The sequence below is a fragment of the Eumetopias jubatus genome, unplaced genomic scaffold (assembly GCF_037043125.1).
Source record: "Eumetopias jubatus isolate StellerSeaLion01/CBP00866 unplaced genomic scaffold, mEumJub1_p1.0 scaffold_1, whole genome shotgun sequence".
Taxonomy (NCBI): Eukaryota; Metazoa; Chordata; class Mammalia; order Carnivora; family Otariidae; genus Eumetopias; species Eumetopias jubatus.
The window spans coordinates 112369781-112513959 of NW_028274807.1; the positions used below are offsets into that span (position 1 = coordinate 112369781).

General features: G+C 39.1%; 2 protein-coding genes and 1 long non-coding RNA gene across 10 annotated transcripts; 2 read left to right on the plus strand and 1 right to left on the minus strand.

Moving 5' to 3' along the window:
* The first annotated feature begins 4918 nt into the window (after positions 1 to 4918).
* On the plus strand, positions 4919 to 54269 carry HLTF (helicase like transcription factor). 6 transcript variants are annotated; one of them, XM_028103050.2, is made up of 26 exons: positions 4919 to 5138; positions 6254 to 6461; positions 15238 to 15404; positions 17096 to 17229; positions 17731 to 17828; positions 18864 to 18938; positions 19302 to 19493; positions 21785 to 21880; positions 24931 to 25006; positions 26069 to 26159; positions 27681 to 27760; positions 27846 to 27887; positions 28714 to 28803; positions 30996 to 31093; positions 35544 to 35687; positions 36623 to 36761; positions 37856 to 37991; positions 39473 to 39652; positions 42097 to 42221; positions 42889 to 43079; positions 44818 to 44943; positions 45255 to 45367; positions 45699 to 45879; positions 49341 to 49421; positions 52009 to 52179; positions 53023 to 54269. In XM_028103050.2, the coding sequence occupies exons 1-25, from the start codon at positions 5119 to 5121 to the stop codon at positions 52159 to 52161; spliced, it is 3036 nt and encodes a 1011-aa protein (XP_027958851.1). In that variant the 5' UTR covers positions 4919 to 5118; the 3' UTR covers positions 52162 to 52179; positions 53023 to 54269. The 6 variants fall into 6 exon arrangements, with proteins under 6 accessions (XP_027958851.1, XP_027958852.1, XP_027958850.1 ...); XM_028103051.2 differs by having other exon boundaries at positions 52009 to 52174; XM_028103049.2 differs by having other exon boundaries at positions 52009 to 54269.
* A 1615-nt stretch (positions 54270 to 55884) lies between these two features.
* On the minus strand, positions 55885 to 93206 carry GYG1 (glycogenin 1). Of its 3 annotated transcripts, none has more exons than XM_088025851.1 (7): positions 92424 to 92541; positions 89942 to 90077; positions 87941 to 88115; positions 87485 to 87647; positions 76261 to 76387; positions 63064 to 63283; positions 55885 to 56198 (listed from the first exon to the last, which is right to left on the minus strand). In XM_088025851.1, exons 1-7 carry the CDS (start codon positions 92428 to 92430, stop codon positions 56187 to 56189), a joined length of 840 nt encoding a protein of 279 aa, XP_087881977.1. In that variant the 5' UTR covers positions 92431 to 92541; the 3' UTR covers positions 55885 to 56186. The 3 variants fall into 3 exon arrangements, with proteins under 3 accessions (XP_087881977.1, XP_087881975.1, XP_027958858.1); XM_088025849.1 differs by lacking the exons at positions 55885 to 56198; positions 92424 to 92541 and adding exons at positions 59925 to 60806; positions 93136 to 93206; XM_028103057.2 differs by lacking the exon at positions 55885 to 56198 and adding an exon at positions 59925 to 60806.
* A 40076-nt stretch (positions 93207 to 133282) lies between these two features.
* Positions 133283 to 136800, plus strand: LOC148165046 (uncharacterized). Its single transcript, XR_015767764.1, has 3 exons — positions 133283 to 133358; positions 135554 to 135673; positions 136659 to 136800. It is a non-coding gene; the product is annotated as an uncharacterized LOC148165046 (long non-coding RNA).
* Positions 136801 to 144179: the final 7379 nt, after the last annotated feature.

Sequence of the window (144179 nt, forward strand, 5' to 3'; positions counted from 1 at the left end):
CGAAGGCAGATGCTTAACTGACTGAGCCACCCCGGCGCCCCCCCCTACTCTCTTTTATTCTTAATAATCATGTACTGTTCATTTTTGCACGTGTATATACAAGTGTCTAGCACATAGACCTCTGTAATTCCCAGCTTTTGCCAGGAACCCCTGGCAAAGATAATAATATTTATCCACCTATTTTTGGTGTAAAAAAAAGAGTAAACATATCTCCTCAAATAAAAATGTATAGGTTTAAAAAAGCTTTTAAAAATTATTTTTACTCAAAATATATAATTTCAATTTTGTTAAAAGCTAGTTAACAACTCTTGATTAAAAACCTGAATAAAGTTCTAGGCGATCTTTCAATAACAAAGGGATTCTTGGGAAAAGACTGAGAACTATCCTATTTAATACTTAGTACAAAAATTTCATCTGTTTATGAACTTGAGTCTCTTGGAATTTCTAATTCTATTAGGTCAGGAGATTAAATTCCTCTAAAAATCTATTCAAATACTCTTTTTTTTTCAAATTTGAGAAATGTGTTTGACATTTTGCAGTTTTTTTTAACTTTCTAAAGGACTTGGAAATGGCAAGTTAAACCTTAATTCTGGGTTAGCAAACTATATCCTATGGTTGTAGGATGCAATGGTTTGGTGAATTGTGATGATGACTGATGATTTAAACCGATTTGCTAATACAATAAAGTTTCCCACATTTAAAAAGTGTTTTTGATAATGTCCAAAGTGTATTTAGAGTTGAAGTTTTGGTCTTTTAGTTTTTTAGCCATAAAGAAGGCAGAAAAACATTCACCAATCCTTGCAGTATTCATTAAAATAAGAACTTTCACCATGGCCATGACAAGAACCCTAAATAATTCCATGGCTCAGAGTTGTGCTTTCCTGAAGTTAGGAAAAGCATCCTGTGCAGGACACAAAGGAAGGGACAGATCCCAGGCAGGCCTGATTCTTCAGCAATTCTGGTCTTCTGCCGAGTAGGAGTACTTAGTGAGTCAAGGCCTGAAGGAGGAGGAAACTACTATCTCCTGGGAAAGTCCTCTGTAATCTGGAACACCACAGATTTCTCAGAATGGGAGTTGGGATCAGAGTGTCTCCTGATTCTTGATGAAACAATTCAGTACGATCAAGGACACACACCTACGAAAGTGGCTTCTGGAAACAGTGTTATTCTGGTATTTAGGAATAACCCAGCTGCTGAGCACCAGGAAATAAGCTTCAATCAACTACATTTCTTGTTAAGTGCTAGAGGACTCATTGGATAATAATTCTATTACAATAATCGTAATGACAATAAGCATTTATTATTCAAAGGCAGGCACTTGATATTCATTATATTATTAAGACTTTTACTTGGCATTCATTTTATATTACTTCCTCTGCCCTACCAGCTGTTATACCCAGAAATCTGCCCCAGAATCTGTTGGGGTCCTCATTAAGTCTGAGAAAATTCTGTTGTAAATAACTAAGTTACAAAAGATTTTATCTTCCATCATTTCCTCTGCCTTCTTATTTAAAAAAAAAAGTTCAGAAAGAGTATTGTGTCAGTGTTAATTTTTTGATTTTGATAATTATACTGTGATTATGTATGTTAAAATAAATGGGGTAAGAGATATGAGGGAACTTTTTGTAGTAATTTTTCAACTTTTCTGTAAGTCTAACATTAATTAAAAACAAAGTAGAAAAACTTCATAATTTCTTTACTATAATTTGGTTTATATCTTTTATTATTGTGGCAGAAAAGCAATACATGTTCAATACAGAGAACATTTTACATGCATGTAAGTAAAAGGAAGAAAATAAAAAATCCCTTAATTCAACCAGCTAGTGGTATCTGCTATAAATACGTAAGTGTAAATTCACTGAGAGGTATGTGTATATGGATGTGTAGTATGTATTAATTTCAATCACTGACTCCATTGGCAAAGATAAAACTTGGTATTTTTTTAATTGAACTTAATTTACCTTATACCTTCGGTTTGCCTAATGGGAGGTAACTTAATTTAGTGACTTCCAGGTAGCTCAGGCATTTTTAGATTTAAAGTCAATTAAATACAAGTTTCAGATTCAGTCCCCTTTCTCTTACTTACCCTGTAGGCTATGTTTGGGTTCACCTTCAGCAGGCACAACTACTGAGCTTTCACAGTGCTGGAGGCTCACTGGGAATTATGATAAGATTTTGAAAGGCTGCCCTGAGCTCCTTAACGGAGCCACCTTATTAGCTTTTACTCTTTTATTGCCCTGGCACATTTCTGATCTCTTAAGACTCTTAAGATCTGCAGAACCTTGAGGCTACACTCTGGAAAATGAAGCATAGCTTTCTTTTTTAATGGGATTCCCAGAAATTACTGGGCTATTATCCTTCCCTTTGTGGTGCTTGGCCTAGGGTGATGGCATTCAGGCCTTTTCCCTGAGATCCACTTAAGAGATTTACTCTGTGAACTCTAATATGTCATTCGTGAAAATTCTCCTCTTCCATTGAACTTTGTCTCTGTCTCCTTATGGGTGAATAAAGCAAGCAAACAAGCAAACACACAACATCATACATTCTTCCAGAACCTATTAGTTATGACATAAACTTAGAAGTTTATGTATTACAGTCAGACTTTTGGAAATTCAGATTCTTATTTTCTTTGCCAAGGGTTTCAAAATTCTCAATTGTTAACAAACTATAAAAAAACATTTTTTGTAGACAATTGTAAAAATCTGATTATGTTATTACAAGTTATTAGAAGACAGCAAAGATTGATTTATTATTAATTTTGTTGGGTGTGAGACTGGCCTTGTGGTTCTGTATGAAAATATTCCTAATTTTTAGAGAAGTTAGTGAAGGCAATTATAGGCAGGCTGGGTTGGGAAGTGATAGGAGTGGGAGGTAGGGGACAGATTATAAAGAGCCACACCTGCCATTCTTTGATTTCAAGTTCACAGCATCCAACAGGAGAGTGACATGATTAATGTGCATAAAGGGGGGATGATGAGAACGCGTGTTTGTGACTGGGAGGTGAGTGACTAGAGGAATTTTTTATTCCTTCCCCTCTCTCGGCATCCATACCCAAATCCATCAGCACACCCTGTTTGTTCTCTTAGCTTCATCATCTCCCCATTCCAAGCCACCATCATCTCTTAGCTGGACACAATTGTTTCCTAATTATCAACTAAAGTAGTCTACTTCTGTTTTTTCTCTAAAATCTCCATAGAGCTGCCAGAATGAATTTTTTAAAGCCTAACTCACTTTGTTATTCTCACCCTTAATGAGGGTCTACTGCATTTAAAATAAAATACAAACGCTGCCATAGACCATAAATTTCTGTGGAATCTGGCTCTTACCTTCTTCACCATCCTCTTTGTGCTATGACTAAGTGAAAGAGTGTTCAAGTTCAACTGCTAGATCTGAGATGTAAAATAGTGACAGAGTGGACAAAGAAGTTGACTTTAAATAGCAATTTTGTTTTACCTTAATCTGCATTCTTTAACAATGGGGCAATCATTACAGATCTTAAGGAGTCAGGTTTATCTGTATTTTCATATTTGCAATTTTATCTTTCAGTCTAATGATCATGGCTTCTTCATTGATTTTACACATACAACATTTTCAGTCTGAGCATTTTCTGGCGTATTTTCTAAGAACTTTAGACTCTGGCACACCAAAAATTGAACTATATTGCCATTTGTCTAATACTTCCAGAAGAAAGTAAATTAAAATAATTTGAAATACCACTGTTTTCATCTTCATCATCTTCTTTCTGTTTAGTGAAATGAAGTAATAAATTGCTGCAAATTCAATTTCTCTTTCCATTGCTGGTTCATGCTTACAGATGATAGCTTAAGAAAATGAACAAATGCCTCTTGAAAAACTGTCTTGACTACTCTTCATACTCTGCTGAAGGAAATGTAAAATGGACCACTCTATGAAGGGCAAGTGTCAATATTGACCACGTTCACAAATACATTTCCTCTTTGATCCTACAATTCTCCTTTCACAGTTACACGGAGACTTAGTGCGGTTCAAAACCACCACCAGCTTCTTACTCTGGTGCTGCTGTTGCACCAGTTAAAAGGTCAGCTGACTTAATTTCTTCTGGGCTCCCAAGGTGCAGAGCTCAGCCTTGCCAGCCCCTTGGTTGCAGCCAGCCTACTGTACCCAAAGTACAGTTCTCTGATTCTCCTCAGACTCAAAAGCCAACTGTGGAGCTCTGTTCCTCCTGTCGTCCCCGAGGAAAACAAGCTTCTTTCCACCTGTTCACATGGGCAGCCACATGCCTCAGGTAAAGCTGGTCCTGCTCACCACTCCCAGCAATCACCAACTGCTAGAAATGAAAATTTTCCTTAAAAAAGGAAAATGGAGGGGGGGGAACTCAGTAAACCTAAATTCCAATTAAACACTTCTGAATTCGTTGTGTCTCATAGATTCGCTAGTGACGCTTAAGATGAATAGTTTTAGGGTAACCACTCGAGATTCACCCCAGGAAATGAAAGAAAGTAACTTGTTGGTAGCTCCGGGGCTAGTAAAATCGCGGAGCACATTCAGTGGAAGATCCTGTTACAGGTCACATCAGATGAGGTAGGGATGAGGCAGGATGAGGTAAGGCCTGAAGAATGGGGCTGAGACTTAAGGCCTGGGGCAAACAGTGGAAAAGAGAGTTGTCTCCCTGTGTTTGAAGCTGGGAATCAAGCAGAAAACGCAGACACCACCGGCATATCACTCGTACTCCTAGGGCCGCGTGGCTTTCCCGCGCGCTCGCCTCGGGGGCGGGGAAGAACCCGGATGGAACCGCCCCTGCAGCCGGGACCCCCTACAGTCTTTGAATCCCTGCGTGGGGCGGAGTTGCCCTCCTTTCCATGCTCTGATTGGCTCGTTGCCGTAGGCTCCCTCCTCGCGATTGGACTTTGCCAGTGTCAGTCACAAAGCGTCACTGGTCTCTCAGATTGTTGCTAGAAGGCGACTGCGTCGACGTCTGATTAGACTCGCGGCGATTCACTTCCACGAGAGCGTTTTTCCTCCGGCGCTCAGGAACCTACCCTGTGCTTCTCGACTGTGGGGCCTGGAGGGAGGCGCATTGAGCCGACTCGAGAGCTATCTGGGGCGCCCAAGCGTTCCGTTCGTTACCCGCTCAGCGCCATGTCCTGGATGTTCAAGAGGTGAAGGGGGCGGAGGGGGTGGGGCGCGGGGTAACGGCCTGTCGGCGTCCCCAAATGAACCTGACCTTCCCCGCGTTCCCTTTGAGTTCTCCTCGCGTTCTCGGTGCAGCTTGTGGTGGCTCATCGGCGCGGGAGAAATAAATGCATAGCCTTGGCTGGCGAGCGGAGGCTCCTCAGGCCAGCCTCATGCCAGGGCCTTGGAGAAATCTCTTTCAGGGGCTGTGGGGGGCCTAGGGTTCAAAGCTCCACTCTTAAGCCGGGATCCTGATCTGAGCTTTATTCAGCGAACACACGTTAGATGCTCACTGTGCGCTAGATGGTGTGCTCGGAATAAAGGGCCAATTAAGAAAGCCCTTGTCCCCAAGTAGCTCACAGTTGATGTGCATGCACAGACATTGATATGTATTTGCAGTGGAGCCAAAGAGGTATGCGCGGCGTTCAAGGAAAACGCGGGGAAATAGCTTCCATCTGTTCTTAGGAGAGTGGAAACTTTCAGGAAGCCTCTCAACGAACTTCCCCTTATTTTTCATTTTCGAAATTGGTGTACATGCCTGTTCCTGGAACAGTTATCCATGGGATTGAGGGTACCCTTAAACCAACGGGAATGGGAGGCTTGAGGTCACCTTCCCATGATGGCATGATTTGGTGGTCTGAATAAGGGTTCTGTTTGGAGAGAATTAAAATAGTGAATGCTGGATGTATTATCTGTAACCGTATAAATGGCGTCACACATAATAATAGTTCCATATTTGCAAGTCGTTTCCAGTTCAATTTTTATTGAAATTTGGTGTGTAATTAGAGTTACATCATATACATCTCAATTTAAATAGATGATCATCACTAGGGAAAAGATTTGTGAGCCCTTGTTGGAGTTTTCATTTTGAGTACTCGGTAGGTAGAAGAGGCATTACTGAACAGGTAGGGTTCCTGGAAACCTTCTCCACTCACTCCAATTCCTGCTTTACCCATAGTAACACTCTGTCAATCTTTATACAGCAGTTCCCACTAAAGATTTAACATGTTGAAATAAAATGAGAAAACAATTGGCCTATAAATATAATATGGTCTTTAGTTAAATATTGTATCATTTTCCTGTGCTTTTTCTTTTTTAATAGAGATCCTGTTTGGAAGTACTTGCAGACTGTCCAATATGGAGCCCATGGAAATTTTCCACGCCTCTCATATCCAACTTTCTTTCCCCGTTTTGAATTCCAAGATATTATACCTCCAGACGACTTCCTAACTAGTGATGAAGAGCTAGATTCAGTTTTATTTGGAACTTTGAGAGGTCATGTAGTTGGACTACGCTATTACACAGGAGTAGTGAGTATAATAATATTAGATATTAAGTTGAAATATATTTATCTTGTTAACCCAGAAGATAAGAATTTGAAGGTGATATGTACAATTAATACTTATTTTACTTTAAGTAGAATGTATCTGGGTAAGAGATAACAAATATTTAATGGCCAATTTTCTTTTGTATTTATATCCTGATTGTAATATATAAAGCACTTTTACCTGTATGGTTTCATTTGATGGCTATAATGACTCGAAGGTAGATAGAACATCTATTATCCCCTTTTTATAACTGAAGAACTGAAGCTTAGGAAGGTTAGATACTAGGGGTGTATTTGTAGAATAACTTCCAAGTCAGTTCTTTGCTTTCTCCTCTTCTGTCCCTTAGCGCATTTCTGTACTTCCAATATTTTTAATTTAGGAAGATTAATTCCTATTAGATAAGGGAATTGTCTATTTTTAGGTCCTTTTTTTTTTCCTTTATGTAGTAAGACTATCTGTCTCCCAATTTTTCTCCCTACATCTATCTTTCTGTATCTCTATTTGTATTGTGTGTATGTGAGACAGAGATAATATATGACTTTATATCTGGTGAGAAGTTGTCTTTGTTATGGTTATGTAGTATGTTTCTGTGTTATTTGGATGATGTGTCACTAGTTTTCATCTTTATTATGAAATATTTTAAGCATGCATAAAAGTAGAATAGTATAACAAACTCCCATATACCTGTGATTCAGCGGTTAACAAATTTTTCTCACATTTCTTTCATCACTTTTTCTTTTGTCCTTTAGGACAAAAAAAATCTCTACTGTTTCAGTTTACATCCATATAATTCAGTATGTCTCTAAAAAAGTTCAGACTTTGTCATTTTCATACTTAACAAAATTAGTAATTCTTCATTATATCTAATAACTAATCCATAACCAGTTTTCTTAATTGTTTAAAAATGTCTTTTTATAGTTGTGTTTTTTTTGAAAAAGAGCATGCCAGAGCATGAGGGGGGAGGGGCAGAAGGAGAGGAAGAGAGAATCTTAAGCAGGTTCAAGTGTGGAGCCCCACAAGGGGCTGGATCTCATGACCCTGAGACACTTAACTGACTGAACCACCCCACGTAGGCACCCCTCCTATATTTTCTTTATATCGGAGCTTCTTAGATTATTTTGTAATTGTCTGAAATGTGTTGTTCAGGAGATTTCTTAGGAAAGAAGGATTTCCCGAGTTTCTGTATGTTTCTAATTGTGACATTTATATTGAAGGGCAGTTTGGCTAAATATAAAGTCTTTAGCCCGTATTTTCTCTCTATATTTTGATGTTGCATAAAATGTTGGTGAGAATTCTGATGACAATATGATTTCTCTCCCATATAAGTGAATTGGGAATTTTTGCCTCCATAACTAAAGAATATTTTTCCTTATTTTGAAAATCTAGTAGTTTTATTGGGGTATTCTTATGATTGCCCTGTAACTTCATTTTCTTCTATTTCAGAAAATTTTTCTTTAATTACAGTTTTAAATGCTTGCTTTGTTTTTCAGGGACTCCATTCTACCATCTATCTGTTAGATCTCCTCTGCATGTATCTATGCCTGTGTATATGCTTATTATTTTCTCTGAAATCCTTTCTGTCATACTTCTTCACTTTTTAATTTTTCATCATTTATTTCTCTTACCATGTTTTCCACAAGGTCTGTGCACTTTGTGTTCTTTCTGGTTTTTAATTCTGAAATAGTTTTTCATTTCTAATTTTTTCCTGAAATCTATTGGTTCTTATCTCCCATCCATCTCTCTTTAGTTCCCATATCTATCTCTGAGCTTGCCTATTTCTGATTTGTGCTATTTTTTCAAAACTTAGATTGTTTTCTAAATTATTTTAAGCCATTGTGAAATACTAGATTATGGTTTCTGATCTTAGAACATTTACTATTTGTTGAGCTTAGAATAATTTCTATGACACTAGTAAGCTAATAAAAATGTTGAGCCCATTAAAAATAATCATCACTTTTTTTGTTTTTAAAATATGTATTATTTATTTTATAAGTAATAGATACTCATTATTTTAAAATGGCTAAAAGAAAAACCATTAAATCTCCCTGTAGTTTATCATCCTGGACCATAAGTTATTCATTTTATTTTTTCACACTTTACTCTGTGGGCATATGCATGTAAATTGAAATCATATTATGTATTAAAAATTGAGATTGTTATTATGTCTATTATAGTGATCACCCTTTTTTCTCCTGGTAAAATATTAGGACTGTCTTTTCATGTCAGTACAAATCTATATCGTATTTTTAATTTCCTTATTGATGGACATTTTGAGGTTGATCACTATTATGAAAATATAGTAAAAATTGAGGTATTTATCTTTGCATACTTATTATTTTCAACTTTTTCCAGTTTAATTAAGATGTGATTTACATGAGAAAATACATTTTTTTTTTTTTTAAGATTTTATTTATTTATTTGACAGAGAGAGACACAGCGAGAGAGGGAACACAAGCAGGGGGCGTGAGAGAGGGAGAAGCAGGCTTCCCGTGGAGCAGGGAGCCCAATGTGGGGCTTGATCCCAGGATCCTGGGATCATGATCCAGCCAAGGGCAGACACTTAATGACTGAGCCACCCAGGCACCCCCCCTTTTTTTTTTTTAGAAAATATGCATTTCTAAGTATATGATTCCAAGAGTTTTGACAAAGATAAATACATGATAATCACCATTCTAGTCAAGATATAGATTATTTCTATCACCCCTGAAAGTTCTGTTGTGTTTCATTGCAGTCATTTCTGCTGTACCTGCCCTAACAACTACAATCTAATTTCTGTTGGTATCAGTTTAGCCTGTTCCAGAGCTTTATATGCATTAAGTCATACATTATGTACTCTTTAATACTAGCTTCATTCAAACTCAGCATAATTCAAATACTTACTTAGTCAGTTTTGGCAATTTATATTTTTAAAGAAGAGCATCTATTTAAAATTTCAAATTTATGCTACAGAGTTGTGCTTAGTAACATTTATACTTGAAAATATTTTAACTGTGTTCATTCTTTGTGTTATATATTTGTGTCTAGTTTTTGTCAGTTAGCCTTGGTAGAGATTTATGTTTCATCTTTTCAAACAACCTTTCTTGGATTTTTCTTATGGTTGTTATTTTTCTTCATTGTTTTCTGTTTTATATTCTGTTATCCTATTTTCCTTAAGTTTATTTTATTTTTAGATTTCTGATTTGAATGCTTAATTTTAATCTTAATAATAATAGCTTTTAATCTTAAACATTTTTCAAAGTACTGTATTAGCTATATCTCCTAAGTTTTGATATATAAAGTTGGCATTGCTAATTTTTTTTTTAAGTTTTTTTTTTTTTTTTTATTTGACAGAGAGAGACAGTGAGAGCAGGAACACAAGCAGGGGGAGTGGGAGAGGGAGAAGCAGGCTTCCCACTGAGCAGGGAGCCCGATGCGGGACTCGATCCCAGGACCCTGGGATCATGACCTGAGCCGAAGGCAGACGCTTAACGACTGAGCCACCCAGGTGCCCGGCATTGCTAATTTTTTAAGATTATTTAATTTATTTTTATTTTTAATTTTTTAAAGATTTTATTTATTTATTTGACAGACACAGTGAGAGAGGGAACACAAGCGGGGGAATAGGGAGAGGGAGAAGCAGGCTTCCCGTGGAGGAGGGAGCCCAATGTGGGGCTCAATCCCAGAACCCTGGAATCATGACCTGAGCCGAAGGCAGACGCTCAACTGACTATTTTATTTTTAAAGATTTTATTTATTTAGTTGAGAGAGAGAGAGAGATCACCAGTGGGTGGGGGAGAGAGGGGAAGGGCAGAGGGGGAAGGAAAAGCAGACTCCCCACTGAGCAGGGAGCCTGACGTGGGGCTCAATTCCAGGACCCCTGGATTATGACCTGAGCTGAGGGCAGATGCTTAACCAACTTAGCCACCCAGGTTCCCCTATTCATTTATTTGAGAGAGTGAACGCGCACGCAAGTGCTTGTACCTGAACAGGGGGAGGGGCAGAGGGAGAACCCAGGACAGAAGCAGACTCCCTGCTGAGCACCAAGCCCTGTGTGTGGTGCTGGAGCTCCCTGAGATCATGACCTGAGCCGAAGTCAAGAGTCAGAGGCTTAACTGACAGCCATCCAGGTGCCCCAGGCATTGCTAATTTTTAAATGTTTTTTTTTTTAATGTGTTTTTGTGAGCTTATGGTTAAGTTTTTTATTTCTTGACATGTCTAAGTATTTTATAATAAAATAGATTATTTCTTTCCTATTTGTTATGGGGTGCCTGGGTGGCTCAGTCGTTAAGCGTCTGCCTTTGGCTCAGGTCATGATCCCAGGTTCCTGAGATCGAGCCCCACATCAGGCTCCCTGCTCAGCAGGAAGCCTGCTTGTGTTCCCTCTCTCACCGTGTCTCTCTGTCAAATAGATAAATAAAATCTTTAAAAAATATATTGTTATAATTAGTTGTAATTCTCTTTGTTTTTAATCTTTTTTTTTAAGATTTTATTTATTTATTTGACAGAGAGATATAGCGAGAGCAGGAACACAAGCAGGGGGAGTGGGAGAGGGAGAAGCAGGCTTCCTGCTGAGCAGGGAGCTAGATGGGGGACTCGATCCCAGGACCCTGGGATCATGACCTGAGCTGAAGGCAGATGCTTAATGACTGAGCCACCCAGGCACCCTGTTTTTAATCTTTTTTAATACGTCCTTTTCTGTCTTGGTGTTCAGACCTCATTTTCTTTGTCTTTATAGTCTTTAGCATTTTGGCCTATATGTATTCTATTTTAAATTCTATCATTAATTATTATCTACTATCTATCTACTAGCAGTAATTGGCTATCATCTGTAGTAAATCACAGTTACCGACTTTTAATAAGTGATGATTTATTACAATAAAAGAAAATTATCTAATTTGAGATGAAATCTTAAAAAAGTAAGTTTTTTTACCTAACTTTTTGGGGTTATATATTTCTTGGAATATGCATAATTTGGTTTAAAAAAAGATCATGCTTACAGGCATTGGCAGAAAGGATGGGACTGGGAGAGAACAGAGCTATGCTTTATGAATATCTCCAAAGGGCTAGAGAGCAATATCTGTCTGATAATCTGACTGGTCAGGCTATAGTGAATCTTGAATCAGTAAACAGATGGTGGTGGTGGTTTGAAGCAGCATTCCTTTGTCTTTTTCAGGGTATTAAAGTGATAATTCACTACCATAAAATTCACCATTTTTATTTTTTAGAGATTTTATTTATTTGTCAGAGAGAGCGAGAGCTCGTGAGCGTGCACACACAAGCAGGGGGAAGGGCAGGCAGAGGGAGAAGCAGGCTCCCTGCTGAGCAAGGAGCCTGATGCAGGACTCTATCCCAGGACGCTGGGATCATTACCTGAGCTGACGGCAGACGCTTAACCAACTGAGCGACACAGGTGTCCCAAAATTCACCATTTTTAAAGTACAGTTGAGTGGTTTGTATTCACAAGGTTGTGCAACCATCCCCACTGTCTGATTCCATAATGTTTTGTCACTCCAGAAAGAACCCTATACGCTTTAGAAATCACTTGCTATTACTCTCTCTTCTCAGTCCCTGATATCTACTCATTTATTTTCTATTTCTATGGCTGTGCCTACTCTACACATCACACAGAATGAAACCATACAATATGTGGCTCTTGGGTCTAACCATTACTGCCATCTTTTGCGTTAATATTTTCTAGTGTGCCATTTTAATTTCCTCATTTCTTTCACTGTATATTTTGAGTTGTTTCCTTAGTTGTTGCTCTGGGGAATTACAATTAATATCTTAATTCATAAGAATCTAGTTTGGATTAGTGCCAACTTAATTTCAATAGCATATAAAAATTTTGCTTATAGAAAGCTCCATTTCCCTCTTTCCCCATTCCTTTGTGCTGTTAACATACAAATTACATCTTTATTTACAGTGTATGCACATCAACACAGATTTATAATTGTTTTATGCACTTTTATTCAGGTGGGAGAAAAAAGTTAAAAACAAAAAATGTATACTTTTTATATTTACCCATTTAATTACCTTTACCTGTAGTCCTTATTTCTTTGTGTAGATTCACGTTATTGTCTAGTCCTTTGATTTCAGCCTGTAGGTCTCTCTTATAATTTTTTTTTTAAAGATTTTAGTTATTTATTTGACAGAGACAACTAGAGAGGGAACACAAGCAGGGGGAGTGGGAGAGGGAGAAGCGGGCTTCCCGCGGAGCAGGGAGCCCGATGTGGGGTTCGATCCCAGGACCCTGAGATCATGACCTGAGCCGAAGGCAGCCGCTTAATGACTGAGCCACCCCAGGCGCCCCTCTCTTTAATATTTCTTACAGGACAGGTCTTGGTGGTGATTTCTCAGTTATTGTTTAACTGGAATGTCTTAATTTCTCCTATACTTTCGAAGGGTAATTTTATCAGATACAGAGTTCTTGGCTTTAGTTTTTTTTGAAGCACTTTGAAAAGTTATTCCACTATCTTTTGGCCTCTATGCTTTCTAATGAGAAATCGGATGTTAATCTTATTGAGGATCCTCCTATAAATAAGGAGTTGCTCCTCTTGTTGCTTTCAGCATTTTTTTCCACAGCTTGATTATGATGTGTCTGGATTTAGATCTCTTTAAGTTTAGTTTATTTGGAGTTTGTTGAGTTTCTAAGATATGTAGATTAATGTTTTTCATCAAATTTGGGGAGTTCTCAGCTATTATTTCTTCAAATTTCCTTTCTACCCTTTTTTCTCCTCCCCTTCTGAGACTGATGTGTATCTTAGATATGGTTGCTATCGTCCCACAGATCTCTGAGGCCTGTTCATGTTTCTTCATTTTTTCTATATATTCCTCAGACTCTGTAACTGTTCTTAGACTCCCATCGAATGTCTTCATCTTCATTGATAACTTCTGCCTCCACATAATCTGCTGTTGAGCCTCTCTACTGAATTTTTTTTTTACTTTACTGTACTTTTTGACAACAGACTTTGTATTTGGTGAGACATAGTTTTTATGTTTTCCTTTAGTTTTTTAGACATGGTTTGCTTTAGGTTTTTGAACATACTTAAAATTTAAATTTTTTTCCTAGTAGGTCAAACATCTGTGCTTCCTCAGGGACAGTTGATAGTTTTTTTCCTATGAGTGAACCATACTTTCTCATTTCTTTGCATGTCTCTTTTGTTGTTACTGTCGAAAAGTAGACATTTTAAATAATGTGGTAACTGTAAAAATTAGATTCTTCTCCCTCTCCAGGGTTGTTTGTTGTTGCTGATTTTGGAAATTGTTGCTTGTTTAGTGATTTTCTTGAATTAACCCTGTAAAATCTACTGATGTCTGTACTTGGTTAGCTTAATGGTCAGCTTATGATTAAACCAGAACCAGTAAATCTATCCGTCTTTACTATGGGGATCTGTATGCACTTGGGGCACTCCTTCAGTTGACAGTTCTTCCTTAACCTTCATGTCCTGCTTGTTCAGAGCCTTAAGTTTAGCCAGAGGTGTGAGCTTATGGTCTTCTTAGGTCTTTTCCTGATCATATGCACAGCCCCGGGCATGCATACAGCCCTCTGCTTGAATATGGCCTTATACATTCCCAGGAATATATTGGAGCTTTTCAGAGCCTTAGTGGACATCTTAGTCCCCAGCTTTCCTTTTAATCCTTTTGGTTATTGTATTGTTTGCTCCAGCTGTTACCTGCTGCCTGTAAAATTGTTTCTAACAAACACCCACCCAAGGAAGGTTTTTTTGTAGTGCTTTCCAATAGAAAGCACTTTGCAAATGAGGATATTCTGGAGAACCATCATACAGGTCAAATAATGACAGTTCTTTGGAAATTAATCTTTGAAAGATTCTGTTCCATTGCACTCCCTTTGGTGACTACTAGATTGCACCAAGAATTTTAGCAGATTATTTTTAAAAGGCTATCATGCAGCTGAGAGCTGGAGATGGGACTAGGACACTGATGTTTAGCTGTTTTGTTTAGTTTTGTTTTGTTTTGTTTTTTTGAATTAACACCCTCCAGGTTTCTGCAATCCTTTGGTTGGTTTCCAGATGTCTGGAAAAGTTGATTCTGACAATTTCTGCCATTTTTTTCATTGCCATTATGGAAGAGAGAATTTTCAGAAGTCCTTAACTCTTCTGTTTTCAATGACATCACCCTCAGGCAACTTTTAATCTAGTAGAATCAGAATGACATGAATTGAAGGTTGGACATATTTTCTTAATTTCATTCCATTTTGACTTATAATTAATATCTTTTTCCCCTTTTAGAGTCTGGAGAAATCAGACTTAGGAAACAGCCTGCCTGGATTTAAATTCTAGTTCTGCTACTTAATAGCTTTATGACCTTGGTCAAGTTACTTAACTTTTCTGTGCTTTAGTGTCTTTATCAGTAAAATGAGGGTAACGATAGTACCCACGGATAGAGTTGTGAAGATTTGAAAAGTCAAATCTATGTAATGTACTTAGAACATTGGCACATAATAAGCACTCAGTAAAGATCACGTGTTTTCGGAAGTTATGTTGAAAATTTTAGTGTGAAACTTTTATTTAGTTTTGATTGTATCTTTCAGATATCAAGGATTTGTTAACTTCCCAGTGAATGTAAGTTTAAAAAATACTGTAAAAAACATAAAATATATTTTTATATTACTATACAAATATGAGTCTAAGAAAATCTACATTTCTTATATGCTGTTATTAAGTAAGTATTAAAAAAATGGAAAGCCCAGATTAAGTTAAATGAAGAAAGCTATTGTATGTTTATTATTTATAATATTATCTGTTTGTTAATTTATTAGGTTAATAATAATGAAATGGTTGCGTTACAACGAGAGCCCAATAACCCCTATGATAAGAACGCAATTAAAGTAAACAATGTGAATGGAAATCAGGTTGGCCATTTAAAGAAAGATCTTGCAGCTGCTTTGGCCTATATCATGGACAACAAATTGGCACAGATTGAAGGGTAATGTACTTTCAAAGTTTAGTTTTAATAATTATAAATTGTGGTCTTTGAATTTAAGAGGCTATATAGTTGCCATGACAACTTTTATCACTATGCTTTTAGTATGTGTTCAATAAATGTGTTAATTCTTTTTGCATCTGCCTCTACTACCCCAGCCATGAAACAACTATTCCCTTACTTTCCTACTAAATTATTACCACGGAAAATAATAGACTTTGGCTCAAATATTAGGAAATCCATACCATGTGTCCAAACCTTTTAGTGCATAGATTTGGGAGTTTGGAAGTGTTTGTTTAAATCAGAGGTTGTAAACTAGTAGCCTGTGATCGTATGTAGGTGAGTTTCATTTTGCCTACATAGTGTTTTATAATTTTTCATTTATTTCCAATATTCAAATATCTGGATATTCATTTTATATAGGTTAATTTTTTCCCTAATTGAAAATTATTTGTGAAGATTTCTCTTGACAAATGGAAGATCTGACCTTCATTTGCACAGAACATCAGTTGACTGGAGCAGAGTAGCAGCTGCTGCTTTAGGCAAGGCCTGTATTCTCCCAGTTCTACCACCTCTTCCTTTTTTTTAAAACTCCCAGTCTCCTTGGTTACCATTTTTTCTCTTTCAGGCATTTAGTCTGTGATCTCAATTTAAGTATGGAATGTTTAGAATATGAAAAGGTGAGGTTGGATGACAAATATTCAGTAATGTCTTCTCACTTGTTTTCTCCATTCTCAGTTCATTAAATTTTTTGGATATTGAGAATAAATTTTTAGTGAATCATGGATCATAAATATATTTGACACTTCAACATGGGTTTGACCTATACAGGTCCACTTAAATGCAGATTTTTTTAAAATAAATGCAGTACACTACTGTGAATGTATTCTGTCTTTATGATTTTGTTAATTTTTTTTAGCTTACTCTAAGAACACAGTCTATCATGCATATAACCTACAAAATATGTGTTAATTGACTATGTTTTTGGTAAGGCTTCTGGTCAACAATAGGCTATTAGTAGTTAAGTTTTTAGGGTATCAAAAAGTTATATGTGGATTTTTAACTGCATGGGGGTCAGTGTCCTTAAACCCCATGTTGTTAAGGGTCAGATGTAGTTCTTGCAAATCATTCTCCATCGTCCTAGAATGGGTTGCTATTGTCAGTGGTTCTGTTAGTGAAAGCTCTTCCCTTTCAATTAAGCTTACTGTTGTACCTATCTTATAATCTCAGTTATAGGCTATCCTGCTTTATTCCATCTTTTCAGTTTCTTCTGGCTTTCTGTTCCAAAAGAGGAACAGAAACTGTTGTTGATCCTGTTCCCTGTACTTTTTCTGTTATTCTAATTTGCCCAGTAGTTCCTTATTTCACTTCCTTGCAAAATTTGAATGTGATGCTTACAATATTTTCTTATTTTATTTTATTTTTTTAAAAGATTTTATTTATTTATTTGACAGAGACACAGCAAGAGAAGGAACACAAGCAGGGGGAGTGGGAGAGGGGGAAGCATGGAGCAGGGAGCCCGATGTGGGGCTCGATCCCAGGACCCTGGGATCATGACCAGAGCCGAAGGCAGATGCTTAACGACTGAGCCACTCAGGCACCCCAGTGATGCTTACAATATTTAATAGTCATTCTTAATGGAAGTAAAAATAACAGTTCTAATTTTCTCTTTTTTTTCTCCTCAAATATAATAGGGTCGTTCCTTTTGGTGCAAACAATGCTTTTACCATGCCTCTCCATATGACTTTTTGGGGAAAAGAAGAAAACAGAAAAGCGGTTTTAGATCAGTTGAAGAAACATGGATTTAAATTGGGTCCTGCACCAAAAAGTAAGTTTAGAGTTTAAGCTCCTATTATTTTGCTCCTGTAAGATGCAGGAATTATAAAACATTTCTCCTCTTGAGAAATAATTTGTGTTGAAGGCTCTGAGTTGTAACTCTTCTTAGGAATCTTTTTAAGGAAATCCCGTTTTTTTTTTTCCTCTTTATTTTGAAATAATTACCGATTCATAGGAGGGGGCGTGTGTGTGTGTGTGAGAACATGCACATATACATACAAAGAGGTCCTGTATTCCCTCCCCTAATTTTCCCCAATGATAATATCTGGTTTAAAATCCCTGATTTTAAACTTCGTCTGATAAATTATAGACAAAAAGAATCTCCCAATAGGGAATAAAGAAGTATTATTTATTTGGCAAGAGTCTGTTAAAAAATGTGGCATTTTTTTAATGACTCTTAGTGTTAAAAAATCTTTTAAGTATGTTTAGAACACAACTAAAAGTTATTTACTGAAAGATCATTTGGTGATTTTATTCATTTTGTAAATTACAGCTTTAGGATTCAGTTTAGAAAGTAGTTGGGGCTCTGGAAGAGCTGGACCAAGCTATAGTATGCCAGTTCATGCTGCAGTACAGATGACAACTGAGCAGGTATGCTTTTTTATTTTGTAATCTAAAAGTGAATTTTAAATGTTGAAGATTGATGTTTAAAAGAATAAGATAAATATGTATCTTCTAGTACTTGTGATCTTCAGGTATGTTAAGTTATGAAACACACTATAGAATATATATAAAAAACTTTTTTTTAAAGATTTTGAGAGAGAGCAAGTGAGAGCAAGCAAGAGCAGGTGGGAGGGGCTGAAGGAGAGAGAGAAGCAGACTCCCTGCTGAGCAGGGAACCCGACATGGGGCTTGATCCCAGGACCCTGAGAATCTCTGTTAGCCTTTTTGTCTTCTAATTGTAGTTACCATATTTTACCTGCTTGTTATTAGTAGGGCTTGAGCTTGTGTCTGGTGGGTAAACCCCAGGTTACCTCTCTAACTTTTTTGATTTGGCCTGATTTCTTCTGGGCTACTGCTTTGTATTCATGTGCTGATTTATAAAAGTAATTATAACACATGTTGCTATAGAATTAGATTAGATCAGTTTAAAGAACCAACTAAATTAGCATAAGGTTAAAATCATCTATTAATGTTTTGTAGCACATAACAAGTTGTTTGCAGTAACAGTAAATGAAGTGTCATTCACATAAAAAAAGTCAAATAAATGGACCTGGTAGGATCTGACAAAATGTTTTGAATACAGCTAATAGAATCACAGAATTTCAATGGCAGAAGGAACCTTAGAGACACTCTTAAGTCTAAATTATCCCTTTCATTTTATAAGAATAAGATATAGGCCATAAAGGTTAAGTCTCTTGCCTAATGTTATATATAGATTTGTGACAGAGCTGTGACAAACCCTAGATTTAATTTCTTCCATATTTTGGATTGTAACACAACCTCTTACACCTAAAGCACCTATTCATTCTGCCTTCAGTGAGCAATGTAGCAGCTCAAAGAATATATTAGGTACCTTTTGGTATTCAAATCTTTTTGTTAATTAAATGATTTGAAAATTCTGAATTAAGTGAAACTATTTTAATTGGTTTGTTTCATGATGTTTCTTGTTGCTATTTGTTGTAGCTTAAAACAGAATTTGACAAATTGTTTGAAGATTTAAAAGAAGATGATAAAACTCATGAAATGGAACCAGCTGAGGTACTGAGTCAATATTTCCTATTTATTTATTTATTTATTTAACTTTTAAAAATATTTGATTTATTTAGAAAGGGAGAGAGCAAGATGGGGGAGGGGCAGAGGGAGAGAGAGAATCTCAAGCCGACTCTGAGTGCGGAGCCCTACGGGGGCTCAGTCCCACGACGTCAAGATCATGACCTGAGCCAAAATCAAGTCAGACACTTAATCAGGCACCCCCAATATTTTTTATTTAAAACTATTTGGAATTTTAAAATACACTGTTAATCTGTACAGTTTTTAGCACAAGATGAGCTGTTTTCCAGAATCTGCATGGAGAAAAGGGACTGGTTTAATTTCTATTTAACACATTCCTTTTATTTATAGGCTGTTGAAACACCATTGCTTCCACATCAAAAACAAGCTCTAGCTTGGATGGTTTCACGGGAAAACAGTAAAGACCTTCCACCATTTTGGGAACAGCGAAGTGACTTATACTATAACACAATAACAAATTTTTCTGAGAAGGAGCGACCAGAAAATGTCCATGGAGGAATTTTAGCTGATGATATGGGTTTGGTAATTATTTTTTTTCTTGAGTTAATAAAATTTTATTTTGTAATTATAATTTTATAGAAAGTAATTTTGAAGTAGAAGGAGATAGGAACATGTTGGTGCTGGTGTGGGACTAGATTTCACTTTTGGTATAGAACAGTTTTCTCTGTGTCTTGCACTTAAAATGAGGCTACGTTTTTTTTGTTTCAGTTTATTTTGTTAAGGTACAATTAAATTAATTAGCAATGTATAAACATATTTCTCAATTTTCTTTTGAAATTCAAGGTAGCTTATCTTTCATGGGTTTTCTTTAGGAAAAGACAACAATGTTACATGAAATTGTATTTTGTCACAGTATTGTGATATACAGAGTATTAAATAGACATTTGTGATTCCTTACACCAGCAGTTTTTATACTTTTTGGTCTCCATAACCCTTATACCCTTATAAATTTTTGACAATCCCAAAGAGCTTTTTGTATTTCTGGGTTATATCAATATTTATAGTATTAGATGTTAAAACAATTTTTAAGTTAGTAATTTAAAAATAAACTCATTACTTATTAACATACATAGCATATTTTTAAATGAAAAGGGACTATTCCAAAACAAAAGTAATTTTGATAAGACTGGCATTGTTTTACATTTTTGCAAATCTCTATAATGTTTGGCCTAAGAGATGAATTCTGAGTCCTCATAACTGCTTTTTCATTCAGTCTGTGTGATAAGGTGTTTTGGTATACCAGTACATAAGGATTAGTCCTCACACAGATAATGTAGTTGGGAAATGGGAGGAGTATTTTAAAAGTAGTCTTTTTAGATAACTGTGTATAATTCTTTGATACAACAACAAAATTGAGCAAGTATTAGTTTATTAAAGGTTAACAGTTATAATGTCGAACTTAAAAATTGTATCTGAGCTTTTGTACTCTGTTGTATTAAAATCCATTGGTGGGCTTGCACATTGGATGGATATTGCGCTCATGCATGATTTTATAACATCAGGCATTGCTTATTTGGAAAATATTGGTTCATTGAGTTACAAGATCTGCCAGATGTTGATGCATTTCATTATATAGTATCAAAAGTTTATATTCTTTGATATTACTGCTAATTTTATTAGGCATTTGCATTTTGGGAAGCTGCTGTGCTTATGGTGTCAGATACAAGTTTTCCAACATTCTAATTTTTGCTTGAAAGTTCAGATTTTATCATTTACAACAAATCTGTCAATTATTTTCCCTTGAAAATAGCTGTACTTTGTTCATTTTTCAAAAAAAGTCTGCCATTCAGTCATAAATAACTGGTTGTTGGTCATTCTTTCAAGTAAAAATAGTGATGCATGAAAAAATGATGCATGGTGATGCATGGTGCTGGTTGAGCTTGTAACCTCAGTCTCACAAGTAATTTTTCTCTAGATAACCGTCATATTTTGGTGTGCAACGAAAGTATTTTTATGTGTTCTTCCCTTCTTGTTATACTTACAACTTTTACGTATGTAGTTGAGGCAAGATTTAATAAAACTCATGTGTCCTGCTTCATCAAGAATATTCTTACAGAATATTCTTAAAACTAGCTTTTTTTTTTTTTAAAGTATTTGGCAGCTAAGAATACAATGACCACTAGTATGATGTGCCAGCTGCTTAGTCCTTAGCAGTATTATGAAAATAGGTTTGTACATATTCCTGAGAGGGTCCTGGGAAACTCTAGGAGCTGTGGGCTACACTTAGAAAACTGCTGCTTTAACTGTTTTAAAATTGCCAGTTATTTCTGTGTTGCTAATTATAAATTCACCTATGGAAAGTATTGAAAAATTACATGCTTCTATTTAAGAAAAATGCGCAAGAAATACGTCATTTATGCTTTGTTGATAAGTTATAGTTTTTAAGTTTTACAGTGATATTTAAATGAAAATAAAATGATTATCTCGTGCATACTGGAATTACTAATCACTTTAAATTAACTCTGAACTGCATGGCAAGCAAATAGTTGTAGTTTCATGATAAAGTTATTAGTTCAGGGTTAAACATAAAATCTTATAACAGCAGTCTTCCAGTAGAATCATATTTCTCAGGGATGCTTATAGTATTTTATGGAGTAAACCATTTAATAATTCTTAGAAATATAGTGTGGGAAAGCATTTCTTAATCAACAGAATTCTTTTTATTAATAGATTATTTAATATAATAGTATGCTTCTGTGGCCTTGAATGCTATATGATACTTGCCCATTTGATTTTATAATTGGTTTTGGAATGTTCTCTGGTCAATTGAGTTTCAGAGTCTGACCATTTGTCTTTTAAAAACATCTTTAAAGGGCAAAACTCTGACAGCCATTGCAGTAATTCTTACCAACTTCCATGATGGCAAACCTCTTCCTGTTGAAAGAATTAAAAAAAGTCAACTGAAGAAGGTAAAGTATTAGTGTGTTTTCTCTGAAGTCTCTGGTTCATTTTAATTTTGTCATTAAAAAATAATTTGCCAAAAAATTGATAATACACCCAGTGTTTCTAGAGAAATGCTGAATGGCCTCTCTTATGTGTTGCTGAAAAGAGTGAAAGTTGTGTACTACATTCTTGAGGGTAAATGGGTAATATATATCAAGAATCTTAAAAGTGTTTATGATCTGTGATTCAGTAATGCCATTTCAGAGAAACTAAAGAAGTTATCAGAGGGGCCCTTGGGTGGCTTAGTCGGTTAAGCATCCGACTCTTTGATTTTAGCTCGGGTCTTGATCTCAGGGTTGTATGAGCCCTGTGTTGGGCTCCACACTGGGTGTGTGGAGCCTACTTAAAAAAATAAATTTGTTTAAAAAAAATAATGGAAGGAAGGAAGTCATCAGAAATCCATTTTTTTCCAGAGATAAAAGTACAAACTTTTCCCCCTATGCATTATTTAAAGGCAGAAAAGAAACTCCTCTCAGTAAGGTAACGGTTATGTTATTATGTAGCCTTAAAATTTAATATTTTTTAACTATAAAATCCTGTTTTTGAAGAACACTTTTATGATGATTTTTTTAGTTAAAAAAAAGGCCAGGGACACATTTTGAATAGAATTGAGTCTCATTTTGGAAAGGCATATTTATGTATGTCTGAGTCTGAATGTAGTCATACATAGTGATAATTATGTCCTAGTGAGGATAACATGGATGACTTTCTTGATACTTAATTTATACATATTTTTACATATGGCATATAGACATATACTCCCATTTCTAAGAATTAAAAAAATAGTTTTATGGGAAAAATGTTATTAGAATGAAACAGTTATTTTCCATTTTCAGCTTGAAATTCAAAGAACTTAGGGAATAACTGAGCAAAAGGTATAATACTTCTATACCTCTTTTTTGGACTTTCTGTATTGCTGTTCTAATTTTTTTAGTTTTCAAAGAGGCTCCGTATCAGTTTCCTGCCACTGCTTATTAAGAGTCTGTTTTATTAATTTCTGCACCTTGGTTGCATTTCCTCCTTTGTACTTTTGTTGGGAGTTTAACTCTGTTGTCAAATATCTGAGATTCAGTTCCTTACCATGAGTAGTTTGATACTTTACATCCTGTGCTTCCTACATTTTGTTATTAAAACAGAACACCACCACCTAAGACTGCTTACAGCTTCAGTAGCAATTATCAGCTTAAAAAATTATCTGTTATCAGGAAGGCCTTTCCCCGCACCCTGCCCCCCGAAAATCAGCCATGCATTTAAGGTGTTAGGTAGCAGGAAGGTGTTAGTATATCTGGTTTGTCACATTCATTGAAATTGAGGCTGAAAATGATTTCTAGCTAAGAATTTATGGCAACAAAAATATTACACAGTTTTAAATAGATTTAGATATTCCAAGCTTACAGAGTGAAATGTCATTAATTTAAGTTCCATTAGATTGGAGTGTAATATGACTTGATAGGTTGGACTTTGTAGAAGGTTTTTAATTTTGAACTCTGAAGAAAAAACTTGCTGAGCAAAATCATTTCATATAAAAAAGTAATGTAATGGACATCCTTTATTTGTGGATAAAACTATTAGGTTCTTTTTTGCATGTTGTTTAATATAAATGGTTGTACTAATTATTGAAGAAGGCTAAGGTAGAACATTTGATGGAAAGCATTTTTAATATCAGTTTCTTCCGGGTATTCAATATAAGTGATGAATCACTTAAATTCTACACCTGAAACTACTTACTAAACTGTTAACTAACTAGAGTTTAAATGAAAACTTGGAGAAAAAAATAAAATCATTTGTCTGGCTTTTAAAAAAGAAAGGTGTAATACTGCTATAATAAAAATGTCAACTTTGGACTGCAATGTATTTAATAATTTTATAATGGCTGTGCAGTCTTAAATAATGTAAATATTTGACATTGATTAAAATAAAATATACTGAGCTCTGAAAATACAAATAAAAAATTACCTAAAATAACTCCTAGTTACATATTTCTAGATATGTTACATTTAAATTTTTCAGCTTAGTTAGACTCATACCTTTAGAAGGGGATGGATCTTTTCACCTACATTTTTAGTAAAACTTAACTGGTGGGATTTTGTAAGATGTTTCAAATTGTACGTTTTTAATACTAAAATCAAATTATCCTTTCTTATCCCAATCTCAGCAAAAATTACTTTGTACTCCTGCCCCCCGTCCTAATCTCTACTTGATATGACTAAATCACCTTTCTTTTTAAATGGGAAGAATTAAATTCAGCCCAATTGGCATTTGTTATTCGTACCTACAGAATGAAGTTAAGAATTAAAGATTAGAGGAACCCTGCCCTATTAGACTCATGTAAAAGTTTTTTACGAAGAAGTGTAATTTTTACTTTTACAGAAGTTTTGTTATTCATGTGTGTATTATTTGTGTGTGTGTGTGTGTGTGTGTGTGTAGAGAGAGAGAGAGAGAGAGATACATTTTGAAACAAAAGGATATATGTGAAGGGAAAAAGAAAAAGTCAGCCTTGGCAAGAAAATCCCTAATAGAGTATGATAGGAAGTACTCTGGACCCTGTACTATTGGAGCTGCCCATCCTGGGAATTCCGGAGAACAAGGATGGCAATGGCAGCCTCATTAAAGATAAGTTATTTACTGAGTAGGGACTCCTGGTTAGAAGCTTATAGTTTGAGAATTCCTTTTAATGCTAAAGTAAATTTCCATTTCATGTTCAGTGTTTCTTACACTAATTATATGCCATTTATAATTGAGTTTTGCCATTTGTATTCCTTTTGAACAGATAAAGACTGATTAGTTTTCTCTCTTTTTTTTTTTGATTAGTTTTCTCTTTTGAGATACCTGTGAAAAAAAATTTTTAATCTATTTATTTTTCCTCTTCACTTAATGCACCTCCCCCCATTGCTCCAGAATGGAGTACCAATCTAAGTAATCTTTATTATGTAAAGTAAAGCAATGTAAAGGATGCATTTTAAGTTTATTTAAAACTGACAGCAGTGCTATGTAAGAAATATGCCTTTTCATCCAGGAGTGTAATGTTAACGATCAATCTATGAAACTTGGAGGAAACAATACCAGTGAAAAGGCAGATGGACTAATCAAAGGTAAAGTTTACTTTTGAACATGACCCCATATTTAATTTAAATTTTTCCAGTTTGATGACGTAATTCGAGCTCTGGCTTTGTAACATGTAAAAATTTTAAGATCTCTTTTTCTAAGAATCTCATGAGAACTGGTAATCAGGAAAAATTTCATCAAGGAGGTCATGATGGAATTGGGTGTTTGTACACCAGTCAGAGAAGCTGGGGAAGAACATTTTTGGTTAAGAAAAAGTTGCATGAAAGGGCAGTAAAAACAAAACAATAGCAACATAAAGCATATTTTGTTCTGAGACCTCAGAGTAGTTTATGGTAATTACAATGTAATGTGCATGGACAATAGCAGATGAGGGTAGAAAGATAGGTTAGAGCCAGATTCTGAAGTTAGAGGAAAAATGAAGAGATCTCTGGATTTAGCAGTTACATAGTTGGTTTAGCAGTTAATGACCTTCACAAAATTAATTTTTGAAGACTGGTTAGAGCAGAGCAAAACTGAAAATATTTTAAGATAAGAATAGTAGGTGAAGAATTGGAAATAACAGTTGTGTGCTATTATGTATTTTGCTAAGTTTGAAATAGAAATAGAAAAATAGTTGGAGATGAAGGCAGGGGAGCATTAAGAAAGAAATCCATGGTTAGGAAGAGCTTTTGGGTACCATGGAGAGAATTTGTAGGCCTCTGTGGGGGCAGTGAGATCAAGAGAATAGATAAGTGAATTAGCATTAGAAGAAAAGGAAGTAAGGTTGATGGAAAATATAGATAATTGAGGGAATAAAAGGTAGGAAAATTAGGAGTTTATAGAAGATAGCATTCGATTTTCTTTGTGAAGTGAAGTAGATCATGTGGGAGTCAAAGGAGTTAAGAATCTAGGCAAAGGATCCAGTATGGTATAGACCTTTGTGGCGGGTGGGTAGAGAGACGAGCTGGCTGATAGAAAAAATAAGAATGAAGATATTATAAAAAAAAGTTGAACTATTGATGTGGAAAACCAAAGTTTTAAGAATGATACTGTTAGTCAAGGCAATTTACTAATACTCTGTATATTTGTCCTTTTCTTTGAAATGAAAGGATCTAGATGTAGTGGAGAACCCAGTATTTCAGATGTCAAGGGAAAGAATAAATATCCCAAGTCAGAATTGTCTAGCTCTCGCCCCAAAAGGTAAACTCTGTTATGGTTTGATTGTATGTGATGTTTGTTTAAACTCTTTCTCCATTTTCTTATATGTAGGAGAGAGATATGACCATTTATCTCAGTTATATAGTTCTTTCAAATTCATTCTGTTACTTGAAACTTCCAAAATCACTGACTTAGGCAGGTAGGTGTTCTCAATTTATAGGTGAAGAAAAGTAATACTAATCTATAAAAGTGAATTGGTAGTTCTTAATAATCACTTATCTTTTTTACCACTTTTTTTCTATTTCTTTCACATAGGAAATAAGATCTAGCTCCCAAGTTTTTTGTTTTTGTTGACTTTAGAAGTTTTCTTTATATTTTGAGGAGATGAAAAGTGACAACTATTAGATGATTTGATAGAAGCACTCTTTGCTCATCTCAGTTCTTTGTCATTTCACCTTTAGAAATAAGACATGATGAAGTTATTTTAGAGAGTATTATATTAACGTAGACTAGAGGGAGAATTTGAATAAAATACATAATGCTCCTCTAATTTAACTTGAATCTGTTAACTTCATAAATTTCATTTGCCCTCAAAAGTAGGTCAAAATACTTGACTTTTTGTTGTATTGTCTACCATAATATCTGCAGGTGTGATCACAAATCTGAGTCTCTATTAGCTAGTTCAGTAAAGATCTCAAAACTGGGGCTTTGTTAATTGTTGTCTATCATTAATACCTATCTAAACTGAGCACAAAACCAGGACTCCTGTTTCTCATCTAGATCTCAAATCTTACAACCCCCTAACTGACCATGAGCGTAAGAACAGCAGTGTTAGGTTGACCAGATAAGATTAAAGGACATGGAAATAGTAAGGAGGATGTGAGGGGAAAACTAATAACTAACACACATATGATAGTTAATATATGTATGTTTACTGTGCAACAGGCACTATTTTAGGGGCATTGCATGTAGTAACACATCTTAGGAAGTGAATTGTATTTTTATTCCTGTTTTCCAAATGAGGAAACTGAGGCATAGAAGAATATTAAATGACTTCCCTAAAGTCACATAGCAAATAATTAGGGGAATAGAAATTTGAATCTAGGTGGTCCAACTCCAAAGTCCATTATTTTTAGGTGCTTAACCACTGTAATGTACTGTTTCTACACAAAATTTTTCATTGTGAGAGAATTATATTTTTGCATCTTAGCTGCTCATTTCATTATATTAGAAGTATTTTTGATAAGAGTTATTTCTTTTTAGTTCTAGTTTTATATAGGTGTTTTGTTTGAATTGCCAGATACTAAGCTCAGATTTAAAATGATTATTTTAGGATGGCTGACCTTTTCAAATTTAATAATGGTGGTACCGTATTTTGTATAGTAAATGCATCTGCATAGGAAAGCAAAATGCTTTTAGCAAATTTTACTTTCACTTGTTAAATTTTCCTTGAAATTTTTTCAAAGACCAGGCAACACAGAAGCATTTGTAGTGCATGTATTAAACCTGTGTTTTCATATCCCATTTTGTTTTGGTTTGATTAAAAATTTGTGTATATTTTAGAAGGAAAACTGCAGTCCAGTACAATGAAAGCAGTGATTCAGAGGAAAATGAAGCAAGTGAATTGCCACAGAAAATGAAAGGTAATATGAAATGGACTTGATTTGATAATGTGTCTTATATTCTAATTTCCCAGTGTGACCATTTTTGTATTTGGTTTTGTTGTAGGCAAACTGAAAAATGCACAGTATGAGACTAAAAGAGTAAAAGGTGTGTATATAAATCTCAGTATGCATAATCTACACTTAAGGATTATTAAAGTAAAACTCCATAAGTTTATATCTCTTTAGCTTGGATTCTTTAGTAATAGGTCTAACACTTGACTGCCGTTTACATTTGGAGCTAATTAAGGGTGGTAAATGAATGAGACAAATTGAAAGATTAGTTTCAAATTAAAATCTAAGAAATATTTAAACTAACTTTAAACAAAGTAATTTTTACTACTTATAAAAGAACTCCAATAAAATCTTATATGTACAAATTACAATTACAAAAGTTGTGTGGGAGCACCTTCTTGGTAATATTACTGTTCGCATTGTCATAGAGATGTAAAAGTAACCAGTGAGTATCATTACTTTTTCCTTATCTTTAAAACATAACTATTTTCTTTTTTTGTAAACTGGATGGTACTGTATTCCTAATTAGCTGAGAAATTGTATTGCATTTGGAAGATTACTCATTACCACCAACTGATATGAAAATTTGGCAGCCTCATCATTACGAGTCAAACACCTGTCTCCTTGACATTACTCTCTGAATCACTTTGCCTGTGGCTGCTCCTACTTTCACATCTCTTCCTCAAGAGAAGTAACACTTTATGACAAGTGACTACATTCCTTCTTTGAGCTGGAATGATATGCTTAGTGTCAGGCAATTTTGGTCACCAGATATTTTGTTTTTATTGAATAATATACACTCTTAAGATTTGTAGTATGGAAGTGTTGTTTTTATTTCCTATTCTCAGGAGGTACCTGTACCTAAGCATAGGAGAGAATTAGTTTTCAGATATCTTAATGATTCTGTGGTTTTATTTTAGCAGGGTCTTCTAAGGTTAAAGAAGATGCAGAGTTTGCATGTGCACTTATTTCATCTACCCCTACAACAAAAAGGAGAATGTTGAAAAAGGGTCAGTAAATCTCATGGTTTTTTAGCTTTTGTTTCTCAGTGTAAAAAATTTTTAATGACAAAAGTTATGAAAACATGGTACAAGAAGTTTAGAAAGTAGAGAAAAGAAAAAGATAATCCCATTTTTCTTGGAAGTGCATGTTTATGTGTTCTCCTAGTACCTCTTCTTATTCTGTTTATTTTAGTTAGGTCAAAAATATGATGGAAAAGAGGTCCTCACTCATCTGAATAGCAGAAGTGTTTTCTTCTAGTGAAGGTCCAGAGCAATTGATGGCTCTTTAAAACCTAATTTAATTTGAATTTATTTAAATTATAATAAAGATTCAGTTCTTGGTATGAGTAGAATTTTTCACTTATGAACACTAGTGATCTTTATTATAATTTTATATTTTGTAGTTCAGAGGAAAACATTATTTGAGAATCTAAATATTTGAGAAGGAAAGAGTTTGAACTCTAAGGTTAAGGAGATCTGGGACAAGTTACTGTATCTCTGTAATTTAGTCTCCTGTATTTTATATGTTGGGGCTATACTAGGCAGAAGTCTAATTTTATGGAGCTTATATCTAATGATGGGAAAACATAAACAAGTGAACACGTAATTTTAAATAGTAGACATTGTGAATAAAGGAGGATAGTGAAATATTGATTGATGAAAAGGACCTATTTAAGGAGATATTTGACCCAACACAGAATGATGAAAAAAGAGCTGACTTTTGGTCTAAGAATCAGACAGTTAATTGAGTTGAAAATAATATGCATTTCAAATATTTCTTGACCGTAATTTTAGAAATTTTAAGAAATGTGGAATTTTCTTTTGAGATAGAATTCAGATAGAATTAAGTTCACACTCAAAAAGTTCCTTCTTGCAGGCACATAGCCATAATAGAAGAGAGAAATTTTAAAAAATCATAGCTGTGAAAAAAACAAAATAAGCACATTTCTGGAAGAAAAGCAGAACAGAAACAAAAATCAGTGAGTGGAGAAAAATGATAGTGCTTTCTTAAATTTGACACAAAAAGTCATAAGGAAAAATTGATGAAATTCTACTACATTTTAAATTACTGTGCATCAAAGTGCAATATAAACAAGGTGAAAAATGATAAGATTGAAGAAGATATTTCTTTTAAGTGTAACTTAGAAAGGATTAGTATTTAGAATGTGTAAAAAGAAACCTCTACAAATTAATTGGAAAAAGTCCAGTAGGAGAATAGCCACTAAGAATACAATAATATATTTTAAGGAAAGAAAACATAACCAATAAACAGGGAAAGCTGTGCAAGTTCGGTCACTGGAAAAATCAAATTAAAGGAACAGAGATACCATTTCACCTGTTATATTTACAAACATTTAAAAATCTCATGGTGCCATGTATAGGCAAGATTGTACAGCAACAGGAACTCTTACGCACTATGGATGGGAGTATAAATTACCATGGTGAGCAGCAACTAGGCCAAATATAATGAAGATAGATATATCATCTAGATATGTAACCATGAAAAAGTAGTTTTCACTGCTGTGTTATTTTAGAAAAATATTGGAAATAATGTAAATACTGTCCAGTAGGGGAATGGAAAATAACATTATAGCCTGTCCTTTCATAGGCTGCTTGAGTATTTTGCAACATGGCAACTGGCTTCCTCCAAAGGGAGTGATCAGAGAGAGGGAGAGAGCACCCAGGACAGAAACTGCATCTTTTATAACTTAATCTCAGAAGTGATACACCACCACTTTTGCCATATCCTATTTGTTACCCTAGTAGAGTGTGGGAGGAGACTATGACGTTGTGACTGTCAGAAAGTGGATATCTTGGAGTCTGGTTACCATATTAGCTATAGTACAGATTCCAAAAACTGCATAAAACAAATATTATCTTAATGAGTAACTATGAATAACTTAAATACATATCAGGAGATATTCCAGACTTTTTCTCTGTGTCCCCTCTCAGTCACAATTCTCTCCCTCCTCTCATAAGTAATCACTGTGTGGATTTAAAAGTGACAAGGTAAAAAATAACAAAGTGACAAGGTAAACTCTAGTTTCTGTTACTTCATCATGGCTGGAAATAACAGTCTATCTACTTCATTTAAATTCTTCCTATTTTCTCTTTTCATAAAGGCACATATTGTCATCTCTTTATTAACTTCATATATATGAGAAGAAAACTAAAGACTTTCAACTGATTCACTCTTTCAGGAGCATCTGCAGTGGAGGGTTCAAAGAAAACTGATGTTGAAGAGAGACCAAGAACAACACTGATCATCTGCCCACTTTCGGTGTTAAGCAACTGGATTGTAAGTCTTAACAGCCTTTTAAAAATGTGACATGGTTTGTATTTTAGTCTTGTATGATAAAAAGTATTTAGAGTCATCATTGGGAAAGATAATGCTTGGTCAGCACTTTATGTTTAAGTTAAAATAATTGTTAGGTGAATTGGGGTTTTATTTACTCAATTGAAGTAATTCTTTGAAGATTTATAGTAGAGAAAGAAACATCAATAATTGTTATCATAAGATTAGGTTTGTACTTCTTTCTCTGCCATTTCTGTCCCACAAGGTAGGAAAGATACCTAATTTAAGACTGCTATATTTACGAATTAATTGAAAACTCTTTTCTAAGAACTACACTAACTTCTGTGTATATAACAACTTGTAGCATTTAGTGAGCTCCTATGTGCTCAGTTTTTCCTTAGGCTCTTTCCATAGATTTTTCTCATTTAGTCCTCACAACCATTATTCTCACTTTCCTGGTGATCAAATTGAAACACACAGAAATTAAGTAACTTGCTTAACATCATCCAGCTAATAAATGATGCAGATAGGATATAGTCTCCAACATTCTGATTCTAGTGCCTCTGCTTTTAAGGTTACCCACCAGAAAATTTTGTCTTTTTTTTTTCCCCCTCCCAGATTGCTTTTCTATTCTAAAACATTACATTGGAATGGAACCCCTTGATGTATTATTTGTAAGGAGCAGCTTGGTTATGTTTCCTTTCCAGTTTGAGCTTCAAGATGCATGTTACAATGAAATAACTACTCTATTAGAAGCATTGAGAACATAAAGACCACTGGATGTGAACTTCTGTTCTTGCCACATCCAAGGTTATTGCATCTCTCCTGACCTTTCCTCCTCTAATCTCAGAGGTGGAAGTGGTCCTAGTCTTTGTAAGACCATTACCTCAGTCTGTACATAGGATTCCATCTCTTCCACCTTTGCATTTTACCTGTTATTTTTCTCTTTGCCTGGTTAGTCTTTTCCTACTGGCTTTTTCATGAAACATACTCGGATCTTTTTCATTTTTAAATACTTCCTTTTGATTATGTCTCACCTTTAAGTCCTTTGCTGTCATACCATTTGGGGTTTAATTTCCACTTTGTGATTTTACTTACTAACTCCTTAACTTGTAATCTGGCTTCTACCACTTGTTCTCTAAATTGCTTTGGAAAAGATTAGTAGTTATTCTCTAATTGTCAAATTCTATGCTGCTTTACTTTCTTCTTGACTTTTATGTACTCTTGCCTTCTTTGATTCTTATCTTTCTAAGTTTTTAGTATATATCTTTTTTAAAAATTAAACCTTTTGATGAGTGTGTCATTTTTCCTCTTAGGACCAGAGTGAGGGTTAGTTCTTTCTTGCTCTTTTTTTTTATTCCAACAAAAGTATTGTCTTTTGAGATGTAGTGCATTTTGGGAAGGCCAGTACATGGGTACTAGAATGAGTTTCAGGGTGAGGTTTACAAGAATTAATGGGGGTATAAACAGTAGAACTATGATTCTTTAAGAGCTTGGGTTGGGGATATATATTTTAAAAATGGGTCATCAGTATTTCATTATAATTTTATATATGAAAAACAAAATTTTAGATAATATAAACTTCAGAAAGGAAACCTTGGCAAAGTCTTGCCTAATGTGATTATGGAAAAAACTGATTTTTAAAGGAATGAGGGATAGTTGGGCATATATGGATTCCTGGTTAAGAATTAGAATTTTGTGGGGTGCCTGGGTAGCTCAGTCGGTTTAACGTCTGCCTTGGGCTCAGGTTATGATCCTGGAGTCCTGGATTGAGCCCCGAGTTGGGCTCCCTGCTCAGCCGGGGAGTCTGCTTTTCCCTCTGCCCCTCTCCCTGCTCATGCATGCATGCACGCTCTCTCTCAAATAAATATATAAATAAAATCTTTTTAAAAAAATTAGAATTTTTCAGTCAATAACCTACTCTCTTCCTAGCCTCCAAGTAAATGACATAGCACCCTAATGAGCAGGCTAGAAACTACCTTATCACCCTTTTTTTTGTCTTCAGATAGGGAAGAGTCCAGTTAAAGGTGTAAGATACCAGTCCCACTTCCACCACATACTTATTCTGGTTATTTGGACAAGTTATCTTCCCAAGAGAAAATGAAATAACACATATTTTATTCACACACACAAACTGAAGCACAGTGACTAGAAACTCAGTACTATCGTTCTTTCTCTAGGAAAGTTAATTTTTTTCTATTTCAGGTCTAATTCTGCCACAGATTTGTTCTCTTCCACTTCAAGGCAGCCCATTGATTCAGTTTTCTCATATTGAATTCTTTCTCTTTTCCTTTTCCACCAGATTTCTTAATAAAATTCTCTGTTTTTACCTTTACTCTTTCATGTTTTATCCTCTTAGTATTTTTGCCTTTACTATTTCAGGTATCATTCTCTCTTCAGCCCATAGTAGTCTGGTTTTTGCTCCCACCCTCTATAGAAACTGTGAAGGCCTTCAGTGACCCCATTGTTGCCATGTCCATTGAGTTCCCTTTGTCTTTTCCTCTGCCCTGACTTTTAGTTTTCTTCTTAATGGCATTTTGTTATGTTTTATTTTGTCAGCCATCTTTAAAACTTTCTGTAAAGAGTGGGAATGAACATAAATTACGAGTTAAAAAATCAGCCTTGTATTCCTTCCTGAAATTTTGCTATTCTTCTCCCACCCCCAATTTTGTTGCTTCCCCAACTTTCTGACCACTGTTTTTCTCCCATGGCTTCTATTTAGTCTGCCTCCTCCCCCCTCCAAGGCATGGTATCGTTTTTGAAATATTAGGAAAATTTTTAATGAGATCTGCATTTACTTAACAAGATTCAAGAATTTCAAAAGTCTGCCACATTTACTTTATTTTTTTCTTTGCTGGAATATTTTAAATTACCCCAATAAAAACAGGCCCACTGTTTAAATACTGCCATTCTGTAGGTTCTGCCCCTAACCTTTTCTCATTATGCCTGTTCTTAAAAAATCTTACTCATTCCTGTAGCTTCATGTACTATCTGCTGATAACTTTGTAAAGTCCATCTCTGCATTGTATTACAGACCAATATTTAGTATTTCCAAGTAGGGGCGCCTGGGTGACTCAGTCTGTTGAGTGTCCAATTCTTGATTTTCATCAGGTCATGATCTCCGGGTCCTGGGATTGAGCCCCGTTGGGCTCCACGCTTGGCGGAGAGCCTGCTTGGGATTCATTCTCTCTCTCTCTCCCTCCCCTTCTCCCCTTCCCTGCCTCTGCCTGTCCCCTCACTTGTACATTCCCTCTCTCTCAAATAAATCTTTAAAAATAAATATTCCTAATATATGTCTCCAGTCATTCTGTAGTGTCCAAGGATTTTAAATGTCTAAAATAACAATACTATTTCTTTCTCATTTTAAGATTTTATTTATTAGAGAGAACAAGAACACGAGCTAGGGGAGGGGCAGAGGGAGAGGGATAGAGAGAGAATGATTCTCAGTTGAGCACAAACCCCCAATATGGGGCTTGATCCTAGGACCCTGAGATCATGGCCTGAGCCAGCCGAAGTCAAATGTTTAACTGAGCCACCCAGGCATTCCATTTCTTTTCTCATTTTTATACCCACTTTCCCCTTCTTTTTTTTAAACTTCCTTATATCTTTATCACACAGTTCTTCTAGGCACTCACTTTAAGTATCAGAGGCTTCTTTGTTTCTTCCTTTTTTTTTCATATCCCATATTTAATTAGTCCTCAAGTCCCATCAGTCCCTTTTTCTTAGTATCTTTCTTTTACACCTGTCCTTCCCATTCTGTTCTTACCTTGATACTTTAGGGCTTTATCATCTCTCACCTAATAGATTCTCAGCTTTGTTTTTCTGGTATCCTTCCCCCCCCTCCCAATCTAACCATGATTTTTTTTTTTTCCTGCTCAGAATCTCAGATTTGAGAGAAAAAGTCAAGTGTTTTAAACAGATCATGTCCTCAGTGAGGGCTAGGACCAGGTCTTATTTTTCTTTTTAGCTTTACTACGTTTCTGGTTGATGAACTGGCAAATAGTAGGTCTTTGATAAATGAATGAAAGTGGATACTATGCTTGAATCTCTGCCTACATTCTTGAGAATACGGGTTGCTCTTTTCAGGTTTAATTTTGGTATTACGAACTTTACTGACTGGAAGCATTAACGATCCTTTCTGTTAAAATATTAAATTTTAAAAAAATTAATTACAGTTTTAAAGAAATTTGGTTATTTTTCCTCCTAAAAATGAAGTGGCTGGTCATTGGTAGGGCCAAGCAAAATTTATATAATGCATTATTATTTCATATATGTCCATTTTCCTGACCATAAAATAATAATTAGTATTGTTATCATTATTGTTATTTTAGTTTAGATTGCAGGAAATTTGATTTTATGTAATTTTAGTAGTTTGATTTGTGTACAGGACAGTAGTTTATCAAACGTGACACTAATCTGTTTATTATTTTAAATATTTCTGATTCTCTTCTAGGACCAGTTTGGACAACATATAAAATCAGATGTGCACTTGAATTTTTATGTTTATTATGGTCCTGATCGTATAAGAGACCCAACCTTGCTTTCAAAACAGGATATTGTTTTGACTACATACAACATTTTAACTCATGACTATGGAGTAAGTATGCTGAGACTCATACTTCAGAAGTTGAATTTAAGAAATATGCTTCAGGTTTCTAAAGTGTTCTAAAATTCAGACTTTATACTCTTTCTTTCTAAATACTTAAGAATATGTAGGAAGTAAATATGAAATTGTCTTTTAATATTCTGCAAAAAAAGGTTGAACTTTCTTCAGCAATTAGGAATATTTTCCATTTAGGACATTTGAAGCTACAGTTTTACATTGGAATTGTAACTAAGTGTATATAGCAGTTTATAAGTGAATTTTGTTTTTTCTAGTATTCTAGAATATTATTTTCTTGATCAAATCTTCTAAATCAGATTTTCCAAATCAGATCAAGTATGATTTGATTAATAATTATCTCAGCTTAAAAATAAGCTTTTTTTAATAGCTGAAGTTCATGAGTTTCCCAGTTAATTTAGAAGTTTAATTGTTGTTTGTTTGCCTGTAATTCTATTTGTTAAAATGTTTTTCAAAATACCTTGTCAAAATTTCGATCTTCCGGTAAGAACATTAGCTTCAACATAAAAGAAACTAATTATGTTATATTCAAATAATTCTTACAACTGAAAATTTTTCTTTCATCACAGTTTTGATCTGAGGCAGAATTAGCTCAGTGTATTGAACCAAAGTCTCAATAGAGAGCTAGACTACCTAGGTTTAAATGGTAGCTCTGCTATTTCTTAGCTGTGGTACTTTGAGCAACATACTTCCAGCCTTGGTGCTTCAGTTTTCTCATCTGTAAAATGAGTAAATAATAATACTTCATAAGCTTTTGGGCATTCAATAACTCTAATGTATATAGTGCTTAAAGCAGTATCTACCACAGAGTAAGTGTTGATATTAAAGAATAACAACTTGTATTTACCAAATTATATGAAGTACTATTTTACTTTCCTATGTTTTTAATTCACATGAAACATTTATTTCAGACTAAAGGTGATAGTCCATTACATAGCATAAGGTGGCTAAGAGTAATCCTGGATGAAGGACATGCCATCCGAAATCCAAATGCTCAGCAGACAAAAGCTGTACTTGATTTAGAGGCAGAAAGAAGATGGGTGTTAACAGGTAAAAAGGTTATGTTTTTTAAAAAAATTAATTCTCAAATATATATCATTAAGTTTTAGTGAGGTAACTTTGTAAACTTCACACGGATATAAAGTTTGTCTATGATTAATCATAGAAGTCGTTTAATATTTGAGTTGTTTTTCACAGTTGCCCATGCTGTGGCAACATTTGAATTATAGTCGATTTATGGAACAACCGCTAGACTTTTTAATTTTAATTTTTTTTTTTAGAGATTTTTTTTTTTAAAGATTTTATTTATTTGACAGAGAGAGACACAGTGAGGGAACACAAGCTGGGGGAGTGGGAGAGGGAGAAGCAGGCCCCCCACTGAGCAGGGAGCCCGACGCGGGGCTCGATTCCAGGACCCCGGGACCATGACCCGAGCCGAAGGCAGACGCTTAACGACTTAGCCACCCAGGCACCCCTATTTTTTAAGGATTTTATTTACTTGACAGCGAGAGAGGGAATACAAGCAGGGGCAGTGGGAGAGGGAGAAGCAGGCTTCCCACTGAGCTGGGAGCCCGATGCGGTGCTCGATCCCAGGACCCTGGGATCATGACCTGAGCCGAGGGCAGATGCTTAAAAACTGAGCCACCCAGGCGCCCCTAGACTTTTTTTTAAACTTTGGAGATTCATTAGACACTTTTAATTCTCCAATCAGAATCTCGATTTCTCTATTTCTCCAATCAGAATCTCCATTTCTCTATTTCTCATCTTGAAGCCAAGCCTGTTTGCTACTTGTGACACCTCTACTAGAATACGGGGAAGAGAATGTAAACTCAGTTTCATTTTTCCTTCTTGCTAATACTGCTGATTTAAAATCAAATAAATGTTCTTGGATAAGGAGAAAGTTGAATTTACTGGACCTGTGGTCTTTTTCTTTGTTAGTATGGCAAGTGAGAGCTAAAATTAGAGCAAAACTATATTTTAAAGTTGCGTATATGTTTAACAATGGATTATAGTTATACCTTGATAGTTAGTGGGTGTGCCTGGTGCAGAATGCCCATTTTCAATGGTTGTTTTCTCTGATTGGGTCAGATGGATAGTCTGAATGCATATACTATAGAGTAACAACAGTTTTCTGTTATTTTTAGGTACTCCGATTCAAAATTCTTTAAAGGACTTGTGGTCTCTTCTTTCCTTTTTAAAACTTAAACCATTTCTTGATAGAGAATGGTGGCATAGAACAATACAGCGTCCTGTCACAATGGGAGATGAAGGAGGACTTAGGTAAGTAATTTCATGAAAACCGCTTAAAATTAGCAACAAATAACTGTAAGCAGCTTGAACCAGTTATCACTTTGATTACTATTTTAACTTCAACTGTTGTCTTTCTTCTCCCAAGAGCGTTTATAGCTTAATGCCTTTGGCTCTCAGAACCTAGTGATTCTAGTTTGGGGAGACACTACCAGTAAAACATAAGCCTTCCCTTTCTTTGATTTTAGTCAAACTGAAAGGAAAGGCAGAGCTTTATGGTCTTTGTGTGTTATTGCCCTCAAAATCACCATTAATTGATTAAACAATGACAGGAGAAACTGTATGCTCTGAGGATCTAATATGCATTAAATTTTTACAACTTACCTTATGTAGCTTTATATAGTGATACTTGAATGGTATGACATACACTGGCATCAGCAAGTTTAAGAAAGAAAGTTGTTTCTCATGGAGACAGATAAATGAAATTCAGCTTGGTGATAGCCATTTCACAGGGTACTAGGCTAATATGTGGCTTAAGGTTTTTGCCTAGAGTAGTGGTTTTTCAGAGTTTGGAATCCATTAGGTTGTGAAATCCTTATAAAGATGGCATCTAGCATTATAAAAGAAAATGAAATAGAGTAGAAGATTTAAAGAAATTTATATCTTTACACATAGTAAGTATTGTTTTGTGAAAGGTTTCTATCATATGTGTATGTAATTTGATACATACATTTGCTGGATGGAATAAAATGTGTTTCTTACTGTGGTTACAGTGAAAAAGGTTCAAAAGCCACCAACCTAGTTTGTAAAATTGTCTGCTTGATTCTCAGAACCAACTATGTAAATTCTAATTTAAGAAATTGTATTTATATTTCAATGTCAGGAAAAACCTTTCCTTAAAAACCTTTCTTTCCTTAAAGAATTGATGTGCCTCCTTTTTTTCTGATATTGAGAAGGGAGTGTAAAGGTTGTACAACCTAGAAGGCATATCTCCCTCTTCTGAATAGTCACATCATGCTTTAATTTTTTTGGCATCTTTACTTTGTAAAAATTACTTATTTTTGTACCTTGATTTTCATATTACTGAAAAATCTTTTTGAAGGTAAGATCTTTCCTCACATTTATAGTTTTATGATATTAGTATAATGACTTTTACTTTGTGTAGATACTTAAGAATGTGAATGTTGAATATTGGATGATGTAGTTGACAGAGGTGAGAAGTGAAAAAGTTAGTGAATAGAAGAAAAATGGGGAGAAGTTAAAAAGACAGGATGAAAGAAGATTAAACAGTGACTGGTATTGAATTGAGGGCAATGAATGCATTATTGTTATAATTTTCTATTGGTAGAATATATGTCTGATTATCAGATTGGATAGAACTCAAAACAGAGATTTAAAAAAAAAAACCTTTGGTTCTAAAATAGTAATATATTAAAATACTCTTTTTTGTTCTTGTTGAATCAACTTATATAGAAATAAAAAGTTATGTAATTTTTTGTTTTGTTTTGACTTAGGCGTTTACAATCCCTTATTAAAAATATTACCCTAAGAAGAACAAAGACAAGCAAAATTAAAGGAAAACCTGTTTTAGAGTTACCAGAACGTAAAGTATTTATTCAGCATATTACACTTTCAGATGAAGAGAGAAAAATTTATCAGTCTGTGAAAAATGAAGGCAGAGCTACTATTGGAAGGTATGGAAAAAAGAAAGCTATTTTAGGAAATAATTTTTATTTTCTTTCCTGTTTAACTGAATAGTATTTCTTAGAAATGTTAGGAAAGTCTGAAGTATACTAAAAGATAACTTGCTTCTTTATTTAAATTCATTTTTACAAATTAGTTGAAGTAAATGAAATAGTAGTATAATTTACAGGTAAGTTATTCCTTAAGTTAGGAAACAAAAGTTTACATGAAATGGCAAGTTCTGAGTGGGTAGCCAGAAGACCTTGCTTGCTTCTATTCCTGGCTCTTTTCATGGGAGTAGATAAAAACATTGAGAGAAGTATATATAGAGAGATAATAAACCTATTTAAGGAACAAAACTTTGGGGAATGTCCATATTTAAGAAATAGGGAAATAGAAATTAGAAGATTCTGTCAAGGACAGAATTTGGAAAAAAAAGTAAAGAAAACTGTGGGAGAATCCCATGAAAGCATAATCATGCAAGAGGGAATGGTCAGTAGTGTCACATGATGCAGAGACTTAGAAAAGCTGTTTAATTTGGTGATTCAGAAGTTACCGGTCTAAACTCTTAGCATAGTTTCACCAGAATACTGAGGTGTGTACCAAATTGTAGGAGTAAGGGAATTTCAAAGAAGTAGCAGCTGTAGGTAGACGTAGACCATTTTTCATGACGTTTGCAAAAGGAAGAAAGTGAGACTGGTACATAGGATTCATAGTTGTTGCTCTGTCAATTTTTTGCATTTTCTTTGGGTTAACTGCCTTGAGAAGAGAGCATAGAAGAGACTACAGATAGAGAAGAGAATAAAGCAAATTGGTGGAGAAAATGAAGCCTAGTGGGGGGTAAAGAGTACAGTCAGTGAAAAATGAGACAAGGGTATCTGCAGGGAAAGGTGTGGTGGGAAATTGAGGAAGATAGCAGGATTAACAGCCATTCTAAAAAGTTGTGAGGTTCTTAGTGTGGTAGATAGGCTTCATGCAGTACTGGATATATGTAGTAGTCAATATAACTTTCCAAACAACACATGAAATCTGGGAATAGGAACTAATGAAGTCGATAATAAAGGGATCGGGGATTGGTGTAGAAGGTGAGAAATTCTAGTCCAAGCGAGAACATATTTGACGTGAGTGCCCATGGGACCAGAATGAGTAGGAGACAGTGAAGGCAGAACTGTGCTGAGAAAATAGGGGAATCTTCAAATTCAAGAACTTCATTGAACTACAGAGCAGGTTTAACAGGAATTAGAGAGATTGAAAAAGATTGTTCTTACTAAGCAAGTGATTTCTTAGTTCAAAATCTTGCAGTGGTGATTGAAATTTCCTTCATATTCATTCTTTCAACCTTAATATGTGCCTGTGTACACATATTGGGATATAGGATAATAAAATAGATAAAAATCTCCACCCTCAAGGAGTTTATATTTTAATGCAGGGAACAATTTTAAAAATTAAATTTGATGGAAAAAAAATTAAAGCAGAGAAAGGGGATAGGGAATGCTGAAACTGTTTTAATAGGGTATTCACTGAAGACCTTACTGAGAAGGTTCTATGTGGGAAAAGATCTAAAAGACAGTGGAGTTAGGAGATATTTCAGGCAGAGGGAACAGCAAGTGTAAAGCCCCTGAGTTGAAAGAATATTTGGTGAGCTTGAACACAAAGAGGTAAGTGTGGCTGGATAATAAAAGCAAGATGTCATGATGGAGTGGGATCAGTATCCTTGCTCATAATTTTTATTTGCTCTATGGCAACACTTTTTGGTGAGTTTTCTTTCACTGCCATTTGTTCCTCCCTTGCTCTTTGCTGATTATTACTTATACTTGAATGTCTTGAGTTCTTTCTGGCCTAGCTATTTGTAGGAGGTTAATATGAATAGGGGGAGGGGGCATTCTGTGTCCTAGACTGGTAGGAAGTATCCCTATTTAATTATGACTCAGGATTATATCTGAGTTGTTTTAGGTTTTATTTGTGCTTACACAACAAAGATGGGAAGCTGTAGGGTTCCTTATAATGTGGAATTTTGTGCCCATAATTTTCTTCTGAAAACAGAGTAGGTCTATTGTGTTTCCTTATTTAGCTTGCCTTCTTTCCTTGGTGTAAAACTTGTCCATGCAAGTTCAGATCACAGCCATGCACCCTGTTTTTGTTTTTGCACATGAAAGATGTTGATTTTCCCCTCAGGGCTTGCTTTGTATTTTGAAGAATTGTGTTCTGGCAGGTCTGTTTGAGATCTGTAGTACTATCTCTCAGCATCTTCCTATCCAACTTCTATTGCAATTGGCAGCAATTTCTCATATATTTTGCTTTATGGTTACAAATCTCTTGTGGTTTCATTAAAGGTAGTTTTGAAGTGATTTTCAGAGAAGAAAAGAACAATGCCATTTTTATTCCACTGTTTTAGAATAGGGAATAATATTGTTGTTTAGAGGCCTTCATAATAGTTAGCATTTTTTACCTCTAGGTATTTTAATGAAGGGACTGTCCTTGCGCACTATGCAGATGTCCTGGGTCTTTTGCTTAGATTGCGGCAGATTTGTTGTCATACTCACCTTCTTACAAACGCAGTGTCTTCCAATGGTCCCTCAGGTAAGTAGATGTGATTTGTTTACACTGTTATATTTGTTAGGGATATTTAAATCAGAAGGAAATTTTTCATATGGCCTATAGTGTCTTATTTGTCAAATGGACATTGTTTTTAGAATGGGAAACAAGTGGAATATACTCACAAATTCTTACCAATGAAATGGAATAATAGTGATGTCTTCTAGGACTTCCAGTGATAGATACTCTTAGTCATTTCAAATTGGATCTGCCTTTTATTCTGTGGTAGTATGTGCAGATTGTAATGATACTTTTGTGTAAGGTATATTATGTGGGTTAGCTACTATTTTAGCTTCTGAATTTAATTAATAAATTTTTAAGATTTTATTTATTTATTTGACAGAGACAGACACAGCGAGAGAGGGAACACAAGCAGGGGGAGTGAGGGAGGGAGAAGCAGGCTTCCCGCTGAGCAGGGATCCCGATGTGGGGCTCGATCCCAGCACCCTGGGATCATGACCTGAGCCGAAGGCAGACGCCCAGTGACTGAGCCACCCAGGCCCCCCTGAATTTTCTTTAAATTTTAAATCATGCTTGTTTTCTGTGATAGAAAAAGCATAAATAAAGACTACCCAAGCAAAACTTTTCCCTATATAAGAATATTAACTTGTCTAGTCATATTACAAATCTTGCTGTGAAATTAATTTTTCAGCCTTTTCTCTAGGAAATGATACACCTGAAGAACTACGAAAGAAGTTAATAAGGAAGATGAAGTTAATTCTGAGCTCTGGTTCTGATGAAGAATGTGCAATTTGCTTGGATTCTTTAACAGTTCCTGTCATAACACATTGTGCACATGTCTTTTGTAAACCCTGTATTTGCCAAGTCATTCAGAATGAGCAGGTTAGTTTTATGCTAGGTACAGATTCAGTGTTTGATGGAGTGGTACACTAGTCAGTCTTGAGTGTAATGAAACCCAAGTCCAACAGACTATAAAGAGTTTTGCACCTTGGATTTACTAGTGCACGTTTTATGGTCAGTTATGTATGTCAGTGTTTCATAGTGGTATATTTCTTATAATTAGGCCCTTTTAAACATAAGACAGTACACTTTTAGAGGCATGATCAGTCAATATCCTAGTTCTGTTGAGATCATTGCTGTCTAATAGATAAAAAATGTGAGACACAAAGGTAATTTTAAATTTTCTAGTAGAAATAGATGAAGTCAATGAATTTTTATTTATTCAGTATATCTAAAATATAAAAATTGAGAATTTGCATGATTTTTTAACTTAAGTGTTCAAAGTCTGGTGGTATTGTACACATACAGCACATCTCAGTTTGGCTTCACCACACTTCATGGGCTTAATTGCCACGTTTGATTATTGGCTATTAGATAAGGTAAGCCTGGATTCTATGTATGGTAGAATTTTTTGAAGTGGAATAATCCTTTAAGCAGTTCTTCAGCTGAGGTAGAGTTTTGTTTTGTTTTTTTACATTTTCATTGGTATAATACAGAAAAAAATGCACAAGTCATGATTGTACAGTTGAGTGAATTATGAAGTAAACACAATCATGTAACTACTACCCTGGTCCCTTTGTGTCCCCTTCCAATCAGTTACCTTCTCCCTTCTCCCTAAAGGTAACCCCACTATACTGACTTTTAACGTTGTTTCAGTTTCAGAATTTTTTTTTTTGTAATGGTATTTGGTATATAATTATTTAGGAGATATTTTATTAGCATGTCTTGGTACAAATGGACACAACAAATACTGCTTTGAATGAGCCTGTTGGATTTAACAGGTCTAGACTAGCTTTATAAGCCATTCAGATGGAAATTTTTTTTCTTCTAAAGGACAGTTCCACCTAGTGTGCTATATTGTAGTTAGGTTCAAGATACTGTTATTCATGGTTTCTTTACTTATCTGCAAATAGTACAGTTCACCCTGAACAGTTGCAGGGGCTAGGGGTGCTGATGACCCCCTGTGCAGTTGAAAATCTCCATATCACTTTTGACTCCTTATAAACTAAGCTACTAATCACCTACTGTTGACCAGAAGCCTTACTGATAACATAAACAACACATATTTTTGTTATATATATGGTATTCTTTTTAAAGTTTTTATTTAAGTAATCTCTACACCCAACGTGGGGCTCACACTCATGACTCCAAGATCGAGAATTGCATGCTCCTCCAACTAAGGCAGCCCAGCGCCCCTATATGTGGTATTCTTACAGTAAAGTAAGCTAGAGAAAATACGAAAATCATAAGAGAATATCCATTTATAGTACTGTACTGTATTTATTGAAAAAAAAATCCTCAAATAAGTGGACCTCTGTAGTTCAGACCCATGTTCAAGGGCAATTTGTATTATAATACTTGCTTCAAACTCCTGCTGTTAGTCAAGATCACATACCATACTTCTGCTCCCTTTTTTACCCAGTCCCACTTAACACATAAGAACGTTACATCTGCCTGGAGTTCAGCTTGTACAGATTTATCTCAAATGGATGAATCTAATAAGTCTAATAAAATGCTAGCTATTAAGGATATAGAATTTTACCATACTTTTTAAAAATTTTAGGTAAATTTATATTTTTTCCTCATAAACTTCACTCATATCTTACTCTTTCTTATATAGCCACATGCTAAATGTCCTTTATGCAGAAATGATATACATGGAGACAATTTATTAGAATGTCCTCCAGAAGAATTGGCGTGTGATACTGAGAAAAAGTCTACTATGGAATGGACATCCAGTTCAAAGGTGAAATACACATGGGCAAATATTTGAGTATTTGTTTTACATTTATATATGGATACCATGTCTCAAAATAATTCTGCTTTTAATCCTATCATTTGAATATTTTTATTTCTAGTGGTGAATTTGAGAGGAAAGGAACTTCAGTTTGAGTGCTTCTTTTAATCTTAATTTTTAAAAACATTAGTTGTCTTTTACTTTTCATTTTAGGGAAGTAATGGGGCAGGAACATTCTTTTCCTAATAAAAAAAAGTTGTATATATTTTGCCCATTCAAAATAGAAGCTAATGGGTGTCCTGATTTTTTTTTTTTTTCAGATTAATGCTCTAATGCATGCACTGATTGACTTAAGAAAGAAGAACCCCAACATAAAAAGTTTAGTTGTTTCTCAGTTTACAACATTCCTGTCTTTAATAGAAACACCACTCAGGTAAATTCATTATTGATTCTCACTTTGAGTAAAAGGATTTTATGTAAGTGTTTTGATTTGGATGGCAAAAAATAATTGTTTTACCAGTTATATTCATTTCATCTATCTAAAATGAGAGTCACAGTACAGAATATTTCCTGGGAGCATAGGATTTAAAGATTTAGTCCTGAATTTATCAGAAAAAAACTTGACTGCAGAGCATGACACGTTAGTAGATGGTTAGATTTGTCAAAATAGATGAGTAGTTGGTTGAATGAAGAGATTTATAATTACTTAACATGTTTTTAAATTGTATGGAAAGTGTTACTTGTCTTTTTTGTCCCTCCATTAGAGCCTCTGGATTTGTATTTACTCGTTTGGATGGTTCCATGGCACAGAAGAAAAGAGTTGAATCAATTCAGTGTTTTCAAAACACTGAAGCAGGATCTCCAACTATAATGCTTCTATCCTTAAAAGCAGGTGGAGTTGGTTTGAATCTTTCTGCAGCTTCTCGAGTGTTTTTAATGGATCCAGTAAGTAGTTCTGTAGACTTTTTGGTATGTTATTAAACTTTATAAAAAAATAAAAAAAAACTATTTGGTAAATACCTTCCTAGTTATAACTGATTGTGAAAATTCTTAGGAAAACTTTAAAATTAGATAATAACTCAGTAAATGTGTATCGAGGGCTTTCTTTTAAGTGCTTTACATGTATCAACAAATTCTCACGGTATCCCTAGGGTATCCCTATGATGAATCCTTATGAGGTTTTATTACTGTCCTTATTTTACAGGTGAGGAAACTGAAGCACAGAGAAGTAAAATAACTTGCCCAACATCATGCAATAATATGCAAACCAGGATTCCATGTTCTTAATTTCTGTGTTGTGGTTTTCTACTTCTATATATAGAATTAGTTTCTGTTAACTGTAATGCTTTAGTGTAGTGGTTTGGCCAACAAATAATGTGATCCTACATTGTGTCAGGGAGTCTTACAGGCACCCGGAATCTGGGTATAAACATAGGTAGACAAAGTAGCTACAATCATGATGTTAATGGCCTCAAGTTTTAATGTGCAAAAATTAGGTAAAATGTAATTTCTCACCTCTGTCCTCAGAGATTAAGGAGTTCTTGGATGAGACCCAGGAAGCTGCATTTTTGTATAGATCATAGGTGATTCAGGTGCAGGTGGTCCAGCATCACAGTTTTAGAAACTAATACTGTTAATGGAATATTTTGGATAAATTTTAGCATCTAATACAGTACAGTCATTTGTAGTTGTACAGTATAGACCTAGCTGTAGAGTTGGAGCTAAAATGCACTCTGAACTTTACTTACCAAACTGTGACCTAAGAGAAGCAGGCATAGAGGAACAGCACCTTTTTCTAATTGCACAAAGAGCTGTAGGCACTCTGGACTAATTCAGTTTCTAATTTGCACTGGGTTACTGTCAGGGCTAGAGGCAACTCTATTTGCTATTTCTATGATTCACAGATTGAAGATTTGTAGTGTTTTTTTTTTTAAGATTTTATTTATTTATTTGACAGAGAGAGACACAGCGAGAAAGGGAACACAAGCAGGGAGAGTGGGAGAGGGAGAAGCAGGCTTCCCGCGGAGCAGAGAGCCCGATGTGGGACTCGATCCCAGGACTCTGGGATCACGACCTGAGCCAAAGGCAGATGCTTAACGACTGAGCCACCTGGGCGCCCCAAAGTTTTGTAGTTTTAGCTTGTTACCTGAAATTCAGAAAATTTCATAACAAAGTTCACTGAGATACAAATTTGAGTTATTCTGGTTAGGCCTATCTAGTTCATACATACACCTGTAACCAAGGCTTTTTCGTTACCTGAGGGTAACCTCCCCAGTAAAATACCAACCAGAACCATATTTTGACATTCACAGATTTCACATTAATGTTATGGATGGCAGTGGTCTGTTGTATTTTCTTGCCTTAGTTCTGTGGATGAAGTTTTAAATCTTTGCTAGAGTTTTAATATTTTATGGTTATTATAAAAAATAGTCATTGTAACTGCATATTGTTATATTAACTAACATAATCTTAGAAGATGATTTTTTGACAAATTTCCAGATTATTTGCTTCTTTTGTTATAATCTTAGTATCTGATAAGGTTGTTGATACGAAATAATAGTATTATAAAGCTGATCACAGACTATACTCTTTAGTAATGTAAAAAAAACTTCTTTAGTAATTAAAAAAAAAACTTCCAAAATGTTTTAGCAGTTCATAGTAAATTGTTTTTCATTGAACATTTACCAAATGTTTCTAACTTTAAAATGAAAGCCAGGTCCCAGGAAAATAAGATTGAATCAAAAAATTTTACTCATGAAAATATTTTACCTTTTCATGGAATGTTGCATTAGAGTTAAGATGTATTTTAAATGTTCGATTTTGGGCTTTTGATAAAGCTTATTACCTTCCTTCATCAGTACTAGTGAAAATGGAAGCTCTCAGTTTTATATTACCATGAGATAAATTTGATCCCTGGTAGGGGTGCCTAGGTGGCTCAGTTGGTTAAGCATCGTACTCGATCTCAGCTCAGGTCTTGATCTCAGGGTTGTGAGTTCAAGCCCCATGTGGGGTTCCACACTGGCCATGGAGCCTACTTTAAAAAAAAAAAATTGACTCTTGGTAGTCATACTAAATGTATATTGCCAGCTCACTAGAGAAGTTTCCTAGATAAAACAGAGACAACAGAAAGGAACAGTTATTTACCTGGGCTTTTGGTATAACGGTTTCAAAATGTATCCAATCGTGAAATACAGAATATACATAAAATCTGATTATCAGTTTTAGAAAATCATAAGCTAAGTATATTCTTAAAATCTGACTTCTATATGAAAAATCACCCAATACTCAAATTACAACAATAGTAAAATTTCCTTTTCCCTAGAGCTCATGGGAACTTTATTTTTTAATTTATTTTTAATTATTATTTTTTTTTTGAAAGAGTATGAGCCAGGGGTTGGGGGAGGCTCTATGCCCAACACAGAGCCGGATGTGGGGCCCAATTTCATGACCCTGAGATCATGACCCAAGTCAAAATCAAGAGTCAGACGCCTAACCAACTGAGCCACCCAGGTGCCCCATCAAGGGAACTTTAAATAGAAAATAACAGCCTGAGTATGAATCATACTATAAACTTGTCATTTACATATGCATTTGCGACTTTATTTCATTTTCAGGGAGTTTTGCTGTATAGTTTCTTTGGCCCTAAACACCCTTTAAGAATCATCCCATAGTTTAAAATTTAATGATCTCTACTCTGATAGTTCATGATAGTATTTCCAAACCACTTGACGCCTATCTTTCTAGACTGAAGAACTCTATCATTTTGCTTATTTTTTCTTTGCTTCATTGTTTTATTCTTCACTTTAAGACAGTCCCCATGATAATGCCTGTATTTAATGAGTTAATGTTATTTTAGTTCAATTTTGAAGTCAAATACAGATACAGAAAATTGCATCAACAAAGCCTTTAATTTTTAGGAGTTTTGATTATTCCTGAAATCTTTTTTTGTGCTTTTATTTAACAAATGGAAGAAAGTGAAAGAAAAAAAATCAAAAGACCAAAAGGGGAGAAAACTTTTTCATAAATAGACTCAATTACATTCTTTTCTGATATAAATTGTCGTTTAAGAGGATGCATAACCTTTTTTTTCCTTTGTTAACAGACATAGATCAATTTTAAAATAGAAAGATACTATTTGATTACTTAATTGCTTATGCTGTGTGCTTTCTATGTATCAGGCACTGTATTAGATACTAGAAGCAGTGCAGTGAACTGATGGGGGAGAATACCTGCCTGTCATAGTTGAGGGTGGGGTGTATTTTTTTTCCAGAGCATTTATGTCAGTATCTGAATTCAGTCAAAAAATTTGCATCAGTAAAAGGTGAATGAGTAATACTGAAATGAAAGGATTTGTGCAGAACACTCACAGATCAGGGTGGTAATAAAGCAATTCATATTCTTGTTAGGCCTGGAATCCAGCTGCTGAAGATCAGTGCTTTGACAGATGCCATAGACTTGGCCAGAAGCAAGAAGTTATCATCACAAAAGTGAGTTTTTAAGCCATCCATTTTAAAATTAGGTTGATGAGATTTTTAAGATTATACAAATAATGCATGGATATATTATGAAAGATTACAGTAGAATTGGGCAGAACAAAATATGAAGGTTAGCTTTAATCTCCTCTAGAGGAAACCACCATCAGTAGTTTTACATGTTATTCAAAGTCTCTTTCTTGATGTTTATATAGATTCACTTGTATTTATCTCTCCTTTAAAAAATTTAAGGTAAATGGGATCATACTTTATTATTCTGCAACATACTTTGTCCCCTTAACAGTATATATTGGGAACTATCCATATAAGTACACTACCATGTAAGTACATATAAAATCTATTATTTTTTTCCATATAGTGGTAAAACATAACATATACATAACAATATTTATCATTTTATCTATTTTTAAGTGTACACTTAAGTGGCATTACATACTTTCACATTGTTGTGTAATTTTCAACATCATCTATCTCCAGAACTTTTTCATCTCAAATCGAAACTCAGCCCTCAGCAACCACCCTTCTATTTTCTGTGAATTTGATGACTCTACAAACCCATTCTTTTTAACATCCATATATAGGTACATCATAATTTAGCCAGTCTAATATTTTGCTAATAAAAACAGTGCCATAATGAGCATTATATTATATACAAGTACTTCTTCAGGATTGATTAAGAAAATGAGAATTCTGGGGGTGCCTGGGTAGCTCAGTTGGTTAAGTGTCTGCCTTCGGCTCAGGTCATAATCTCAGGGTCCTGGGATCGAGCCCCACGTTGGGCTCCCTGCTCAGTGGGTTGTCTGCTTCTCCCTCTCCCTCTGCCTGCCCACTGCCCCCCCCCACAGGCTCTCTTTCTCTCAAAATATTAAAAAAAAAAAATAGAATTCTGGATTTAGGATTCTTTTGTTTTCAAAACAGGCTTAATGATACATGAGAATGATGTAAATTTTTGCTTATGTGATGGTCAGAAAAGTGCTCTTAATTTACGTATACCTAAGACCTTGAGCATATTCATTTTTCACTTATCTGTTATCAGTTAATATTTTTTTCTGTGCATTGCTTTTTTGCCCAGTTTTCATAAAGTACAAATATAGTTTTATTATAAAGGACTCTTCTATACATTTTGATTTTAAATTTTTTGTATTTTGGAAATGGTTTATTTCAAACTCTTTGAATTGGGTGTGTTTTTTTCTGTTTTCATGAAAAAGCTTTAAAGTTTTTAAGTATATCATTTTTTTCTACTGCTTTGAAATGTCACTTTTATTATAAACTAATTCATATATATTAATGTGAGTCTCTTTCCAGACTTTGTTTCTGTGTTTCTATTTCATTGATTTCTTTTTCTATTCCCAGGACAATATTACTCTTAAAATTACTATGGTTTTAAAGTATGCTTTGATATCTAGCAGGGCAGAGTGCTCTCATTACCCCTCTTTTTAAAATTCATTAATACAATTATTTACTCTTGAATTGAACTTTGGATTTAGGTTACCAGATCCCATTTAAGAAATCTTGTTTGGGGGGCGCCTGGGTGGCTCAGTTGGTTAAGCGACTGCCTTCGGCTCAGGTCATGATCCTGGAGTCCCGGGATCGAGTCCCACATCGGGCTCCCTGCTCAGCAGGGAGTCTGCTTCTCCCTCTGACCCTCTTCCCTCTCGTGCTCTCTATCTCTCATTCTCTCTCAAATAAATAAATAAAATCTTTAAAAAAAAAAATAAAAAAAGATCTTGTTTGGGATTTATTGAAGTTATGATTAATTTGAGAATGGTCTTCTTTATAAATATATAAACACTCCTTATAAGTAAGGAGTGTTCCCATATAAGAATTTAGTATCTCCATTTATTTAGGTCTTTTATGTATTTCAGTAATGTTGTATAGTTATTACAGTAACTGGACCTCTACACAATGTTGACTATTAGTAGTGATAGTAATCATTCTTGAACTGTTCCTTTTATTGTTTTACATTGTGACTACATTGTTCTTGGTAAGTTTCTAGTGGATACATTTAAGACTGAGAGACATTTATTTATAGGTTAATGAAGATTTTTTTTAATTAAGGTTTTTATCAGAAATGCTTCTTAAGCATCTGTTGATGCTTTTTTTTAACTTTTTTCTTAACTTTTCTTAACTTTTGCACATTATAAGTTAAACCAGATAAAGGCTCATTCTTGCATTTCTGGGAAAATCTCATTTGGCTATTTAAATATAATGCTGAATTTATTTTGCAAGTATTCCAGTTACAGAGTTGCCTATAAAGTTTGCTGGTTTTGGTGCTGTTCTTAAGATGTAACTTAACGGCCTTACAACCATATTCTTTATACAAGAAAACCATATTGAGTGATGAGGGAAAGCAATGCTCAACTCTGGTTATTCTATCATATTCTAAATATGCTCACTGAATATTGAGAAAAAAAGGAGAGCTAAACAGTTTCAAATAGATTGACCAATTCTGAAAGCTATACAATACTGTAAGAAAGCAAATTTCCTTATAGTGGACCGATATTTCAACATAAATCTGCTTTTTTTTTAATTGAAGATTTTAAATATTGTGACAAAGTACTTTTTTTTTTTTCTTTTTAAGTTCATTGTGAAGGATTCTGTTGAAGAAAATATGCTGAAAATACAAAACACAAAGAGAGAACTTGCTGCTGGAGCCTTTGGAACTAAAAAAACAAATGCTAATGAAATGAAACAAGCTAAAATTAATGAAATCAGAACTTTAATTGATTTATAATTTGTGGGATTTGGTAAGGTCAGTTTGATTAGATATATATGGAAATTTTGGAAATCAGAAAATAGAGTTTTAGAAACGAGATATAGAGTATGTCTTCTAAAAAGAGCATATCATTTTATATTAGTAAAGTATTACTGATATATAGTCTCTTCTATATATGATCCTATTTTTAATGATATTTCAAATAGCAATAAGTTCTGTTATATACTGTGGCCTAAAATAATTTTTTCAGAAAGTTACTTTGTTATTCAGCTTTTCATATTGTCTTTGCTGAGTATTTTCATATATCTTTCAAGTACTCAGCTTTTTCATATTTCAAATAAGGTCAAACCTTTTATACTTTTGACCAAATAAAGAGTTATTTTCTGTGTTGGACACATTTGGTTAATCACTAGAGCCTTCCATTTGTGATGTGATGGATTCATAGTCCTTGTAAGCGATTAATACATAGATTATATACAAGAGATTTTATTACTTTGAAAAACCATATTTGCATTCCAGAATCAAACCTTAAATGAGAGACTGAAGTCCAGGTTAGCAGATTAACTTATAATTTTTTTTTTAACAGTTTGAGATCTAATTCATATATGTGATTTGCAGTTTTATGTTTATGAAAATATAGGGACTGTGTTAGAATACTATTTTTCTCCATTTTAGTCAAGTAGTACTATTGTTTAAATGTAATTCGATGTGTTAGTGTGTAAATACAGTTTGGGGGTGAGAAGGAACCAATTCTACCCAGTTTAATTTGAATATTTAAATTATGGAATTGCTGAATAGATATTTCTATATAGAGAGATAATTTTTATTTATGATAGCTTTTTTTTAAAAAAAATAACTTTATAAATTTTTATAATTCAGAAGACTACTATATGTGAGAGGCGTGATATCTGGATGGAAGTTGGGCTGGATGACCTCCAAAATCGTTTCAACTCTTAAAGACATCTTAATCCTGAATGGAAAAATTTCTTTGTTATTGTGTTTAGAATCAGACATTGATTTTGGAACTTCAGTAATTCACCCTACATTTATCTATAAAATTAGTCCTCTTTTTCTTACTTTTTGGTTAATAATCAGACTCACAGTAGTTGCCATGGCATTCTGGATGACTCTTTGAGTCACATTTAAATAAGCTCTACATTTGCCAATCACGTTAGAAGCTCTACACTTGCCAATCACGTTAGTGAGTGGTGTCCTTCCTTAAGGGGAACTTTTTAATCCAAAGAAAGATTACTGTACAGGAGAAGCTTCCTGTTTGACCATGCAGACTTGAGAACACCTTTCATTTTACTTAAAGTGTTAAGAAATGACTTAAAGATAAGCCTGGAGGCAGTGTGTTGTGTTCTAGGGCATACATCGAGCTATGTGCTGAATCTATCAACAGCTAAATTCTCCCCTCCCTTTGCCCGGTCTCCTGCTCCAAGGGAACAGTGTATTAGGCAGCAAGAATCTTCCCAGCCCCTCTTCTCTTTGGCTGCAGGTAAGGCAGAGGGCTGGGTCAAAGGATCAACAGACCTTTCTGTACAGATAGGAGTGGAATAATAACTTGTGGTTGGTCCACTAGCATTAGGAGCAATTGGGAATTTCTTTACCTTGTAGAACTAGCATTACACAAAAAAAATCAGGTTGATGAAAATCTCATGAAATATACTATGTGGATTTCTATATACCAGTACTCCCGTGAGATTAAGTACAAAAAGAATTTTCAGCAAAAAAAGATACACTATTCTTGCTTACAAAGGCAAAGCCTTGCAAACTCACTGTAAAAGACTTTGCTTGCCTCTTTACCCATTTATAGACTTGTTTTTAAACATTCATAATGATAAATTTGGCAAGTCATTTAAAAAATACCTGTTTTTGTACAGTCCTATTAAAATTGGTGTTAAATAAACAAATTTAATTCATCCTAAGGAAATACATATATAAACCACCAGAATGAAAAGTTCGTATTATGCTCTGCTGTTAATTCTGTTTCATCATTATATAGAATAATAGCTTTAGAAGTATCTTGAAGACATTGTATCCCACTTGTGGTTCAAACTGAATTTTGTGGTTCAAACTGGATTTTGTTTTAAAATCTTAAAATCAATAAAAGTTTTAAAAATCCACTTCTGTGCCATAATTTTTGTGACTTTTTCTTTGAAAATTTTTTATAAATCTCACACTTCTGTGAAGATACCTATGTTACACAATTGTTTTTCACTGACAGTACATAAAAAGTACTATGAGTAACAGGTTTATTCTTACCACCTCTTTTATTTTGCTCAATTTGGCTGAGGCTGAATTTGTTTAGAAATCAGAGTGTATATATTTTTAAAGGTGCCTTGATCTTCTAAAACATTGGTTCCAATTATTTTCCACATCTACCAGGAAAAAAGGAGATGCGATAATACTTTTGTGTAGTGATATTTATTACTAGATAGCACTGTGCATTGTAGATTTGCCCTAATCTGGATTAAAATAGTAAATCAAGAAAATATCTTGTGTTTATTACTAGTGAGTACCAATGAAATTATCATCTTCAGGCAGTGTATGTTTTCTATTGGGGGAAGTCAAAGGCATTGGTGTATTTTTTTCATTATAGTACTTGCCAAAATTCTGTTCATTAGGGTTTGGAAGATTCATTAAAACACATGTGGACAGATATCTTCGGCTTAATAACTCAGATGTTTAACCTTAAGTTTTTAGCTATTTTAACTTTAAAATACTTATAAAAGGTGTAATACTGTTTTCCCTCATTCATCAGTAAGTATGTAGTAACCAAGTTTTTACATTCTGGAATTGGATACCTTATTTGTGTGTTCCTCCTGAATAAGGAGAGCCAGAAACTAGTAGCTGTGAATAATGACTGGGATGCTTCCCTGCAGTAATGCCTACTTCAAAGGGAAAACTCTGTTGATTAGAAACCTTGTAAGCAGATAATGTTTTCTTTCCCTGTTAATATACTCATATTTCTGGTATGTAATAAGGGAGAGTAGTCTTCTATATGAACCCATAATAATTTACTCCATTTGAAAGAGCAAATGAGTTACCAATTTTTGATTAAAATGTGGGATGTTTAAATCTTCCAATTCCCTATTCAAACTTCCTGATCAAGAGTTTTCTGACAAATTTAAACCCATTTCTACTTTTTATGAAAACTGATTTCTATATGAAAGGAACAAAATTTTAATAATGTTTATAATTTAATGTATATGGCACAGGCCACCTCCATTAACCTCAGCCAGGTGTCCAAAATTTTTTAAATAACTAAGGCTGCGGAACTTTATTTAGAAGGCTACCAAATGTCAAAATGATTTCTTAGGTTGGTGGATAAAAGAAATTCTAGGACATGTGTTTGCATATTTGAAACAGTCTAGACTCCTACAAGGGGATATTTAATGTGATCAGAAGAGATATTAAGAGTCCTCAAAGTATATACTGTTAAGTATGTGCTGCACTTACTAAAGAAGAGAGATGAACACTTTCAGGAAGGTTTTCAGTAAGTTTGCAGTCTTTTCAGCAATCTAGTTAAGAATAAAGGCAGATAAAATTAACCAGGATACAACTTCCAGAATGCTTAATTTACCGTTTTTGTTAGGGGAGGGAAGGGCTGTTCCCTAGTACACTGTAGGTTTTTAAAGAAAACTTGCCCTGGTATCAATATGTTGGTAAAGAAAAGGTAAATATTTCATGAGAAATGTTCCAGTGAAGGAGACGTAATAGGCTTCTTGCAGGTGTAAGTAAGGAGATTTAAGACATTTATTTCAGGCATGAATTATAGACCTTGAGCAAGCATGGAGTTAGTCTCCAAAGGTGTGGATCTGACCGTGTGTAGGCAAATTTGTCTTACAGCAAAAGGCTATTCTATCCACCACTGTTCACAAGATTTTTTTAAAAAAAAATGATATATTGATCCTCTACAAATGTTCTTATAATCTGAGTTATTGCTGCCATTTTACACATCTTACTAGGTGATCCGTGGTAGTTTAGGCTCCCTGGAGAAGATTTTGAAGTGTAGTTGGAAAAGTAGTACTTCACCTTAATTAAGGCATATCCTTGAAAAGATCAAGGAAAGAAATCTGTTAGCCTAGTTCAGTGGTTTCTCAGCCTCTTAACTGCATAAATCTATGCACATTATATGCTGTTTTCTATGGTATACTCATCCTTTTTTATTCCAAAAGTTAATAGCCTTCAATAAATATTAAATTATATAAGCTTTTTCACTTTAGAGCTTTATTAGCTTATACAATGTAAAAAAAAAGTATTAAGACAAAAACACCAAGTGATAGGTTTGCTTCCCCCACACACCAAATTTGATGCTTTGATAACCTTTTCTCAATTACAAAAAGAAAAGGCTTTGAATCTTGTGATCTCTTTTGATAACAGAGAGTTCTAAAATACAGTTACTCGGATTACATACTGCATGGCAGTATTAGTTGTCTTAAGACTGGATTTCTATTAATCTCAACCAGGGACCCAGGAGCCAAAAAGACTTTGATCACCTAAAATAGTAGCCTTCCGTAAATCCCTATACAGTTGACCCTGGAACGACATGGGGGTTAGGGGTGCTGACCCCCCTGTTTTGTTGAAAATCCACATAGAACTTTTGACTCCCCCAAAACTTTACTAATAGCCTACTACTAACCAGAAGCCTTACTGATAACACTCAACATATACATATATAAATTATATACTGTATTTTTATAATGAAGCTGGAGAAAATTATTAAAATCATAAGGACAAGAAAATACAGTACTGTACTGTATTAAAAAATCCATGTGTAAGTGTACCCTTGCAGTTCAACCTGTGTTGTTCAAGGTCAGCTGTGCTTGACTCAGTGGAAAAGGACCAGCATTCAAAGGCCCTTTCCTGAACATTTGACTCTTCCTATTTTTATTCTAGGCAAACGGTAGTGAGAAATGGTAGCTGATAGACTGGACATCAAGAAACAAGTGAATACAGAATAAGTAGATCACAAGAACTGAACTGCTTTGTATAAGGTATAAGGAGCTTTTGCCCATATAGATCTGTGTTGATCCTGATTACATCACAGTATCACAGAATAGTCCTATAACAGAAGTTGTGCCTCTTCTAGGCCACTACCACCACTGAAAACAGGATAATAGAGGCTTCTTGTAAGATACGTGTGTACAGAAGTTGAATCAAGTCCTAGCCAAAACAAATTCTATGCTGGGATTTTATCCATTTATTTTTATATTGTAATTTCAGGCAGCCTACTTAATGAAAGCCTTTGTAAAAGGTATTTCCCAAGTTCTATTTCAAACCACAGTCCTTATCTTCATAGCAAAATGAAAGCTCTTATATTACTACACATTATATTACTCCCCAGATTTCTGGCATTTGTATTCCTGGTTATATAGAGAGGTTTCTCTGATTTCATTGTCTGTTTTAACCACACATTTTTTTTTAATGCAGAGCACAGCTTTGAGGTTTGAAGTACAAAAATTTGAATCAAAATCTGCAAATTATTTAACCTTATTCTCTGATTATCTGCAAAATGTGTATACCATATATACATCATAGGATTGATAGAATTGAGATGTGAATGCCCAGTAAACTTTCTTTCCTGTTTTTGCTTTCTTACATAGTTTTGAAGGAGGTCGAATTTCAGCATCTGAACCCCAGAGAAATAAGTTAGTCAAGTAACTTAACCCAAGTATAAAAAAACTAATAATCCATTTGTGTATTTGTAATAATAAAGAAAAAAGCAAACCACAGCAGACTATTTTAAGGACAAGTCAAATCTTACTTTAGCTTAATGCTTCAAGTCTCAGTGACATTAAAAAGGTAAACACTATACAAATACATTTATACATGTTATTTATGGTAATGTTTTCTGTATGACTCAAAAGAGCTGAGATTGTCTTTTGGAAAGACTAATTAGAAGTTGAGCCCCTTGCTATGCAACCACCACCTTACCTCTTCATGCATCTTCGGCTAAAAATCTCATTGCCTGTTGCATTTAGTATAAATACCTCCTTAATGTATCAAGTGGTTCTCAAATGTTATTTGGGTCAGAGTCTTTTGGATTGCCTGGTAGTTACTTGGAGCAGAGACACTATGGCCTCAACCAAGACCTACTGAATCAGAATTTGTAAGTGATGAGGCATAAGAAACTACTTACAGTTAAGTCTCTAGTGTTTTAGGGAGCAGCAAGGTTGGGAGATTCACTCAGTTGCTCAAACCCCTCATCTACAGTTATTCCTTTTTCCTCACTCTTCATATGCAATCCATCAGCAACTTCACTGCTTTCATCCTGGTGAAAGTTATGCTAGATTACTACGGTCTCTTCTCCAGAACCACTAGTGTAAACTAACTGTCCTTCCATCAACTCTTTTGTCCTCAATTCAAGCTATTTTCCACCAGCTGCAAAAGCAGTGTTTTTAAAATGTAAATCATAAAGGTAAAACAATTAGATCTTTTTTTTTTTTAAAGATTTTATTTGACACAGAGAGCCAGAGAGACAAGTGGGGGAAACAGCAGAAGGAGAGGGAGAAGCAGACTCCCTACTGAGCAAGGAGCCCGATGCGGGGCTCAAAACCAGGACCCTGAGATCATAACCTGAGTTGAAGGCAGCCGCTTAACCGACTGAGCCACCCAGGCGCCCCAACAGTTAGATCATCTTTAAATGGGTTGAAACCAACTACATTAAAATTCACTAATTCATAATGATGGCTTAGAACACAATCCCCCCAAAATCACCTTGGTTACCTTTGGAGGATGCCAGGAAACCAGTTCCTTATTTTATATATACATCTCTTGACCTATAATGGGGTTGCATCCTGATAATCCCCCCAACGCGGAGATCCTTGGATTTAGGAGTATTTTGAGAAGAGGCACCACAGCACCTGAAACATGGAGGCACTTAAATCTCCAGTAGTGCTTAGTGTACTTGACGATTATAGCAACTCCTCCACCAGTCCAAATAATTGTAGTTTATCTTCAGAAATCACTTATTTGATATTTTACAATTTTAGGTAAATCCTCAGGTTCTTCTTGAGATCTTCTGTAGCCAGGCTCCAAGGTGGCCCTTAACCATTCTTGCCTCCAGGATTCCGTATCCCTGTGTATTCATTCACACCCATATTGAATAGGGCTGACTTGTGTAACCAGTAGGATATTGTGGAAATAAAGAAGGGCGACCTTGAAGGTTAGTTACGTCATAAAAGCCATTGTAGCTACTGCCCAATTAAACCTCTAAAATTTCTGGTCATGGTCTTCTTTCCTGGTTGGTTGGTTGGTTGGTTTCTTCCCCCCAATAGAAAGATTACTCACATTGGTTTTAAAAGGTCACTCTGGATCCTGCCCTTCACTGGCTTGCCATCCTCGCAACCTAGAGTCATCTATACATTTAATAAATATTCCTTACACTTAACATAATTTTAATTCATGGATAAAAACACTAGAAGTCACTGGTTCCAGTACTGATTCGAACAGTCCTGGAAAGATTATCAAGTATGTCCAGAGACTGACAATGAACCTATGATGATTTTAACATATTTTCTAAAGTCTGAATATTCACTTGATACGGAGATATAATGTGAGAGATTAGATAAATTTGATCTCACTTTCCTCCATCGATCACATCCAACACTGTCACTGGAGAACACTAGATTGAAATATTTCTAGATATCTAAAAACCAATTCCAAGTGTCAAGTTTTACACTGGTTTTTAAAACACTGACAAATTCTACAAATTAGGAAAAACTGCCTAATACATTTTTTTTCCAGGGGAGTGGGAATCCCTTAATTAGACAAGATATGGCAAGAAGTCTTTATTTTCATACAAGGTGCCACCGCAGGTAACCATCAGAGAGCACAAGCTGTTTACAGATATACAGAACTGAACAAAAGCATTTTAGCATGCTGCCTTACTGTACATAGAAAACTGGCGAACAATTTCAGACACTACAATTAGGAAATAAAATGGGTTAACACCATTTGTTGATAGGTTTATGAATCACTCAGCAGTGTTACAGGCTGTCTTCACCTGAAAGCAGAATTACAATCACTCTGGCAGTCTCTGGGCAATTCTAAATAAAATGCAGGTCTAGTGAAAGGTACAACGTGCAAGCGAGAGAGAGAGAGATACCTTGTCCCTTTCTGAAGGGAGACTGGTTTAGAGCCTGCATTGGCACATTCTTAGAGTCGATACAGCCATCTTAATTAGCTTGACTTCTCCTACCACCACATATGTTGGCCATCAGCAAAATTAAGAACTTCCAACACATGAACTGAATAATGAATAAGCCTAGGGTTAAAAAGCAGAATGCTGTCCACATAACAGAACTGCTACTTCACAACTTTTGCCCAGTTCTCCCCGTTGTCCTGAAAAATCCCCTCATCTGATGAATTCTAGCAAAGCTTCTAGCAACTGTAACAGACCTTTCCTAACCCAGATCTAGACACTAAGTATCTGAAACAAGGGCCTGTGAAGTGGATGTGTCCATGGGAAAATGGCAGTGTTTCTACTGGAGGTAAGTGTCAAGTTTCCTCTTGATGTTGTCAAAGGAATCTGCTCCCATGTAATCAGCCTGGCCCTGTTCCCACCGCTCCTTCCGTTCTTCTGAGGACACAAAAGGCTGTGCCGCAGCTGGGATCTCCCCAAGGGACAGATGTGATATGGCTCCTGAGACACCTTCCTAAAAAGGAGAGCATAATCAGAGACTCCTTGAGAGCTGAAAATCAGACTGTTTTAAGGAACGCAATAAGTTGAAGGTGAGAAAAGCCAGGATGAATTATCATGCAAAGTAGCAAAAACTGAAAAGTATTACATGAAACAAACAAACAAAAGACACAGAAATACAAGGGTCATATGATTTATTCCTAACGAAATGAAGACTTCTTGACTCAGTGAAAACATTGGGAGAACAAAGTAATTAGGGTTAATGTTTAAGTTCTGCATACCTTTCTACAGAAGCCACAAGAGAAAGCCAGTGTATAGACCAAGTCTGAAAGCTGCAAACAGTTCATTAGAAAGTGTAAGATGGACGGACAAGGGAACACAGTCTCATGATCAATTCTCGATCTGTGTGGGCTCTGAAAGGTTGAGAACTTAAACAAAATGGTACTTCAGAGGCTAAACTTCAGAAAGCACCTAACCAGAGAGCCACACCACATACACAAGTTGTTACATTATAAAAGCGAGAGCTAAATGGTTTGAGACTATGCACCGAACTTATCTGCCCGTTCAAGCTTATTATCAAGGAGTATCTATTCTCGTAGCTCATGTTAATTGGCTTAGTCTTGAACAACTGTTTAAATTCCCATCACCTTTCCTTGGTTCATAATTCTAACTCCTTGGGTTGTGGAGGGAACAAGGGAAATGTGCAGGAAATAGAGCAAACCTACTCCACGTTAAATTAGAATCTCATTACTTATGGAAAGGCCATTAACTTCAATTATACCATAAAAGAATATCAAAGCTATTCTTCAAAAAGCTCTGAGGTGAGAAGGTACTAGAAACAGAGAAAAAGGAAGGCGAGTGAATGCATACAGATATTGCTTTTAACAGAGAAAATGGGAGAACAAAATTTTTGATTACCGGTTTTTGTTGCTATATGACTATATGTGTCTATGCAGGTGTTTAAATATACTGGCACTCCAAGGTACCTGGGCAGATTCCATGGGGTGGTTTCACAGCTGAAGCAACGTAAGTCCTTACCCTGGATTAGCCCTGCCTTTGCTTCCACTTGCAACAGCAATGATACTGGGCTGTTCTTCCAGAATTCTCTGTTTCATGATACTATTCAGAAGGTAACAGTCTTGCAGACTTAGATTTGAGTCCCAGTTCTGCTTTTGATGAGTATGTTATACAACTAAGAGAAGTTAACTTCTTTAAGCCTCACTTAATTTTAATATATAAAAGGGCATATTAATAACACTTATTTGACAAAGTAGTTGTAAGGGTTACATAATAGTAACTAGCTTTCCTTATGCACTTATTATGTGCCAGGCAATGTTCCGAGTACTGTACAAGTATTATTTCGTGGTCCATGTAAAGCAATTAAAGTAAGAATGTTAGTGTTATTTTTCCCTTTCTCCATTTTATATATTGGTACAAGTGCTACTAAGTGAAATGGCTAAAATCTCTACCATGGCAAAGAAAAGGATCTCTTACAACCTTATAGCCTCTTATAATTATAGCAAGGTAATTAACTGATCAGTTAGACTCAATTGTAATTCACCCATTCAGTTTGATTCTTTATATCTTAATATGTAGCAGAGAAATGTAACTTCTCATCCTCTTTCCAATTCTTCTAAAAGAACCAATCTCAGAGGAAGACATTTAAAGTCAGAAAAGAGGCTAAGCAAGTTGCTGTTGTAAATGTTAATGTCATCTTCCTCTTACAAGGAGATTTCTTTTTTCAAGATTCTATATAACCGTAAGAGCATGAGCATGACAAACCAAAATAATCCTATAAAAGTATCTGTTTTTGCAAGTGTTTGTTTTCACGTTATTAAAATGTTCACTGAAAATACATTCTTCTAAGCAGATGGAAAAAATAAATATGTATATTTAAATGTTTATAGTTTCTAACACATGAAATAAGGCATTCTTTATACTTTAGGAATAACCTCAGAATCTTAGGACAATGGGCTAAGAATTCTATACATACTAGATATGGACATATATGTGTGTGCGCTACACACACACACACACACACACACACCCTCTAAAGTCCTTTCTTATGCTCCCAGATCTAATGAAATCTGCCACAGAATCTACTGCTTTTAGTCTTTGCTGGCAGTATTCCTTTCCCTGTAAGATGGACATTTTTTTTTCTACAAATCTGATTGATCTCCGTTTAAAAGTACCACTAAACACTACCTCTACCAGTATACCAAAGTTTTAAAAAATACAGCATTAAATTACCTGAAAGAAAAAACAGAACCTACCACATTCAGGCATGAGTGGGTGTCTTTGACAAGGCCAAATTGTTGAAGCAGAGGTAACACGTTGGTGGTGAAGATGTCCCACCACAGGTTGAGAAACTCTGGATGAGTCATGGTGGGATCATGGGACTCACTTTTGACACTTTTTGTGTTAGGATCATAAGTATAATTCCAAGGTTTGATTTGTCCCAGGAAATGCACAACTTTGGCATTTGCCCCAAATCTGCCAAGAGAACACAAAGTTGAAACCATTAGTGGATTCTGAGCACTTTGTTCGGTAGTCTTAACGATGCACTTTCCACTGAAGTAGTGGTTGGAAAAGAACTTGAGCTCACTAAGTTTTACACAGATTTTTGAAATTATTCAGTTGTATGTTAAATACATACAAAAATCCAAAAGTAGCAGTGGGTCAGGGCAACAACCAAAACACCAATCCACTGTGGTTGGAAAGGTACAACTTGGAAAACCATTTGGTATTACACCTAGTGACACTGAAAATTCTCACACCTCTGACCCGGAAGCTCAGCTCCTTGGCACAGACCCGAAAGAAGTTCTTACCCACATGCAGATGTCATCAAAATGTTCACAGCAGCAGTGCTGTTTGAAACAGTCATAACTACAAACCACTCATATGACCATATCTTAGTAGGTTAAGCCTGTTCAGCAAGTGTTCACTCCTTTTCCCAGTCTCCACAGGGGGAATACACTTTCCTACCTCACTGATAATTGGGCATGCTCACAGAACTTGCCTTTGCAAGGAAATATGGGAGGAAGTAACTGTGTCAGAAAGGAGGTAAAGAAAGAAGGGAAAGGAAGGAAGGAAGAAAAGAAAGGGAAAGAAAGAGAAAAAGAAAAAGGAAAGAAGAAAAAAGAAATAAAAGAAAGAAAGAAAGAAAAAGAAAGAAAAAAAGAAAAAGAAAGAAAGAAAGAAAAAGAAAAAAAGAAAAAGAAAGAAAGAAAGAAAGAAAGAAAGAAAGAAAGAAAGAAAGAAAGAAAGAAAGAAAAATAAAAGAAAAACAAAGAAACAAAGAAAGAAAGAGAAAGAAGGAAAGAAAGAAAAAGCAAGCCAGCCCTGCTTGTTTCTGGTCCCTCTCTCTGAGAGACCTCTGTCAGCAGAAGAATGGATGAGACCCACGGAGCAGATGTGGATCAAATCTGTGGCTCCAAACCCTGCTGAGATTATCAGAGCTGCTCCAGCCTAGCCACCAACATATGAGCAAGAAATATATACTTACTGTTGAATGTCACTGAAATTTTATGGTTATTTGTCCATTTTATTATTTTTAAAGGACAACTTCTGGTATATTCAGATCATGGAATACAATATAGCAGTGAAAATAAAATGATAGCTACACACATCATGCAGCAAATGGATGACTTTTTTAAACATGCTGAAAATTTTCAAATAGAAATTCATACATAAAGGTCCATTTACATTGGGCAAAAACCAAAAAAAAAGTACTATTTAAAGAGTAGAAAGCTGGGGATGCCTGGGTGGTTCAGTGGGTTGGACATCTGCCTTTGGCTCAGGTCATGATCCCAGGGCCCTGGGATCAAGCCCCACATGGGGCTCCCTGCTCAGTGGGGAGTCTGCTTCTCCCTTTCTCTCCCTCTGCTCATGCTCATGCTCTAATAAATAAATAAAATCTTAAAAAAAAATGAAGCGTAGAAAACTGTAATCAATGTCAGTGTCATGATGTTGGTTATCTCCCGGGGAAAGGGGAAGCCGTGATGGGGAAGGGACAGACAGCTTGTAAGGTACTGGTTGTGTTCCATTTCTTAACTTGGATTTAAAAAAAAAACAACATTTTTTTATATATACCCCTTTGTATATATACTATATTTCATAATAATTTTTTTTAATTTTATTTATTTATTTCAGAGAGAGAGAGAATGAGAGATAGAAAGCACGAGAGGGAAGAGGGTCAGAGGGAGAAGCAGACTCCCCGCCAAGCAGGGAGCCCGATGTGGGACTCAATCCCGGGACTCCAGGATCATGACCTGAGCCGAAGGCAGTCGCTTAACCAACTGAGCCACCCAGGCGCCCTCATAATAATTTCTTAAAAAAAAAGAATTAAGAGTGGTCATTTTCTGGCTGGGAGGAAATCTATGTACATAAAAAATCCAAATAATAAAGGTGAATACAACAAGTGCCAAAAGAAAGATGGAACAGTGGGTGCTCCAGAAATGCAGAGGCAGGGTGGTCATGAAAGGTAGGTTTCGTGGAGCAGAGACTTAAAGCTTGTGCAACAGACAGGAGCTGGGTAGCTGGTGATACAGAGAATTCTAGGCAGGGGGAGAGCAAGTATCAGGTGAGTGTATGTGAGCTAGACCGAGGGTACTCCCACTGCAGCCAAAGAGGAAACTGATAGGGAAAGGAAAAATGGGATGGTTCCTTGGGTGTTGGGTTTAAGTGTTAGATTTTAGTGGATTTATCCTATAGGCAACCAAAGTTGCTGAGCATGATGTGCAGACTGAAATAATGCAAACTCTATTCATGTAACCTTTCCAATCTTTTATTTTATTTATTTATTTATTTTTAAATGCCAGAGACCTATTACATAGCTATCATTATCTGAGGGTTTTCCATGTTTGGGGCCCAAACTTTTTTTTTTAAGATTTTTTTTTTTTCATTTGTCAGAGAGAAAGAGCGAGTGAGAGCATGCACAAGCCGGGGGAGCGGGAGAGGGAGAGGGAGAAGCAGACTCCCTGCTGAGCAGGGAGTTGGATGTGGGGCTCGATTCCAGGACCCCGGGATCATGACCTGAGCCCAAGGCAGATGCTTAACCGCCTGAGCCACCCAGGCATCCTGGGCCCAAACTTTTTTAAGGACATGATTGGGAATAATAACACTCTGGCAAAGGTAGATCTTACTAACATGTTAATAGAGGCTCCTAGAGGTCAGGGGGTCAGCCAGAGCCATATAGCTATTAGGTGGCAGAAAAGGGATTTGGCACTGTTCTGCCTCTCTCTTAAGCCTGCACTCTTACCAATCCTACCATGCTGCCACTCCAAAACTATGAAAGAAAAATAGAGCCTACTGTAAATGTCCTCCTAAGAGTCATGGACTATACCACAGCGCCTTTCTTCTGAAAATGAGATAGATACCAGAAATCCCCAAGCTGACTCTTCATTTCATATTTTACACCCACACACATGCACACAAGTACTCTCAATTTTATCCTTAAAAGGATAATGCTCAAAACTTGTGCAGACATGGCTATTAATTAAATAAGCAACTGTTACATAGGGTCAGTGCAGGACTCCAAAAGGTTTTCCACCCAAACAGGGAAAGGAGTCCTCTAACATAAAAATAAGGAAGAGCAGCACAAACAAGGCAACGAGTCAGGGCTACCAGGGCAATGCGGACACGAGGGGCTACAGAAACACCAAAGTGATCCGTGCAGGCGTAGATTTTCAGAAGGGGCTTTGTGTGGGAAGGGGGCGCAGAGAAGACCTGGGAAAGATGGCGGGGTGAAGGTAACGGCCTTGGACAAACGTCCTAGTGGTGACGGGGGTGGGGAACCTGTCCCAGAGACCAGACACTTGTGTGTGTTTTGGGGGTGGCAGGCACTACCTCGCCTGCAATACAAACACGCCTGCGACCAGAAGAGAGCACTTGCTTTCACGGTCTCAGACATCCTCCTCCTGACTCATCTTGCTGGAGCAAGACTCCTAGTTTGCTCCTCCTAGAATAAAACTGGCCGCTAAGTTTCAGTCCATGATTTGGCCTAGACCTAATATGAATGTCCTAGTCATTATAGGAGAGGTAACAGTACTAATTAAAATAAAGTAAAACGTGAATATAGCATAAACTCTCTTCCTTTCTAACCTGCTTTCCGACAGTTTGCACATGATTAAACAGGAGTCACAGGAATAGCTAACATCTATTGAGTACTTACATGTACCAGACATTGGCTAACAATTGCATGGTTTATATACCAGTTAATCTCCAAAACAACTACGTGAGGAAACCAAGGCATGAAGTAGTTCAATAACTTGTCTAGGACCACATGGCTGGTGAGTGACAGGGCTGGGATTCCACGGAGGCAGTCTGGTTCCAGAGCCAAGGTTCTTAACCACAACTAGGCTGTTCCTGAAAGACACTCCCAGAATTAGGACATCATCTGAGAGTGACATCTGTTACTTCAGAGATGAATGCCCTGCCTACAGACGGTCAATCTGAAAAGTGGAAAGGATATGTCTAAGGAGCCCTGGAAATACTCCAGATATAGTCAAGAACAGAGCAAGAAAGTAACCGATAGGAAAGAAAGCTACAAAACAAGCAACTTAGCACTGCCTAAGAAAGACTGTTCTCAGAAGGGTTCAGTTTGTACAAAGGTAGGGGAAAGGTGGGAAGAAGAACAAGAAATGGATGGTGGTGCTTAGGACCAGCAGCTGACCCCTACGTGGACTGCGCTCGACCGTGTCTAAGGGCCACCCCAGCTCCTCTCCAGCACTCCACCCTGTGAATTGGGACTTTAAAGCCCGGGGAAGCAGAGGAAGGGCACGATGGTCCGGCGCACTGCAGAGCCACTAACACCGCCCAGCGAGACAGAGCGCCCTGCCTCTGCTGGCGGGCAGGAGTAGACACTCCTGCCTCTGGGTCTGGCTGTGCCCCACAGTGGCTCAGGGTTCTCTGCAACCTCCGGTTAGAGGCCACCCCATGTGGCTCAATGCCTTCCCCTCGCATGTCAACAGAAACACCATCTGGGGACAGTCCACCGCCTGCACTTCACTGTGGCTCAGGCCTGGGCTGCACCTTCGTGAAGCCACGATCCCTGAGTGTCTCTCTGTTGCCCTCTGTGGCTACAGGAAGGATCCTTCCTCCTCAAGATTACCTTCTTTACCTATTCCATTGTAACACCGAGAAAAACTGTATCCACTGGATAGTCCTTTCATAGACAGGGCAGTCCTCGTTTGAAGAAAGTCCTTGATGAGCCTGTTTGTGGCAGAAACGGAGATCATAAGGGGTCCTAAATGTGGATGAAACTGCCCTTTGTGCCTGAAGTTGAGGAATTCCTTGGTGCCAGTAAGGGGGAGGGTTGAGAGTGAGCGGGATTGTGGAGATGTGATGTAACCACCCAACAGCTACCCAAGTTTCAGCAAAAACAAAACAAATCATAAAATGCATAATGTAACTAGGTTTCTATTGCAGCTGGGGCTACCGAGGGGCCGACCAGAAAGAGCTCATGAGGATTCAGGAGTGTGATGGCAGAGAGATGCAGGAGAGAAGAAGAAAGATGCTGGGGCATACAGTAGTCATGTGCAGACTTCAGAGGTCATGGGTTCAAGGCCATGGTTAGCCCTACTTCTGTACAGTCAAGAATGGGAACTTTTTTTTTTTTTTTTTTAAGGTATCAAGGTATTCCTTTAACCTGCCACACACCAAACCGATCTATGGAAATGAGTTGGGGTAGGAGAAAAACAAGTTTTAGAGCAAGAATTCTTTATGAGAAGCGCAAGCCTGGGTGAGTCACTGAATGTGGAAGGTTCTGGCCAACCCACAGGCCCTCTGAGGGTGGGAGGATGGGGGCAGGGTGCAAAGTAAGGCAGCTGTTAAGTGGGAGACATGGGGCTCTGACAGGAAGCGGGGAAGGGAAGAGAAGACAGACGTGCAGTTTTGCATAAGGTAGTCGCATACAACGATGTTCTGGAAATCACCTAGGCCTGCCCCAGGGGTACTGTTAGGCCTAACACCGGCCACCTTCTATGAAGGTGAGTTATATGGGTAAAACTATATAACTATGCTCTAACTGTACAAACAGTATTTATTGACACAGCAAAGTAGCCTGAAAGGCTTGCTCTATTAGCTTTCATAATAAAACAGTTTGCAAAAAAGATGAGCAAAAGGTCTCAAACACGGTTTTTGTATCTAGAATTTCAATTAATCTAGATATGAATTTCATGTAATTATTTTTATGTCTTAATCCTGCCCCAAAGAATGTTTTTAAAAATCATTTTCTACCATTTTAATCAATTCTACTCAATTTTTTAAATTAAATTTTATCTTTTTTATTAAGTAGGCTCCAAGCCCAGCATGGGGCCCAACACAGGGCTTGAACTCATGACCCCAAGATTTAGACCTGAGCAGAGATCAAGAGTTAGACACTTAACTGACTGAGCCATACCCAGGTGCCCCAACTACTCTCCAATTATTGATGAAAATCCAAAATAACCATATCAAAATGAAATAAGAGAACAGGTCATAAGTGAAAAGGGAAATTACTTTTTTGCTTAAAAGAATATTTTAGCCTAAATGCAAATTCAGGGATATTCCTCATAAGAAGGTAAACTCAGGATACCAGACGGAATGTATGTTGCCTGGCTGAAGGCAAAATGGTTAGCTGACAAATAAGAAGGGGAAATATTGATGTCAAAAGAATTAAAGTTCAACTGACGTCGACCCAGAACAAGGATAATGAGAAGATTCACTGACTCACTGCCTGATTTATCCATCAAATTACCAGCCAAGAATAAAGAAAACAAAAAACAAAACAACATTGGGTACATATTCCAATTGTCTCTATATTACTAAGAGCCATTCATTCTGACCCAGTAATGGGGATTTGTCTCAGCTTGCATACATCTCTTAAAATAAGTGTTCTAATTTTAACTTGATAGAATCTCAAAAGAGACGTCCAGATCACAAGACATAGTTTGAACCTGAGCCAGCAATAATACTGCTTATGTTAGCCATTAAAATAATCCCTGTGACCTGATGTTACCAAAAGATCAGATAGAATTTTCATGACTAGTTCAGCAGCTGGTAACGTGTGGATGAGACTACAGAAGCGTTCAGAACGGAAAAGGAACTACGCTGTGACAGTGCACACAGGAGCCATTTTACGTCTCACAAAGCAATTTATTTGTGATGCTCAATGAGGCACCAAGAAGAAGAAACACAGCATGGCTTGCAAGACCTTTCTCTGGGAAACGTGGCAGCAGTGGCCAACCATCCTCCACCCACCTCAATGACTCATGTTCTCTGGCACATGGCCACTCACTCCTGCACCTCCTCAGCCTCGCTCTCCTGCACAATCCCTTCCCTACCACCAGCCACCTTTCCCCTCTCACCCCCTCAAATTCCTCCTCTTATCACTCACTCAAGGTCTACACCAAGGATCGTGAGCACAGTGCCCAAGGTGGGCGGGGCTGGCCATGCAGAGGAGGAGTGGATCTGCTGAGGGTCGGGACCATGGAGCACAAGTGAGTACATCACCAGAAGACAGCTGCTACCCAGCAGCTAAGAACTGTGGCCACCAGGGACCACCCCCCCGATTTTTCCTTGGCTTTCAAGCTAAATACCCTCCCGATCATGCCCCAGAAATCAGAATAACATCAGTACTCAAACGTGGACTTTAATCACCTAGATGAGGGCACCTGGGTGGCTCAGTTGGTTAAGCGACTGCCTTCGGCTCAGGTCATGATCCTGGAGTTCCAGGATCAAGTCCTGCATCGGGCTCCCTGCTCAGCGGGGAGTCTGCTTCTCCCTCTAACCCTCCCTCCTCTCACGTGCTCTCTCTCTCTCTCTCATTCTCTCAAATAAATAAATAAAATAAATAATCACCTAGACGAGGACCTAGTCAACTGCTTCCCCTACCAGGGTGGCCTGTCCTCACAGAGTAGGCCAAGGAAACCCCACGACTCCAGGCCACCATGGAGACTTTCCCGGGGACATCCTGTCAATCTCAGTCCCTCCTGGCTGACTGCTAGCTCATTCATTCACTCAAACAAAAAATATGCCCACCTACCTTCGTCTGTGTCTACACACTCTGCCTTCTGAATGTAGTTTTCTCTACATTCACGTTCTCCGAATCTCCATTCTCTTGGACCCACTTCAATCAGGCTTCCTCCCACCACTCCACGAGACATGCTCAAGATCACCCAGTGACCTCCACATTCTAGGTCAGTGCCAATTCTCAACAGCATCTGACACAGATGGGTCCCTCTTTTCCCCCAGGAATGTTTTCTTTGGCTGGCTTGTACAGCATCTCACCTGCCTGGGTCTCCTCTTGCCTTACTCTTCTCCATCTCAGGGCCCTGCCTCTCCACATTTTCCTGTTTTAGGGCTCAGATGCTCAGGACTCTTCTATCACAGTCACTCTCCGGGTGACATCATCCTGTCTCATGGCTATAAAGAGCACTTCTGTGCGGACACTCCCATAGGTCTGTCCCACCGGACCTCTCTCCTCAACTCCCCACTCTTACAGCAACTTCCCTAGTCCCCATTTTCCCTAGGATGCTTCACAGGCACCTCAAGCTTAATGCATCCCAAACTGGATACATTCAATCCATCTCTGGTCAAACCCTGCCTCCACAAACCTGCTTGCCCCCATCTTTCCAATTGCTTAAGGCCCCAAACCTGTAAAAGTCACTGGACATCTTTCTCCAAATATCTTATTTTTTTTAAAAAGAAGTTGAAAATCTAGGTTTCATGTGAAATTCCCTGATTTTGAGGCATTGGCACCTGAGTAAAAAAAAAAAAAAAAAAACCATGTAAGGAAGACAAAACATATCTGTGGGACAAAGGGAGTCTGCGGCCCACCAGTCTGAGACCCGGAGGATGGTAGGTCTTCCACTCACGCTTTTCCCCTCCCACAAGCTCCATCTCCTCCTGAAGGCATTTCTCACTCAGACCTCTGCAGCGGAGATACCACTCCTTGTGCCCTTTGGGCCCATTGCCAGGGTGGCCTCTAACGTCTGGGCTTGGTCTCACGGGGAAGCTTTCCCCTGGGCGCTAAGGGCTGAGGTATGGGAGGGGGAAAGGCGGCAGGAAGAACGGAGGACAGACACATCGCCTGATAAACAGAGAGGAGGTCGGAATGACCAGGTGGTCATCCTGGACACGGGGGCACCGGGGCCCAACAGGCATTGCTGAAACCCATGAAGGAGGAACAAGACAGCTGGGCAACCACGGCTAGATTCTTCTCCCATGCGCAAATCACGACGGCCGCGCCACGTGACATCCGGGCAACTCTCCACACGCAGGAAGTCGCAGGCTGATTAGACGAGAGCTCCCTCGTCCAGCTGAGCGCCCTCTGCGAGCTGCGGGCCCGACAGCCAACCAAATAGGTGAGTGGACAGACGGCTGAAGACCGAGCCAAACTACGAGGCCTCAGGGTTTTAGGTGAAGATGTTAAGAATGTGACAGTAACGAACACAGAAAAGGCTATGGCTTCAGTGATAACAGGACAGTGGGAGGCTGGACCCACGGGTGTCTCAGGGGTCAAGGAAAAAAATCAAATCAGAAATACACAAGAACAGAATTCAACACGCCGAAGGTTCATTTTATTCTTGCAAAATTTGGATTTTAAAGAGGTTTGGTAAGACCTTAGTGAATAAGCCACATTCCTGAAAAAGAAACAGCAGATACAAATATCCTCAGAAGAATTTAAAGCAAATGGAGAGGAATCTTTTAGGTTTTTAGACCCACTTTCTGAGACTAGGCCAGGCCAGGTCTCAGGTCGTATCTGAACTCAAGTAAAAATTTTAGATAAAGTTATTTTTGAAATTATTTGGTAAAATAAGCTCTGGAGTCATCAATAGGACTAATTAATTTGGCAATCTGAAGCAATAACAGAGAACTCTTTCTCTTGGCTTTGGGCCCATTTAGGGCTTTGGGCCCATTTATGGCACAAAATGCCATAAACAGATTTTACTTGGTAGATAGAATAGAAAGTGGAGCTAAAATGGAGCTAAATGACTGATTTTTTAAAAGGCTGATGAGATTTTGCCTAGCGCTATGCACAAGCCAGATTCTAAACTACGTGAATAAAATAGGCCCTCTAAATGAAGAAAACCGAAAAGAAACTAGTATTGACTAACAACATACTATGTCCTAAACATTATGTTAGGCACTTGCAGAAATATTTCATTAAGAAATGCATTTATGAACTTGTTTCTCAATTCATATATTACAAATTACCTTAAAAGTTACTAAATCAAGCATTTTAGCTCTCAAATTATGCTGTTAAAGAGGATCTTCTATTACAGAAAACAGGACTAATTTTGTTTTTCAGAAGCTATGTCTGAGTATTCATTCAAAGTGATAGAACTATTAAGTGTTTCCTTTAGGTTTTGTTCTGTCCAAATGGTATGTCAAGTAAGGCATTAGAAATGCTGCCTCCATGGCTCAAATTCATGCCAAATAAGATTCATATTAGGCCATCCTTTAGCAAAAACTTCACATAAAACAGCAAGGCTACAATGTTCTAGGTGCAGCATGTGTTTTAAGATATCCACAGTTCTAAGATTCTGGGGCATCTAAATACTGCCTTGGTGACCTCATGACACATGGTTGCTTGGAGCTGGTAAGACAAATTCTCACTTGTTCCGCCAAGCCCAAGTTGTTCTGAACCACTCCCCAGTTTCTCACTCTACCTGCCACCACCCACATGCTGTCCTAGGGAAGACCAGCACGCCCCAGGGCCACTAAGTCCTGGAGACCCCTAAGGTGATTCTGAGCCCAGCAATGGAGCATCGCATTCATGATGAGCTCCCAGAGGTCCACAGGGCAATCTGTGGAGTAGGTATGGTGACCCAAACGTTCATGATCATCTACTTCGGCTTAAAAGATCTGCGTCATAATTTTACATTCACTTGAAACAAAAAAAAGGAATAGAACTGTCTTTTCAGCCCTTCCCAATGGTATGAAAAATGTCTCTGGAGATGGATCTCTGCAAGAAAAACAAAGGCATTTTCTGGCACAGGGAAGGGAAAAAGGAGTTCTTCGATGGAGTTTCAACATTCCCAAATAGGCAGCAATGCGGTGAGACAAAGCAGCACTCTGAAAAGTCTTATCATAGAAGTGCGGAGTGGACACCCCCAAGGGCAGGAGCACCTGTGGGGCCACGGGCCAGCCAACGGCAAGCTAGTGGAGGGAGCCGCTCCCAACCTCCCCAGTGTGTCATATGCTCTATGGTTCTGGCAATAAACCAAGAAGATTTCCAAAATTAGCACTAATTTGTTGAGCCAGGAAGAAGAAACCATCCTAACCATTCTGGTCATTTAGATCTCAAACTTTTTCTGGGAAATTCATTCAGAGGATATAAAAACAACTGGGTTCTGGAGAGAGGGGGCCCTGGTTCTGACAAATAAGTCTATCTCCCTCCCCCCGCCCCGCCAAAAAAAAAAAAACAACCTTAACTCTGCTCTACCTGCTTCTTGTTCTTGTCAAAACAAAATAAATGCAAGCAGTGTCTGCGCAAACCAGGCGCTCACTGAAAGGTGCAGTGTGTTCAATTTTGGTGTTATGGTGAAAATCAGATGGAGTCCAAATGAACCATAGGGGAGAGAGTTGCTAGGCACCGGGGGCCACATTACATGAAAAACACAAATCTCTAAACACTAGAGTTGACTCTGTTTGGGAACTGAGACCAACTGGAAGGAGATCAGATTCACATCTCCCCAATACATTCATCCCAGGACACGTGCTCACTGGGCAGAATTAAGTGGAATGGTGGGTAGAATTGCTCAGACTAGTAATGATTCTTTCTCCTTCGCCCTCATCTTTTTGCTTGCTCAATGGAGTCTAGTCAATTACATTAACCATCTTCCCTATTATCACAAATTCACTTCTAGGGGATCGAGCTATCATGGTCTGCGGGAGCACTGTTCAAAGTTGCAGGGTTCGTTATGAGGCAATAAGAATGAAAAGAATCAGGCCCACATTTCCAAGCAAGACAGGCTGGTACTTGACAAGGCCAAGGACAGAGAGGCTAAAAAAAAAAAAAAAGTTTCTCCAAATCCACCCCTTGATAGTGAATCTTTCTCTATTTGTGTTACTTGGACAGTTGGTATATTTGAGAGTTTGCCTGCTTCATTCCAGAGAGGCAGGACTATCAAGAGGCTATAATACGTCAGAGACATATGCCAAGAGAACAGTTAGGGAGGAAAGAACACAAGACACTTATAATCCTTATCTGGGGGAATGTTGACAGAGTTTGCCCAGAAAAGAACAGAAAAGGAAACATTTCTGCCACAAAAAGCCAGACGTGCTCATTACTGTGGTGAGAGACACAAAGAGAGGACTCTGGATAATAAAATATGAGGAGTGAAAGGCCCTTTGTGTTCTGCCTGCCCAGGAATGCCCGTGCGGGACAGAGACTGCAGAGCCGAGCCCAACTCAATGAAGAGCTTGGCTGCTCATGGCTGTGTCTCAGGATCAACCCGACAGCTTGGCCTCCGTTCAAGAAACCTGAATCATCATCTTCATTCAACACAAATGAGTCAGAGGCTAAAGAACAGGGCCCAGGCCCTGGTCAGTGAGACCAGCCCTGCAACTAGGTTGTATTAACTGCTGAGTTAGAACCACCCCAGGGGGACTGCCAAACAAGCAATGTTGCCAAAAACAAGCTGTCTGCTGAGCGCTTTATGCCTGTGTGAATTCACTTCATCCTCATGACAACTCTGCAGGGTAGGTCTGATTCCCCTTGTCATTTTGCATATGGATAAACTGAGGCACAGAGGCTAAGCCATAGCGTAGGTAAATGGCAGAGTGAGAAGACACACCCTGCCTTTCTGGCTTCAGAGATCACGCTTACAGCTAGACCACCTCTCCAACAAAAAGGACTAATAATCTGATGTTTACTGAGTGCTAAGGCCCTCTTCCACCCTCTTCTACCCACTTCCTAGGACTACCTCCCTTAATGATCACAGTTAGTTTTGGAGGACATTGAGGCAGAGAAGTTCAGTAATGAGTAACCAACCAGGAAGAAGCTACTCCAGAATGTGAACTGAGCAGTGCGACTCCACAGCCCCTGCTCTGGACTGGGTCAGCACACTGCTACCAGCAGCTTGCTTCAGCTCCACAAGAACCACGGAGACAGCTGTTAAGATCCTCATTTTAGGGGGATGGGAACTGAAGCTTAGCAGCCACTAGGAAGCAGAAGTTGGGTTTGTGCCCACTATGAATTCATGACCATGACATAGGGACGATTTAACAGAGGGCCTGGCACCCAGGAGCGAATGGGAACCTTTTCCTGTAAGGTGGTTAAGTACCCTCTGGGTTACTCCAAACAAAGTAACTGATAACATCAAGGCCTTTCCCCACTATAGCCATGTTTCTCATAAGAGAAAGACTTCCCTCAAGTTCCCACCTGTTATTGACCTCAGAATGACCATGAGGAACCCCCCAAATTTTAAATCCCACTCCCCTGCCCTGCCCACCTCCAACAACAGTTAAACCTTTGCACTTACGCTTTAAATGCTGGGAGGTAGGAGTATATAGAAACGCTGCTTAGGTTATAAATAAATGGCAGGTGTTTTCTGATATCTGTTGTTGCCCAGCTGTTAAAAAATGTGTTCAGTAAACCCTGGTCCCCACCTGAAAGAAAAAAAAAGTGAATTATAGTCATAAACTTCAAAGACAGGTCAATAATTTTATAGGAACACATGACCGGATCTTTAAAAAATAGGTACAGATTCCATTTTTAAAATAAGAAATTCTGTGTTAAACCTACCAAGGGCATTTTTAGGGGGTGGCCATTTTCCTGAGTTAATTCACGAATTCAACAAATATTTACTGAGCAGCTGCTATGGCCAGACACTGTGCCAGTCACTGAAGAGTCAACAGGGAACAGAGAGACTGTCATCATCTTCATGAGGGGCAGGGCAGGAGGAGGGGGGATACACTGGTACCAGCAAATTCTAAGTCAATAAGCATCATCACAGATGGGGAGGGGAACGGCAAAGCGCTGGCTGCTACGAGGCATGTGGTGGAAGTGGCTCAAGAACATGGGATGCATCAGGAAGGCTTCCATGAGGAAGCTGTACTGAAGCCAAGATCTGAGGGGTACACAGGAGTGCTTGACATAATACAGGGGGAGATGAGGAGGGCAGATGGCATTTCAGGCAGAACAAACAGCATGTACCACAGAAGGGAGGTGGGCAGGAACATGAAGCCGTGGAAAGACCTGGAAGGTGGCCCGTATACGTGGACTGTGGCATGGGGGAAGGGGTTGCATGGCACCAGGTGGGTTTCAGAGAGGTAGGCATGGACCAGACCACACAGGGCTCAGACTACAGACTTTATCCCCAGATTTTTGACTTTATGTTAAGAGCTATGGGGGCACGGGTGGGGGTGGTAAAAAGCAAAAGAGAGCAAACTGGGATAATGGAATGGTCTTCCAGAGCCCCAGCTGTTGGCTCATTGACAGAGGCCCAGAAAGACACATCATCCTGGTGCATTCTCCTACCACTGACCAAGCCTCTGGACAGGTCCAAGTCAGTCATCACTGGGACCAAGGTCAGCCACAACCACACAGCATAGTGTTTGCTTAGCCCCTGGGGGTTGCTGATCTTTATGCCTTCCTTGGAAAGTGACAACCATGGCCATTCATTCAAAAGAAATTAACAAAAAAAGTCTAAACAGCTAAGTGTCTAACCTAAATCATAAACACACAAGTAACCAAAGAGGTCACTAAGCCACCTCAAAACATATTCTGCTCCATAACCCATGTCCTTTCCGTTTTAGGCTCATGAGATTTCAGAAAACATGCACAGAACCAGTCTTCCATACAGCAAAACAGCAGCTTAAGTGGGTGGGGTGTGTGCATGTGCATACGAGTGTGCGAGCACAGTGTATGGGAGATGGCAGGCAGGGAGAATCCTTTTCTTTTGAAGTGCAAGGCTGCTATACTGAGCAGTTACCTCCCTCCTTAGTCTGCTTTGCCCCAAGACCCAGTTTTCTTCCTAAATACACAACAGACCCAACTGGCTATCATTACTATTTGGTTTTCATTGGTTTTGAAAGAGACTTTAAAAATCTGGAGATTATTTAATATTTGGAACTAAGGAGTAAGATCAAAGCATTCGGTTTGAAGTCCAAGTGTACCTCATCAATCCTCTGTGTATCTCATCCTTTCTAAATGTCCTCAGTCAACTCTATGGATCAAAGGCATTCATTGAACAAATGTCTACGGAGCAACCTCTTTGTATTATGAGACTCACATGGGTCCTCATTTCTCAAAGGACAAACAGCTCAACAGAAAATCAAGATTTTACCCTCATAAATTCTAAAGGACAATAAAGACGGTGGCAGGATGTGCTTCACTGTTACATAAACAAAAACAGTTTAGCTATATTGACAACATATTTTCAGACACAAAGTATTAAATATTAAAGCCAGAATACCATAGCATTCATCAGTGGCTTACTTTGGATTCTACAAAGACACCCCAAATGTGGGCATACACACTGGTGGTTGAGGTACAGAGGCCTGAACACTTACTAATTTCCTTTTATGTATAATCATCAAAATAAAGGTTGAGGAAATGTTCATAGCAGCTTTATTCATAATAGCACAAAACTGGAAACAGTCCAAATGTCCTTCAACAGGTGTAGGAACATGATACCTCCATACAATGAAGAATTACTCAACAACATAAAGGAAAAAACTACGCATACCCACAGCAACTTGGATGGATCTCAAGAGAATTATGCTATGTGAAAAAAATCCAGGCCTACTGTACCATTTATATAATATCCTTTACACCACAAAATTATAAAGATAGAGAACAGCTTTGTGGTTGTCAGGGGTCAAGGAGGGGGAGAGAGTGGGGGAGAAGCGGCCATGACTACAAGAGTAGCATGAGGGGTCCCCGTGACGAAACTGTTCCGTCTCGACCGTGGTGGTGGTCACACCAAGCTACACACGTAATAAAACTGCACAGCACACAGAAAACCCATATGCATACACAAACACACAACACATAAAACTCTTAAAACTGCTGAAATCTGAATAAAACTGATGGATTGTATCAATGTCCATTTCCTGTCTGTGGAATTATGTGAGATGTTACCATTGGGGAAACTGTGAAGGATACATGGGAACTTTCCGTATTGTTTCTTACAACTGCATGTGAATCTACTATTCTCTCAAAAATAAAAAAAAAATTTGAAAGTCTGAGGATTAATGTGCTTAAAATGCAAAAATATAATCAAGAACTGTTAGCCATTAGATTCTAAATTCCACAAGGACAGAGACTATGGCTTTTTGCTTATTACTATAATTCTAGCACATAGCAGAATGCCTTACACGTAAATTACTTGTGGAATGAATGCAAGAAACTTGAAGATGTTCTGTAATAGCAGAAAAATTGAAAAAACTTGAATATTCCACCAAAGAGGAATGGTTAGTACATTATGCTACTAACCACTTGTGGGAATATTATTCAGCCATTAAAACAAAGGGCTATAAAGACCATCATTCCACCAAGCAATATAAAGATACACAGTGACAGACACCATTACCAAAACTAAGAACATAAAGATTCAGATTGGAAGAAAATAAATGAAACAACAGTAATTGTGTAAGGGGACTGGTGTTACAGATATGCTCTCCCTGACTTTTCCTTAGTACAGTTGTATTATTTTTATAATTTTAAAATAATACGATGAGGGGAAAGAGCGAGATTGTGCCAAGACCTTTTCTAAATATCCCTTACCTGTTATCTTCATTATGAAATACACTATCAAAAGAAAAAAATATATGTGGGGTTTATAAAGCATATAATTATAAAACTCTGCCCAATACCCAATTTAAGGACTCAAATGTTACCAATACTGTTTAAGTTCTATGTGGGCTCCCTAATTCAATCCCACTGCCCCTCCCCCAGAACTACTAATGGTGAATTTTGTTTGTAATGGTCTTGATTTCCTTGGTTTTACCACATGTATAAGGATTCCCCAGACAACGGAGGAGTTTCACTTGTTTCTGAACTTTGAAAAATTGGGCATCATCCTATATACATTTTTCTACTAGTTTTTTCAGAAACAGAAAAAAAAATTAATTCCACTGAAAGGACTGCTGACTACATGTAGGACAATGAAGAAATCTAATTCCATGAAGATCAGAATAGTAGTTGTAAAAAAGAACTTCCCAATCGGACAGGATGATCCCGGGAAACAGGAGTCAGAGCTCTTGATCCCTCAAAGCCCCTGGCCAGCTGCCCTTGGCCACCAAAGGCTGTTTCCGTTTACCCTCAGGTACCCTACAAACCTCATCAGTCCCTCAGCCGTGTGCCACATCAGGGCCGAGCAGGTTGGGACAGGAAACAAGCAAGAGGTGAAACGGGCAGGGAAGACCTGTGAGTCAGTCGTCCCATTCAACTGGAAAATCCTTAAACAGTCAACAAGGACCTCGCCTCTGGAGGGGACAGCACAGAGCATAAAAGTTCCATGGCCGCCGACCTCATTATGTGACTACAGAGGGTCAACTTCGAGCCCCAAATTGTGTATTAAAAATAGAATTAAACATCACTTGAAAGTCTGTAGCTTTTTACATAATTTTTAAGTTTAGTATTTCAAACATCTTTTTCCAAATGCACAATTCCACGTTTCAAGGTCAGGCAAATGTTTTAACTTCATCAGAAAAATCTGTATGTAGTATTATCAATACTGTCTTTTTAGAAGTCCCTAAATTAGAGCACAATTCAAAGCAGAATGCAAAGCTAAGTATGTCTGTGCTACAAAACACACAGGGGTGCTATGAAGACTGCTGAATTTTCACTACAACCCCCCAGGACTTTTTAGTCCATTACATTTCAGACTCCTGGAGGCAGCTTTATTTATTCTGACAGGTTAAGACACTTCTAATTTCAATCATCTCTGAACCGACAAACAGGATTAGGAGACCTCGCTAGCAGCTGTGATCCATCAGGCCGGGGCGTGGCAACACAGGTGAGAAACAGAAAGGAAATGGGACAAGGGACACATGGCATCTGTTTAGCCAACAAGCAAATACCAGATTCTGCCTCATCCTTTCACCTGGCTGCCCAAGTATAGTGATAACCTTACAACCACCCAGTCTTCTCCAGGTCTTTTGAGCAGGGACATGAACCTGGTAACCACAGACACATCACAGCATCCATCAGAAACTCTATTTTATAAAACAGAAATGGAGTGCTGTCTTTCATATGAGTGCATTTGTTTTGGCCCTTCCGTAGTTTGCTGGCAGTTGGCCTGCCTCCTGTGGATAGCAGGGAGGGTGGGTCAATTCTGGTTTAAACATGAACCCTAGGAGCTCAGTCACAGGAATGTTCCCTCTAGACTCGTACTACTCGAAGTGGTCCAGGTTTTAGCACCACAGGCATCACCCAGGAGCTTGACAGAAATGCAGAATGCTAAGCCCCAACCTAGACCTACAGAATCAGAATCCACATTTTAATCCCTAGGTGATTTCTTTGGATATTAGAATATGTGAAGCACTGGTTTAGAGTCAGAACTAGAGAATGACTTTTTTTTCAATCAGAGAATGCAACTTGCACTGTCATTTCTATAGAAAACATCTGAAGTGACATAAATTAGGTATAGGCATTATGGCTAGGATGATTAATAAGAAAGGTTTCGGCTCTCAAATGGTTCTCTAATAAAGTGGCAGAGGAGCAGATATCAAGCAAATAATTTAAAGTAAAATATGCTTAATATTATATATAGCGATATAGGCAAGCACTGAAATGAAAACGTGACTCGCTTTGTTAACGCTGACTTCCACAATATACTAGTATCATCGCTTCTGCCTATAGCAAACATGCCAAGGATTACAGTTTATGAATGGCTCAGATCTTGGGGATATTTTTATGAGGTTCGCCAAGGATCATCAGATGAACCCCAGGTAGCTCATGGAAATCTAGGCACTTGGAGCTTGGGTCTCACTATCACTGCATATCACCACCCTTCCCCCCAAGTTGGGCTCCCAGCTCAGCAGCTTCTCCCTCTCCCCCCCAACTCGTGCACACCCGCTTGCACATGCTCTCTAATAAACAGATAAGAATCTGTTTTTAAAAAAGATTTTAATAATCAAGATGTTAATTAAATAACGTATAAATGCAAGGGAACATTTATTCTTGGCCTAAATTTCACTTTCTCAATTTAAGGCAGGTCCTCCTAGGTCTAGATTCTCTTAGCACTCTGAATTTATCAGAATCACAATTACATGATTAGTTATATAATTATTACTAAATTTCTGTAAGGTCTCATAAGCTTTATAGAGGCAGCTATAAAAATCTGAATTACTTACCAGTCTATTGCTGGCCATTAAACTTAGCATCCTGCCCAGATTAGTACCTAAAATTATATAAATGCTAAGTGGACTACAGAAATGTAGAGAGTAATATCTCCAAGAATGTTTCCAGACTCAGAAAACAATGCAAGACTTAAGTGTGCAGCTGATTGAGAAAGACAAAGTACTTCTAGATATCGTGGTTCGGGGGGAAGAGCAATAAGCTGCAGAGATAGTAGACTTGAGCCTCCATTTCCTTATCTGTAGGATGAGGAATGTATCAGCTGTTCTCTACTCAGAGGAATGAATTTTAAGTAATTAATCTGTAGTAAGGGCCATGTCCTAGAGATTCTCCTCCATCCTGTATTGCTATCAGGATTCATTTTCGTGAATGCTGCAGAATGGACTAATTGGGAGGCAATGAAAAAACCACACACACAACCCAGCCACAGAGTCAAGAAACACTGTCTGGTTCAGCCCTGGCTCCTCCACTGGCTAAGGAACACTGGCCAGGCTGCCCTCCCAAATGGGACGACGGGTTCCCAGGACTAGTTATACAGCAGGCCCTCAAGAACGACTTGCTACATGAACACATGAATGAGTGAACGAGCAAGTGAATGACGACCTCACAGGACTGCTGGGAAAGAAGTGAAGGAGTCAGACAGGTAATACGTTGGTCCTTTCCCCCCTCTCCATTTCTCACGGGGTTCATGATCTCTGCTGGTTACAAGGCTAAAGACAAACAGATGGCTAACTTAAAAGAAATACTCATGGGTATAAGGAGGTAAAAATAGCTCTTGAGAAAAAACCTGGGTACTCATTTGTCTTGCTGTTACACGTTATGACTTTTGCTTTTCATTTTTACTTATTCAAGATACTTATTACTCGAACTATCAGTTACATGATATAAATGCAAGAGAGTGGAGTAGTTTTCAAAGCAATTGATGAAGTACTCTCCGGGCCGCAAGCAGCTCCTATTGGGGCAGCTGGGGCAAGCCCGCCACAGGCAGCCGGCAAGGGAGAAGCCACCAAGTCAGAGCGAACCCAATGAGGCGCGCTAGGATTTCTGACTGATGTGGGTTGGATAAGACAAGTGTTATCTGGAAATACCTCTCACCTTCATCTCTTTTTTGGGCAGGTCCAATTTGAAGCCTAACTAACTACAAAGATTAAAGGAGGTAGCCGTGGGGTCAATTTTACACTTTATAATAATTTAAAGCCAAATCTTTTCTGTTAAAAATCATTTAAAAAACTTATACTCTCCTGGTTTACTACATCTTCAAGCACAGAAAAAACATCTTACAGTTTAAGGGGCTCAGTGACCACTTGGAAGATGGAACGTGTAGGTATAAGAATCTCATAGCAGGTCTTGGATTCTGCCTAAGGTAAAATCATACCTAATATTCGATCACCAATTTATTGTCTCCTATTTTTTCTGAAAATTCAACTATAGACCAAAATTTCATTACTCCAATTAAGTAGCTTAGGGTATTCTGGTTACAGTAAAGTAAATCCCCAATTAAAAAACAAGCAAAAAAAAAACCCAACAACAAAAACAACACTCCAGGGGCGCCTGGGTGGCTGAGTTGGTTAAGCGTCTGCCTTCAGCTCAGGTCATGATCCTGAAGTCCTGGGATCGAGCCCCATGTAGGACTCCCTGCTCTGTGGGGAGCCTGCTTCTCCCTCTCCCTGCCACTCCCCCTGCTTGTGCTCTCTCTCTGATAAATAAATTCTTAAAAAGAAAAAAACACTCCAAACTGGAAAATATGAAATCCTCTTTTTGACTTGGGTTTTTGAAACTAACACATATAGATAAAATTTAACATACAGCAATTTCCAAGCACTAAACTCAACTCTACCCTGAATTTAGGAAACTTAGGGTAACAGGGGGAAAAGAAAGTAAACCTCAACTTGCTTTCAGATAGATTTCCTCAAGGGCCAAATGCATCACCTTTGTTGCACATGAGTATGTGGAGACAAAACCGATGATTAGTATCTAATATGACCTCTTTCTTCCTCTCACTGCTAACAAACCCCGAATTAACCTGATCTTGTCACATCCTATAAAATGTGTGCAGATATTTCACAACAGCTATTGTTCAACTTTCAGGAAACATGTAACTTCAGTTATGAAGTAAGTGCCAAGACAGTTTGCAAACACAAACAACAGTATAGGAACTTAGACACTTCACTATGGAAAATGAGAATTCAGCCATGAATGAGGTGCACAGTCACTAGCTCTAAATTCCAATACTCGACATATGTGGAAGGAAGAGAGAAGTCAAGGTATCTAGCATGACTGGCCATGGTACGGTTATTCTCTTGGCCAGAGGCATGGGGAGGGGTAGTAATTAGAGGGCTGGTGATTAGAGGCATGCCAGCCACATTCCTCTGCAGCGGAAGGGCTGCAAACGCAGCTGCAAACACTCAACCACCAGGAGCCTGCGTGGCTTGTCAGTGGACACCCGGCCCCATAGTGTTTGTTGAACGTATGTAAGAGATTAAGCAGGACTTGCGAGATATTCAGACTGAGATACAATCATCTACAAATGGGTTTCCTTTAATACCGATCTAAAAATACTGGGACCTAAGCTCCCTGTTCAGGAAAACTGGGGGATGAGGGGGATGGCTAATATCTGTGGATAGTAGAAAATGTGAAACATCAAAATGTTCATTTCAGTGCCTATGACCAGGACATCTAAACAAAATTGCTCACTGCACTGAAAACTTCAAGTAAAGCAAGGTTACTACTGCCATTAGAAAAAAAGATGTAGCTCACGATGAAATGTTGTGTCAGTCCAGTAAGTCTTTATGTCACACACGTATTAATTCAATAGGACAGTAAACTTCTCCTGAGTGGAACAGGCTCTCCTGGTATGTTGTGAGCTTTCTTTGCTAAGTAAAGCTTATCAATACAAAGGGAAAACTACCTTTCATTTAAGAGCTGCTAATCTATTCTTCTGTTGAGTTTAAACAACATATTGAGAATGACTATAAGGTCCAATCTGCATAACTGAATTTTCAACTCCTTCAATTAAGCATTTCTATTAACAGAAAATTCAATCCTTCACTACCAACAAGCCAGTTAAATGAAACACCTTACAGAAGGACCAGCTCCTGGAAACCCTGCTGCTGAATAATGAAATGTGCTACCAGGCACAGAGAGAATCTCTCAGTGGTTTCAGATTCTGGCTGAAAAAGCAGAAAGTGCTTTCTAGCTGGGCACTTTTCACACATCCTCGCTTCTTAACAATGAATTCATCAACTCCTCTAGTACCTCTTAATTCTCAAACAAGGTAGATGATCCAGATGGGTCTCTACCAGTTAATCATTTAGTTTTATATTCTAAAATTGGAACCTCGATAATTTGCCATGGCATACTACCATTTGGTATCTCAACTCTTAACTCTCAACAAAATCTAGTACTCTTCCACGTTAGAAATTGGATTGATTCTCTTTACGCTATTATAGTAATTTGGATTTCAGGTTGCTGGATCTATTTCAGGATGTGAATTGTTTACTGGAGTTGACAATTTACACTGAGTTTCTGGCAAATTACAACTACTTCCTTCAAATTTGATCGGAGGAGGTGAAGAAAGCTATATTTTGACGGGAAGGTTAAGACAAACAGTGGACTTCTGCTAAAAATACTCTCACCTTCCTTTTATGCAAAGGCATAAAAGTGAAGTGAAGAAGTTGCATTTGGTCCTGACCACAGTGAACACTCAACACATTATTTCCTACTTAAGGGTGCTTAAAATAAGACTGTACTTCTTATCAGATGTCGTCATTCATTATGGTGCAGATATTCCTGCTGTTTTAGAGCATATAATGTCATGGCATAGAGCAAAGTGTCTCAACCTTGGCACTACTGACAACAGGGGCCTGGTAATCCTTTGCTGTGGGGGCTGTCCCCGTGCACTGTAGGATATTTTCAGCAGCAACCCAAGCCTCTAGATGCCGGTAGCACCCTTGTCAATTGTGACAACCCAATAGGTCTCCAGATGTTTCCAAATGTCCCCCAGGAAGCCAAATCAACCTCATGTTGAGAGCTCCTGGCATAGAGTTTAAACTAGCCAAATGGTGACACAAGAAGGACACTTAAACTTTCTTATTCTTTTCAATGACACTTCAATAGTTGCAGATCCCAAATCCTTTGTCAAGTGACCAGAGTTTATTTTCTGTGAGAGCAACAACAAAAATCCAATTTCAGTTTTATGTATAACTGAAAATGTTTTAACTTCAGCAATCTGACAAACTTTTGATCTTTTTGTTTAAAACGTTTAAATTTGAAGTTATGACTTTTAACTTTATAACTAGTTAATGGAAATGAATCTTCATATCTTTACCGAGGGCCAAACCTATGTCAACTGAGGAAAGCCGTTTCTGCTAGTTTCAAAAGATCTACTCCCTGCAATCTCAGATATGCTCTTGGAGAGGAGAGGAGGAAGAAAGAAGCCCCTGGTGCCGAGGATCTACTTCAGAGCTCAGGGCTCTTTGCCACAATGTCAAGTATCTGATAGTAAGTCCCTGCTGAGAGTGCCACTTCTTAGAACCGATCCTTCTTCTCTGATATAACTGGCTTTCTTCTTTATTCCAAAGACCCATTAACATTAATTTTAGAAAAAGCTGCTTTTGCACATTAACTACTAGTTCTGTCTTGGGATAGTTTGTTGTTAAAAAAAAAATGGATTCTTTATTATTTCAGAGACTGGCCTGAAATGGAAACATACCTCTAATTCATTTGATCAAATTTCTCCAAAGGATGTGGGGCCCTAAATCCACGAATAGTCAGAACCTTTCTATATATACATGTAGCTACAGATATGCTTCTACGTTATGGAAAATGGATGCTGACTTTGCCAATGTTCTGTTCTTTGGCCTTGCAAATGCCACTCTGATGTGCAGCCTTATACGGAATGAGAATTTGGAGACAAAGAGTGATCATTTAATTTTCTATCTTTTTTTAAAAATGCTTCCCAAGAGAATGAGAGCCAAATTATCAGGTTTATTCCTCCAATTTCTATGGAAACAATGCTTGGTCCTCCTGTTAGCTCTTGCAGTTAAGTTTACTTAGATTTAAAGATAGTTGTTAAAGTTTTTAATTTGTTTAATAAGAGTCTTTTGAATTCTTGAATAATCATGGTTCATTTATCATACTCTAATTTAGAAACAAGAAAGCCAGTTAAAGGCAGGTGTATAAAAATGCCTCCTAGCTCAGTCTTATGCACTTACAGAAGAAAAATGCATATGCACACACACACAACAGTCTTTCCAACAAGAGTACAAATGAAAATGTTTGCTACGTCTCATGCACTGCTGTCCTCCAGGCACAAGGAATGAAAGCAACTAGATCCCTGAGAACAGCCGCCCCTGGAAGTTACTAACAGCTTATCAAATATAAAGATAACAGATACCTACCATCAAAACTGCCTTGCTCAGAAGCAAGGTGCAACAGCTGATTGTATGTTTCAACTGAAGGCTGATAAACAAAGACTCCAGAATTGAAGCAGTCAGGCCACCCGGGGTCTGGTGCCGCCGACAATTCTTCTCTCTCAAAAAGATCATCAATATTTGCTAGGACCTAATTTAAAGGGGGGGGAGGTGGGTGGGAGGGAAAGCATTACAAAAATGTTCTGCCCCAGCATACTCTTCCTAAGTTCTAAGTTATCCAACACAAACGATGCAGTCTGCTGCTGATCTTAACCATTCAGATGACAGCTGTAAAACAGCCTGGGCTTACTCTCCTTCATCACCTGATGCTTTCAATAAGTGGTTTTATCTGAACTGTACTGTCAAGTCTTGAGAGCATTCCTCAAATGCCTAACTGGTCTCAGTTACTATCTACATCTTTCCAGTCATCAAAGCCACACTCACCAGAGTATCTGCATCCATGAACACACATTTTGAATACTGTGTAAGTGACCAGCAATGGAGTTTAGTTAACGTGACACCCAACTCAGGCCTTTTCATTAAGGTTAGATGCGCAGAATCACCACTGTCCAAGACGTCTACTGTAATGACTTCATCAAAGATTGTCTCTAAAACTTTTCTGCCAAAATAAAATCCAGAAAACAGCATTTAGTGTCTTTTCAGATAAGTAACAAGTAACCCATCTAATGTAAAATTGTATTCTTATTAAGTTTACCCATAAATTACCAGAGCAATCTGTTACTTTGATGTAGTACAATCTCTTAAATAGGTGGTCTTAATTTACTTCAGGCCAAACTGTATCAATTTATATGTGTAGCTAACTAACTTCACTAATAAAAATTGCTTTGGTGAGGATGAAGTACTAAACATCATTACAGCAGAACTTTTCTATTTTTATTTATTTTATGTTATCACTGGATACCAGGCAAATTATAGAAACCACCTGTCAAAATGTGACTCCCATTTTGAAAGAGCACATCTTTACAACAACCTATGTATTTAATGATATTTCATTAGAATTGATTCTTGCTGATTACTGCATGTTTCTACAAATGATGCTAAGTGCATATAATACCTGCAACGAAGCCTATAACTAATCACTTTTGATAAAGCAGTTTACATAGAGCTATGCATCCCAAAGGATGTTCAAGGACTCAGCTAAGCTATTTGGTTGCCAATTTTTAGAATCGAATATAACCAACACTTAAAGTATGCTTAGCACTTTTGACATAATGATTCACTTTGGTTTGTGAGGTGAAACACTTCTCCAGGCCCAAAATTAACTCAAGACTTATTTTAGAAAGCAATCTTGAAGTGGGTTAAGCGGGGGTATACTTAGGTAAAACACTAAGCTCAGCACAGCATATGATAAAGACATCATCATTGAAAGTTTATAATAAAATGAAACATGCAGAACAAAACTGGCATTGTCTTATCTGTCCCCAAGCTGTAGAAAAAGATGTTCCAATTCACACAGTAAACATCTTTTTGAAAATAAATGGTCACTGGAGCCATTTAGCACAGTAAAAGGGGATCTAAGACTACATCTGTTTTCTTGCACACACCCTCACTAAACAGACTACGAATTAGAATGTACACATTAGGAAAATCTTTCAGCATTTTCCTAAATTACCCTTTATAAATAAGGTTATTAGTGTGTGAGAAATATCTAGCTATATATAGAGGTTCTTGGCATGTGCTTATATTTCTTATAAAAAGTCACAAAAAAGGGCATTTTCAACTTCTAAGACGGATAGGAAAACAAAAATAAACACCATACAGAGCTGCTAGTGTGCCCAGGTATTTTTGTAGTGTTAGGATCTAGGTAGTTCAATCAAATACTTCAAAGTTTAATACCAACAAATCAAAATGAACACAATCAACAAGCAGTTTGTGTCCCCCCCCCCCCCCGCCCCATCTCTACCCCAGGGTGCTCTCTTACACAATCCCTAGTTCAGAAAGCCCTGGCAAATATTCTAGTCTATTAAATGATAAATAAAGATCTTTAGGTTACAAATGCCAACTGACAGTGGAGAAAACTGCCACTTACTTTCAGTCACCTGAGGTTTCCCTGGTTGGAAACAGAAAACAAAGTAGCCCCTGCTGCATTTTGGGAAAGGAATACAAGTGAAGTGTGACCACATAAAAGGAATGCCTGGACTAAAACATTCACTCAGGTCATCCTAGAGGACCTGCTTACAGGAGAGTCCTTCTCACGGCTGGAACCAACAAGAACATGGGTCACAACAGCACCTTCCAGAAGGGAGCTCAGCGGGAATAGCTCCTAAGAGCTAGAAGAGGTTGATCCAGAAATCCTTCACCCAGCAATTCTGATCTTTCTCCACCTAGTGCTCAACTCCTGGAAGGGGGATGGCCTCAACACCCAGTGATGCCAGAAATGGGATAAAGATGTCAGAGCCCCACCCACAGGCAAGAGGTCCTCACCTCATGGAGTCTGAGACCTGTGGAGTGGTGAGCACGGCCAGCTTCCTGGTGGTCCTGTGCTGTTTCAGAGATGAGCCCAGGACCAGAGCTCCTTTGGCGTAGGCATCGTTTGTGGTCAGTGTCACAAAGGCCTGATCTTAATACAAAGAGAAAGAAAAAAAACACACTCATTACAATATCCTACCTGGAAAAAGCTACCACAGGACCCTTTTCAACCGCTAATTTGGCAATCAGCTCCTCTGAGATCAACTTGCTCTATTAATAAAGAAGCAGCCTCTTTGGGAGTGGGGGAAGAACCCAAGTACCCAGTTTAAGAATGATTCAAGACCATTCTTTAGCAGAAACATCTCTGGCAATCTCCAACAGGCTGATTAAGCTTTAAAAATTAAATCCAATTTAGAGTCTGAACACACAAAATTCTCAGACGAAATAGCAGCTTAACACCAGAAGGTGAACCTCAGGTAAATAACAGTTGGTAATGAACTCAAGAAGTACATTTTCTGTTTCCTACAAGTATTTTCAGCCAAGCACAAATCCAACTAATGACCTCAACGGAGAGCATCTGAAAGCAGAAGCCATATTCTTCATTCTGATGCTTAGGCTTCTGCTAAGCCTCAGCCTTTCTATATTGTTTCCTCAACCTGCAGCAAAGGCACCCACACCACCCACCACATCTCACAGTCACTTGGAGTGTCTGCTCAAATATCACCTCCATGGACAGGCCTTCCCTCCTTAGAGTTTCTATCTAAACAGCAGCCAATCAGTGTTAATCAGATTTTAGGGACCACCTCAAAAGTGCTAACAAACCTGCCTCCTTTTTCTTGGAGAAGCAATCAGCATCACCTACCCTGTACCCTGGGTCCCCCAACACACACACACACATACACACACTCAATAATCCCTCCGTTGCCAGAAGGGAAGGCAAACACATGGATTATTCTTCCTACTGAACAAGCCCCACCCTCCCAAGACCACCAGCCCTGCCTTTAGGATTTCTCCAGTTCTTCCCTGGAATGAGTCTGAGGTCCACTCTATCTCTGAGGGGATTTTAGCAAGGCAGTGGGCATCCAAATGTACAAGATACTTCGGATCAAACACTGGCAGGGGTCACTTGGGGGCACTGTTGCCCAACCAAGGAGTTGGGACATTTGGTCATGAAGTCACGCTCTTTCTCATTTTCCCTTTGCCTGTTTTCCATTGTGGAGGCTGGAGGCAGACTGAATTCCATTGAGAAGCCAGAGAAAGAAGTAGGCTGTCAAGGAGGCTACTGCATGTGCTGGACTCTCTTCCTGAACAGGATCGCTATTAAGCTGTAGAAAGACTGGTGTTCCCCACCCTTCAAGGGCCACCGGCTTCCCAGCTAGTCACATTCTAGGAAAGCTCAGAACAGTGACACCTGTCATTTGACATGCCCATCAATCTCTGCCTTTACTTGTTCCTTCAACCCATCACAAGATGGCAACACTTCAGACAGTCTACCCCAAGAGTATTTCATCTGGGGGATAAGGACTAATGTTTTAACTCAAAAGCGGTCCAGATTCCAGGGGAACCTGGATAAAAGTTTAATAAGGTAAATAGGACTCAAGGATTTCAGGAAGCAAGGTTACGGATGCTATCCGAGATGAAGTAGGGGACAGGACAGATGCTTAGGAACATTGGCTGGAACACCTAGCAAACATTACAAATGAACGGGAAAGACCAATGACAGCTGGGTAAAATACAGCAACTCCGAGTACATCTGCAATCTTTCGGCAGTTCAGTTGCTCTCATAACCGCGCTATTAGCCTCAACAACCTCGGAAGGACCGGGTATCTCCGAGCTTCCCCTTCTCGAGGCAGATTCGACCCCTGCAACAAGTGGGCCGGCGCACGCCCACCGCATGCGGCCCGCTCCCCTGGGGCGCTCGCCCGGCTCTAGCTTTCAGCAACCCGGCCCCAAAGGCCTAAAAATAGGCTCGGCGTGGCGGCCAGCGCCCCGGCGGCCGGTAGAAGGGCCAGGCCGGGGCCGCCGGCGTCCCCACCTCGAGGCCGGCCCTTCCAGGTGATCCTGCTTGCGGGAGGCGGGGGCGGCCGCCGAGCGATCCCGCCGCGCTCCGGGGCTCGGGACAGGCGCCCCAGGGAACCGGTTCCCCACCCCCACCCGGCCCCGCCGCAGCTGCTCCGCCCGCCCTTCACGGTGAGAGCAGAAGGAAGGGCACGGAGACGGAAGCAGGAACGGGGGCTTGGGCAGAGGGCCCAGGCGCCGCCAGGCTGCCCCCCACGACAGCGTCCCGGGTTCCCGGCCGCAGCTCCGGCCTCGGGGACGGCGGGGCAGCGGCTGACGCAGGAAGCGGCACGCCCGACTGCAGCCAGCCTGTAACTTTGCGGCAGTCTTCGTCCTGCCAGGAACTCCCCCGGGGCTGCGGGGCGGGAAGGAGGCGCGGGGAGGCAGCGCAGGACGCGGAGCCGGAGGTCCGGGGGGCGGTGGGCGGCGCGGCGCGTACCTGTCATGGTGCTGCCGGGAGGGGCTGGGCGGCCGTCGCTGCCGCAGGTTGCTGGCTGGGAGAAGCCGGGTGCCGGGAGGGAGCGCGGCCAGGGAGAGGCGCGGCGGGAGCGGAGCGTGGGCCGCGAGCGCTCTTATAGCGGCCGTCACGTGGCCGCGCACGCTCCTGGCGCCCGCAGGCAACCTCCCCGCTGAGCGGCCGGCGGGGGCGGCCGACCCGGGTCCTCTCCCAGCCCCTCCACCCTCGGGGCTGGGCTCGGGTCTAGCTCCCGAGGGGCACCTGCCCGGGACATCGCGCCTCCGCTTCCCACCCCCTAAACCGGGGATTTGGAACAGAACTTTGGGGGCAGAGCGTGACATAAGCAGGACAAACTCCTGAAGAAGAGTTAGAGAACCCTAAAAAACAAAACCCCAGATCATTTTAGTGACAATAATTCACTCGAACTGTTTGAAATAAACAAAGTTTAAATTTCACTCTTTGCACCTAGAATTACAAATCAGCCTCTGGAAACAGTTTTTAGTATTCTCATAATGGTCTTGTGGCTTTGACTGAGAAACGAAATGAATCTTCGCTATATTATTTAGATTCTTGGAGCCCTCTGCATCCATTAGATAGGGTTTCGTTTACTCCTTACACCGACTCCATGAAGTAGGTGTTATAGCCTCATTTTACAGATGAAGAAACTGAGTTACAGAAAGGTTAAATTACTTGCCTGTGGCCGTATCATCAAGTGGAGAAGGTAGGCAGTTTGGTTTACAGAACTGACCTTCCTACAAGTAAGGCCATGGCATCCCTGGTACGTTGGTGCCCTAAAAAGGTTAGCAAATTATGGTAACTGTGGTTGGGTAATATAGTTGTTTAGGTTAATCTGTTTCACAAATCATGAAAAGTTGAATTTGTCATTTTGCTAGGAAGTTGAGAAATAACTCTCTTGTGATCACACCCTTCTCCTCTCCCCATCCCCTCCACCCAGCCCAAACATACCAGGAAAGGAACAGGTAGTACAGTTCTCTGCGAACAACAGTTGTTCGGTAAATGCTGAATGGAAGCCAAATAGGAAATTGACAACATCAGTTCAAAAGATGAAATAGATGCATAAGAATAAGTGTTTTATTGCAAAGGTGGTATTCCTATTCTTAAACCCATTATCTCAGTTTCCTCAAGTGTAGGCCTGGACTGCCTACTTTAGAATTGCTTAAGGCACTTGTTAAAACGTTAATTTTTGGTCCTAAGTCCGGACCTCCTGAATCAGAATCTTAAGGGTGGAACCCAAGAATCAGCATCTTAATTATCATTCTCCAGGAAACTCTCTTGATCCCTTCCCCTTCCCCCCAACCCCATCTTGGCATGGAGACCAATTCACTTGGGAAGACCTCCTGGTTACTTGGCTTTATAAACTTCCTTTGTAGGAAGTGGAAATATCGGAGCAAAGGTACAATGGAGGGGTTTTCATGTATTCAAACCCTGTGGGGTTAGAAGAGTTGACACTCTTTAAGGAAAATGAAGACTGTGGTTGAATTGTACCTCCCTGGGAGAGGGAAAACAGTGGTGCTCCAGGTCTCAATTGCTTCTTTCCATACTGATAAGTGGGCCTGAAAGAGTAAAGTTTCTTTCACTCAGGAACCCTCCTGCCCTTGATGGTTCTATTACCACCTGTTGCTTCAGAGCAAACTGTCCAGGCTGGGTTTTCACAAAGGGTGATGCTGTACTCAAAAGGTCAAAGCCAGGAGGAAGATCTGGGGACAACTAGAACAGTAGGGAAAATTTCCTTAGGAAAAAGCTCCTCTCTGCTCCATCCTCCAGGATGTTTAAGTAGGAGTGGTCACCACAGCCTTCTTCCCTGTGTTTCGTGCACATTTACAATAAGAGAACATTGATAGCTTTTACCACCTTAATCAAAAAGGGACATTTTGAGGTTGCTACAATGTTGTCTCAATTGAGATTACTAATAGTGACGCACTGCCCAGTTTTCCTGAGGCTGTTTTACACTGAGTTTTGGTTAGGTATGAGAGCAAGGCCTCTCAAACTTTAATGTGCACACAGATTGTCTGGGGATCTTGTTAAAATGCAGATTCTGACTCAGTAGTTTGGAATGGATCTCCCTGGCAATGTCCAGGTGGTGGACCAATTTTGCATAGCAAGGTGATTGAATATTCTGGATTGTAAGGATTTAGACATAGTGGAAAGACATACAATGTTGTAATAGGACAAATGTTTGAGAATTTAATTTATTAACTTTTTTCCTGTGAAATTTGTGTAGCAGAATTTCTAAATCCTAAAAGAAAGATTTAAATAAGATCAAAAAGAAAAGCTACATGGGTACTACCAACTTAGTATTATCATAACTATTAACCATTTAAACCTATGCTAAATGTGTATATTTAGCATGGTTGGTCCAAAATTCATTTTTAGTTGGCTTTGGAATGCATGATGTAATTTTTTGGCAGGATCCTTACCTTCCCAATTATGTTTTGTTTAAGATAATGCTGAAATCAGTTTGCATTCCCTTGAGCACACACACTAATTGATGGTGGGAGCCACTGACCTAGAAATATATTCCAGAGCAGAGGGCAACCTGCTGGCCTAAGACAAACAGTACCCACAGACAGTCCATGAAATAGATATACCACATCTGCCCAGACACAGTAACTAACTTGTTAACTAACTACATAAAATTTTGCCCTTAATTGGTAACACACAGAATCTGTACCTGGAATTGTTGCCAGCGACCACAGCCCTAATTCCAAGTGAAAGCTTATTCAAGAAATATTATCCTTGGAGGCCCAAAGTTGTTCATACTTCACTTGAAAGCTGGAGTCTCCAACTCCCCAAGTTGTAAGGGTCTGTTGACTAGTTATAATGCCTTAAAAAAAGCAACAACAACTTTATTACGATATAATTCACATATCATAAAATTCAGCCATTTAAAGTATACAATTAGATGGTTTTGAGGATATTTACAGAATTGTGCAAATATCATCACAATCTAACTTTAGAACATTTCATCACACAAAAAGAAAACTATACCCATAAGCAGTCCTCCTCAGTCTCTCTTTCCCTCATCCCTCAGTAACTACTAATCTTTCTGTCTCTATGGATTTGTCTAGAAAGATTTGCCTATATGTGGTCTTTTGTAACTTTCTTTCATTTACTACCATAATGTTTTATGGTTCTTCCACATTAGGGCATGTATTGGTGTTTCCTTCCTTTTTATTGCCAAATAATATTTCACTATATGGATATATGACATTTTAGTTACCATTTCATGAATAAACATGTGGATGAATATTTGGGTAGTTTCCACTTTTTAGCTATTGTGAATAATGCTGCTATGAACATTTGTGTCCAAGTTTTTGCTTGACACACATATATATTTTTTTAAATAGATAGATAGATAGATAGATAGATAGATCGATAGATCTCCTCCTGGATATATACCAACCATAGAATTGCTGGATCATATGGTAATTCTATGTTTAATATTTTAAGATGGCTAGATTGTTTTCCAAAATGTCTGCCCCATTTGGCATTCCCACTAGTATGAGAGTTTCTTAGCCAAAGTTGTTGTTTTTTTTTTTTTAAGATTGTATTTATTTATTTGAGAGAGAATGAGAGATAGAGAGCACGAGAGGGAAGAGGGTCAGAGGGAGAAGCAGACTCCCCGCTGAGCAGGGAGCCCAATGTGGGACTCGATCCCGGGACTCCAGGATCATGACCTGAGCCGAAGGCAGTCGCTTAACCAACTGAGCCACCCAGGCGCCCGTTGTGTTTTATTATAGGTATCCTAATGGGTTTGGAGTAGCATCTCATTGTGGATTTGATTTGTATTTCCCTAATGACTTGTGATGTTGAGCATTTTTTCATGCGCTTATTGTCCATTTGCATATCTTCTTTGGAGAAATGACTATTAAAACACTTCACCCACTTTTAAATTGAGTTGGTTTTTTATTATTGAGTTATAAGAGTTCTTTATATATTCTGGATACAAGCCCTTATCAGATATATGATTTATGATTTTTATTTATTTTTTAAAAATTTTTAAAAGATTTTATTTATTTATTTGAGAGAGAGAGAGAGCGAGCATGAGTAGGGGGAGGGGCAAAGGGAAGGGGAGAAACAGACTCCCTGCTGAGCAGGGAGCCGGAGGACCCTGGGATCATGACCTGAGCCCAAGGCAGACACTTGACCAACTGAGCTACGCAGGCAGGCACCCCTGCTTATGGGTATAGTTTTCTTTTTTGGGTGATGAAATCTTCTGAAGTTAGATTGTGATGATATTTGCACAATTCTGTGAATATACTCAAAACCATCTAATTGTATACTTTAAATGGCTGAATTTTATGATATGTGAATTATGCAGGCACCCCACATATATATATATAAAATTTGTAATATATTCTCCTATTCTGTGGGTTGACTTTTTACTTTTTTGATAGTATTTTTTGTAGCATAAAATTTTAAATTTCTACACAGTCCAATTTATTTATTTTTCTTTTTTGCTTGTGCTTTTGGTATCATGTCTAGGAAACCATCGCCTAACCCGCAGTCATGAAGATTTGCTCTTATGTTTTCTTCTAAGAGATTTATAGTTTTAGCTCTTAAATTTAGGTCTATAATCCACTTTGTGTTAATTTTTGTGTGTCATGTGAAGTGGAAGTCTAGCTTCTTTCTTTGGCATGTGGATATTGAATTGTCCCAGCACCGTTTCTTGGCACCTTTGATGAAAATCACTTGACCATCAATGTGACAGTTCTAGGTCTGGACTCATTCTATTCCATTGATCTATATGTCTATCCTAATGCTAATTCTACATTGCCTTGATTTCTGCAGCTTTGTAGTAAGTTTGGAATTAAGAAGAGTGAGTTCTTAATTTTTGTTCTTTTTCAAAGTTGTTTTGGCTATTCTGGGTCCCTTGCATTTCCATATGAATTTTAGGATCAGTTTATTAATTTCTGCAATAAAGAAAGGTGGGATTTTGATTGAGATTGCATGGAATTTTTAGATCAATTTGGGGAGAATTGACAACTTAAAAACTTAAACTTGATCCATGAACATGAGATGTCTTCTCATTTACTTAGATCTTCCTTAATTTCTTTCAACAATGCCTAGTAGTACATTACCTTTTAAAACACATAACAAAATTCAAACCAACTAAGTCTGTTAGCTGCATAACCCCAAAGGCATGACACCTGATTTTCTTTTTTTTCCCTATAATTTTCATCTTTAATTATTTTTAAAATTTTTTATTTAAATTCAATTTAATTAACATATACTGTATATTAGTTTCAAAGGTAGAATTCAGTGATTTCATCAGTTGCATGCAACACCCAGTGCTCATTACATCAAGTGCCCTCCTTAATGCCCATCCCCCAGTTACCCCATCCTGCCACCCCTCTCCCCTCCAGTAACCCTCAGTTTGTTCCCTATAGTTAAGAGTCTCTTATGGTTTGCCTCCCTTTCTGTTTTCCTCTTATTTTATTGTTCCTTCCCTTCCCCTATGTTCATCTGTTTTGTTTCTTAAATTCCACATATGAGTGAAATCATATGGTATTTGTCTTTCCCTGACTGACTTATTTCGCTCAGCATAATACCCTGTAGTTCCATCCACATCGTTGCAAATAGTAAGATTTCATTCTTTTTGATGGCTAAGTAGTATTCCATTGTATATATATATACCACATCCTCTTTATCCACTCATCTGTCGATGGACATCTGGGCTCTTTCCATAGTTTGGCTATTGTGGACATTGCTGCTATAAACATCGGGGTGCACGTACCCCTTCGGATCCCTACATTTGTGTCTTTGGGGTAAATACCCAGTAGTGCAATTGCTGGGTCATAGGGTAGCTCTATTTTTAACATTTTGAGGAACCTCCATACTGTTATCCAGAGTGGCTGTACCAGTTTGCTTTCCCACCAACAGACACCTGATTTTCATATCTAGTAGGTGCTCTAGATTTATATTCTTGACTAAAATGGGATTATCATTGACTTTCATACAAGGAACAACACTGTTTTGCTCCATCACAAGACAACCTTTACAAACTTCACTTTGGCATTATCATTAGTAATAGCTATCACTTACTTGATGCTAGACTTCTTATACATATTAAATCATTTAGCCTTCCCAACAATCAAATGAGGTAGATAGTCTCTAATCCTCACTATCAAAGGGAGACACAGAGTTTACCCAATGTTATACAGCTAGTAATTTGTGGAGGTGCTTCCCCAGTCTGTACAATAACCAGTGCTTGGTTATATGTGCAGGTTGTGTACTATTCAAAAGCTGCGAAGGGAGATGTGTGCAATGATAAGTCACTTCCCTGCCACTTTTTCCCTCCAGCCACCATGTTTCCCTGCACAGAGTGGCATTATGTTCTCAGTGTTTTCTGTGGATCTAAGGATGCCACAGAAAACTGACTGTTTTATTGATGATATTTGCTGTGTCACACAATTTCTTCTTGCAGAGGATCCACGTGAAAATTTTCACCCTAGTCTTAGTATTAGAAAGAATGCTACGTCTCCTTAGTACTTAGTTTTTTCTTTATCTTATAGGCATTTTGAATCTTATATCAATACATGCTTCCCCCTTTTTTGGTCCACTTAGAAACTTATGGCAAAATCTGCAGCTACTTCTAGTCGTTATTTAGCCTCTCTACCCTGCATTTACTTGCATTACTTACTCTCATTATTAGGCTTGCCTTATTTATGAAGTTGCGTGAGATCCTTTGGAAGTAGGGGAGGCATGTGGAATTAATTATTAAATAATTAAATTATCAGAGGTTTCTAGTGGGAGTAGAGCACAGAAAATGAAATTTCAGCTCAATTTGGGTGACTCTGGAGGTTTTTGTAGTGGTTTGTCAGTAAAATGAAGATTCCATAAATTAGAGAGGCAGGGTTACAGATCCAGACATCAGAATAACCTTCTGTAATTAGTTTAAGATTAGTTAAAAAGACAAGTCATTGCCTGATCTTTCAATCTTACTTTTATTATTTATTCTACCAGTAACACACTAACAACATGATGGTGGCCAAAAAGCAGAAATAAAGTTGTCTAGGACCTCTAACCCTGAACACTTCGAATATATATATATATATCACCTTTCAAACTTTAGTGACCATATTTGTTATCTTTTAGTTTGTGGATTAAATCATTTAAATTAGTGAGTTATAAGACTAAAAATTAAGAGAATCTTTTTGGCAGTTATTTTTTCTTTAAAATCAGCTTTATTGTAGCATAATCTATATACAATAAAATGCTTTTAGAAGTGTACAACCTTGGTCCCTGGCCAACACAGCTCTGATTTCTGAGCATATAGATTTGCCTTTTGTAGAATTTTATGCAAATGCAATCATACAGTATGCAGTCTTTTGTGTCTGGCTTCTTTTAGCATAAGGCTTTTGAGGTTTATTCATGTTGTTGAGTATCAATGGTTCATTCCTTTTTATTGCTGAGTAGAATTCTTTACCATGCATATACCAACATATATTTATCCATTCACCAGAAGATGGATATTTGAGTTGCTTCTCCTTTGGGTTTTATGAATAAAGCTGCCATGAATATTCAAATGAGAGGAGCAGGATTACTGGATTATATAGTATGGTATGTTAAAGTTTATAAGAATGGCAGTTGACTTTCAAAGTTCATTGCAAAAACTTGATGAGATCATGAAGAATGTAAGTTATTGTTTTTATATAAAATTGATTATGTCCTAAGATGATCTGATGTCCATTCATAGTACGCTTAGAGAGAAGGGGACACAAGTCCCCACACATATTACAGGAGAATGACTTTCCTTTAGCACGCCAGTGCCATCTGCTTCTAACTGTCCAGCATGTGTACACTCAGGGTTTCATTTGAGGATTAGAAAAGATGACCCTAAGATTCATTACGATTCAGAGTCTTAGTGATCTGTGGACTGCAGGCTTTTACCTGAAGAGAGAACACCACTGTCACCAAACGTCTAGATCACAACATATATTATAGAAAATACTCTCTTGTGGATTGTATCATCTGAGCCTCAAAACAGCCCATCAGCTCATCTAGCCTATCAGGTCACCTACATGATATTTTCACAAGACCACTGGGATTCAAGCAATAATTTTATTCTTTTTTAAAAAAAGCATTCAACTTCCGGGTTAAACAACAAACAACAACAGCAACAACAAAACTAAAGGCTGTCACAGGTGTCCCCGCACAGCCCTGAGCCCGCTTACATTACTGAACTACAGCCAGTCCCTCAGGATCATCACATCTCTGAGCCCGATCCCAGCCCTGAACCTCCAAAGTGAGTGTGAGGTTGAGGGGTGTCTATTGAACCCAGTGTTTGAAAACAAAAAAGTGTTTTTATTTTTCTTTTCCACCAGGTGAAAAGGCTTTCTTTGGTTCGTGCAGAATTACTTTCCCTATATTACAGATGATATAACTGAAACTCAGAGAAGTTAGAGAATTGTTCAAGGTCATTTGACTAGAGGGTGGCATGTCTGGGTCTTCTTAAACTGCGCTGCCTCCCTGGAATTTGAGTGGGAATCGGAGTATTCCTCAGGATTCAGGACCTCAGGGACACTCATTGCCAATTCTGGTAGTCAGTATGTCAATAATCTCTCCCCGTCTGCTTCTCCTTTTGACACAGAGGAGATGGAGGAATGAATGAGGCATTGGATTTTTGAAGAAGAATCTCTAAGAATGTTGGAAGCAGCCTGAGAGAGGTTCTAGTCCACAAGCAGGCAGAGAGAGTCAAGAGTTCAAGTGGAAAAGAGCCAAGAAGTCTCCAAGGTCCTAAAAGAGCTGCTGTCAAAGGACATACGTACTTCACTCCTGGTAATTCCTAAGCGGCTTCTAGAATAGATCCTATCGCTTACCCTCATTCCAGGGAGGGGTCATTGGAACAAAAGCTTAATGATTTCTTGGAGTGTCCTAAACTCCTAAAATATCTTTACTTGTCTGAAATTCCTTTTACAGAGGACAAAATATTTCACCCATAATTAGAAAGAAAAAATAAGTTCTGGTTGAAGAAGAGACATTATTTGAAGAGCTAATTTTATGAGGCATGGTGAGAATAGATACTACATATATAATCTCATTTAATCTTTTCAACAGCCCTGTGCAGGAGATATTATTAGCTCCATTTTGCACACAAAATGATGAGACTGAGAGGATAAGAAACCATTTACCTTTGATGTGTGAATATGCCTTTTATGAGCCAGTAAATAGATTCTGTGTCCGGGGCTATTTTTGTCGTATGTGAATACGGTTTGTGGGTACAGCTTTGCTCGAAATGATTACTGAAGACTTTTGAAAACAAACTTCTTTTTTAAAAAAATAACCAAACTTTATTAAGATAAAGCAACATGCTTTCAGAAGATCCATTCATTGACGTATGGCTATTTTGCACACAGAGCAATTATAGTAACATGTAATTCTTAGAACCATGAATACCTAGTGCTTTTGTGGTCATTTATAAATTAAAGAGGTGTTTATGTAGAAATAGAAATTTACTCAGTCCTGGTACTTAAATTTTTTAAGGGCTATTTCAGGTTTTTTTCCAAATATATATTTTAAGCATTATTTTATTTTATTATTTTTAAAGATTTTGTTTATTTATTTGAGAGAGACAGAGGGAGTGACAAAGATAGCGAGAGAGAGTGTGAGCAGGGAGGAGAGGGAGAAGCAGGCTCTCTGCTGAGTAGGGAGCCCCACACAAGGGGCTGGATCCCAGGACCCTGGGATCCTGACCTGAGCTGAAGGCAGATGCTTAACCGACTGAGCCACCCAGGCGCCCCTTAAGCATTTTTTTTTTTAAAGTAAGGCAAGAACAAGAGACTTTTTATCATTCCACATGAATCAATATAGCCCTCGAGCTTTAAAATACTTCCTCAACTTCTGTTTTGTGTTACATGGCTCTTGAACATATGTTTCTGGCGGCTTTCACTTTTGCTTCTGATGAACTTTGAACTTCTTTATTTTTGGTTGTTTTTTTGTTTTGTTTTCAGTTTTGTTTTTGTTTTTTTTTGGTATGGTAACTAGATAAATCTTTGGTTCCCAAAGTATTTCAGGTTTTGTTCTGTTGGATGATTGAGATAATTTTTTATTTGGACTTAGACAGCTTAAAAAATGTACTGAAGTACCCACCACGTTAAATTTCACTGGCAAGTATGTAGGGATGATCGTCTGCTGACCTCTATATTCCAGAAAGAGATTTGCAATCAATAGCTCAAGGGCTGGTGGGTAAGCCAAATCTGTGCAGTGTGGACTGACCTTGAGCTGAAGATTTTTCACTGCCAGTTTGCATCAGGAAAACCCCCTCCAGGAGCCGAGTATCTTCCTTGAATACTACAGAGTTGCAAGCTGTTTGCCAGAATTTGATACTCCACCATTCTATGCCAAACAGGGTGCTACAGCCCAAACATTTTGGTCATGGTACATCATTGGGACACACCCAGCTTCTGGCCTGGCCAAAAGCTTAAGAGTGGTGATAGCATCTAACCTTGCTAGGCCTATCAAAAAATCAACATGTGAGCTCTTTGGCAGGTTCTGCTGGTGTCAGCTGAGGGCAGCCCTTTCTGGAGGCAAGTGGGTTATCCCAAAGGAAGGAGAGGTGGAGCTGCCCTGCTACCTGCTAGAATGAAATTCAAGAAAGTCTGTGACCACTGTATGTGACTCTCATAAAGGCATGTCTATAAGAAAGGTCCTAACCACCTGAGGGATAAGCAGAACAGTTTGTATCAAAACATATCGGTAGCAGGAATTTGACAGATCTCCTGGACAAATTGATTCTGAGAGAAATAGCATTTGTCCAGAAAAGTGCTTGGATGTTTTTGTTTTTTGTTTTTGTTTTGTTTTGTTTTGTTTTGAGGTCAGGAGAAAAATTCCTTAAAGGTCCAGAAGCCCTGCCACTAGCAGTTCCCAAAGAATATGCTCAGCTGGCGAGGACCGCTGGGTGTTTCCAGCATGCCCACAACAAAGCACAATATGTGCCTGCCTGCAGAAACTTTTGGATTAGAGGCTTAAAAGTTAAGACCTTAAACAGTAGATAAATAATCAAGACTGATAGCTGATGTTTAAGGTAAAGTTTAAATAAGAGAAAAAATGGTGGAGGTTCATTTAGGAATCCACATTCTTTTAAGATTTGATTTTTCTCTTTTGGAGATTTCACAAGGTTTTCCTTGTACTTTTTTTTTTTATTGGTTTCAAGAAGATTGAAAATTGGGTCCAAATTTTTAGGGTTAGAATAAACAGGCCATTGTGTGATGGTCTCAGTTAAAAAAAAATATAAAAAGAGTTAACTGTTTGAGGCAGTATTTCAATACTAAGTTGTCGGGTTTTTTTAACTGACTGTAAGAAAGGGATAGAATAGACCATTTTCATGTATTTTAAATTATGTTATTTAATTTTTTGAATAAGTAACTTTTCAATGGTTCAAAAATAAGTATAAAAAGGTCTATGGTGAAAAGTCTTCCTCCAACTCCCGTCCTACTCTCCACCAGTAACAATTTCGTGCATAAGAAATGAACATATAGGTAATCCTATATATTTTATGTAAAGGGAACATCCTATACATCTTGTTATGTAGGATCTTGTTTTTTTTTTTAATTAACAAACTTTATTTTTTAGAGCGGTTTTAGGGTCATAGCAAAACTGAACAGAAAATACAGAGTTCCCATATACCCGTGTCCTCACACACCCACAACCTTTCCCCAAGAACATCGCACACCACGGTGCCACAGTTGTTATAATCAGGAAACCTGTACTGACACATCATCATCATCCAAAGTCCACAGTTTCCCTTAGGCTTCAGTGTTGGTGTGTTTTACATTCTATGGGTTTGGGCATACGTGTGACGACAAGCATCCAGCATGGCAATATTGTACAGAATAGTTTCAGTGCTCTGAAGTTCCTCTGTGTCTGCTATTCATCCCTCCTTTCTCCTAACCCTGGCAACCTCTAATCTTTCAGATTGGCTTCTTTCACTCAGTAGTATGCTTTTAAGGCTCCTTCACATCATTCCATGGCTTCATAGCTCATTTCCTTTTAGTGCTGAGTAATATTCCATTGTGTACCACAGATTATGTGTCCATTCATCTCCTGAAGGACATCTTGGCTGCTCCCAAGTTTCGGCCATGATGAATAAAGCTGTGGTAAACATCCACGTGCTAGATTTTGTGTAGACATAAATTTTCAGTTCCGTTGGGTAAATGCCAAAGAGCATAACTGCTGGGTCATATGGTAAGAATATGTTTAGTGTTGTAGAATTTGCCAAACTGTCTTCCAAAGTGTATGTACCATTTTGCATCACCACTACGAATGTCGTTGACATGCTCACCAGCATTTGCTGTGGTCGGTGTTCTAAATTTTCGTCATTCTAATAGATATGTAATGGTATCTCATTGTTGTTTTAATTTGCATTTCCCTGATGACCTATGATGTGGAACATCTTTCTGTATGCTTTCCATTTGTATATCTTCTTTGGTGAGGGATCTGTTAAGGCCTTTGTCCTATTTATTAATTGGATTGTTTGTTTTCTTATTGTTTACTTTCAAGCATTCTTTGTATATTTTGGATAACAGTCCTTTATCAAATATGTCTTTCCCAAATACTTTCTTCCAGTCTGTGGCTTATCTTTTCATTCTCTTGACAGTGTCTTTCACAGAGTGGAAAATTTTAATTTTAATGAAGTCCAGTTTATCAATTCTTTCTTTCACAAACTGTGCTTTGGTGTTGTATTTAAAAAGTTATTGCCAAACCCAAGGTCATCCAAATTTTCTCCTATGTTATTATCTTCTAGGAGTTTTATAGTTTGGTGTTTTGTATTTAGGTCCATGTGATCCATTTTGAGTTAATGTTTGAGAAAAGTGTAAAGTCTGTGTCTAGAATAATTGTTTTGCATGTGGATGTTCTGTTGATGTGGCACCAATTGCAGCAAAGACAGATTTTTTCCATTGTAGGACCTTTGTCCCTTTGTCAAAGATAAATTGATTATATTTGTGTGGGTCTATTTCTGGACTTTTCTATTCCATTTATCTAATAGTCTATTCTTTTGCAATACCACACTGCCTTGAATACTGTAACTTAATAGTAAGTCTTAAAGCCAGGTAGTGTCAGTCCTGCAACTCTGTTCTTCTTTAATCTTGAGTTTGTTATCTGGATCTTTTGCCTTTCCATGTAAACTTTATAACCAGTTAGCCAACATCCACAAAGTAACTTGGGATTTTGGCTGGATCGTGTTGAATCTATAAATCAGGTTGGGAAGAATTGACATCTTGACAATACTGAGTCTTCTTACCCATGAACATGGAATACCTCTCCATCTATGTAGTTCTTCTTTGATATCTTTCACCAGAATTTTGTAGTTAGCCTCATATAAATCTTGTACATCTTTGTTAGATTTATTTCATTTTGGGGGGTACAGAAGTAAATAGAGATGTGTTTTAAGCAAATTCCCTCGTTAATTGATGGTATATAGGAATGTGATCAACTTTTGTATATTAACCTTGTATCCTGCAGCTTTGTTATGATTGCTTATTAGTTCCAGGAATATTTTTTTTGCCAATTGTTTCAAATTTTCTATATAGATGATCATGTCATCTGTGAACAAAGACAGTTTTCTTTCTTTCTTTCTTCTCAATCTGTATACCTCTTATTTCCTTTTACTGTCTTTTTGCATTAGCTAGGATTTCCAGTGCGATGTTGAAAAGCAGTGGTAAGAGGGGACATCTTTATCTTCTTTCTGATTTTAGTGGGAAAGCTTCAAGTTTCTCACGACTAAGTATGATGTTAGGTGGTTGTTGTTGGTTGTTTTTTATAGTGGTTTGTTTTCAAGTTGAGGAAGTTCTCTATTCCTAGTTTGCTGAGGGTACCTTGCTTTCTTTTTTTTAACAATAAAGTTTGGAGAGCTTTCTATTATGTATATTAAGAGCTGCCTTATTACCTTCATTATTACCTACAGCTGCATAGTACTCCATTGCATGGATATACTATTTAACTGGATCTTTCTTGATGGGAATTAAGTTATTTCCACATCTTTTGTTAGCATCAGTAATGCTGCAGTGGCTACCTTTATAAGTATACCATTTTGCATGTTTAAAAATTCCTAAAAGTTGAAATAGTGAATAAAAGCATATATATGCATCTATTACTTTAATTACTAAATTTTACTCTATAGAGATTGTATAAATTTATACTCATGTCAGGAATATAGGAAATATTTGGGAGAAGTTGTATTTCAGTGTGGTTTTGATTTGCGTTTCTCTTACTATGAGTGAAGTTTACCATATCTTCTCTTTTTATTTTTTTATTTTAAAAAATTATTTTTTATTTTTTTTTAAAGATTTTATTTATTTATTTGACAGAGAGAGAGAGAGAGACAGCGAAGGGGGGAACACAAGCAGGGGGAGTAGGAGAGGGAGAAGCAGGCTTCCCACGGAGCAGGGAGCCTGATGCGGGGCTCGATCCCAGGACTCTGGGAGCATGACCTGAGCCGAAGGCAGACGCTTAACGACTGAGCTACCCAGGCGCCCCTTAAAAAAAAATTTTTTTAAAGATTTTATTTATTTATTTATTTGAGAGAGAGAGAGAGCATGAGCATGAGTGGGGGGGTGTGGGAGGGACAGAGGGAGAGGGAGAAGCAGACTCCCCGCTGAGCAGGGAGCCCCAAGTGGGGCTTGATCCCAGGACGCTAAGATCACAACTTAAGCCAAAGGCAGACACTTAACCAACGGTCTCTTTTTAAATTTATAATCATTTCTATTTTTTTCTTTCCATATCCTTTGCCTTTTTTTTTTAATTGAACTATTGGCCTTTTTCTTAGTGAAGTTTAGTAGCTTTTTGCGTATTATGGAGATTATCCATTTGTCTGATATGAATTACAATTGTGTGTATGTATGTAGACTATTTTAACACAGAGTAGATTCTCTGCTCCAGAGGTGTTCAAACATATGATCACTGGGTAAGATTATATAGCAGGTTTTCTTGGATTAGATCTCTGGACCATATGATTAAAAAAGAAAAGATTTATTTATTTATTTTAGAGAGAGAGAGTGCACGCACATGAGCGAGCATGAGTGGGGGAGGGGAGGGGGAAGAGAGAGCAGATTCCCCTCTAAGCGTAGAGCCCAATGTGGGGCTTGATCCCAGGACCCTGGAATCATGACCTGAGCCGAAACCCAGAGTCAACCACTTAACTGACTGAGCCACCCGCCACCCCAGTACCATGTGATTTTTAAAGTACATTCCTATTCTCAGCTTTTATGATTCACTGGTCACACATTTCCTTATTTAGACTAAAAAACCTAGGTTTGGTTAACTATGTACTCTCCACATAAAGCAGTTTGCTTTCACATGGTCTACTCAGCATCTCCTTAGAAGACAGGGCCTGAACACTTGGCAATCACACATTTGTCAAGTACCCAGTGACCCACATCTCTGCACCATTTTCCTTAGGAAGAAGGAAGCAGCTGTAGCCTATCACCTTTGAGTACTTTGGCTAGCAGCCTGGCATCTTGGGAATTTATCCCACATGCATTTCAGAGGTATTCAGACACTTTTAGAAGAAAGCAAAGTCACTAAAGGCAACCGAGAACATTAAAGAATTATGCATCTTGTGTAATTTTACTGTAAGAAACAAAGCCAGTTTCTGCTCAGCACTTAATATAAGATGAACTGAAAACTGCAAAGAAACATGTTTAAAGCTAATTAATAAATTTGTATAATATTTTTGTCAAATCACTCACAGCACACGTTTTACAGGCAGCTTGAAAACATTTTGCATACTAGAAAGATGAAAGCATTTGATATTTGTTTCCTGGAGGTGGGGGGAGAAGAAGAGTCCCAGGTCTTTGGAGTCCCCAGAAGATGATTCTGCGTATATTGCACATAGTTACCAACTGCTTGAAATCAGCAAGGCCTCATTTGGGACTTTGGACATGTCAAGAAACAGTATGGGGCTGATTGAAGTGAATTGCAATGAGAGGTCAGCAATTGTTGAGGTTTTTTTGTTCAAGTGCTATTTTTTTACTTTTCAAGTTTAACAGCAAGACCTCACTAACTTAGAGAACTTAAAGGCAGACATTTTTGTAAAAGGGATGAAGTTAGTTTAGGTCATATCAGTTTGGTACTTCATTTTTCCCCCTTTTTTTTGAAAAGTTTTCTTTTTCTCAACTCTTTCCTAATTAGCTTCTGATCCCAATAACTCTGTCCTTCACTTTTTCCCCTTTATATTTTATTCTTCCCTATCTCTGGCAGGTCTAATCAAAGGAATATGTTCTTTACTTTCTTTTTTATCTTTCCTTGAGGGCACATCCCTTGTGTTTATGGACAACCTGACATTGTTCAAGAAGGATGAGGTCTGGATTTAAAAATGGTGCTAGATGCAGCAAAGTGCACAATTGTGACCACAATCCTTGACTGGGAGGTGGTGTTAGGAGAGGCCAGGAATGAACTTGGTTATTCTGGGCATTTGTCATGGCTTATGTGAAGGCTGATCAGGTCATAGATAGAAGCTGATGCTCTGGGAAACTGTGGACAAGCCAGGCCCTGCTAGGATTCATGCAAATCAAGTAACTGTTGGACCCACTATATTTGGCCAGCCATGAAGAACACCCCAAAACATCCCACCTGTTAGGCACCAGGTAGACACAGTCAATCTTCTCTTTCGGTGACACAATGAAGAGAGTGGATGAGAAGGAAGGGGGAGGGATACAGAGAGAGAGAGAAAGAAAGAGAGAGAGCTTAAAAAGCAGAAGCATTACTTTTGTCACCAAAGTTATAAGACCCCCAGGGTGAATTCACAATAATAACAGGGAGGAGAAAGTTCAAATGGATAGATCCCATGCACAGCATTAAAAATGGAGCTTGAGCATATGCAAACAGCATGTTGACTGCAGATCTGAGGTGATAGTGAAGCACAGGCTCCGGGGTGAGAAATAAGCTTGTGCTGAGAAACCGTCTGGGAAAACTCTTAGACTAATTTGAATTGAACCAAGCTGAGACCTTAAGCATTTCTTTCCAGTGAGATCCAAGCCAGACAATGACACGAGCTGATGTTCAGTTGTGAGGATGCCCATGTGTCCTCGTCTAACAGCTGTCTCGGTAAGTCCATGCTGCTCCTGAAAGCTGGATAATTAACTGCCGTTTGCTTTGAAGTCCAAGGGAAGCTGCTTCCTACTGTGGTACATTTACAAGTCCTACAACTGCCATGTCGAATGTTCAGTGTCTCAACTGCATCAGTCCCACTAACTCCTTTAGATGTTCAGGTTTCTCAAAGGTATTCAAATCCCTGAAGCTGCTATGTGAGGTCTTTCAAGATAGATGTTTGAAAAAAAATATGATTTATTTTTAAATCATTAGATTATTAAATAAGTTTGCCAAAAACATGACTCTAAGTCATGGATGCTTATAGTTTATTGTATTTTATTGTTTTAACTGAGGGAGAGCCGTTTTCAAAGTGGTCAGATTTGGAGGAGTGGATATAGAATTGTTAAATCTATAGAATTGTCCAGGTAGTAGAGTCATGCTAAGAAACATGAAGAAGAATATGTTAATGATTTTTTTTTAAAAAAGCTTAACAAGGGGACCAATTTCACTTCTCTCTACTTTAGAAGTTTCAAAATAGGCGTTGGAGGGGGCATACTTATAAAAATATCCAGACTTAGGTTCAGAACGAGCATAAGTTTAAATAGCATAGGTATGTGTCAAAGGTAACAGGGAAAAAAAAGCACAACCGACTAAACAATTTGAGTTCCCTGTGTCCCACATATATCTCTGTCTCAACGGGACAGTGGATCTCTGTAAAGGACTTTGGTTTCTAGGACTTTCTTCATCATTCAAGCCAAAGTGAATATAGTTTTATTTTGAGCCTGCTGTAAAGGGAAAATCATTAACATGATATTTTTAAAGATAATGTTTCATAGCATAAATTTGAAATGGATTACTAAGACTCTTGGTGAGATTACTTTAGTTGATTCTCCATACATTGCATTGTAGTAAGAAAAATGCCAGCATTTTCATGCTGAGATTATTTGGTAGGGTTAGCAAAGGGTAATTGCCAGTTTGAGTTTATCTTTGTAGTAAAAATCAAATGTGGACTGCACTGAGACAGAAATTCAGGACTTAACCTGTCCTATGGAAATCATCTGCACTTAGCAAAGCTTCATGGTTATTTTTCTCTTAAATTTATGTTGTTTTGCCTTTAGGGAGTTGATGGAAAGGCATTTGTGAGTGTTTTTGTGGATAAAGTTAAAATTGTTTCATTAAATGTTAATGGACTTAATAGTCCAGTTAAAAAGAGCCCCTATATTAGCCTGTATTCAGCACTTAATGCTGACATGGCTTATGTTCAGGAATTGCATTTGAGCCCACAGAGCCGAACATCATATGTGAGCATAGGTTAGTAACGGGTTTTGTTCTTTTGCTATAAGGAACTCACCATTCTGTTTATAAATGACTCTGGTTTTTAACAAAACAACTATTTCAGATAAACCAATTGGTTTATTTTGGCCCAAAGAAAGATTTGGACATCTATTTGAGCATTAGGAACACAGCATGGCTCACTGGGTTCAACAGTTGAATAGAACATGAGTTATATAAAATTCCATAATACGTCTCAAACTTTCTTTAGCACCTTCACTATAAAGTGAGCTAACAATACTATTGGGAGGAATTAATGATTTTCAAGTATTTTGCAAATGTGCAAGAGGTTTTTGTTGATTGGTTTTTTGGAAAGGGAACTATTAGACTATAGTAAAGATGTATCTTGAAAAATGCATTCGTTTTTGGCTGGTGTAAGACATTCAAATTTGTGCCATTCCTTCGGATTAGATGAGAATAAATATTTTTTTGTAGTTTGAGCAGTTAAAGGTATATTATGTAGAGAGATCAAGAGATACAGGCTCAGCTTAGCTCACATTTCCACATGACCTTCCTTACTCTTGTCTTCAGGAATCACCAAATCATGTGGCTTTGGATACATTGTTGTTAGCTCTTTTGAAATCAAACAACACTCATGTTAATGTATCTATGAACATTTGGAAATAGAAATAGTTCATTCCACATGTGGTTATGAACCATATGGACTACATAGAGGCTGAGAACATGACAATACATGAGGGTCTCTATTTCCTCCTCCTGTTTTATAAAATGGTAAGGAGTTCAATGAGATCACAAGATAACATGAAATGAAAGCTTAAAGAACTTCCATTCATTCATTTAGCAAGGATTTTTGAGTACCATTTTCTTTTTCCACCAAAAGAATTTAAAATCTGCTCAAAATTCTATAACCATCTTTAGCTGCAATAATTCTAGTGTTAGAGGTATGAATTCATACAAAAGGACTCAGAATAGGCAATATATGCAAAATGATGATAGAGGTGGCAAGACTAGACATAAAGAGCTTGAGACCAACCAACATGACCTTGAGGAAACAACTGTGTGTTTAGTGTCCTCAGCAAATGAGGGACGGGCTGATAACTTGAGAGGCTCCTTCTCACTCTACAACTCTATGGATGACAACAAAAATCACTGTCATTAATTATCCCAGTACAACAGGGGAGACTGGCGCTCTGGGTCCTCCCAGGGGCATGAACTCTTCTAAAATTCTCTCTTGTTTTTAGCTGCTTTGAATGTATATCATTTATCATTGTGTATTTGAGTGCTTTGAAAGTTTCTAGGCACTCGATGAATGCAAGGCATATTTATTTATTAAAAGACCGTATCTCTTCAGGATATCAAACACAATTCATGGATAAGTTTCTAAGTTCAAGTCTCCACTTTGAACTTCTTTTAGAGACAAATGGGGGAAATCAGGAAGCTGATAGAAGGAAGATGACACACGATTAAAAATTAGCCAAGGCAAGCCTGCATAGATATTCATCTATTTCTTGAATTTTATACAGTTAAGTTACCTTTAGGAAATCATGATAAAGCTGTTGCCTTCAAGACCAGAGAATGCTTGGTCCTTCAAGAGTTTTTACATGTTAACTCGATAGTTTCATCAATATCGAGAACCATAAAGCCAGTCAGATGTGGGAACACAACAGAACAAAATAATAGCTAACGTTTATTTCTTACTTTTGCTGGGTACTTTTCTAAGCTTTTTACATATGTTAACCCATTTAATCCTCACAGCAATTCTCAGGTAGGTACTGTTATTATTCTTCCTTCATGGATGAGGAGATCAAGGTACAGAGAGGGTCGAGTGACTCACCTAATATCGCTTAAATTGTAAATGGCAAGGTGATTTGAACTGATGCAGTCCGTTTTTATGGCCTATGCTTTGTGTCCACAATAATCTAGCCGCCTCTCAACAGGACTACTGATTTGTCATATTTACAATGACAGGCACCAGTAGCTAGTAACGAAGAGTTTTCATCCAGCATTTAGTCCAAGCCCTGCTGGGCTGGAGAAAGGGCCAACTAAGGCCCTTAGGCACCGGAGGCAAGGGTCTAAGGCCCACGGTACTTTTAGGGGCCCAAGGAAAGTTTTAAACTTCTTTCAAAATCAGGAGGAAAAAATGAATACTAGGGGCGCCTGGGTGGCTCAGTCGTTGGTTGTCTGCCTTCGGCTCAGGTCGTGATTCCAGGGCCCTGGGATCGAGTCCCACATCGGGCTCCCTGCTCAGTGGGAAGCCTGCTTCTCCCTCTCCCACTCCCCCTGCTTGTGCTCCCTCCCTTGCTGTGTTTCTCTCTGTCAAATAAAATCTTTAAAAAATATATATATTAAAAAAAAAGAAAAAATGAATACTAATCCAGCCTGGCTCATATTTGTCTTTATACTGGCATAGCCATAATTGATATATTTTTCAATGTGCCTGGGAATATCCTAAGGTGGGCCTGGACAAGGGGTAGAGCAGAGGTGGAGAAGCTGTGGCCAAAGCCGCTGCTCAGAAACCCCTCCGGAGGCTCGTTGTGTGGCCCCTTCCTTCCCTGCACAGGTCGGTGTGCAGGCAAGCTGCCGCAGAACCCTCCTTTGGCAGAGCCGCTTGGCTCACCCTCGGACCTTCAGATTCTCTCGAAAGCCCCGCCCCTCCTTCAAGCCTCGGTTAACAGGTGGCTGCCGGCTCTACCCTCACTTCTCCCGTGCACCGTACTGAGACCCGCGTGCGGACACGGTTCACCGCGGGCGTGCGGGTGCGTTTGGTCTCGTCCGTGCAGTGTTGTATCAAGCCAGAGTTAGCGGTCAACGTCAAAAAGGGGCGCGGGGCGGGGGGGCTTCGCATAAAGATGTGGCTTCTTGGCATCTTTGGAAAGGTCAGAAGGCTTGGTAGCGGCTCCACGCAGCTGGGTTCACTGGAGCTGTTTGCTTCAGTCCCCTCTTAGCCCTGCCTGGCCCGGGAAACCAGGAATTTCAACCTTTGCCCTCAGAGATACATGACAGCTTCAAGTATTAGCTTTCCTCGAAACTCCTGCAGGTTCACAGAGAAGGAAGAAAGCTGTGCAAATTAGCTAATAATAAAGGAATTCCAGGCTTTAGCTAGTGGGAGGACCTGGAGGGTCCCTGGGCCTCTGCATCCCACAGCAGGTAAGGCCTCTACCTAATGTCACTACCAGCCAGTCTCTTCCGGAGCCTCCCCATGGACGGCGTCACTACAGCTGCAGGCTCTCCAGGAATAAAGGGAAGAGGAAAGGCAAAGTTAATGATTTGCCAGGGAAACCCTCCCATCCACCTACACACCCACCCTTTCCCTTCAAGTGCTTCATCTTGCTGAAACCAGGTGAAATACGAATTGAGTACAGAATTCTGGCATCTCTTATTTTTAACTTAATTATGATTATTATGATTTTGAAAGATAGGACTTCAAAGACCCTGGCAGGTGTGAACTTCAAAGACCACACGGAAAATACCATCCAGACAGTTCAGTTCTGTTGGGCAATGTTCTGCAAGGCCATCAGGCATTCAAAGGTGGAAAGAATTTCTACTTGAGTTTCTTGTTGGAAACCTTGCTACTTAAGAATGAGATTTTATATTTTCTCCATCACAATGCAAGATTTATAAACTTTGCCTATGTTTTTATTGGCACCCATGTGAGCTTTCTGTGTGGGAAAAATATTGCTGCCATTCAGCCTTTGACATTGGTATTGAGGACTGAAGAAACGTATCTTCTCACTTTTATAAAGCTCTTCAGACCTGTTAGCATTACCTACTAGAAGTCCATGTAGGTGTGCATAGTTTTTACATTTGGTTCAATCACATTGGTAGCATTTCCCTAGAGAATTTGTAGTTACATATACTCAGTGCTTAACACAAATATGGGAGCTATCTGATTACTTAGTTACTGAATATAGGGGGTGAACAAAATGAAGTTTTTGTGATCATGCTGCTGAGCTTCCCTTCCTTCATATTACTAGGAAGATGACCTTGCTTTGAATAGCCGCTTTTGTCTGCAGAAAAAGGATGGCTTCATTGATACAATATGATCATTTTATTTTATTTTTCTTACCCAATTCAGTGTCCAACAACCCATGACTTTTTCTTTGTTAGTATTTATTGTCCACTTATAATATAAAATACGGCTTGTACATATATGGCACTCAAATGATGTAAATAATGTAGAAGACATGGTTCCTACCCTCAATGAATTTAGTATAATTGGGGGGCTAGGACTAAAGAAGAAAGCTATGGGCCCATATACTGCTGTATATTAAGCAGCAAATTGGAGATATACTTCTGACTTAGTGTGCTGGCTGTTCAAGACAGGAGGCAATCCTTTTTGGGATGGGCTACTCAGAGTAGGTTAAAGTGGGTCACAGGCTGGGCTTCAAGGCTTGAAAGTGAGGACCCCCGAGTATATGGCATGATGGGTGGAGGTCACTGGAGTTGGGAAAGCGGGAACAGAGATACAGAAAGATGGAGTTTAGGCCAGAATGAGGCAGGGATGGAGGAGCGGCATGCTAAGGAGCTTCTGTTTTATCCTATAGGTAATGCTAAGCCATTTTTATGCAAGGGAGGAAGAGACATGATGAAAGCAGTGCTCTAGGAGGATTAATCTAGAAGCTTAGAGTAAAGTGATTAGAGCAATAGATGCTGCTGCATGAGTTTGGAAGGCCAGTTAGGAGGCTCTTCAATAATCCAGGCATAAAGTGAGTGGAACCTGAATTCGGGGGAGAGATCAGAGAGAAGCAGGGGGAGGGTGATTTTAGAGAGTCATCCTTTAGAAAAGATAACCAAGGGATGCCTGGGTGGCTCAGCTGGTTAAGCATCTGTCTTCAGCTCAGGTCATGATCCCAGGGTCCTGGGATGGAGTCCACATCAGGCTCCTTGCTCAGCGGGGAGCCTGCTTCTCTCTCTGCCCCTTCCGCCTGCTTGTGTGCTCTCTCTCTGACAAATAAATAAATAAATAAATAAAATCTTTAAAAACAAAAACAAAAAGGAATAAAAAAGAAAAGAAAAGATAACCAAATATATAAAGTGTGGGAGGAGTAAAAGGCACCTGTAGTTTCCATGCTGGAGGGGAATAAGAGCTGAGAGCCATTTTTGCCCATTGTCCCATCTTGCTCACTTTCTCCAGCCACACAGATGTCCTTGCTGTTCCTTGAACAAGGCCAGCAAAGTCCCACATCAAGGCCTTTCCATTTGCCGGTTTCTCCATCCTGAACATTCTTCCCCAGGTATCTCCCTGTGGAAGAATGTTCCTGAACAGGAAGAATGTTCAGGACTTGTTCCCTCACTTTCAGTCCCTATCTTGCCTCTCCACACACTTATTTTACCTTTGTAGTTTGGAAAATTGGAATTTTCAACCAATACACAAAACATGAAAATATTACTCTCCCCCAAAGTTCTTGCAGGTTCAGAGAGATTGCTAAAATGTACCCGAATTAGAGAGGCCTTCTCTAACTACCCCATCCCTCTCTTTCCCCTTACTCTGCTTGATTTTTCTTGTTTCCTCATCTAACAATATATTGTGTATTTAGTCATTTGTTTGGTTATTTTCTGTTTTGTCTGTTCGCCTGTTACTAAAATGTGAGGGCAGAGGGACGAAGACTATTCCTCATTTTTACCTCTGCCCTTCACACAGTACCCGGCACATAGTAGGTTCTCAATAAAGATATATTAATTAAATCAATGAACTAGGAAAGTTCAAAAAAGAGGGTAATTTGGGGAAAGGAAGAAAAGGAAGATGATGAGTTAGCGTTCGGCATGGATCAGCTTAGAAGAAACGACACTTTGGATGGTGATTGGCAGGATTTCAAGGCCAGGGACCCAGCTTGGCACTCTATAGGTTTACCTTCTTTCTAAGGATCAGAGCAGCCTCTTCCAGGAGAATGCCCTTCGCTGGGTGGTTATCTCGGTGTTTCCCACCTCACTTTAAGAGTCCAGTTTTCCCCCTGTGTGACTTATCTTTTCCCTGGAAGAGAGGGGGGAGAGAACAACCTTGGAATAGGGAGATTTATACCCAGAAGCTGCTGAGTCTCCAAGAGGACATCCTAGAAACCACATTTTGTCCCCTGTGTGTCCATCAAATAAATATCTGATGTTTCCTAGAAACTCGAAATCTGTTTATTGGGATGATCTACTACAAACTTTTTGACATATATTTGATGTAGCCCATAATAATCCAAATGAGACCCAAAACAAAAACAAGACACACCTGTAGCTCATTTGTTTCCACTGTTTCAATTGCTCCAAATCCCACTTTTGCCAGGAGCATATTAGGATCACCTGCCAAACTGACTTATGATTTAATGAAGCATCTCATGTACATTCATTTGGTTCTCCAAAATAATCCCACTAAGAAAACACATTTCTCCTTTTCAAATGCAGTTCAGCCTTTTCTTGATACGAACCACTTTCTAACATTACTACTGACTCTATTGAAATGAATGAGTACATTATAAAGCACTTTATCTTTATTGCTGCCTAAAGTGATCCATAGAGAGTATACTGGCCAGCTGTGTATCCTAGGCACATAATTTCATTACTGGGCTCTTATGGAGCCATCAGTCCCATAGATGGTCCTCTGCTTGACAGACCAGCCATTGAATTCCAAACTTGACTTAATGTCAAGTGCCATCTTCAGGTCAGGTCACCCCAGTCTGAATCCAGTAGATGCTACCAGAAGCCTGGGGTGCCTGGACTGTTCTTAGAGTCTGCTCAAAAAGCCTATCATGCTTCTGATAACCTGAGGTCACAGCTTCTGAATAAAGGGTCTCTCTAGGATGAAGTTGGCCTATGTGTCCGTGGACTGTCCATAAATATTCTTAACAGGTGGCAACCCTAATTTTTAATTCTCTAGCCATGTTCGTGTTCAACATGAGGGCCAGCAACCATTCAGAAGTAGGGTGGTGAGGAGCTTAATAATCTTCTGGCCTTTGTGTGTGGGCTGGGGGTGATCCATTTTCTCTGGGTATCTTTAAATATCACTTAACCAACAACCAGAGATGAGTCTCAACTAGGAGGAGTGTGGGTGGTTAAAAAAATTCTCTTGCTAGCATGCAAATATATACCGGCTTCACAGTTGACTATGAGTTTCTGTGGAATCCCGGAAATCTGGAGGAACCTTGTCCAGATCTCTCACTTCATAGATGAGGGATGAGAACTCCCATTTATCAAGACTTCTTGAGTGCCTAGTGCAGTTAGGAGCTTTCCATTCACTCTTTCCGTTGGCTGATGAGGAAACTGATGATACTTTTGTCTTAGCATGTACAGAACATCACAGTCCTGAAGGAAAAAGAGTTTTGATTACAGAGGAGAGGATGAGAAGAGGAGTAGCTTCAGGGCAGGACAGAGGTGGGTGGGTTTGCTGGAAGGTAGAGGGAAGGTAACAGAAAGAGGGAGGTTGCCTAGGATAGAGTGAAGGGACTTCCGTAACTCAGTGGAAGACACTGGAAGTACAATCTCTGAGCCAATACCAGGGCTGCCTTTGCCACAATACTCCAGGTTGCTGATGTCAGCTTTAAGGTAAGTTTGTTTGATTGGGGGCACCTGGGTGGCTCAGTCGTTAAGCGTCTGCCTTCGGCTCAGGTCATGATGGGATCGAGCCCCGCATCAGGCTCCCTGCTCGTTGGGAAGCCTGCTTCTCCCTTTCCCACTCCCCCTGCTTGTGTTTTCCTCTCTCGCTCTGTCTCTCTCTGTCAAATAAATAAATAAAATCTTAAAAAAAAAGTTTGTTTGATTGGAAGCTATAGAGGTGTGTTCCAGAAGGCTACAAGGAGTGAAAATGTTGTTGTTGTTGTTATTATTATTATTTTAATGATCATAATAGTCACCACTTCTCAAAAGATATGTGTTTACAACTGCCATGGGTATAATGGATCTTATGTAAATGAATTTTTACAGCAACCTTGGAGGTTGGTACTCATGTCCTTATTTTAGAGATGACATGTCTTGGCCAGGTTCTCACAGCAAATGGCAGATCTGGGATTTGAATCCAGGTTGCCTGGCTCCAAGTTTATGTGACAGAATTTCAAATGAGTAATCTCTACTAATAAACAATAGATTCAATGTCCTCACCCCACCCCCCCCATTTTTATGCTATCTAAGCCAGTGAAGAGTACGATAGCTCTGAGCATAACAGCTTTGGAAGAAATAACCCGCAGTGAGAGAAGCTGACCCTTCGCCTGTTCTGAATTCATGGTCTCAAATACCTTCTTCGTGCTTGTCAGTTTTTCAAACTCCTGGTGTAGTCATCCTTGATTCCAGATGTCCAGTGACAATTTATGACCTATAATTAAATAGGATCCCCTCTCCTTATCGCACCTTTCAGATACAGTCCTATCACACAAAACAAAGCAAAACAAAACACTTATCTTTGATTTAATGTTGGCATTCTTGCTCTTATTAGTTAATAGCTAGTCCTATTAAAATAGGATACCAAGTGCCTTTAAAAGTCCACCAAGAAGAAAAATAGAGTTAGGCAATATTGGGGTAAAGAAAGAAATCTTGGGAAGTGGCAGAAAGAGGAGGAAAGAGGAATTTGGGACTGAGCGAATGCCACAAACTAGCCAGGCAGGTTTTACCTGCGTGAGGGTATGTGTTTATCTGAAACCCTGGAAATCCTCCAGATTCATTCCTGTGACTTGTGTGACAATGGTCATTCTTCGAAAGAGGAGTAAGGCCCTATTACTTTGGCTGGAATTCCTCATCAGAGGCTAACCTGTGAGGAAAGATAGTAGGCTGGTTTCCGGGTCTGATTAGCCTTCTCCGAGGGTGCACATGGCAAAAAAGAGCTAGCTATTGGTGGAGGTGTCCAGGGCCTGGGGCGGGGGGGTGGGGTGGGGTGAGGGGGGCTTTGGGCCACACCGGGGAGAGGAAGCACAGAGGAAACATCCAAGACTTTATCAACCTTGTTGTTCTGCTGAGGGCTGGCTTGGAGGCCAGTTGACTGTAGCTCCAGGTTTGCCAGGGTTTCCAGAGGCGAAAGCTCACCCATGTCCGTCCTTTCGCTTAGCAAATTAAGAAAATGCAAGTCACTACAGTGGGCCCTAGGAAAGGTCCAGCTGTCCTGTGAGGGCAGATCATCTCTGACCTGGAGGATCATGACTCTGCACTTCTTAAGGAACAGGTTGTTTGCTTATGTGTATCTATTTATTTATATATCTTCTTCACCCCTCCTCATTTACTGGAGGAAATCTGGCTTTCTTGGTATGTAACAGGAAGGTAGATGAGGGAGAAAATGTGGCTGTTGATAGTCATCCATGACCTTGAACATATTACCAAGTTCATGTGGATTTTTGTTGCTTTCTGTATGAAGTGACTCTCTTAGGTAAATACAGAAATATTATATCCTTCATTGAGCAACATCACATCACCATCGTATCTAGATGAAAGTCTTCCTTTCACCTTATGGCTCATTCTCTCGTTATGAACAACATTTTCTAACAGAACTTTCTTAGAATCACAGAATGTTAGAGCCAGAAGGGAGATAAATGAATGAAAAAAAGAACTTTTCCACTATAAAGGTCCATTCGAACACAAAAGTCCTTACAAATGCTTATGTTAGGGAAAGAAACATCCAAATCCCCATGCTGCATTTGGAGTCTGTTTTCTGTTTGTTCTGTTCTCAGTAGGGAGAACTGCTCATTACTGTCCTGGGCACGAGCCTTTTATGTACTTGAAAACCATTGCGGGCTAACCCTGTAACCCTCTCCCCTCTGAGCGGAATTACCTTGGTTCCTTTAACCTCTCCTGATCTTTATTTTCCAGACCTCTCATCTCTTCCGTGGCTTTCTGAGAACCGACTCCGGTTTCTCACTCTTCCCTACTAACTGCAGCCCTGGGTGGGGGGTGTCTACCCAGGTTCGCGGGGCCGGGGCAGGGGAGCAGGGACCCGGGTGTGTGTGTGTGTGTGTGTGTTGGGAACCGAGAGGTGGGCAGGGCCAGCGGAACTTGCTAGTGGACAAACACCACGGAAAATGGGGGGAGGCATAGGCAGTCTTTTTTTTTTTTTTTTTTTGAGGCGGCATAGGCAGTCTTTACATGAATTAGAAGTCACACTTTCCCCTAGCACGTCACCTTCATCTCAGAATTCTCCAGACAATGGCACACACAGACACCGGGGACCATTTCCTCACAAAACATTTCACAAGGCTTTGCTACGGGCCCAGTACTTCCACCGGCGTCCGAACACTGCCGATCCTTGGTCCCCAGGCAGGATCCTGCATCTGTTTTGCTCTCATAGGTTGAACATACGTTTGAACTAGTTACTGGCAACTTAAAATGGAGAGATCTCACCTACAAATGATCTCGATTTTCAGCTTCTTTCAGGTCGTAGAGGGTGGGGCTATGAGGCTTGCGCGTCAGGCCTGGGACCGCCCCAGATGAGCGGGGAACGCCTCCACTTTCCCTCAGTCCTATCTGGCCCCTTGTTACCGACTGAACTGTGTCCCCCTCAGTCCGTGTTTTGAGGCTCTAACTGCAATGTGACTATATGCGGAGATAGGGCCTTTAAGAAAGCAGTTGGGAGGGGCGCCTGGGTGGCTCGGTGGGTTAAGCGTCTTCCTTCGGCTCAGGTCGTGATCTCAGGGTCCCGGGATCTAGACCCGCATGGGGCTCCCTGCTCAGTGGGGAGTATGCTTCTCCCTCTCCCTTTGCTCCCTCTCTCTCTCTCAAACAAATAAAAAAAAAAAAAAAAAAAGGAAAGCAGTTAGAGGGGAAGGGTGTCCCTTAGGGGAAGGGACACCAGAGAGCTTGCTCGCTGTCACCACGCGTCTATAGAAAAGGAAAGACCCTGACTATCCAGCCGTAAGCGCTGCCGAGAGCTCTCACCAGAAACCGATCCTGATGGCACCTCTACCTTGGACTCCCAGTCTCCAGAACCGTGAGAAAGTTAAGTATCTGTTGTTTGGGGCCCCCACTCTGTGGTGTTTTGTTAGGGAAGCCCAAGTAGAGTGATACAGCCATGTGCCATACTTTGTGCCTAGCTTCTTCGGGCATTTGCGTTTGAGACCCCTGCTCTTGGTGCTTGGGAATTAAAAGAGAAAATATCCAGTCCTGGTATTTTGTCTACTGGTAGAGAAAGTTAAATGGAGCAATACCGTGTAAGACAGGACATAATCTAAGAGATGTACAAACTGATACCAAGGACAGAGCTGTCATTGGCTGGGATGGGAGGGAGAATAGAGAAGTCTCCCCTGCGCGGACACAGCACGGCAGAAGGTTTTTGAGAGACTAGGCGGATTTTGGCAAGTGGTGATGGAACAGAGGCAGCAGCACAAGAGAGCAAGCAAGAGAGTGGGGTGTATACCACTAGGTTTGCCTACAGTTCGCGGTCCATTGCAGGCGGGGGAGGTGTGATAGGAAATAAGGCCAGAAAAGGAAGGGACCGTCAGATCATGAGCCCTGAATGCCATGCCAGAGGGTTTGGTTTAATTCTGGAATGAATGAGGAGTACCTGAGGGGATGGAGGAAGGAAGTGAGTGGATGAAAGACATGGTTTAATAGATTCAGCAAATATTTACTGGGAACATCCAAAGTGCCAGGTATTGCAAATGTAGTTGTTGACAAGATAGAACTAAATCTCTGCCCTCAGGGAGCTGACATAAGTAAACTATCAGATATATAACATAATGTCAGGGAGGGATGAACACTGTAAAGACAAATAAAGCAGTGTAAGGAAGAGTAAGAGCATAGAGGGTAATATGGCAAGTAGCTGCTTTGGATGCCCACGGTCAGGGAAGGCATGATATTTGGGCACAACCCTGAACAAAGTGAGAGAATGAATCATGTGGGTATTGGAGAATATAATTCTAGACAGAGAAAATGGTAAGTACAAAGGCCCTGAGGCAGCAACACAGTTATGTTCATGGAAAAACATAGAGGCCAATCTGGCTGGAGTAAGCAATGAGACGAATGATGGGCACTGAGGTTGCAGTAGTCAAGCATCAGCTCTTTTTCTAGGAAGGGAACTCCAGTGCAGTGTGAAGGACTGATGGGGAACCAGGCCTGGAGCAGGGAGACCCCTAGGAGCCCACGGGAATGAAGAGGATCAGCACCATGGTGGGGCAATTGAGTTGGAATTGTAGAATCATCATAGTCTAGGTGAAGGGCATCTTTTGGAACAGCACACAGATGAAATCCCCAAACAGAGCTGGCCTTGGGGAAGGCCAGAGCTCTGGGGCCAGGATGAGATGGGGGTACTTATCTCCCAATCTCTGGATTAATCATATGCAATGACGGCTATCCGAGTAGGAGGAGAACCAAAAGTTCTATAGTCTGTAAGTGTCCCAGAGAAGCGTGAAGGCAGAGATAGGCTTCATCTGTTTCCACAGCTCAGAAGCCCAGGCACTCTCCGTGGGGCATCAGGGAGAATGTGGCTGTTCTTCCCCTAAAAAAGTACAACACTATCACTTAACACTACAGACTTCTGGCAAATGTGGTTTGGTCTAGGCCTAGAATGAAATGATTTGTTTTAATGCATGGGAATAAAAAGAGTTGAAATGCAATACAGAGAGTGGGGTTAATGCAGGCCAGAATGTGGGTTGGCCGGTATAGTGGTGTCGTTTCTCTTTGGCTTTTTTCCTTCCTTCCTTCCTTCCTTCCTTTCTTTTCCTTTTTTTTTTTTTTTTTTTTGCCTTAATGAGGAGGAGGCGGTAAATAGTCCTCTGAGAACCCATATAAAGCTCTGCTTCCAGATTGCAATGGCCAGGGAGCACGGTCATCACCTTTGGCATTCTTCTCTAATTTTTTACCCTTGGTGTTTTTCCTTTTCCTTGCTTGGCTGGGAGAATTATGAGCTCCTTAGGAAAGAATGCTGCGCTTTCCCTGTTGGCCCTGCTGTGGGGCAAACATTCAAAAAATGTTAACCCTAAATATCTGTGTTAAGAGCGCCCTCTTCTGGTATACCCTATTTGTCTTCAACTGCCATTTCCCTGACAATGCTGCATTTTTAGGCTTAATTATCTTTTTCATTAAATTGGCAAAGGAAGAAAGCAAAAGGTAGTGTTGGGGATAAATTAATTTTACCCAACGTTTCTAGAACTTTCTTCCACAGTTCTAATCCCTTTTTGGCCATGGTCTCTGAATCTTCTGAACCAATCTTTCTTTGGAATTTACACTTAACCTTTTATTAGTTTGGAAAAAAGGTAAAAATGGCAGCAAATCAAAGCATGGAAGGGGTATTGATACAATTCATTTGACCTCTTTTCTGCCTCTGTTTCTGTGTTATTTATTGATGGACAAGCATTTTCCTAAAACCTTCAGGATCCTAAATGAGTAAGATACAGTCCTTGCCTTTGCTGAGTTTGGTGGTGGGAAAGATGGATGAGTAAACATAAAAGTATAACACCAGGTGACCAAAAACTGGGGTGTGAACAATAAAGTGGGTGGTCACAGGGGCATATGAGTTAATTTCTTTGATTATTCAAACCCAAAGGTGAAAAAATGAATGCCTCCCTGACCCAACTTATTTCTCCTGGCAATCACATTTCTCTGTGCACTGGAGCTCAAGATTCTATAAACAAATCATGATAGGTTTAATATATTTCTATGTTACTAATCTCACAAAGTGATTTGGGATCTGAAAGGGATACATAAGTACATGCTCAGTGTTCTCCTAATTTTTTTTCTTCTATGTTCAACGGAAACATTTTCCTTTTATAACTTGAATATTTGGAGAGACTCTATACCTCTAGCTTCAACAAATTAAATATTGCTTTAAATTGCAGAGTACCAGTATACAATAAAAAAGGTTATGTGTGGGTTTTGCTAGAAATCATAGTTTTGATAGAAATTCTTTTCCTCCATATAAAGGGAGAATTATCTTTAATGAGACCCTCCAAAATTTGTTCTTTACAGAGGAGAGGCTCGCATCCCTCCTGGTCTCCTGTGACATTTATCCATTGGCTCTAACCCACGATCTTGCATATATAGAGCTCTGAATGTTACCCAGGGTCCCAGTGACCTTTACCCTTTTATTTTGTTTTAGTTGGAAAATGTATTAATGTAGTTTTCCGAGTTTTTTCTATGCCCCAATTCTTCTGCATAAGAAAAGCTTTAATTAAAACTGGGAGAAAGAGAGGGATGAGGGGTGGAGAGAGAGAGAATATATTGGTGAATTACATTAGTCCCTCATATCTAACTCTTGGGTATAAAGGCAAATGAAACATAATGGTGATATGGTGATAATGGTGGTATGAAAATCACTACGGTAATATGAAACATAGTGGTGATATTTTGGGGTATACTTCTTACCAGACATAGATGGTGTTGTTTATTCTTTTATTTCTATTTACTGTAACCACTTAGGATTCTTTTTGCATTTGCATAAATTTGGTCATCTTTTTCATTGCTTTCTCAATATTGGCTGTAACTTTCAATTGTGTACTAAACAAAATGTTTCTATCCCTTAAAGTCAAACTGATAATCTTCCTTTCTCATAGGACAGCAATCTCTAGGACTCTCGTTTTGGGTCCCTTTGCTTCTGTCACTCATCCTGCACTCTGTCCAAAAATATCTTCTAAAACTCAAGAATTCCTAGAGGATCTTAGAGAAGTATCCACAATGTCCTTAGGTGATACCCTGAGAAACACTGATTTCTGGCATCGTCTTGGTGATTTAAAATAAAAACCTCAAGTGGACTTGGAGGAATACAGAAGCTCAATGTGCCTTTGAACGTGTTGGTCCTGAGCCTGTTTCGGTGATCCACTATGGCTGGAGGCAGGAGGACGGGGCATAAACACGCATGGCAGGCAACTGAGACTTTCAATTCTGTTTACCTTTTCTTTTTTCTTTTTGGTGGGGGCAGAGGTGCTTAGTCAAAAATTGAAGTGAAACCCAATGCTCAAAATGGCAGTGAGAAATAAACAGAGATGAGGGAAGCAGCAAGACAGAGGGACAGGGTGAGGGCACTTGAGTTCCATCGGCTCTATCACTCATGGGCTATGTGTCCTAGAGCCAGCCATGTGTGTGCTCAGGGCCTCATTTTCCCTACTCAAAAGTGATCAGTGTTTCTTGTAGGAGGTTCAGGGAGGATGAGGAAAAAAAGAGGGGGTGAAATACTTGGGGCTTAGGGTTCTTACCCCTGTTTCAACATGAGTAGCTCAGTTTTACTCTATTTTATGTATTTGGCTTTATCATAAGATCTGGCGTGAAGAAGGCAAAAGTTTTTTTTTTTTTTTTAAAGATTTTATTTATTTATTTGAGAGAGGGAGAGGGACCCAGAGAGCATGAGCGGGGGGGGGGGGGGGGGGAGGGCAGAGGGAGAGGAACAAACAGTCTCCACGCTGAGCAGGGAGCCAGACGCAGGGCTCAATCCTAGGACCCTGAGATCATGACCTCATGATCAAAGGCAGATGTTCTTAACTGACTGAGCCCCCCAGGTGCCCCAAGACAGCGAAAGATCTTTGATCCATCAAAATAAAACAAAAAACAAAACAAAACAAAACAAACACCTTTTGAAAAACGTTAGACTAGATGATTTCCAAATTTCCTACTAGCTTTAGAATTCCAGGAGAGTCATAATGGTGGTGTTTGTTGTTTTCCTGCTCAGTATCAATGATGACTTCCTTCTGATTTTCCTCCAGTCATCCTGTGACTATGATGACAAAGCCCAAAGCTGCCAAAGGCCACCACAGAGAGCTTAGACATCAAGCCAGCTAAACAGAGGTGGATGCTGGTGGCAGCCTTTAATTTCAGGACGAAGCCTCACCTGTGGCTCTACTGTCTTCCAGGGTTTTCAGTTACATGAATCAATAAATTTCCCCCTGCTTTGGGTTTAAGCCATTTAGAATTGAGTTTTTCTGTCACCCACAACCAAAAAATCTAATTGGATCAGATAGCGTTTAAAAGATAGTCAACAAATGTTTATTGAAATGTCATAGAGTACCAAACCGTGAATGCTTGAGATAGAAATCAACGAACTATTTCTGTCAGCAAAAACCTTAACTTTAGCATGCTGTCCTTTGTGTATGGAAACCAGTCCTGATTTACTATCAATAGAACATTTCCTTTCACTTGTTTACTTAACTAGTGATAAAAACTCTTAGGAAGCAATTAAGTGGATAGTTTTGGTCTCGCTAACATGTTTAGACCATCTGAACTTATGTGGAGGTAGATAAATCTACCAAATGTGAAACCAATAAAAGCAGATAATTGCAAAATTACAAAGCACACTGAAGGAAACAGGGCTAAAATCATCCTCCTATACTGCTTTGTGAGAGTGTACATTGTAACAACTTTTAAGGGCAATTTGACAATATTACCAAAAGCCTTAGAACTGTGGCCCCACTTCAATTTGGCAATCCCACTTCCGGAAATTTATCCTAAGGAACTAACTGTGGATATACACAAAATCTCAGATACAGAGATGTCCATTACTGCATTGATTACGAAAGCATAAACACACACACACACACACACACACACACACACACACACACACACACACAGGCTTGCATGCATGGAAGAAAACATTCTAATGTCAAGCAGTATGGGACTAGTTAACTATGTATGGCTTATCTGCACAATGGAACCCCATTATTCCCATTTAAAATGACACAGATGAATACTATCACAAACAACTCTTGTTGATATATTATTAGGTAAAATAGATTCTCAAACAGTATGTATAGTACACTCCTGTATTTGTAAAAAAAAAATCTGTGTACATATATAATAGATATTAATTTGGGTTAAGAAATGATACAGTCCTTTGTTCAGGAAAGTAAAACATGGCTTTGCTATAGCAGCTGGATCATGATGTTGCCAAGTGGAAATTAACAATGTTTAAAGAATATAAACAATGCTGTACAAGGCCATTCTGACCATGTTTGGAACAAGATAAAGACAAAGCCACTCTACAACTTAAAATACCTTTTCTAACACAGATGACTGCTACTTTCTTTCTTTTTAAACTGATGACAACTCTCCCCCACTTCAGTTTTTTCCTTTCAAGGTGAAAATTAAGATAGTTATAATCAAATCCCCTTCTTCTTGACAGAATCCAGTCCAGATTTGACCCCTGCTGCCCTAATGTCTCCTTAAAGGCATCCATAAAAAACCCAAATGCCCTAAGAAGCCCCTCTCAACTCCCTTTTTGGTGTCTCTGGCCAATGGGCTTTAACAGTTCTAAGGGAGATAAATTGGGCCCCTCCCACTCACCAGAACTGGCTGGAAACTGCATTTCAGTTGAGTTTTACATGGTGTCCAGCAAACAGAGGGGCTACAATTGTTTAGGGCTCTGTGGGAGCCACTGGGGTGCTTACTGTCCTTTTTCTAAGATGTCAGCTTCTTTTTCTTCACCAAGCTGGGCACGAGGATCTTATGCTGTAGGATAAGGCCAAAAATCTGGTGTTCAATCCCCCTTCTGCAGAAGCCAAGTCACTGTGTGAGGGCTGTCTGGGGGTGGGGTGGGGCATAGGTCTTCCCCTTTCGAAGAACCCACTGCCACTGGCCTCCTCCCTAGTGAACCTCCTGTCCTGGTTCAGACATCTTCCACTCAGCACCGGCCTCCCTCAGGGTAGGTGAGCCTTCGCCTTCTAGTGCCTCCTCGCTTCCATTTCCAGCTCTGCAACTGAAGTGTATCAAGTGCTGCGTTAGAAATGAAGAATAAAGAAAACACCCCTCATTCTTTTCTAATACTGAGTTCAGCACACATCAATCTGTGAATAATATCCTGGCACACATTCTAGAAAGTGTTCGGAATATATATCCTGAAGGGTTAAAAGTAAGGGTCTCTACAGTTGTATTATGGACCTTTCAAAATGTTTATTTATCTTATCTTTTCTAATTTTTTTTTACATGAACATTTGTTTTCAAAGAAAAAAGGTATGTCATTTATTTTATTTTTTTTTAAAGATTTTATTTATTTATTTGACAGAGAGAGACACAGCAGAGAGGGAACACAAGCAGGGGCAGTGGGAGAGGGAGAAGCGGGCTTCCCTCAGAGCAGGGAGCCCGATGTGGGGCTTGATGACCTGAGCTGAAGGCAGACGCTTATCGACTGAGCCACCCAGGTGCCCTATGTCATTTATTTTTAACTAATGAAAGGGAAAAGCAGAGAATAAGAAGAGACGAGGAGAAAGGAAGAAACCAGGACCTGCTGCCGTGAAGGTATGGGAGTGTTAACCCAGCACTAGTACAAGACAGCCCTGGAGGCTGGTATTCCCTGGAATTCTGGAGTCAAGGCATCCACTTCTTGGCTCTGATTTGTACTTGTGAGAATATTTTAAGTCGCTTTTTCATCCTCTGTTTATCAGTGAATACAAAGTAGCCTCATGGAGGTGGTAGCGGGTAAGGGGAGTTCCCACCTGGGGAGAAATGTCTTTTGAAGGGGAAATGGCATGATGGGTTCTACCCCTGGTTTTATATTAGAATGACTGATTCCTGGACCCCACCTCCAGTGATTTGTTTGGTTACTGATTAAAAGAAGGAGAGGGTGGGTGCAGAATGGAACAATACAAAATTCTCCTATTCACAGTCGTCCTTAGGGCCCTCTTTGTAAGGAAAGGTGGGACCAGAGATTCTTTCTTTCCGTCAGCTTTTTCTCAGGTATGGTAGTTGTACCCCGCTCGTACACAAACTATGCATATTGCTATGGAGAAAAGCATTTCAAAATGGTTTTTAATGATGCATATTTACTATATTGTGTACTAGAAAAACTACGCATCAAAGTCATGATTTTATAGTAATGATAAAACTTTAAAAAAATGAAATCCGTTTACGCAAAAATGCAAGCCAATTGATATACACATATTAGGTCAATTGCAGAGTAGGTGATACATGGATATGGCCAAAATCAAGATAGTATGCATGTCTTTAGACTGGGAAATACTGGCAAAAGCTGCTTTCTGAGACCGTTCTGCAAGACGTGAGCTTTGGGCAGTGATTCGGAGCAGTGCTTCCAAACATTGGACTGCAAATATGTAGGGCTGGCTGAGAGCTTGTGGAAAAAGAGATTGCAGGTCTCTGCCCGGAGATTTTAGTTCAGCAGATCTGGGATAGGGCCCAGGACTGTGTCTTTTCATGAAGCTTTCCTGGCGGTGCTGGTGAAGCCCTCTGGGGACCTTGAAGTGGGGAGCGATACCTCTTCGGGCCTGAAAGAGCGGTAGTTCTTCAAGATAATTAAACTTATTTTAAGTATTTGCTGGCTGTGAAGCCTATCCACTATCGTTGACTGTCATCAGCATGGCTTTGTAAACTTTTAATGTTTTCTTATTATGTTAATCCCCATACATTACCTCATTAGTTTTTGATGTAGTGTTCCATGATTCATTGTTTGCGTATAACACCCAGTGCTCCATGCAGAACGTGTGTAAACTTTTAATTTTTAAGCTGCGCCTCTGGGTCTCTGCATTGAGAGTGTGTGTGGAAATTAAAATACACACAAGTGAGCACACTCTACCCCTGCCAAAAACACAGTTTAATCTGATTTAACCAACTAAACAAACAGGAGTGAATTATGCCATTAGGCTCACCAGGGCTGCTAGAGCAAACCAACTGCATGGTGCAGACCAAGCATGGGAGTAACAGAGTACATGTTTCCAGTGGAAAGGAGTCGCTTGGGTGGGAGCTGTTTCATGGCAAATTGATGTTTACTCAGTGAGTTTCACAGGCATCATGGTGAGGCAGCTGGGACGGAGGCACTGGGTGGGAGCACTCTGGGATGGAAAGCCTGCACTGGGGCCGGCCAGAGTCCGGTGAGAAGGCAAGTGAGAGGAGTGCGGAAGAGGAGGGGTTAAAAACTGGACTGCTGCAATCAGGCCAGGAGGGGACGAAAGACTAAGAAAGCAGAGAACACTGGAGGGGCACAGAGATGTCAGTGAAGGGCTGCTAAAATCCTCCTCCCAAAGAGCTGCAAATAGTTGTGGGGGTGGGGAGAGGAAAATATGATCCCAGAGGCCATTTGGGAAGTAGAATGAATTCTTTTCTGAAATCATTAAAAGCAAATACACCTCAGGCGCCGGGGTGGCTCAGTCCGTTAAGTGTCTGACTCTTGATTGATTTAAGCTCAGGTCCTGATCCCAGGGTTGTGAGATCAAGCCCCGCATCAGCTCTGGGCTCAGTGGGGTATCTGCTTGGGATTCTCTCTCTCTCTCTTCCTCTGCCCCCTCTTCCTGCTCGCAAGCGCGTGCTCTTTCTCTCTCTCTAAAATAAATATTGAAAAATGTTTAATAAAAAGAGCCAATACACTTCTGTGTCGTTACAGCAAGTGAATGTCTTGGATTTCTTGTAGCAGTCCTAAGTTCAATGGCTGTTTTACGGTCCAACTGGGTGTTAGGTCATATGTCCTGATTTTAGGGTGAGAAAAAAATGGGAAAAGGATCTGGGGATAGAAGATCTTCCAGATGGCCCTGCTCCAGTGTTAGTTGGGACGTATGAATTGCAGAAACTCACAGGCTGGGTGCAAGAGTGGGTACCTGGACCTCAAGCAAAGGGGCCAATTGCCAGAGGCCAGGCCACTCAGCAGGGTTTCCAGAGGTAGTAGCCACTGTTTTTCACCTGCTACCAATCCAAAAAGTCCTACTCACAGATTCCTAGTCAAATTCGAATTGTTCTCCTTGTCTAATGGAAAATTTTCATACCATGCTAAGAAACTTGGGACACAGATTTGTCTTATTTCTTTTATTGTTGCCTTTCTTAATAGTTTCTTCATACATACATATTTTTAAAACTAGCTCCAGGCTTTCAGTCCCCTTTTTGCCCTTGTTCTTACAGATCCTGATGTTACCGGATTTTGGATGCAATTTTCAAAGACATTGGCGTTATGACCCCTTGGTGATATTGTGGAATAATTTTATAAACTAAATTAACGAGACTCTGTTGGGGGGTGGGGAGGAGATAGAAAATAGAGCTTAGCAAAGTTTTTCCACTAGGTGTCACTCTTGATCCAATTAAGACCGCTAGCGGCGTTTGTAAATAGAAGTGTATCTATAAAACATTCGTTTCCTTGGTTACGTAAACATGAATAACAAAATGTCCCCACCTGTGTGTTTTGAAGTCCTTCCCTGGTGATCTGTGTCATAAAAGGCGACCATACATCTGTTGTCTGGCGGACTAATTCCTATCACAGCCCCTTCTGTTGTAAGACTTTGGCGGGGTGCAGGCTGGCCGCTGGAGTCGGAGCCTCAATGCACCGATTGTTTTTTATGTCACAGGACCCAGCCCCTTCGGGCACCACACTGGAATCTCCTGTGATTAGAGCTAATGCTTCCAAAATGCCGCATTTCTGCTTGCTGCTCCCAGAAGTGCTGTGTGGGGGTCTCCCTGGGCGGCACCTTCACCGGCTGCACCAGTCCTCCATTCCCGCGCGCTCCCGCCCGCCGCTTCCACCTTCCGCAGCGAGCCGGACTCCCGAGGGGCAAGGCGAAGTTCAGGGACACTCAGCCCCGGGGGGGTCGGCTCTTCCCCGCGGCCACTCTGGGGGCAGTGCCGGCAATTTTCAATTTCGGAATATGGAATTTTTTCGATTGGCTATGAGTATTGGCCAAATTCGATTCACTTCTCATTTGCACTGCCTTCAGGGATAGAAATAGACGTACTAATTTAGAGTTACAAAGAAGCAACAATCTGGTTCAGAGAAGACTGTCTGGGGTTCTAATTAAACATATATCTTAGTCTTATTTAAAAATTTTTATTCTTCAAAATATAAGGAGATCACCTTCAGAGAAGAAATAGGGCACTAAACTAATATTTATATAACTCTTTCTGATTCAGGAGGTTGTCTCAAATCCATTACCTGGTGTTATCTTCAGCATAACCTTGGGGAACAGGTATGTTTACTACTGTGTTTCTGACTGGGCCTAGAGCTGATGTCCTATGCTTGTCAAGCTGGAATTTTAATCCAGACCATCTGATCCCAAAAGCTATAAAGCCCCTTACACCAGGTTCTTGCCAAGGTGTACATCAAAATGTCCTGGTGATTTCAATATATGTACTCCCAGACCCATGCTGGACATTCTGTCAGAATTCCCTGATATTGGGTTCATTCAGTAACGAAACACAAAATAGGCATGTAATATTACACCAGGTAGTGATAGATGTTTTGGGAAGAAAAAACAAAGCAGACCGAGGAAGTAGAGCGTGACAGGGGTGCTATTTTAGGAAGGATCGGTTGGGGAAGGCCACTCTCTCTAAGGAGGGGACATCTGAACTCAGGCCTGAGTGAAGTGGGACGGTGAAGTTTGCTGATGTAGGTGGGAAGGATGTTCTAGCAGAGGGACTAGCAGGTGCAAAGGCCCTGAGGCTGGAGTGTGTTTGGCATGTGGAGAAAGAGCAAGGAGACCAGTGTGGCTGAAGTGGAGTTAATGAGGGGAGAGTGCTAGGAGATGGGTTGGGAGACAGCCTGGAGCCAGATGTTAGGCCTTCAACTGGTACTGCACAACTTTTGAAAACAGGTGCAAGCACAAGTTTTCACTCCTCTAATGATCTTTTTTCTTTTACCTTGCCAAGCAATGAAAAGGAAAAACAGGGAAGATAAAAGCACAGCTAAAATACAGCCCTGATGAGCTGCCAGCATTGCAATCACCATGAAGCTGCAGTTCAGGGCTGTTAGAGAGCCCAAGACTGAAAATGGTTAGTGGTGAATGAGTGGCTGCTAATTTGATAATCACCGTGAATCCGAGTGAAACAGATTTGTTCGCCTCACTTGTCTACAATTTACTTTTATTTGTGATTGAATTGTAATTTCCATTTAAAATCATTATAAGGAAACAATACGTTCCCATCACGCTCACTTAAGTGCCATCCTGGAGTTTTTAGTTTTGCTTTAACATTAAATCTGGTCATGCTGTCTCTCATCCCCACTATCACGGCTTCCTCTTAAGTAGATGCCGTTCTCTTCTTTGTTGTGTTTATCACGTGGGGGCAAACTACACATGCCTGGAGAAACAATGATCACGTTTCGCTTCTAAGTACAGATGGGTTACATTTGAAATTTTCTCTCAAGTGCATTAAATATCTCCCATAATTTTGGGAGAAAAATCTTTCACAGATGTCGTTTAAAATATATTTATTAAAACAGGACTAGAATGCCATATCCACACAGTTTAAATCCATGATAAATACAGTTACAGTAGATAGTACTAATGTTAATTTATTTTCCATATGCCCAGATTTATTATTTTAGCTACCATCTGGAAAAGAAAATGATACATTATGATTAGTCAGATGAGAGGGGGCGCTAGGTGAGACACGCAGGTAATTTTGCTGGGTTTAGCACACTCATGAGCCCACACTCCGAGTGGCTGGCACACACAGCGCAGGTGAGAATAACTTCAGAAAAACTGCACCTTTCATGTCCTCAGAATACGGCAGTAATGAAGCAGGTTGTGAAAGTGGACGCAAAATGTGATCCTTTATCTATTTATATATGCATTCCATAACATCTAGAATGATCTTCTCACAATATTGCCAGTGGTATTCTTTTAGTGGAAGGTGGTTTCTGAGTGATTTCATCTGGATTTTGTTGCATATCCATACTTCCTAAGATGAACACATACTTGTGTAACAAAGAAAAACGTGTACAATAAAGTGTATATACTTTTATGTTATAGAAAAAAACCACTAAAAGATATATATATATATATTTTGAGTTTTTCTTTTTTAAAAATTTTTTAGTTATGTTAATCACCATACATTACATCATTAGTTCTTCATGTAGTGTTCCATGATTCAAGAGATATATATTTTTAAAAGTGGTGTTTGTTGCATGGTGTGAAGACCACATCCTGGTTTCCTCTCAGCCTCAGTGGTTTTTTATATCTCACCAATGAGTTATTGATTCCTACTTACATTACTTCAACACAAACTTTATCTTCCACAATAGAAAACCATAGCTCAATGCCTCTGTACATTTTTTCCTGTTTTTATTATAATCACTCCAACTCTACATCGCAGAGGAAGGGATGATTTTTCTATGTGACTGTCCATCGTCTTCTGGAGATAGGCCCCAGGGAGTTCTGGATTCCGGACCATACTCTCCGCTATATCCCTTCTGTCCACTAGAGGGCAGCAGATGTCAGAAGGACTCAAGGTCCATTAAGGTTGGCTTCCTGTGTTGACAGCTTTCTGGGAGACAAGTGAGAAATGGTCCAGGCGTAGTTGGCTGGGTGTCACAGTGACTCTGTCATTCAGAAAGCCATATGGTTTATTTGTATTGGTGCAAATTAACAACAGAATGTTTCCCTCTCTTCCGAACTACGGAGATGCAGAAAATTAACTTCTGCCCCACTGTTAGGAGTTTCCAAAGATGCCAACGACACAAATCCACACACTTAGGAATAGGACTTACACCAAATAAGGTTTTTTTTTTTTTTTAATAAGACTTGCACACGATACACTATATATTGTTGGAGGTTCTGGTTAACTAAATTTGAGGCAGGGCTGATCTAATGTTGAGTTATGAAACAAAGGTGAACTGTTCTTACCCTTAAGGTATATAGAATACAAAAGCCAGAGAATATGGTACAGGAACTCCATACAATTAAGGGGGTGTAAAGGAGTGCTGATGAGTAAAGACAATACTAGAGAAATATGTTTGACTCTGAGTCAGGATTTGAAGAAAGTAATGCCTGCAGATTAGAGTGCAAATGGGTTGAAAACGGGTGCCTACTGAACCCAGGCTGCCGGAAGTACTTTGAACCGAATACTTTAAATTTCTTCAAATTGGAATTTTATTTAGGTGGGCCATGCACTTCTTAGTGTGCTGTACTCCCACCATCCCCTTCCTCGTGCACCTGGCACTTCACACATTCCCTTTATCTTTCTAGCCCTCAAAGACCTTTGTGACTGCAACCCCATCCTAGAGGAACTGGGGGAGGGGGACACAGGAAGGAGGAGGCAGACATCCAGGAGCTGGGACATGAATATGGGGCCGGAACTGGGAACAGGTAAGTTGTGTAGAGAGGGTGTGCTCATGGGGCCGGTATATATAGACCAGGTTGACTCAGACTGAGGGACCGTGTTGGAAAATAGGTTACAAGGAATCAAGGGTGGTGGTGACTCGAGGAGTGTTTAGGTCTGGTACTGCTGTAGGGAGCCCTGCAAGTGCTTGGGAATGAGAGAATCAGGAAGTCCTAGAAGAAGATGCAGGAATCCACCTGGAAACGTGCTGGCGACTCTACTTCCTGTTCACTCTGATAGACATTTTCCCTATGGGTTTAGTGACTAGAGCTGCTCTGCCGAAAAGAAACAGCCAACTCTGGAGCCAAACATGATTGGCATGTATGGATGTTGCCCCTTAACCACCACACCAGACCTCACCACTTACCAGTGTGTCTCCAGAAAGGTTGGGGGCTTAAGAGAACATACCTCCCCACATCTAGGACATGGGTTTCTCCTTGCAAGATCTCAGAAGCACGGTGAGGTGCCAGCACACTGCGGTGGAGTCAGTGCTGGTCCTGCTCCAGGCACTGACTTAATGGCTCACTAGGGGCATAGCAACTTAATGACTGCACTTTAGTTTTCTTATCATAATTTAAAGGGATTGCATGAGGCAGCTTCAGAAGATTTGTTCAGCATTATTTTCCGATGATTGGAGGTCAGATAAGAAAGGCCAAGACCCAGCTCTTACAAATAAACCACACTGTCAACCAAGCACTGTGCTCTGGGGAGTGCTGGCAGCAGTGCATTATGGGAGGAAACGGTGGCAGAGAGGGGGGAAGAGGGACAGAGAGTGTAGAGTCTAACAAGACTACACATGAGTTCCAATTCTAATTCCGCCTTTTCCTAACCGAGTGACCGTAGGAAAGGCACCAAACTTCTCTTAGTATCAATTTCAGTTGCAAGGTGATGACACTGGGATGTGTCTGACGGGGTTCTTTGGGAACAGAAATGAGAAGCTGTTTGTAAACGTCTGGCACATCCTCATTTCAGCCCTCATCCTCCGTGTGGAAGTCATTCCTGTGAACACCAGCATCCCATCTGGGAGAGGGACTTTCAGGCAGGAAGGAGCAAAGTCTCAAGGATGCAGCATCCAGAGTTCATCTACATGAGAAGAACTGCACAGAGCATATGTGCTGACGTTCCTTGATTAACTCAATTAAAACTCTTGAGTGGTTAATATGCTCTTTTTAGGCAGTTTTGATTGCCAGAGCATTTTGCAGTTGCTCTGTCATCAAAAGAATCGAAGGAAGAATTGTGTTCAGGATCCAGAAGCTGCTTCTAGAGGAAGTGGGGAAGGTCCTGACTGCCCCACGGTGGTGATGGGGTGGGCGCTGAGGACGAGCCACTGACCAGCACAGCGCTCTGCTCACCTGCCAGTGAGGCCTGCAGGTCTTCACCCCAGCCTTGTTGCTTTGACATCGGTCATCTTGTTCTCCCCAGAGTCACTGGATTTTCTCCAGCAAAAGCCGTGCTTTTCAGTACACCTGAGGGCTATGATGTACTCTTCTCTTTGAGGGAGGCCTGGCAGAGTGCAACTGTTTGTAGGGGAGAAAGAAAGTAGAGTGGGTGGGGGGAAGGAGCATCTCTGGGTGACTGAAGCAAGGCCTCAGCAGGAAATTGGGGTGTTACGATTTCCTCTAGAAAAATCTCAGTCAGGAGTTTATTCTTTTTAAAGGTATTTATTTATTTATTTGAGAGAGAGAACGCATGTGCTGGGAGGGGAGAAGGTGGGTGGGGGGCCAGCGAAGAAGGGGAGAGAGAGGAAAAGGGAAAGAATCACAAGCAGCCTCTGCGCTGAGCAAGGAGCCCAACCTGGGGCTTGATCTCGGGACTCTGAGATCATGACCGGAGCCAAAACCGAGAGTCAGACGCTTAACCAACAGAGCCATCCAGGTGCCCCAGGGGTTTAAACTAATAATAAAGTGATCTAATCAATACCTAACTAGCAAGGCCCATCTTGTTAGACATTATCTTTTCCTCAGATAAAGATCTGTTTCGGAGAGAATTTTGGATGGTTTCTAAGGCATGATGTCACTAAACGGGATTTCACAGTTTCACAGCATAACAAAGGAAATGTCTTTGGCTGACTTTTTTCTTCCTGAAGTAAGGTCCAGAACTACTTGTTAAACCTCTAAAGTTCTTGAAGGCTTGTTCAAAACTCAGCCATAGATTCTTAAGGCCAGAGCAGCTTGGCTGAGTCAGGTGGGAGTGATGCTTGGGGTGGTGTGGGAAGGTAGTGAGCATAGGGTGAGACTCTGACAGGAGAGGAGCCTCAGCAACTGGCTTTTAGGCAGAAGTAAGACAAAGAACCCTGAGATGACTTCCAGGGCCGAGGAGGGCTTGTTGTGGGAGCGGGGGGCAGGTCAGGACTAGGGTGAGGCAAGGGAGCCCCCTGGGGTGCTACATCTTAAGGAGGTGCCCCCTGTCAGGTTCGTGCGGGTGCAGGGTCATAGCCTGAGAGTGAGGGCCTCCTTAAATTTGCACTGTGGATGGGGGCGTGGCTTGCTCTACTGTGGATGGGGGCGTGGCTTGCTCTACTGTGGATGGGGGCGTGGCTTGCTCTACCTAGTCCTGGCCCCAGCAACAGAGTAGGATGGAGGGACATTCTGGTTCCTCCTGGAACTTAACTCCTATGTTGGGTACCCAGAGATTCAGATAAAAATCGAAATAGCACACCTTTGGAAAGGAAAGTCTCAGATAATTATGAGGCTTCTACTATAATAAAGATAGAGATCACAGCTTAAGATGTAGACATTTATCATTCAAGGTACAAAAGTAAAAAAAAAAAAAAAAACCTTCCTCAAATTAGGTTCTGTCTATATTCCAGGCACATGGCCCGAGATTTTTTTCCCTTTTTCCTTCCCTTCTTTTCCTCTTTCTTCTTTTCTCTTTCAGCTCTTTCCTTCTATTTCTTTCTCCCCTTTTCCTTCTTCTCTGTTTGACACGACTGAAGTGACTGCCCTTCTTTTTTTCTTCCCCCTTCCTTTGCTTCTGTGGCTTATAACAGATTCTAAGGGGAAAAAAGAATCAAATATCTGTTTCACAGCCATTTCATAAACAATACTGGCTCCTTTCTTTTGGTACCACAGGCAATGAAAAACACTGTGGGAGGACATTTGTGACAGGATAGTGATGAATTCATGACGACTTGGCAGCGTCGACTTGAAACAGGTCCACTGCGTTTCTCTGCATTTAGCCGAGACCAAACCAGAATGAATGCCCATGGGTGCGCAGCTGGATACGTGAAACAAAGAGGTTTTCTAGTTTGTGATGAAAGGAAAATTATTTGGGGTGTGGGGCGGGGGGGACGCTACCCAAACCAGAAGTTGAGTTTGTGTTTGTTTCAGCCAAACTGCTTCAAGCCCTGTCATATACTTCTGTGGACCTCAATTGTTGCAGAAATGTTTTTAAAGCCTTTCAGCTTTTGTTAAACCTCTCCAGAGCTTTATTTCAAAATGAAGGAGTTACTAACACAGCTTTTCCAACATTAGATCATATTCAACATGTTTTTTACTTTTAACAACTTGAATGTTTTGAACTAAGTTCTGTTGTAAAAAAATTGCATTTGGAAGTAGTCACATCTCAAGCGACACAGATTTCAGGAGGATTAAAATATTCCCGTCTACCACACAGGAGGAAAGATTAACATGGTTCATACCACTCTTCTTTTTCCTGTTGTTTAAAACTTTTTATGATAAAGAATATGCAACATACTGCCTAAAGACAAGAGGACAAAGTTTCAGTGGGAGCCGGAAGGCTGCGCGTGGTTGTGTAGAATGCACACTGCACAGTGCTGGGGTCTCCGTTCACATCACAGTCATCGTAGATTTATGACACCAATTTCCTAGTAAATCGCATGGAAATGTCTTAAGCAAGTGACCCCTCCTCTGTCCCCACCCTCTAATTTGCAAAAAGGTGCCATCTGGGAAAGCAGTTGTCCTGATGCGGAGTGAATATTTGAACAGTTGATTTTTGCTCCTTTGGTCTTAGGCCTGTAACTGAATTGAAATGATTACTTTTGATTGGTTGTGTCCTGCTGTGCTCCAACTTAGGACCTTCCTCCCAACTTGCTGATCATTCCAAAATAAGCAAACAAAAAACAAAGCATGGGGTATTTGCATTCTTCAGTCCCCCTGGCTTCCATTTGCTTTCTCCTGAGCCTAAAGGGCTTCTTGCTGGGTTCTTCCCCTTAGTCCTTACTTTATGCCAGATGCTGTTCTAAGCTCCTGATGGATGATAGGTCTTATGCCGTTAACCGCCCCCCCCCAACCCTGCTTTTTTAAAGAATGAGGCAACGAAGGCCCAGAGAAGATAAGTAATTTTCCTGTGGCCACACAACCAGTCAATGGCTGAACTAGGATTTGAACCTGGGCAACGTGGCACTAAAGCTCCTGCTCTCAACCACTCCACTCTTCCGCATCTCCTGAGTTGGTCTTTTTTCCCTGAAACCTGTGCCCCCGTAGTCCTGTTTAAACTGCTCTGGCCATGCACCACCAGACAGTGGATATCCCACCGCCTTTACAGTACCACTCAATTAGATCTCCGCCTGGCACTGTCATGGGGCCCCTTGCTACACCTCCTTGAGGACTAGCCCTAATTTGGCCCAATTCCCAAAGCCCTGGTCCCCTCCAATTTCAATTTTCCCCTATTTTCTGCTGACGCACAGCTGAGGTCCCAGCACGCCTTCTGGTGGCCCCCCCTCCCTTGTGACAGATGAGGACAGGAGGGGGCAATTGCTATTGAGGACCATGCAATTCCTGAGCCTTGATATGTTGCTGAAGTCAGGAATCCTTACTTTCGCTCTCCTCCAGCCTCAGACTCACTGTGGCAGGCTGCTCCTTTCTAAGGGACTTTATATCCTCCGCACTTCATACGTCAGCCCAATATCCCTGCTATATAAATGGAACTTATTTCTTTATATTTCCTTATTCCCTGCCTTATTCCAGAAAGAATGTACGAGATGGTCTCAAGTCTATGCCGTATAAATGCAAAATAATGAGATAAACAAAATTAAAAAAATCAGTGGATAGGAGAGCAGGACAGAAGGAAAGGGAGAGAGTTTGGGAAGATCAGATAAAATCAAAAGTCAGGTTGGTACATAATACATGTGCTGTAAGGCCGTGCACATTCACTAGTGACAGGGTCTGGGTGCGTGGGGCAGGGCGATGTGGAGGGAGGGAGAGAGTAGGCAAAACAATGCAACCCAGGATCACTCTCTTGGCTGGATTGACACTGGTATAGATTTTAGAATGTTTAATGTAGCATTTTAAAACCACGTCCTAAGTAAAACCAGTTCCATGGAATTAATAGGGAATAAAAGGAAAGCGGGCTGATGGCTGTGGTTTGTGATTCAGTAAGTTTGGGAACCATAGGGTTAGCAAAGCAAATACATTTCTTTACTGATTTTTCTTACTATGCTTGGATGTACGGTAAGTCTCTAGGGAGGGAGTAAGGTTACAGTTATTTCTAGATTTTTTTTGAGCACAGGGATCATTCTTTTGGAAACTTAGAGAACCACTGGACTCTGAAGAGACTTTGGGAAACAGAGTGTTGGTGGACAAGAAATGCTTTCCTGTAGGAGTTATTTTAAAAGAAATTATCAGTAATCTTAAGTACATAAAAATTAAAAATATCCACATGGGAAAAATATTATAGAAAAAGTCAAGGGAAAATGACAAACTGAGAAAGGATGACAGACAAAACAAAAAGCTAATTTCCTTAATATATAAAAAGTTAGGACAAATCAATTTATATGGTTAGAAACCCACTAGAGAAGTGGGCAAAGTGCGTGAACAGGTAAAAAGAAAAAAAATACTTTATAAACATGTGAAAAATATCTGTCCTCACTCACAAATGGAAAAACACAAATTAAAAAAAAAAGAGAAACCAAAAAACAAAGAACAACAACAACTGAGCTGCTGCTTTTTTACTTACCAGTGTGGTGAAACCTTAAGAGTTTGTTACTGTGTTGCACTGGCCAGCGTGTCGTGTGGGGACACAGGAAGTCTCCTTTGTTGGTGGGAAGAGAAATTGCGGCAAACACTTTTGGAGGGGCAATTTGGCAACCTCAGCCACACACAGTCAAAATATAGCTAAACTCTGACCACATTTTAGCACTTCCACTCTTGCCATCCAGGTCTGCACCACCACCTCTGCTCCAGCTACACTGACCTAGTTGCTTTTTTGGAACATGTCAGTGATCCTTCCACTCTAGAGCCTTTGCACAGCATGTTCTCATTGTCTGGAATAGTTTTCCCTACATATAGGCAAGGCCAAATCCCTCACCTCCTTCAGGTCTTTGCTGAAATAGCACCTGCTCAATGAGGCCCTCACTGACCCCTCGATTTAAAATTGCAACCTCCTGATCCCATTCCCTTATGCTCTTCTTTACTTATTTCTGTAGATTTTACCATCTTCTAATGTACTATATGACTACCTTAGTTATTGTGGTTTCTAAATACTTATTGAAAAATTTTGAATTTACTGAATTACATCTGATCCAGCAATTCTACTAGGAATTTATTCTATGACACACTTCTGTGCACAAAGCAACATAAACATTGATAGTCATTGGATGTAGTTTTTCATAGCAAAAGACTGAGCATTTCTCCCGAGACTGAACAATACCCGAAAGGGGTTATTGAAGGGATTGGATAAAGTGTCCAACCAGAGAGGTTTAAGTATATTCGTGCCCCACCCTTAGAAGGTGGCGCTGATGTTGAAGACCAGATCAATTATAGTCAAAACAAACTACACCTCTGAGTAAAAACTTGGAGTATGTACATGTATGTGGTGTTGTACTTTTCCTATTTCTCCCAAGTTGGTGAATAAGGCTCAAAGTTGAGAACAAAAATGTGTTCAGGTCCCACATGCTAAAGAGAGCTGTCCACAATTGTGATCAGACACTTCCATTTGGGCTTACCTAGAAGTGCTGAATGAGTACTGTCACCTCAACCATCACCTCTGCCCCACATGCTTATGTAAAAAGATTATGGATCAAGTCCAGTGGTTAAGGTTCTTTCTCCCAAGATATAGTGAAGGGGCTTCAGAAGACTTATTCACAGGGATGGGGGTTGCTGGAAGAAGGTGCTGAGGGTGGCTGACATCTCCTCTCCTGGCTAGATGCAATCCCATGGGGAGGCTCACTGTGGTGTTATCATTGGAACTGAGTTTACTTCTGGAGAGAGCTTAACAGGTGCTCTGGTGGTTTGGAGGTAATCTGAACCCAGACACTACTTATCCAGAGATTTCTGCAAGGAGGCTTGCAGGGGTCATCTATTGCAGAGCCGTGAGAAGGGATGGGGGGATTCTGCTTGGGAAGAGGGAGTGGGCAGCCTCTATTGCAGCTCTCTATGTCCTTTGGAAAAATGGAAGATGAATTTACAGGGTACTGGATCTTCTTGTAAAAGAGCATGAAGGAGAGAACGAAGATACAAGTCATGAGGTTGTCCAGGCAACCTCTGGTCCAAGTGGATGTACAGGATTTGGAGACTGTATCAGTTTGCTAGGGCTGCCATAACAAAATACCACAGATTGGGAGGCTTAAACAATAGAAATTCATTTTTTCTCATAGTTGTGAAGGCTAGAAGTCCAAGATCAAGGTGTCAGCAACTTTGGTTTCTTCTGAGGCCTCTCTCCTTGGCTTGCAGATTGCTGCCTTTTTGTTGTGTTCTCACGTGGTTTTTCCTATGTGTGTGGGTGCAGTCGTGGAATCTCTTTGTGTGTCTAAATTTCTTTTTCTTAAAAGGACACCAGTCAGATTGGATTAAGGTCCACACTACAGCTTCATTTTAACTTAATCACTTCTTTAAAGACCCTATCTCCGTCACATTCTGAGATATTAGAATTTTGTAATTCAATAAATGAATTTGGGGGGACACAATTCAGCTCATAACAAGGGACCAGATTTTTTATTGCGACTGAAAGGAGACCAGATACCACTTTCTCAAGAGGCTCTTAACAATAGAGGAAGGCATGGAGAAGCTGGGCACCGTTCCAAGAAAATCATCCTACCCCTGGAAAGACCTCCCTATCTTCAGAGGCTACTAGGAACAGGTGGAACTAGATGGAGCCAGAGCAAGACTAGGGGAGCCTCCCAAGAAGCCTCCCACAAGCTGCCAGTAATGTAAGAAGGTCTCTGCTTTCAGTCCTTCCCCCAATCCAAAATGTCTGACCCCCTCCTTCTCCCTCCACACAATGAAAGAGCATCTTCCCAACTCCAAGTCATCTGAGGCAGGGCCAGGTCTTCCCTGGGGAGAAGTGAGGAGATGAGATTTGAACTGGATATGAGGGGGGAATTTTAAACAAATGAAAATGAAATTTAACTGACAGTGGCAAGAAGGTTCTAGGATCTGCCGAAGAAGTCATGTAAGCAAGAAAGGAGATTCTTCAGAGCTCAGTTGAATGTCGTGCTTAAAAAAATGCCATCGCAATTTAAACTCTACCCACTCGATATTTCTCAATAAACCGGATTGCTATCTCTCTATATAAATAACGGAGGATGTCTTGAGA

Excerpts from the sequence above, each read along its gene's own strand:
- GYG1 (XM_028103057.2), bottom strand. Across the intron at positions 88,116-89,941 it reads CAGGTCTCAGACTCCATGAG|AAAAGTTTTAGAGACAATCT; the intron begins GTGAGGACCTCT and ends TTATTTTGGCAG. Across the intron at positions 60,807-63,063 it reads CCCACTCATGCCTGAATGTG|GAAGGTGTCTCAGGAGCCAT; the intron begins GTAGGTTCTGTT and ends TCTCCTTTTTAG.
- HLTF (XM_028103049.2), top strand. The coding sequence starts at position 5,119 with ATGTCCTGGATGTTCAAGAG. Across the intron at positions 5,139-6,253 it reads ATGTCCTGGATGTTCAAGAG|AGATCCTGTTTGGAAGTACT; the intron begins GTGAAGGGGGCG and ends CTTTTTTAATAG. Across the intron at positions 43,080-44,817 it reads AAGTCATTCAGAATGAGCAG|CCACATGCTAAATGTCCTTT; the intron begins GTTAGTTTTATG and ends TTTCTTATATAG.